Source organism: Mya arenaria, chromosome 7 (genome assembly GCF_026914265.1).
Source record: "Mya arenaria isolate MELC-2E11 chromosome 7, ASM2691426v1".
Classification (NCBI taxonomy): Eukaryota; Metazoa; Mollusca; class Bivalvia; order Myida; family Myidae; genus Mya; species Mya arenaria.
Genome location: NC_069128.1, coordinates 49,021,419 through 49,139,798, shown reverse-complemented (window position 1 = coordinate 49,139,798; position 118,380 = coordinate 49,021,419). Strand labels below are relative to the sequence as shown.

Below are 118,380 nucleotides of genomic sequence, written 5' to 3'. Positions count from 1 at the left end.
AATGGCGGCTTATTGTTGTTATTCTGTTGTGTGTGCAATTTTTTTCAGTAATAAAGACAATTAATGGACTTTGAATTGCTGTAGAGGATAGAAATCACATAGATTAATGATCTTACCAGCTATCAGCCAATGTGTTACATTTTCACGCTGTCTAATAGTGGAGATTAAAAACTACTGTTTGGCGCATTGACGTCATGGCAAACCAAAGACTCCAGACATTTGCTTAAACAAAACGTAAGTCAATTGTGAAGTTTAAAAAATCATATAAACGACTATGAATGCCTATCAATTATATATGTACAGCATGGTCACTAAAACAGAAGTTGTATGAGAAAACTATTTCTTAACCAATTCAAATTATTTTTAGAACCAGTTGTTTGGGTTCATGAAAAACTCTTCTTTTGATTTTCAACACCTTGTTAAGAATATTTCTACAGCCACAAATCCATGACCATCTGTACACGAAGTTGATTAACAAGAAAGGTTAAAACATCCCCTCTCAATCCTTGGTGTACCCCAGCCCGGGGGTGGGGGGTGGGGTGTGTGGTTACAATTGTCTGACTGGTGCATTAACAACTAGAAAAGCTATGTTTAAATGCAATCTTGGAATATTAATATGCATATTTCCCACAAGCTTCAAAAGGGCCAGCCGCCCTTTGCCTATCACCAGAGTACATCCCTAAGACCAAGGGGCCTACTGTGTCCCCCATCGACCCACAGAATAGCATGTATGAATAATGTAACCAGAATCCAAACCAACCCTTATATCTTATCTTACATTTAGCACAACCTGATTTAATTTCATTTATTATTTTAATTTTCTTAATCCAGTCCACTGGAAATCCATTGGTATACAACTGAAATAAATTTGACCAGTGGCATACCACTACGGATTATTGGTTGCCAGTGGTATACCAGTGTTATTATGTTTACCACTGAAATGCATTTGTATTCCACTGGTATTATGTGGTATTTCATTGGTATACCAGTGTATTTATGTAAACCACTGGAATACAGTGATATTCCACTGGTATTCCACTGACATTTTTACTGGGGTTAACTGTATTCGGTATAATAAAATAAATATTGCATGGCTTCCAGTGTGACAGTACATATTGTCAACATTCGGGTAAATACTGTACTGTCACACTGGAAGCCATGCAATATTTATATAATGTCATATTTTGGGATATTACTCACAACAAAACATCAAGAAGACTTTATATCAAAGTAATAGCACTGTTTTTGTCATAGTTTAGCGATAGTGTTTCTATCCTATTTTTATCAGAAATTAAACAGCTTTTATGTAATTTATTTTCTGGCATGTGTGATACCCGTTTTTTCCCATTTATTGTGATATCTGATGTTAAAGCTGCACTCTCACAGATTAACGTTTTGACAACTTGTTTATTTTTTGTCTTTGAACGAACAAGTTTTTGCATAAATATCTGCAAACCAATGATAAAAGACTTCTGACAAAAGATCAGATCGCAGCTTTTCATATTTCCGTCCCAAAAACGATGTTTTATGGATTTTTATTAAACCGTTAGTGGTTTAAGTCATAAAACATTAAATTTGGAATGGAAATATGAAAATCTGCGATCTGATCTTTTGTCAGCTGTGAGTCTTTCATCACTGGTAAGCAGATATTTACAAAAAAAAATCTAATTCCAAGACAAAGAATAAAAAAAGTTGTCTAAACAGTAAATCTGTGAGAGTGCAGCTTTAAGTAACAGCAAAATTTTTATGGCATTTTGATATTTTCCTCCATAATCAAGTGTGTGCAGAAATGACAACCTCAAATTAGTGGATTTTTCTTTATCATATATCAATGCTTAAAGGAAAACAATCAAAAGCAAAAGTACTTGCTTTAGTTCATGTACAAACAGGAAAGTTATTAACAACTTCTAAACTTGACAAAAATTTATTTTAGCATTAACTTATTCATTCACTTATGTTGCCCTCCAAATTAAAATGATAAAACATTTTTGTTGAAAATTTTAAGGCTCACTTTTGTTTTTCATTTTCAATTAAAAAAATATCCATGCATTTTTTCTGTTACTTTTTTTATATACTTATTTTCTAATTACAGACTTATTCTACAATTATACTTACTATAAATAAAACACTTATGTGATGGAAATATATTGCAGATATTGAAATGTGCTTTAAAAATATACTAGTTACTAGTTTTTGAAAATGGAAGTAAACCCCTTAAATCTTTTGGTTTGAAAAAAATGAAGTTTTAATAAAAGTTTAGTAATGTTCTTACGTTTGACCCCAATGGGCAATTTATTGCATTCATATTTTTCCTTAATTATTATTTTATTTTTATTTTTTTCTGTGTAAACAATATAGTTTTTTTTCAAATGTGATAATGCTTTTGACATGTGATATTAAAAAGAATTGTTATATTTACTGTTAATCAGGAATTATACTCATGCATTTGGTCAAAGGAATGTTTTACTGATGTTGCAGTTAAATCGACATATTTTATGAAAATGGATAGTGTTGAAGTTAAATCTTCAAATATGAGTATTGAATGTTTTTGTTACAAGAATATAATAAATCACCTTAGTGCAATAACTCAATAACTGCATATATATATAGAAGCAAATATTGAGTTCTTGCACTGAGGTGACCATATACTCATCTTTTACTTTTTTAAAAATGTCTTCAGTATCAGCTGAATGCTCATGTTTTATCCTCATTATAATAATTATATGCTACCTAGTTCTTGTTTATAATAATTAATAATTTGTCTACTGCAACATAACTGTATGAATATCACATTACTCATTTACAATGGCCATGTGCATATTTATCTCATATTTTATAGCTTTAGTTTATAAATGTATGTAGATTGTGTATCTATGTAAATTAAGGACTCATAAATAAACTGCGAAATACTTACTGCTTGCTTTATGGAATGTGTGAAAGACCAATACTTATAAGGATTTACATCTGGTAATAGGAACGATTTCCTTCACACTACTTAGCCGATTTCGTTCACAATGGTCTTAATTTCTAATCAAAATACTGAGAGATCATGCAAAGTATGTGGCAAGGAAGATGGCGAACAATAGAGATATACATGTATTATCATACTAGTATTCATTAAATCAGGGACAAATAATGGTCTGTATCTTTTACTTCTTCAAAAAAAATGGTTTTCTGGTAACTGGAGTGTAGACCCGAAAATAAAAATAATTATACAGCTGAAAACCACATTCAAAAAAGCCTCTTCGTCCTTGCCATATGAATATTAATAAATTAAGGCTCTGTACTTAACTTTAAAGAACATGTACTGAAAAGTTTTTCGACTTGTCTATATAAAACAGTTAGTTGTTCTTGATGGCCCGAGAGGCAAAATATGCCGGCCGCGATGTATTGTAGAACACGTGTTTCACACACATACCTTTTTAACAGGGCACCATCTCCCCGGCCGGTAGTAGTATAATAATTGGTATTTCGCGGCCATTTTGTTTGGTGGTTGCGGTGGTTCTGTCGGTGGTTTCATTGTTTGCGCATGCGCAAGTTTGAAATTGACTTTCGCGGCCATTTTGTTTGGTGGTGCGGTGGTTCTGTCGGTGGTTCCATTGTTTACGCATGCGCAAGTTTGAAATTGACTTTCGCGGCCATATTTAGCGATTTCGCGCGTTAGCGGTCATATTTGGCGATTTCCCGCTTTTAGCGGTTATGTTTAACCATTGTTTAAAATCCAAGACAAAGGGTCATTGTTAACAGTGAAAGACATTCAAATTTAATGAACGGTGATATGAACTTTTCACCTTGCAAAACCATACTCATTTTTCCGTTAACATAACATTAGCCAAGATGAGTTCCGTTATCACCATCAATACAATATTTTTATATATCAATTCAACTCCCAAAAGGAGCGATAGGGAGAACAATCTTAACATGTTAACAATAACATTTATCATAGAAATGGTCACGATTGTTATAATGATTGTACTTGATACCTTTTAAAAGGGGCTCATGATCATTTTACATAAAATATTGATAAAGGTTATATTGAGCTGACCTAACAGTTGAGAGGTTATGATAACAACTATTGTTTTCTACAATCATCAAATTTTTCAAAAGTTTTTTTTCAATCCCTTTTACAAGTAATAAACAAAATTTGATCTCACTAGTTAGGAAAATTACAACGTTTTTTTCCCTTTAATGATTTTATATGATTTCTTTGTTTCAAAGAATAACGATTCATACACGAATGTTTTGGAAGAAAGTTTAAGACAAAGGTTTCAAAATGTTCATTTTAAAACTTTGAAAAGACGTTTGTTGTCCTTGTTCATCAGCAGATACAGTTTTTTCATTACCACAAAGATTTATAATGTCTCTGTTCAAAAAAATAATAATGTTTTCCATTTTTACAAAGGAAAAAACCCATAGTTATCACTAGGTTATAGGGTAAAAGAAGGTAACTCGCGGTCATCTTTGACGAATCTGGCGGGTCCCATCACAGGCAGGTCCGCGGAATGTTGACGGGTGCATTGTTTGATTGAGAGTATTCATTTCAATGTAGTTTATGGTACGACACGAAGATAGCACTATCGTCTTTATCAGATCAGGGTTATGTATGCCAAAGGACAACGCTCCAAAGTTTCTAACAATGATTAACGCATCATTTGTTTAATAGTATTGCCTTTAATTGTTATCCCCTTATCACACGATGTACTAATTATAACCCTCTCTATCTTTTTAAGTGATCAAACTTCTGATTATTTAAGGTGAAAAAGCACATGTCATTGACGCATTGTAATACCATTAAAGTGAAAAGTCGGTTAAATGATGTGTTGAAAGTCCAAAAGACGGGACTGTCACTATTATCGTTATCATACATTTAGTTTATCATCCAGGCTAACTAAATCTAGTACAATGAGGTGATCTATCACAGAAGGTCACTAATTAAACCGTTGTCCAACGCTCGATTTATTACACACTCCTTTGTGTGAGAAGATAATGATAATTTTCCTCTTTAAAAATCTCTTTTTGAGATCAATATTAGTCATTACTGTGTTGTTTTAATCTTTGGTTAGAATCAGAAAGCCCCATGCGATATTTTGTTTTGTATGTTATTAAACTAGTTTGTAATTAATCATTGTTATTGTATATAGTTTAATTAACTGTCACCAAGCAATCCTGTACATATTGATATTAAACAGATTTATAACATCATCTTTTTCACAGGTTTGATTTCATGAAACTTTTGCAGTATTATATACTTTATATTAAATGTTTACTTGTAATCATGATTGGTTGATCCAATAATTTACAAAGAGGTACCTTAATAACCTTCGTATTACTAGTACTTGATTTTGTACCCTGGTTTTGACAGATTTATGACGAATGATATATTGGCTAAAGAGGAGAAAGGGGGAAATGACTTTCCTTCAGCAGGTGTTCAAATTGTTCCATGTAATATTTGCTTCTTGAGAAAAACATTTAACAACTATGTTATTGTAATGTGAGTACCTATAGTCTTGTGCATTCAACGAACATTGAAAATTGTACTTATGCCCGTTCTAGAAAAAAAAGCAATTATTCACTTGCAAATGATTTTATCCGCGATGGCATTAATGACAAATTCTAGTCCCTGAAATAGGTATAGCAAGACATACTCTAATTTAAAACATACAGCAGATATTTGATATGAAAGCTATACTTTCAGCAATTACAAGTCAAACTCATCTAATTTAACAACATTGTTATACATTTTAGCAAGTGTGGTGATAAAATTCAGTATTGCTACTGTACATTAGGTGGATAGGACAATTGGATCCTGTCAGATGTACGCTCCAGACAGACAAGGAGGTGGAGGACGAACTGATCACACATTAATATACATCATTAAACTTATAAATTTAGCATGTGTCTTTTAATTGGATGTGCGTTTGAAATTGACTCTCGCGGCCATCTTTGGCGGTTTCCCGCGTTAGCGGCCATATTTAACCATTGTTTGAAATCCAAGACAAAGGGTCATTGTTTAACTGGGTCTCCATTGATTAACAGTATTCATTTCAATAGAAGGGATATAAACAATAGCATTGTCACACTAACCACATCAGTGTATTGTATGTCAAAGGACAACTCATCCAACGTTTCTAACATAGGGTCATCGACCTAGGATCTATTTAATGGTATTGTTTTCCCTCATCAGACGATGGACTTATCATAACCTCCACCATCTTTATATGTGATCAAACGGATTCTTTTATATGTAAGATCACAGGTCATTGACAAACAAAAGTTCATCAGAACCCAGCCATCGCGTGATCGAAAGTGATTTCAAGAAATTGAATGACTAAAACCTGACCGTTTAGTGTCAATTCGTACAACAACACCATATCTAATAGCCACTCAATTACTCTCCGACGTACCCATTGTAATAACTTAAAAGTGAAGACAGTTAAATGAGCTGCTGATGGCTCAAAAGACGAGATTGTCGTTATCATATATCTAGTTTATCATTCAGGGTGACTAAAGCTCTTCCACTGTGGTGAGCTATCACAATAAATCACTTATTAAACCATTGTCAAATGCCAGCGCTCGATTCACTGGACTCTGTTTATCATTATGAACACCTCCGTTGAACCTTACAATGACATGAAAGTTTTTCAAACAACTTACTAAATAATCTTTTATTTTGACCACCAAAAGTAGGTTTTGAAGATATAACAGTTTTGTCCTCTCTTAGCTTCTTTTGAGTTTCACTATTTTTATTAAATCGGTAAAGGATTCACACAATTTCTTTATCAAATAACCTCATACCTTAAAGGTATGATGTATCGTTTACATTTCATTAAATCAACCCTACAGAAATGTTAAAATGTGTTCGATCTTATTGTAATGAAAACGTGAATGTTTTTTATTATTTATTTTTGTGTATAACTATTTCATTCCATTAATACAATATTTTAAAATTTAACAAGACCAAATTGAGATTTATAAGTTGAGGACATGTCTGACAAGCTATTTTATACCATTCCGGTATGTTGTATCAATAAATAAAATATCAGACAAGATTTTAATATTTATTTTCTTATAAATACAATACAATGCAAATACAAATAAAGTTGATTATAATTGAATTCAAACAATTTGTTTAACAAAGATCATACATTTTTATTTATTTTTTTTTATTTATTTTAGGTTACATTTCAACAGTAGAGCAGTAGATAACATCACATGAAATTACATGAAATTAGATGTAATTTGGTATAAAACATAGAAATTATATCTCTTGTATCTTATAATGTCCATAAGCATATGATTTAATTCCATCTTCTAATAAAAATCTTTTGTCATCAAAACTAGATAATCCTACTTTGCTGATTGTTTCCAGATAAATTTTATGGTTATGACTTAATGAATGCATTGTTGAGTGCATTTGAGAATTATTAAATAATACATGTTTATAATCATTAAGAGTCAATGATTTTTTAACAACCGCTTTTGATATCCCTTTTGCTCTTTTCTCGTCTATATCATCACACTTAAATGCATACATTTTCGATCGCAAACCGCAATATTCACTAATACATTTCTCATTTGTTTCACTTTTCATTTTTCCCATTACTTTTTTGTTGAAGTCACTATATAAAAAATGATCTTTAGGGAAATCTGAAGTGTCAAACAAATGTGAATAGGCCAACATATCTTGGAAAATGTCCGGTGTTGTACATGATACTAAAAATGAATCTGTGTCCGTTAATTCTAGCTCAACGTTGCTACCATACACATTTTTCAAATGATTATAATAAAAATCGTACATGGTATATTTTGACAAATCAAGGATACTCATTCCAACAAAAATTGGTTTATTTAATTTAATTTTTTTGCGACTTAATTCAACACCAACATGGTCTTCAGAAAAAAATCCGGTGCATCTTATAAGTGGGTTTGGATGACACCTTCTGTAGTCGTTTTTCTGTATGAACAAGTTCTACGGACCGATGCTTCCGAAGATTTTCCATGGTTTTTCCTGAAAGTAAACAAAATTTTTGGTAAGTAACTTTTCATCATGTTAATCTTTACTCTGAACTGCTCAATATATGTTTTTATGATGGTATCCGTCGTTATCTTAGATACCTGTGTTTTGGATGAGGGATATGAAAATGGGACCGAAAAATACACTTTTTACTTGCCGGTAGTTAGTTTTGGTCAGTTTTACTTTAGGTTCCTAATTGTACATGAGCACTTGTAAGCGTCTGATTGAAGATGAATGAAATACCAAAAAGTGAAACTACGCCTGACAATTATTGAACAGTTGTTTTTGTAGATAAGTATTAGTGGTATGGAAGTGACAATAAATAAATTGTATAAATTACATACGGGCAGATCATACAAAAATGATAACAATGTTATAAATTAACACGAACCCCAAAAAAAAACAACAACAACAACCTTACCGAAGACCGAGTTGTTCATGAGTTTGAAGAAGTTCTTCTCGTAAGCAGTCTTGGCTTGTTGTCGCATTTTGGTGTTGAACTCAACGTAGGGTTTCATGAAAGCCTCTTGTTGGAACTCTAATACTTTATGTATTTTTTCAATTTTAGACCGAGTTGGAGATACAGTTGCAGGTTGCGATAGTGAAGTACATAATTCTGTTTGTTTTCTAAAGTGGTGAGTAATTTTTCCACCTTTGCTCTGGGTTGAAGTTCCTCACTGTTGTGTAAATGTTTCAACACATGTTGAGCATAAGGAGATAATTTTTCATTGGGTGTGAATTTACGTTCCGGAGCTAATGGGTAGTCGTTATGACTGTCATGTAAATGTTTTGGATATTCTAGATCTACTTCTAGAATATACCCCTTAGATCCATCCTCTGGTATTTTTTCAGGTTCAAAAGTATCAATTTCTTCCTTCTGTAAAAACTTAAAGAATGTTACTAACTCGGAAACTCAATAGTAAATGAACTAGTTTGTCAAATGTTTTGGTGGGAAAATATTCCACCAAAATGTGAATTTGGCGGTAAAAAAGTTCGCCAAACATTTGAATTTTAAACATTTGAATTTCAAATACTATAGGGAATCCATTTCAATTTGTTAATTATCTTTGTTTTTCCCCTTTTGTTTTGTTTTGACTTTATTTCTTTGAGATTCTCATTTTTTTCTTATTTTTTTTAGGTTTTTCAAAAAACTTGTTTAAACGTTTCACGACTAGTCTTTTCTGTAAATTTCCGTCATTTTGAATTGATTTTTTCTGTATCTTCCCGCCATTTTGAGTCAACCTTTTCTGTGAATTCTTACCATTTTGTTGTAATACCATGTTATTGTTTTTAGAAGGTTGACTGTTTTGTAAACTTCCATCACATTTAGAGAGTAAGTATTCACACTTTGATTTAGGAATTAACACTAATTCTTGAGCCATGATTCACTGGGTTTAATTAACGCTAAAAACTGTTTGAAATATTTTAACAGAATGGCTTTCCTCCTTTTTTGAGAGAGTCTTTTGGATATTACTTTACGTATGACATGTCTATATCGTTTCAAGTTCTTTTTATCCTTTTCTGGAATGACAAGATTTCCCCTGATAGCATTGTAAATCACCTCTATAAGTGCAGCCAATTGAGATTTTGTTAAGTTTTTTATCAACATTTTTTGTTGTTTTTCATTGGTGTTGATCATAAATTTTAAAAAATGTCTCTCCTTCTGTAGTTTATCTTCCATTTTTCTCCTTTTCAGGTAGAAATACAATGGGGGTTTGATGTGGAAAGATGTCTGTACGAAGTTTATATAACGGGTTAGAATGTGGACTTACATCCACCAGAAGGTAACTATATTTCTTGTTTGTGGCTTTTCTATAGGCATCCATAAAATAATGCGTTTCACCGGGAAACATTTGTTTGGCTAATGCTTGAATTTGTAATTTATCTCTCTGATTGTTAAACAACACAAAATAATGACTGTTTAGACTAATAGTTCGAAAATATTTTCCTCCTGTAAATAAATTTTGCACTACGAAAAAGACTGAAAAATTATGGTGATGACTATAAATGGTGAATAAGTTGACAATATCTACACTTTGTGAAGCTTTTTGTGCTAAATCATCAATCACTAATATTTTGAAGTCAGTTTCCATAGTCCACATGTCCATATCGTCTTTAGTTGGTAAACCTTCAAAAAATTCAATATTTTCCACATGTTCTTTCATATCATCAAATAAGGATTGATAGGTAGAATAACAATATATAATCTTTTTCGGAATCATGGTAAACATAGAGTTTGCATTTTTAAACAACTCAAATAGAAAGGTTGACTTTCCACTTCCACTTGTTCCTGCCACAATACAAGTGGCAGGGCATTCAAATTTAATTAATGCATCCAACATGATCTACACTTGTTGATAACAGAGAACACAATAAATAGAATACAAACAAAAACCATTTAAATACACTACTTTATTAGTGATCTACATGTTTGGTTTTTGAAACAACCATTTTGCGAACAATATGGAAACATATTTCTAACGAAGTTATATACAAGTAAATCATTACAGTCATAATCATTGAAAAAACTATGTACAATGTCATAAAAAGATACACCATTTGTTCGTTGTAGTAAGAAAAACAAACAATACATCCCACAAACATCACTGTAATTACTTTGTAGCTGTCTCGAATTTGTGATAACAGTTGAAAAATAAGAAGCATATTTCAGAAAATAAGTGTTAAAATAGTCAATTGGTTTCCCATAACTGTCAAAATATTCGATAGTGGTTGAATTTGGGAAGTAAAATGTACACCAATGTCTTCCTTCCATGAAATGATTGTCTGTATTGGCAATAAAACCACATGGAAATACCAAGTCGTTTGGTAGTTGATCAGCCGCAAACACCCCCAAAATTGTTTTTTGCAACATTGGATCACAGTCTATACAACACTGAAGCTGTGATGTATTCATTCTGTTATTATGTCTCTCTGAGCGTTAATTTGAAAAAATCCAGGAGAACTATTATACACAATACAGCTTGTTGCGGTAGATAAAGCCGTTCCAAATTGAACCTCTAATCGCACATTTCCTGTTTTTATTAGAGATAGAAATGCTTCATCAGAAAACTTTGGCTCTAATTGAAATGTAAAAATACAGGATGTGCGTGCAAAGTCTTCTCTGTTTATATCAAGTCCAGCATCTTTATTCCACATTCCATTTGTTAGAAACATATTTGCGTATACTCTCATAAAACTTTCTCCATTTAAATTATTAAAATTTGTTTTTAGTGGATTACCCCACACTGGAACCCCATCAGCATAAAGGCAAATACTCCTAATGTCACAGTTTAGGAAATGAAATGGATTTGATTTATAATCTCCCGAAATTGCTGCTGATCTGACAAAGGCTACGACAATTGTATTTGGTTTTTGTCCTTGAAATAAGTTATCCCACGTAAACACCGTACTACCTGCAGCAATGGTTTGTAACCGACATTCAAGTCTATCAAATGGATACTTTGCTGTGTTGATCTTTAACATCTCAGAGTGAGCAACAATGAGAGCTGGATTGACTCTAACTTTTTTTACTAAAAGATAACTATCTGTAATGTTTACTTTATAGCTTGGGGATGTCTCGCCAGAACTTAGACAGAATGCTGGAGAACTACGATACAACTTCACATTAACATCCACTTGGTTTAACAGGTACCGTTTAATAGTAAATAAACTGTGATATATAGGCCCTTGCAACTCTAAAGTTTTTGATTTTGTTATATATTTTGCCCGTAAAAACAATCCATTGTTTGCTCCACTAGGATCACAGTCTTCTGGGTGATCATTGTCATCTTTTATGAATAGTTGAGAAGACAATTGAGAAAATGAAGCATCTTTTCCATTACATAGTAAAGTATTAAACATGGCTATATATGGATTGTAATTAGATGATATAACCGCCTTGTTTTGTAGAGTCACTTCTATAATTGAAAATAATGCCTGCAAGAACAAATTCACAGGTCCCACCTTCTCACCCGATTTTAAGTTAGATCCATCTGGATTAGTTACTTTTAGTTTCACACATAACTGTGTATCTTTCAGATCGAGATAGTCCATCGAATTCTGACCACTGATTTGAAACTCAATGGGAGTATCATCCGACACTTGGGATATTGGACGAATCTCTTGATAATGGACATCATTCACCGCAACTTGTGTAGGAGGTAAGTCAAATAGTAGTAATTCATTCGGAACACCTTCAGAAAATCCGTCTTTTGTGAAATAAGACATTTTATGAACCAAATATATCCCACGTTGTTATAGATTTCTTCGAATTATTTCTCGCTTTCTTATCAATTTTCCATTTATTGTCCACTTTTTTGCTTGCTTTTACACCTTTTCTTGATTTTTGATTGTTTTTTACAGGTTTATTTTCAGTTTGTTTATTTTTTCTTGTAGACTTCTGTCCTTTTTTCGGTTTAGTTTGTTTACTCCTGTTTCTGAACTGTTTTTTTCTCGCGCTGTTTACACGATGTGTTACTTCTGAAGGTTTGGATAATTTATGAACAAGGGTTGACATTTCTGAAGTATTTAAACCATCTCGTTTCAGCTCACTTTTCGCCTGGTTTACTGTCTGTTCCGATGGGGAAACTGTGCTGATTGTCATACCATTACTTCCCATCTTCGACTTGTGTGGAATGGCAAATCCCCTCCCAACTTGAGGTTTGTTATTTTTGAAATAGTCTATCCACATTTGTGGGTTCGGTACATACAACTTAGATTGATTCATATTTGGGGTAAAATGGATATCGCTTAAAATGAAGTGTGAGATGCACTGGTGAACTTACGAATGAAGCATACTCGTTTTCCACAGTTTTTATACTGAAATCAATCTCTTGGAATTCTGATCGGTTTAAGGGTAAATAAAAAGGAGATTCTAACACATAATTCCAACCATTTTCTTCGTTTTTCTCTATTCTTCTCAATAAGGGACGTTCACCTCCGTCAACAACGCTTTCTTTGCAAACGTTTGAGTAAATAAATAAGGTATTATCTACAGTTTTTCTTCTTGCTTTAGGATCAGTTTTTATACTTATTTCACACAAAGCAACCTTCCAGTAACCATTAAAAGATAGAGGTAATTTTAACTGCACTTTGAAGTTATAGGGTTTGTTCTCGGTGAAGATGTGATTACTTTCACTGTCTCTCACAAACACATATCGTTCCATTATTATTGTTCTTGAACTTGATCTGCATCAATCCAGCTATCAAATGATTTTGGAAATCCTTCCCATCGAACAAAATACTCTAATTTCCCTTTGACTTTTCTCTTTTTTAAAACTTTATCAACATACCAAAGACTGTCTGCATCTTTATCAACAGGAATTATTTCATTTTGATTCACATAACCTGATATTGGTTCTTTATTCAAGTCTATGATCTTATATAATGGAAAACCTTGTTTGAAAATCTTGCTCTTTATTTTAAAAACTTCTGTAGTATATTGTTGTTGATAAGCTCTTCTAAAGGGATGTTTCGTGTAACTTAATCTAACCAAATCACCAATTTTATATTTAAAGCGAGGAGGCGTTTTGGGGAATTTTTTAGGTTTTAGATACATTTTACTCCAAAGTTGTGTCTCGTTTTTCTTTGTAACATCACTTGGTGCTAATCCATCCAAACTCCGATGAGGGGAATTATTGTAACTATTTACAATATCTTGAAGGTGATCTATATATCTATAATTTCGCTGATATCTTAACATTCTAAATATCATACCACGAAGGGTACGAATGACTCGCTCTGCATAGTTTGCTTTAGCGGTGCTTTGTGTATTAAACAAGTAAACTCTCTTCTTTTGCATAAACGCTTTTAATTCACGATTGATAAATTCAGAACCTCGGTCCGTTCTTAACTTTTTAAAGTTATGAACACTAAGAATATCCTTGATTGCTAACAATACCGTGTTAGATTTTTTATTAACTAAGGGTCGAACGGATAGAAAACGTGAAAATATATCTATAACAATGAGTAGGTATTTAACTCCATCATTGTATTTAGCAATGTTATCAACTGCCATTAAATCCATATCACCCTGATCGTTCATACCCGCCACTTCAACACGTGGTCTTTTATATGTATGTCTCGCCTGACGTTGAATGGCATACGAATCTTGATTGTTGAGCCATTTCTGTATGAAATAAGTAGTAAATACTCTTGGATAGTTTTGGTTTAATATCCTGTGTAACTTTTTTGCACCCAAAAAGCTGCCTGCGTTTTTAGAATCGAAATAATATTGTGATAGGATATGTTCCTTCTGCGTTTTATCCATGATTAAACATGATCATCGTTGTTAGTAGTTTATATTATGGGACACATGGGTTGTTAATTAAACTAAAGCAAGGAAATGAAAACATGTATAGATATAAATACATTTATTTGAAACTAAACATGTATAAAATAAGTCAGCATATGATCATACAAGCATATACATACAATGACATACATGTACATAAAGTGAATTAAATATTTATTTGAAACATGCAAAAAAGGAAATTCGTGAAGTAATAAATATAACAAATCATTTTACGCCACACAATGCCAGAGTTCTTAATTTCTCATGAATTCTTTTTTTGAAGAAAAATGCAGTAAAACACATACAACATTGCATAATATGTCCATTTTGTTGTGTTGTAAATATTCTTTTGCTCAACGTGATGGACGAAACAGTCGATCTTCAATGCGATTGATTGTCAACACCATTCTTTTCATTTTTTCACACCACCGCTCGGTTTTCATTATCTGCAGATAGTCATTGCTCTCTAGCAAATGTTTGTGTAAATCAATCATTTCAGAGGAAATGTTTGAAATGCGCACAATTTCTTCCCAACTTTGTAGTATATTTTTTTCATTAACTGCGTTTAGCATGTCACTAAAGTAACGTTCTATTTTATACTCATCATCATCAGGGTCTGTATCCATGATACAATCGTGATCTTTTTGAGATGGGAGATCCATCTGGCAACCATAGCAAAGTTGTTTAGTCACCATACCCATAACCTCACACAGTGCCTTCGCATATACAAAGTCAAAGTATGAATTCATTAGCGCGACACTTGTAGAAACTGGAGTATAAATCTCTGTAGTGTCCATAACATTCGTTTTGGAGTCACAATGTTCATTTTCATAAATATCTTGAGATAGTTCACTGCAATCCATGTTAAGTTTTTCTGCTGCGATATGATCACACCAAATGTCGATGAAACACTGAATGTTTGTGCTGTGTTGTATGTCTTTTATAGTTACATATGGTAACGGAAAAATTCAAATTTGAATTTTCAGATCATCCGGGGATATCGCCATATTGAAAACCCGCCAGAGGTTCGGTCCACGTCCATGGTGCTCGGGATGAGTCATTGGAGGACGAAGATCGGGTGTCCTTATGCTGCCATGAAATGTCGTTTTTATGATGTCCAATTATGTTCAAAAAGAAACAACTTGGAGAATGTGTTTTATGTTCTAACAACGACTCGTCTCCTTTCTGCCACTGATGTAATCGCAAACCGCAAGAAAAACACTCTACTGTGTCATTTCTGCCAGTATAATAAAATCCTGCTGAAGATAATTGGAACTTGTTTGGTTCTATTTGAGGTGGCCACATGTCGAACGTTTTAAGTCTGTCTTGAAAGAATAGCATGCTTGGAGAACTATATTCAAACTCTAATAGTTTTGAAGTTGTCATTTCGACTGTCCGTGTAAGAATGAAGCCAATAACTGAACACTTTCCTTCATATCACAGAGAGTTTCAAAAATATCAAATGGTAATTGAAAACTTTGGTGACCCTTTTTAAATATTATTTTAATGCGTCGCTGTCTCTCTTTTACAACTATGACAAATTTGTCACCAAGTGTGCATGTAATTTCCCTTCTTATTGGTGACCAAGAGACATTTTCAAAACCAAAACCTCTCAAATATGTCTGCAACTCGTTAGAAAAACGTATCTGAGCTTGAGCCATATTTTGTATTTTTTAAACACTTTAGACAACTGTTAAAGCACAGACTTACAATATCCAATTTGTTCGGTTTGTTATATACCACTATTGACAATCAAAAAAAATAAAATGTCTTGGACGTTGATTATTCTCGTACTATGGACTCGTCTTTAAGTCCTGTATATGCGGTTAAAAAGGGAATGAATTTACATCTATCCGGATATTCTTCAATCTCTTGATGGCTATTGTACTGATCAACTATGGTTTGAAAATTGTTAGTTTGTCTTAAAAGAAATACCATTTTCTGATGACTCTCCTTAACCCACAAATATATACAACGAGCTTCACTATCGTTCCAGGGTAACATATTACCATTTTCATCCCAAAAGGAATCAAACATTCTCCTGTTTGAGTCATATGGTGTCAAATTATAACTCATATTAGCCGGTAAAACAATGGCTGCCAACTTCAATCGCAAAAAGATTAATACTGATAATCAATGGAGACCCAGTTAAACAATGACCCTTTGTCTTGGATTTTAAACAATGGTTAAACATAACCGCTAAAAGCGGAAAATCGCCAAATATGACCGCTAACGCGCGAAATCGATACCATTGTCTTCCCGCTCAATGTTGGTTGAGTTAAACTAACTTTGAAAATTGTCCGCCAAAACATATACGTACGCATGCGTAGACAATGGAACCACCGACAGAACCACCGCACCACCAAACAAAATGGCCGCGAAAGTCAATTTCAAACTTGCGCATGCGCAAACAATGAAACCACCGACAAAACCACCAAACCACCAAACAAAATGGCCGCGAAATACCAATTATTATACTACTGCCGGTGTCCAATCTACGCACGGTTTACTGGTCTTCACGGTACAAAACGCATTTACACCCAAATGTGTACTGTAGGCGGCTCAGTTCCTGTTCTATATAGTCAAGCAAACATTTCCGCTCCTTAACGTTAAAGAAAGACATTATTTTTTTAGCTTTATTATCAATCACCCATCCATTCACTTAATTTTCCGTACCTCTGATTGCCCAAAGCAATCTGCCTGTCATTCTGCACGGTGCTCTAGTATCGGAATGATGAATAATATGTGCATACATTCGTATATAGAAAAACAAATATACATACGTTACACGGACAGACGCACATTGGAGGTCAGAAAGAGGCTTTAGGGTACATACCTGTCAATAATTGATTATTACTAGTTGATTAATGATGATTTGCTCCAAAACAGTTAAATATGAATTAATGACTATATCGGTCCCAAAGAGGTGGGTATCGGTTCATTATAAGTTAATGACTTTTGGCTGCAAAGAAGGGGTAATGTAGTTTCATGTATTCTTATCATGCCCAAGTATATCACTAAACAATGGTCAAATGTCCTAAGATAATCTTAAAGTTTGAGAACATTTGACTTGTTTTTTTTTAGAAAATTTTGAGTATTCAACTATACTATTCAAACATTAAAACGAAATAATAGGTAATTACCGATAAAATCAGCTTCAACATAAGTGTAGTGTTATTTTTTTTAATTTAAGATAAATAAATGCCGTGTGAGCAGAGATCAATTTTGACACATTTCTGGCACTCTTTGCCAAATGCTGATTGGATTTTTTTATTTGAAACTAAAACCTTGTTTGTTCCGTATTTGAAACATGCAACAGTTGTGAATTGTAATTTCAGGACATCAGCTTTGCCTTATTCTTTGAAGAATTGCTGACCAAGGATTCAAGACTTGAAATCTTAAATGATGTGTGTACAAGCATTGTCTGCTTCCGCCTAAAGGTAGGAACAGGTTAATAAGCACCTCGCGTTAAGATCTATTTTCATAACACTGGTGCCATCGTCGGCGTGCGAAAAAATAATCAGGGGCTATAACTCAGAATCGTTCAAAATATTAACATGAAACTTAATACACATGTTACAAGTGAAATTAAGCAAACGTGTAGCAAAGCCAATATCTCGGTTTTCAATGTATGTCGATGAATGTCACTAAATGATCAGCTGGAAAAGACGAGCGTTGTCTACTTAATTAGTCAATAGCCGAATGTGCGTTTCGAATGATCGTCAGCCGTGTGGCGATTTCATGGGAAACATGTCAGCTTAAAATAAATACATTGTTACCGTCAACACGATTGCACAATAAAAAACATTAAAACTGCGAGTTATTTTACTAAACCAGGTATGTTTTATCCATATTTGAGTATTGTTTGCACTCCAAAAGTTGCGAGTCATACCCGCTCAACTGCCACTTTCAAATAATTTCAATTTTTAATACAACGGGTTAACTTTTAATCAAATCGTTCTGTTAAAACAGTCGACGGGAAAAAAATCTGGTCCTTGCTACAAGGGAGGAGGTGACCGCATTATGAATATCATTCTTGCTTACATATAGTTGTCAATTGTTTAGAAAAGAGGCAGCGAACTTTTTTATATGCTAAGAAGTATAAAAACAATGACATAAATGAGGTCGCTAAGGTTGCTCCGCTTAGTGAATCCAAACCCGGTCGGTTAAATGAAAAACAAAATACAGATATGTTTACTTGTAGATAAATATTTTTAAAAATACAAAATAAAAAAAATGCATTAATGTGATCTTAAATGGGTCAAAGTGGCAATTTATCCAAGAAGCGTAACTTCTCCGAAATGAATCTAAATCCCTTTAATAAAGTTGCGGCTTTGGAAATAATGAAGAAGAGCTATGTAAATGGTTACTATTAACAATAATAAACCTGTCAAAATTGGTTCTAAAGATTGATGAATGAAGTTATATCCTTTTTATTTTAAGGCGACGAACGAAGTGAACAAAGGTTTGTATAAGGACATTTTTGACAACAAGAAACAAATCCATATCATCAAGGCAGAATCGAGGGGCGTTTACTTTTTTCGATTTGTATCGCGAGGTTCGAATCAAACAACGAGATAGGACATTGACTTTGCATGGAATATCATCCAGACGTCGGCTGAAATCGCTTTCAAGAGATAGACCTGTTAACTGAAGGCGCATGATTGTGTATTTTGAGACTATTAAGACAGTGTCCATTGCCATAAACCAAGACTTAAAATGCAAAAACAAACTCTATTCAGTCATATCAAACATTTCTATCTTTAATCTAATATATATTAGCTGTGTTATCTTTCAGTGTCACCACAATCAAATGGCACAGTGGTAAATATATAAAGTCGGAACCGTCAGTAGTAAGCACCGTGAATTAAACGTTTAACTGTTTGATAATTAATTACTTTACACATGCATAGCAAACATAAAACGTCCGGTATCCAAAACGTCCGGGAGCCTTACCATAAATATGAATGACATAGGCGTAGCTATCTGGCAGCATGGTAAATAGGCTTGCTCAGTAAATTTAAATTTTACTGACCGTTCCAAGGCGTTACATAACACTCCTTGAAAAAGGCACCTAGTTTTTATATAGTATATACGCACTGTGTTGTTTTTGGAGTTTTGTGCTGTTGTTCCAGGTTTCTTATTAGTATTTTTTTATTTGAGTTTATGTCTTTTGCGTTTACCCTGTCATTAAATGGGGTTTATGTTTAAATGTTTTGGCTACTGAGCTTGTTTCTGTAGTTTTTCACATACATATTGTATACTGAAGTTTTGATCGTACGATAAGATTTAAATTGTGTTGTATATCTACGTTTACAAACTCGGCCACGCTGAAGCATACGACCGGTCTATGTTGTCCTTTGATGAAATGCACTTGCTTATAATGCTATACCGTTAAATGGTGTCAAAAACAAACTTAACAAATTCATAATTTGTACAAGGATGTCATTTCTAGACCGTCCTAAGTAGACATTTAAGACGAAATTGATTCTGTTGTTAATGGAAAAATACTCATTTTAAATATTGAAAACATATTTATTTTCTTGACTACCAGTTACTTAATGTATTTTTCTATTTACCGTTTAAAAAAAATGTCATTCGTGTCTCGTGTACCATAAACGGGCACCTTTTAAAGTTCATTAGATTTTTGAATGAGACAGGAACACAAAACATTTTCATTCTATTTAAACAAAACCCGTTGACAAGAAGCATTCTTTTTTATACTGCCTTGTCAAACATATTCAAGCCATCAAAATATCGTATATTTCGTCACGTACGTGCGTGTGTGTGTGGGGGGGATATGTTTGTGTTGATTTATACACGTCAGCTATTTGTTTTGTTCTGTTTGTCTATTAAATAGAATGCTACTACATTTGTAAATTGTTCTTCACTGTTGAAGTTTTTCAATTTCATAATACTAAATACATACTTTCATAAAACGAGAAAACGGGAATTCGTTGATTCTCTGAACCGAGTCAGCCAAGACAATCGCTGTATAATACAATCATATTTTTTAATCTAAAAAAGTGCTAAAATTTCATTTCATCGTTATTATCTCTGAACCAGAGGTTTGTTTCAATAAAGACCTTGGCTGGTATTCAATATTGGTCTTAATTGCATCTAAGAACGATGTAGCTAATCGGATTACTTGTTATTAATAACTGACCAATAGAGTGAATGAAGTCAGTGATGTATGACTGTAAGATTAACTTAAGTTGCATATTGAATACCCCTTAGTCGATGTGAGTCGTGAAATGAAATGCTCTTAGTTTAATATTTTCATTATCTTGCTGCATATTGGTATGAATTGAACTTCAACCAGTAATATTTACATCTCAACTTCCATTCCTTAAATGAACTGCCTTTCGACAATTGCGTTGATCAATCGATGAACGCAACATCTTCGGTAATGTTCGAATCGCAATTCATCGCATAATATTTACACCTCAACTTCCATTCCTTAAATGAGCAGCCTTTCGGCAATTGCATTTATCAATCGATGAACGCAACATCTTCGGCTATGTTCGGATCACAATTCGCATAACAACATACATGAAAACTATTGATCTTATTATTATTTGTATTGTGTCAGCAGGTCCAGTAAAATATAAATCAAGATTTTAGAAAGTGTTAAGTTATCATATTTTAAACGTAATGCTGCCAAAAGTGTTTCAATTTTGCGTTTAAAAGTGATTTCAAGTGGTTGATCTTTTCCCGCGTTATTGTGACGTCATTTGAAAATAAAAATGTTTCCGGTTACAGTCGGGTCGTTCTATTTACAAAATGGTTAAAAATGATTGCTGAAAGGTTATCTTAAATGAAATGAAGTATTTTTTAACGTTTCTTGAATGAAAAAATGAACTATGGGGTGTAAAGATAAGGAATGAATTGCGGGGTTGATGTCATTATCGGGGATATGAACGCAATTTGGCTGGTCAAAGTACGCGTGTAGTCCTTCGGACTCCACACACTTTGACCAGCCCATTTGCGTTCATACCCAGATAATGACATCAATCCCGCAATTTATTCCTCAATTAAACATTAATTTAAAGTTGAGGATATAATAATATCAATGTTTTGCCATTTGTAACGTAAAAACAAATTTAAGAAAATTGAAGTTACGACTATGATCCATTATTGAAATGGCCGCCTGGTCTTTTGGCAACGTAAAATATGAATATAGTGTAAATAGAAAGATCAATTAATGAAACAAAATGCATGGATTCATGGATGGAAAAGGTACTCCAGTGAATATTAACAACAAACTCGTTTTGAATTACTCAGGCGTTTATAAACAGGCGTGAGGGGATGTTGTTTCCAATGCTGTGCCCACCAAGCCTTTTCATTGCTGCTTATATATTTGCCTTTTTGAAAGTTGTTTTTTGATAATGTTATCACTTATTAATTGATTTGGTAACCGGACAATTCGGCACTAAGATAAATTGGCCTAGTCAATTCGGCACCAACACATTCGGCACCCAATCGACTCGGCACCATAAAAGCATAGTCAATTCGGCACATAATTCAAGTTATCTTAAACTTACCTTTTTTCACCTTCAGTCGTCATATGCTTCGTTAATTTCAACAAAACTACCTTTCATAAATGATTTGATCATCCAATATGGGTATCATATATCATTTTTTCAGTTATAATAAATGGCTTTAGATTACTGCCATATGAACATCCGGTTCTTTTTGTTATTCAAACTATTTTGTTTTCTATTTCTAATCTTCACGTCTAAATTTATTTCAGCAGTTCTGATTTTAACAACATATACATTTATATAAACGTCTACACTTGTTCATTTGAAGATATTTTGACTGTATAAATACGCACACGAATATCATTCAGAAAGTTGCCACGCGACCGCCGTGTACTCCATAAATAAACAATGGTCACGTATAGAACGGCTGTGGTTGATCAACGAGACACTTGCCGACGCACTATGACATGTGTTTCCATAGATAATAATATCGTCGAACAACACATAACTTTGTCATAAGTTTAAAGTCGTCTGTTTATTTTAAATATGTTTTAGTAGTTAATGAAGATATTCGATTTAAGTATTTTATGCATACAGAATCAGAATGCAGTTGGTCAATAAAAGATTTTAGTTTTAATAATCATTATATTTCTTTCCATTTAAATAAATTTACGTTTAAAATCAACTTAAACTAGTCCATCCTAATGAGAAAAAACACATTTAAATGAGTATTATACAAAGGCACATTTATTTCATTTTTGCAAAATACTTTTATAATTGTTTCATTATTTTAACAGCGGAATTTTTATTGTTAAATTTTAGTGGGAACATTTTTATAATGTCACGTATTTTGTTTGTTATATCGAACATTCCTTTTGAATTCAGAATTACAAAAAAAATCAATTCAAACTGATTTAAATGCTTTCAAAACCTTGTACCAGGAGTTAGAATTTAAAATACAGTACAGTATGCCGATGATAATGAATAAAAAATAAGAATTAAAAAAATAAAGTAGCTCTACGAATGTTTCTGGGAATAATGATTTTTCTGGACCAAAATTTGAACTCTTATTGCTTGACTACATGAGCAAAAAAAGAAACGGTGCCGAGTTAACTTGGTCTCCAATCTGATGGTGCCGAATTGGCGGTGCCGAATTACCGAAAAGATACGTATGCCGGATTCGTTGGGTGCCGAATTGTCTGAAAACCATTGATTTGACCGAATGCAGTAGATTTCCATAGCATCGAATTTATTTAAAAAATAAATAAATACATGTAACCAAGGGCATGAGAGAAATTATGGAAGTTCATTTCTATTTTTAATCAATTTTACTTTCGGCAATATATTCCACTGTTGACGCACCGGACGCACCAGAAAAACCCTTAAATTCTTCAAATTAACTTTATGACAATATAGGGAGCAACATCGAATTTTATAAGCCTGTATGCACCATTCTAGACAACAAATAAACACACGTTTTTGAGGGAGGACACCCAAACACGGTCGGACATTATTTACAATTTCTCGTCAAAACGTGGTACCACTTGGAGACATAAGTGAACTGCTCCCATGGAAAAACGTACGTTGTCCTTAGAGTTCGAGAAGAGCCAAACAATCATGTGTTCGGCCTGTTTAGAACTGTTATACCTTTACGTAATAATTCCATCGACCGTACAGCACGCCTAATGCTATGGTAACTCAATCTATCATATTGGTGTTCCGTTTGCTACGGACGTAAAAGCGTTTTATACGATGTTTTTGGTTCATTAATGGTTTAGTTGCGACTTAAGTGTCAGGTGTTACTACGGTTATCTGGACACAATACATTGTGACTACTCGGCGTTGTATGAACGGTATACCACGCGGTAAGTACAAATGACGTTCTTTTGTATACGTATTGATAAGATCTTGTTCGTAGCTTCGCTTGCACTCGAGTTCGAAATCGTACGCCCGTCTCGAACATTCGTTAATACAATCACCACTGGGTCGTTAGTAATTGTTTAACATCGCCAGCATGCAGTAGAACCATATTTGACCGAACTAAGGGCTAAATAGATCGCAACATATCTTTGTGCAGCTATGACAAACCTCCTATGCAGTCGAACTTATATCTGGTGAAATAAGCATAACATTGGACAAATGCCTCCAGGAACAATAGTGTTAACATTTTTAAGATGTAATTTCAAACATGCGTTTTACCGCGTTGATGTGTTATTGTACCATGTCACCTGATGTGCCACTATACCATGTTGCATGATGGGTGCCCTTACCATGTCACCTGATGTGCCACTTTACCATGTCACCTGATATTCCTCTGTACCATGTCACCTGATAAGCTACAATACAATGTCTCTTCATGTGCAGCTATACCATGTCACCTGATGTGCAACTATACCATGTTACATGATGTGCCACTATACCATGTTACATGATGGGTCCCTTTACTATTTCACCTGATGTGCCACTATACCATGTTACATGATGGGTGACCTTACCATGTCAGCTGGTAAGCTACTGTACCATGTCACCTGATGTGCTACTATACCATGTAACCTGATGTGCCAATCAGCCATGTCACCTGATGTGCCACTGTACCATGTCACCTGATATGCCTATGTATCTTGTCACTTGATGTGCTAGTAAAACATGTCACCTGAGATGCCATGTGTAGTAACCTGATGTGCCACAATACCGCGTCACATGATGTGCCACAATACAGCGTCACATGATGTGCCACAATACCGCGTCACATGATGTGCCACACTACCGCGTCACATGATGTGCCACAATACCGCGTCACATGATGTGCCACAATACCATGTCACCTGATATGCCACTGTACCATGTCACCTGATGTTCCACTGTACCACGTCACTTGATGTGCCACTGTACCATGTCATCTGATATGCCTCTTTACCATGTAATCTGATGTGCCACTATACCGCGTCACTTGATATGCCACTGTACCGTGTCACCTGATATGCCTCTATACTAAGTAATCTGATGTGCCACTATACCGCGTTACTTGATATGCCACTGTACCGTGTCACCTGATATGCCAATGTACCGTGTCACCTGATTTGCTTCTATTCCATGTAATCTGATGTGCCACTATACCGCGTCACGTGATGTGCCACTGTACCATGTCACCTGATATGCCACTGTACCACGTCACTTGATGTGCCACTTTACCCTGTCAACTGATATGCCACTGTACTATGTGCCTGATATGCCTATATACCATGTAACCTAATGTACTACTATACCATGTAACCTGATGTGCTACTATACCACGGTAGTCGATTTTCCACAATACAGCGTCACGTGATGTGCCACTGTACCATGTCACTTGATATGCCACTATCTCATGTAATCAGATGTGCCACTATATCATGTAACCTGATGTGCTTCTATACCCTGTCAACTGACGTGCCACTGTACCATGTCTCTTGATATGCCTCTATATTATGTAACCTGATGTGCCACTTTGCCATTTTACCTGATATTGCCGTTAAACCTGATGTTCCACTATGCGTAGTAAACTTATACGTTTCTATACTATGCCACCTGATGTTTCATGTCAACTGATGTGCATGCACCACACTGTGCTATATGATATGGCTCGCTTCCGTGCAACTATAGCATTTAACCTGATGTGCCATTCAACCATATGACCTGATGTGCCACCAAACCATAGCATATGATGTGAACTCTCTTTCGTTTTAGTAAGTTACGGGAACTCACGGGCTAAAGTGGTGGTTATCAAACGAGTAATGATATACTACCGAATAATTGTGTGATTAAAAATGGAAAACATGGATAACAAACAATTAGGTTGGAACTCTAAACACAACGAGAGATTCGCTACATGATATTGCTTTTTAATGCCATGATGTCAATTGTTTCTTAACGAAATGGATACCCGGTTGCGCGGAGTTCTAAAAATAAACTAATATCAATTGAATTGTGCCATTTTATTTTTCAAGTTTTATCCTGACGTCGTTTGTATACTACCATATTAGAAAACAACAACAATATTTTGTGAAAAGACATTTGCCTAATTAGATTTTATAAACAATAAAAATAAGTTTAATCTCTTAGAAATAAAACAACTGTACTTATGGATTCCTTGCACTTTTGAATCTAAATAAGTAAATACATGTACTACATAACCAGCTATACTAGCCAAAGTAACCATACGTGATTCTTGTGTAAACGTAATAAAAAAAGTACATAATGTTCAGATACACTAATGAATCGATGTCTTATTATAGTCGCTGGTTTGATTAGAAGAGTCCATATTACGATTTATTCTACCAAATTTGTGTAATTTAAGTTTTTTGTACGAAGCTCATAAGCAGAATGGTAACGAAAGAACGACGAAAAGAGTTATAAGACAAGTGCATTGTTTGTAACAGACTCGATTGTTTTAAACAACCTGAAAAAAGAAGAAGTAAAAAGTCACAAAGCACACTGTTTTATATATTAAATACACAACAATCATGTACAGCGTATAAATCAACACATACAGTTTAGAATATCAACACATTTTGAACATTCAGAAGAAAGTGTAACACTAGTACACGTAAACTCATACACCAAGTTGTGTTACATGCAGCGTTTGCTTCTTTTCAATTCAATATTCTCATTCAATAGGCAATTGTATACATACATAAGTTGTTCACAGGTTATCATTAGGCTAGTTGCACATATAAGTGATTATAGTTCACTGTAGAATATTAAGGACATTTATTACGTGGTGTCTGACCTTAATTTAAGGGTTAACCTCGGATTACCAAAATAAAAACAAAACAAAAAATAAATCATATGTTGTTTTACCATATTCGCCTCCCTATAGTAGACTGATTACATTTAAAACCGTTTCCAGCGTTTAGATATGGAAACAATGTTGATTTTTAAATAAAAATTATGGACAGGCATTGGGGCTAATGTGGAATAAACACTTTCTGCATGATCAAATGTAACAAAGTGTGTTTTGATGATATTTCTTCAAGTCCATTCATACTGTGAAGACGAACACATAAAAAGATATTTCTATTTTTCAAAGAGCTTTAAAAACTTCAGTTTATGCAAAAGAACTCCAAATCAAACTGTGCTTTTCTTGGAAAATATTTTTACATATAAATAATGTTTAATAAAAACGAAAACTAAAGGGTTAAAATCACATCAACCTCCGTCAACACCAAAGACACAATAACCATCATGTACGAACATTAAACAGATTAAACAGTACAAATAAACAAAATTAAGGTAAAATTAGTTGTGAAAGTCGATATTTTCCATATTATGTATTAAAATGTATTAGGATTGTAATTGGTAATGGAAGAACAATCACTCACACAAAAGGCTAAAATAAAAGATATTCTAATTCGTTTTAAGGATATTCTAATTCGTTTAAAATGAGTGAGTTGCAAACAGAACTTATTTATCCTCGATTAAAATACATTCACTTCATACTAATTGTATACTACATGTAACTTCTACAGAAACTATTTGCAGCAACATCCGTGTTGTTTTAAAACACAATTAATACTGAAAAACTGTATAAGAGACATACAATTAGCTTTTCATCAATCAAATAAGACAACAACGATCACATGTACACATATTTTCTAAAACATTTCATTATCATGGTACCTAACAAATGCCATTTTAACCATTAAAATAAAAGAGCGATACATTCTCAACTTAAAGAACTTTACAAGTGTATTGTTATCCTAAGCAGCTCGTCTCTAAAATTTAATTGTAAATACACCAAACACGATGATACAAATGTTGAATCGCAGACAAACATTATTTAAAACGTTAAGGTTGTTCAAGTCAAGAAGAAACAAGGCTTTATTATGACAAGATTGAAAGAGAAATTACAACATCCTTTTCCTTTCATAGTTGTTTTTGTATAATAGTTTGTTCATTTTCATACTTAACAACATAAACAATCATAAATCAACTTTGATATACTTTATGTTCGGATACAAGATGCACAGCTCTTATATGGTGATCCATTCTGAGATTGAATAAAATGCTGAGGGTGGCAAATTTTACAATTTCGATTTACAGAATGTGTACTTGCTTCATCAATTTCGTCCACAATTCGATCCGATATAACCAGCAACCTTGCCAGCTATAGCCTTCAAAACAGTTCCTACTCCAGCGAGAACAAACGCAATTATGAGATCAGTCAGCGCGCTATCTTTTTCAACATTGGTTTTGAAATCATTGTAGTTGATTGATCTGGTGTTGTCTTTATCTTTAGGCGTCTTGTTGCTTTCGCCAATACCTTCATCGGAGGAAGGCGGTGATGTGAAATCTATCTCTTCATCTTCGTCTCCAATTTCTCTTCCCTCCCTCCACTTCGGCATCCAGGACGTCCTTTTTGGCAGTTTGGTATACTTGTATGCATTAGCAAAATTTGTAACATTTTGCGTGCATTCATTCGAAAAGTATGGTTGTTTTTGCTTTCGGTTTTCTTCAATAATTTCTTCAATAATAACCTTTGCTTGATCTTCGACGCTTGGCTCTCCGTCCTTGTTATCTATTATCAAGACCTTTTGCTTGCATCTCTGTATTAACTCATTCAACTTCGGAATCTGTTCATGATTACTTCGTCCGTATCCTTTCAGAAATGTATCCCTTTGTTCTCTGTTTTTTGTGTATGAAAGGACAACATAGCCAAAATCTTCAATATTTCCGCCGAAAAAGTCGAAAAATAGATCAACTGTTTTTACAATCTCCTCTGAAAATCTTGTTGGTTCCAAAACGAAAAGGATAGCATTGAAGCCGGGTATTGTCAGCGCGACTGTTTTCGCAAGTTCCCTGTAAATAAACCTCTCATCTCTACTGGTATCGTAAAATCCAGGTGTGTCAATAATCTCTAGGCGCCGTCCAAATCTGTTCGCCACCTTAATAACAATATGACACTAGTTAAGCTCTACGCATTGTATATGTATGTATTTAAACTAGATTGATACTAAATGCAGTATACACATTCAATATTCACTTGTATAACATTGTACATGTTTGCAATAAAACAAACGATATCTTAGGAGTCGCAAAGCTAACACAGTGTAGCAAAATCTTATTTCATATTTTGCTGATATAAGAACATACTAATATACTATTAAATAATTCATGTATTGAAAAAAAAACTGCCGTTCAAACTGACAAACTAATTTAAAGTCAAATCCGAAAATTTCGTCAGAATGTTTTCGTGGTCGTTTTTGATAAACAAGAGCGCCGAGCCAACGTTTCCGCCTATACATGGTTCAGACGAACAAGGGTTGTAACTGCTTAAAAATCAAATCTAGAGCTGTGTGCATTGCTATACTGTATATGCACAGTACATGTGCATAATATCGTCAGGGGCAGATCCAAGATTTGGCTTTAGAGGGGGCAGATTTAAAGCTCGCAACTTTTGCCATGTGCCCCAACTCTCAAAACTAAAGTTGTTTGGTTTAAATGTTGACATCCCCATGGAATTCTAGGTATTTGTAATTTGAATTAATGCATTTTGATGAATTTCATTTCATTTTATTCGATATTGAATTTAACATGTTTTCGACAATTTTCGAGGGGTGATGCGCGATCGGATGCCCCCTCCCTCTTAATGTGCTAGTGACTTCTTGGCGATATGTATGTGCATTTGTCTTGTAATTTGTAAGTCAGTGTTAATATTTTGTCACTGTCGATGACAACGACAACAAGGCTATGGCAATACCACGACCCTTAAATTTCGTCCCAAGTACTGTGTTTAATATCAGGAAATGTCGTCAGTCCGAGACCTGTCACACTTAGTTGGTTTGAATCAAGGTTATGTCCAATCAATAAGAATCTCACTTAGTAAATCTTCATAAACTTGGTCAGGATGTGCTAAGCTCATTTATTTTAAATTTATCTTTCATTAATTTTTGTGGAAATGCACGAAGGAAATGCATAAAGAAAAAAGTCGTATGCATCATGATCCGTTTGAAGCTAAGCGATTAGATAACCAAAAACGGCTGACGAAACTCTTGCCTCATGATCAAATGAAATCCTAAAAAAGGACAAAAAGAGAAAAACAGATCATAGAACGCCCCATATTGTTTTTATTTTCCCATGGCATTACAATTCTAATTAAATCATATTTGAGCTAAAATACATTATAAGTAAGAAAGGCGTGATAATCTTACTTCACGATGACATGTTTTTGTCACGGAGTGAAATGCTCTTTGAGCTTCGAACCCCTTTCTTCCTAGCAAGCTGTTTCCAGTTTCGCTTTTTCCATGCCCAGTGTGTCCGACCAGAAGTATCCTAACCTCTGGAAAAATCTTTATGATGTAAGCATTGCTATAGCTTATGAACTGTAACAAACACCAGCAGTAGGTGCAATATGAAAAATATCTACTGACATTGATTAATAAACTGCGAGAGATACATTACATTACTAGACTAGATGTATATGTGGTGACATTGGACCACGAGTGTATATAACTCAAAACCTCTTGGCTCATTCCCGGTAGCAAAACACCCATTTTGAGGTCATATTTAACATTATATTTTACAAAAATGTATATACATATATAGTGATGAAACGCTACATTTAGGAATACATCCATTCTGCTCGACGTCATAAGAATTAAATAAGCTATTCCATAATTACGGCCGTTTGTATTGTAATGCCGTATTAAATAAAGGAAGAAAGGAATGCTATTGGGATAAAAGGTGGACTACCAACCTGATACGTCCGTTCCATATACAACACATAACTGTGTATCAGATGTTTTTTCCTCCCCATACGTGTTAAAGGACGGTTCCGTAGGCTTTATAACTGAAACATTTGCTATGGACAACGTGCAAGTATGAGGATCAAATATGTATTAAAGATATGAGTATATTTGCCTGAACTGATATTAATGTGTTTTATAGGATATAATTACGCACTTATGATCAAAATGTCAAAACAGCCTTTTGTATAACCAATATAGATGTACGTGGTACGCATCTGTCCAATCATTATCGTAAAGTCAATAAAGTCAGTTAACAAAACTAATGCCATACTTGCTGTCACAATTAAATGGCGATGTACATTTTTACCAAAGTTTAATGTAATTTTTAACGCAACACGTAATTCATAGTTCACTATATCATTTACTACCATTGTAAATAAATAATTACTTACGTTCAACCTTCGTTCCACAATTAGAGCAAAAGTTTGCACCAGGGCTCAATTCACCACGACAGTTTGAACAGGGCATGGCTTATTCCTGTACATTAAAAATCGAAATTACATCATTATTTCATTGAAATTCTATTAAGTTTAAACATTTGACCAAGGTAAACAATTAAAAAAGCAGTTGTTCACGACGACGGGATAGCGCGACCGAGCATTTACACTTATTCATCGAAAATAAATGTAAGACGGTTAAAGGAGTAAAAATGTATAAACATGTACAAAAATCATAGGGACGTTATGCTAAGAGAAGAAATTTCCGTCGGCAGCAGGTTTCGAACTTGAGACTTTTGAGTCCACAATCAAGAACGAATCACTGAACTATAATTCGTTATTGTGGAAGTTTTTTTTCCACTTTACAGCCATCATATTTTATTCTAATTGCTGTCAATGAATTGAATATTCTTTAGAACAAGATAATCATTTATATCGACATTTTTTGTGCCATGTATTCGGTTAAGAATAAGAATTCAAAGCCAAACTCAATGCGTTATTTGTTTCTCCATTCCTGAATGGAAAGCAAACAAGAGGGTCATGATGGCCCTAGATCGCTCACCTGTTAAAGGGTCTAAACTGTTGGGCAGGGATAAATTTGAAGAAAAATTTATAGCAGTCTATTATAAGCAGACCTGTAAACCCCTTTCAAAACTTGTGAGTAGTCTGGCAGTGTATTATTATTAGTTTTTAACATCTGTTTGTAGATTTTAAATTATTTAAAGGGATAAAGGTATCATAGTGAACATTGTTTTTAAGGGAATGAACAGTTGAAAATTTTAACAACACCAAGGCTTTTCAATTCTAGGGCCCTGTGACCTAGTTTTTGACCCCAAAAGACCCAAATTCAAACCTGACATAGAAATCATGAATACAACCTTTTTTCTAAACAAATTACCAGAATATTTGGGCTGAAAATGTAACCTCTAGAGAGTTAACAAGATTTTTTTCTATATTTGAGCTCTGTGACCTAGCTTTTGACCAAGGTGACCCATATTCGAATTTGAGTTAGAAATCAATCAAGTTATTTGGCTGAAAATGTTATCTCTAGTGTGACGTCTAGAGTGTTAACAAACTAAGTGTGAACGGACGACAGTCGACGGACGACGGACATTCATCGATCCTAATAGCTAACCCTCAGCCTACAGCTAAGGTGAGCTAAAAAGCTTGCCATAACTTAAAATATGCTCATAGATCGAAAACACCATTTAAATGATTTTGCTATTCTATCAGGCATCAGGGCAATTTTCAACTCAATATTGAGATTAACGGTAATCCAATATATCGCTCATTATTCAAATAAAAATGCTTATAACAAAAGTATTTAAATTGTAGCCATATTAATATTAAAATGTTAAAAAGGTCAAGAAAGACAAACCTTCAACAGTTTGTAGCAAGGATTTAATAACTCTTTTAAAATGGATTCTATTTTGCAATTAAGAATGTAAAAAAACGAATAAGTAAGGATTTGTTTTTTTATGAACATACAAGGGGTGTTAAAATACACGAACAGGTGTATATATATATATATATATATATATATATATATATATATATATATATATATATATATATATATATATATATATATATATATATATATATATATATATATATATATATATTATGGTTTTATTTGCACATTTTAAATTACGTTGTTATTGCGAAAATGTGTTCTGATTGAACCTTTTGTTATTTCCCATGATGTATTTGGAATTGCTTATTTATTAGAGCTTATCGTTTCGCGGATACATCTCGTTATGCTAGTTTGATATTATGTTTCATATAAAAAAGAGTTGTTCAATTTAAAGAACCCGGGGCCTTTTTAGCTTTTAATGGTCTATCGTGAATGTTATTATGGAATGGTTCGTTCTTTTTTCCGGATTTATATAATTATTCTTAACGTAACTTAACATATTGTCTGATATTAAGAAATAGTCTAGTCGACAGTGTACATGTGTAATGCATGTTAGATGGATTCGTTAATCGCCATATGTCGACTTATTTGCAAACATGTATTTTATTTGTTATATTATATCACCGACATGCTTATCGACTTAAAATCATATTGGACACCCTCCAACACCGGCGCAACAGCACAAGATCAACCATGCTTTTCAAGATTATTCACAACATTGTGGATATTACACCAGATCAAACGTAAACACGTCTTGGAACAAGTGGTCACAAGACGTTGTTGACCAGCTGACCAGCCTGGATGCTTTCCAATCAGCTCTGGCCAGCCCACACATGAACTACTAGTTCCTTGGAGATGTGTCTATCTTTTTTAAAGGAAATTGTAAATAGTGGAACTTTAATTTTGAAAAGCAGTCAAGCCTGGCAGCTGCGTATGTATATACAGTTTAAGCCAATCTCGAGAATACTCCTTGCGGGGTGATGTAATCTTTTGAGATGATGTAACTTTGAATACTAATATAATGCTATTACAAACAATTCTGCAATACTAAGTTATTATCTAATACAATATAATTTCATGAGTTCAAAGTTAATGTATTAATATACATAGAATATGATGTCTATTGATACATTTTTTTAATTCATTAATGATTTTCAATGCCGTGAGCTGTCACCTGCTAAATAGTGTATAAATATGAATGAAAAACACATTTATCAATAATGTTATGCTACTTTGACTAAAAATACAATGCTTATTTAATATAATATTTCAATAATTCCTGCAGAATTCCAATTTAAATACACACAAGAAAACAATGCTTGGCAGAATCTGATCTCAGTGAAGAAAACAAAAGGTCTTGGAAACGTCCCAACAAAACAAATTTTGTTTTAAGAATAGAGTAAAATTTAGTTTATCTATATATACATAGGTGCACATAACAAATATTTATTGGCCATAAAATGAAATCACGAATGAAAATTAAGTTATGTATTAAATGAATTCAATTTAACATGTTGTCTATAATTCTGTAAAACATGGATGACATGTGAACTTCAAATCAAGCGCTCCTTGATTTTATTTAAGGTTCGGACTCCACGCGTACTAATGATATCAATCCCGCAATTCATTATTCATATTTACACCAACAGTGCATTATTTCATTCAAGAATTGTTAAAAAAATACTTCATTTCATTTAAGAAAACCTTTCAGTAATCCTATCTTACCCATTCTGTAAATAGAACGAACCGACTGTAACCGGAAACGTTTTATCAAATGACTTCACGATAACGCGGGAAAAGATCAACCACTTGAAATCACTTTTAAACGTAAAATTGAATCACTTATATCAACAATACATTTGATATTTGATTATTTAACACTTTTTAAAATGTTAATTTATATTAACGTATATCAGCACCTGCTGAAACAATATAAACATTAAAAAGATAAAAAAAAATCAATGTATATTGTTATGCGATGAATTGCGATCCGAACATATCCGAAGATGTTGCGTTCATCGATTGATAAACGCAATTGCCCAAAGGCAGTTCATTTAAGAAATGGAAGTTGCGCTGTAAATATATCTATCTAAACATTTTAGATATTCTAAAATGCAGACACTGTATTTTAACAAAAAAAAACGTTAAAAGATAATCCCAAAATATACGATATTATCTTATCTTAAAACTGATCTTTAGAATGAATAAAAACTTGAAAGAAGTTAAAATAAGGTCATCGTAGATCAATTAAATATATAGTATCATTGTTATTATTAACATGTTCTTCTCTTTTCTTGGACTAAGTTAGAAAATGTACTTTTATTTTCAAAAAATGTTTTTCAAGAATGTGAAATCGGTCAACAAATAAAAACAGTATTGACACTCGCACATATTCTGCTTCTATAAATGTAAACTGAAAATGCTTACGCTTTGCCTTCAAGTCGCCATCCTTTATTTGTATTCTGTACAAACTTACGCATATATGTAAATAGGTGTTCTTTTCGGCAAACCAGAAACCCGTTAAGAGCGCGGCGGCGGACCTTAACCATAATTTTGAAAAAATGAGACCTTCCGAAAACATCAAACTAAGCGATCACACGTTACATGTATATATATTTATTAACATGTTTACACTTTTATCATAATTTGACAATAACAAGTGATTACGCCTTAGACCTCTATTTTCTATTCAATTGTTTATGCGATTCATATGAATGCATATATACAGAATACTTTTCCGATTTCATTATCAAGTTTGAATGATTGTTTGAAAACAAAAAACCTTTTATATATAAATGGAAATAAAAATAAATGTTCCACACTCGTCAATATTATACTTTATACAATTACATAATTTCTTGTATTATTTCAGCACATATTTATGTTCATAATCAAATTAAATTTCCTAAAAAAGTAAACATACCATTTCTCCTTTAATTTATGAATACTGTTTCGTGTCCTTCACAATTCGTTTATAAAGTTCTTGCAATCCATAATTCAATTTTCAGAAAATACAATCACGCGATGTTCTTGTGGTAGATTCATCAGTGTGCAGATTAAAGTACAGTAGCTTTTGTGCTACGGTTACAATATTTGTACCAAGGCAAAACAAATAAAATACTTATATCATGATAAGCTTTATGGCTTTGTCGAAACAGCTTTCAGCAAAAATGCATTTAAAAATAAAGGGACAGTAGTCAAACAATACAAAATAAACCCTGTTTAGAGACACACTGCAAGGGCACAAACGGATGACACAAACGTATTATAAAATAGCTCAAGCGAGAAATTGGGAAGCTTTTGCCACCGGGCAAGATGAAAATTTCCAGCAAAGCAATACATTTGGATCATCTTATCTGGGGTCGAGAAAATGGCCGAGAGTAAAGACAGACAGACAGAAATAATTATTCCGACGTGTACATAGTACATTGTCTATAAACATATACAAATTTCATGAAATATACAAATAACATTCAATATGTATGATGATATGTATATATAAATAAATATAGTAAACATTCACGTGTCAGGTAAATACAAAAAAAAACCCTAAAAAAAAACAAGACAGAACACCAAACTAACACCAGACAGACAAACAAATAAAGGAAAAGAAATACACAATCATAGAGCATTACTTGTTTGTGAGTTAAATGAAAACGAGGATGTTGCATTCTTAAAACAACTATTTAATGCTACCTTTATAGACAAACTGTACAACGCTAATAGTATATCGTAGCACATTATATATCCTAGAGTATATTTAAAAAAAGTATTATTGACCTATCAAGCTTTTCAAATTTAACTATAGTCATTCGCGGAAACCAGTAACCGGACTGTAGTCATATACGATCACGTGACTTAATATACGTATCATTCCGGACATTTAATAAATCGGATAACACGTGAATTTATGATCTTGAAAAACATAAAATACGATTGTTTATAAGAAGTAATATATGATATGTGTCGTTTAACTATAATTCTGTATGTGTTCCGTGGATGTCTATGTGTACACTAAGTCATGACACTAAGCATATGATAAACATTTCTAACTAACTTCGAGACAGCAGATGCCAACTTGCTTGCACGTCAGATAAGTAAACATTGTTGAAATATGCAGTAATTATATAATTTAAATACATACAATAAAGACATATTAAGATCACGGTCAATCTACCTTCTAATCTTAATCAACAGAGCTTAAATGTAGACAACACAGAAATATACAGGGATACATTTATAACAACTTATATTTAACCATACTGTATTGACTTTAAATTGGCAAGGATTCTTTGTGTAATATTTTATATTTCAGTAAAAGTACCTACAGTTTAGGAAAATAGATAATTTACATCCTCAGTAGACCTCGTTTCCCTGCGTTTGGATTGAGGTTCATTATTTTTTTAAAACAATCTTTCATTTATTCCAATCCATGAACGATAGCTATAGTCTGTAAATGAACTAGGTCAATATGATCCACCTATGACAACATTTTTTTTTCTTTTTTAACCTTATTAAAGCTAGGATAAACTATACAATTAGTCATACGTAAGGTAGCAATTGTCAAATAACAAACGATTTTTGTAACACACCAAATTAATGTTTAGTTCCTCGGATTTTTGCCAAAAATAATTGGAGCGAGCGAGCGAAATAAAAATAAAAATAAAATTTTGTCAGTTTTAATTAAAACCGAAGTGAGCGAAGAGCGAAAAATATATTTTTCCTTATATTCAATATAAATAAGAAGGATTGTTCAAAATAATTGCCCTTAAACCCATTGTAATGCCATCTTAAACTGAATCTCTAATGGACATTAGGAAAATGTCGAAATACACACTATTTATTCATCCGTGTTTAGTACAAACATTATATGGATAAATCTAATTTCTTTTATAATTAAAACGTACTTTAATATGACGATCATTCAAAATAATAAATAACGCTGCTTTTAGTAAAAGGTTTGAAACGACTGATATAAATCTACCTGAATCAGTTTAACATCATATGCAACTGTATTTAGACATAACTTAGGATTGATTTTGTATTTGTAAAAAATGATCACTTACACAGGCATCATCAAACATCAGACTCCATTTAACATAGACTAAATTTTGTTTTTATTATCACAGGAAATGCAATGACATGTGCTTATTGAAACAAAAAGAAGGATATTTTTTAGAGTACTTTTTTTGGTTATTTAGATGTTTTTATGCACCAGCCAATTGTATATGCCCCCTCCCCCCCCCCCCTTAGTCCGGAATAGCGGGGACTTTGACTCCCGGTCTCTCAAAACCCGGGTAAAATACCCGACCTGCAAGGACACACTGATAAAATCCCTGCCAAATGGGCCCGCACCCCCGAATACCTATGTGAGGCGCATTCCCGACTATTTTCAATATGAAGACAAAACCACATTCACTAGGCACTGGGGGGGGGGGGGGGGGGGGGGGGGGCGGGGGGCACATGTAAGGTAAAATCACAGCCCATTGCCTCTGCTGTCCCCGGTATACCCCTGAAACAAGGGCGAGGGGTGGGCGGGGCAGTGGTTACAATTGACAAGTGCATTACAATCCCGGATTATGCTGCAAATAAAAACAAAATATAAGGTGATAAACTTACGCTTACTTATGTTGAGTTATATCCAGACCAGTGTTTATATCGCTATTTGTGAAAAGATACTTGTTCAAAACTGTTGTTTTGTCAGAATTTGATCAAAAATGAGCTTGATACATCAATTTGGACCAAACAATGACTCATGTTCCATATCATCTTCAGCATCGTCGTAACGAGGTAAAATTTTGGTCCCTTGTATTATGACTTGAATAAAATAGTACAGTGCTAAGTTGATCATTCCGATTTCCATTCAAAACGAGTCACTAATTACGCAATATAATCGCTACCAGTCTCTGATACACATGCTTTATTGCATAATGATTTCTTTAAATAATGATCCTTTAGTGCATGAGACGATCAACAATGACTTCAAGCATACTCCAAACATATTTATTGTCAAAAATAAGATTTAATTTCCAAACTTCGAGCCACATTGTTTATACCGGAAGCCGCCATTTTGATTGAATTTATTGAAACCCATGCTAAACCGATCGAGATACAGTATAAAAACACTACGCATCGGTAACTTCCCTTTACAAAAAACACGAAAACTAGCGTAGAAAAATTATACTTGATTATTTTTAGCCTTTTAATAAATTATTACCTGAAAAAAATCTGCTTGGCGATCAAAATGGAGGTGCGGGCGCACAATTTTTTATTTTTTTTTACATTTTCAAAAAATAGGAGCGGTAAATCCGAGGAACGAAATATCAATTTGATGTGGCCTAAAGGCACCTTCATGTATTGTTTGTTTTACGGATTTTGGCCGAAAAGAATTGAGGGAGCCTATTCGTTTAACCAAAAGAGCGGACGAATGCGAAATATGTTTTTCTGACACAATTTATCACAACCTGTAAAATAATATCGTTAACCTGCTTACACAGTGACATAAGTATACAACATAAATACTTTTAATTTCATACAATTGTTTCAGTCTTCAGGCAGTTGTCAGAGACGTATTATAGGATGTAATGGGTCGAGTGATGCAACATGGGTTAACAAGAAAGTGTTTAATTAAAATATAATTAAGTCATGGAATCAACACAATATAAACATTTGATTTGATTTTCGTAATTGCTGTCTAATCGAATAAAAGGATTTTGGGTCGATAACCTTTCCTCGTTTTATTGATATTAGAAAACGGTTTGATACACTTTAAAAGTAACTAGATCTATTTAAGTCGTTATAAATACCGGACGCAGGAATGAGTCGGGTTGTGTAATTAAGGAGTGAAACATGGAAGGAATGCCAGGTGCACGGCTTACGCCAACAAACATACCTATCAAGTTTCATGATTGTAGGGTAAATAGCAAATATCGACACAGTACTTTTATACTAGTAAAATGTAATAGAAATGGCAGCTGCATACCAAGATTGACACTTATAAAGTGGTTGTAATCGAGTGAAACACTCGAATGAAAGAAAACGTTTCCTTAACAAATGTTTCATTATTTGTGTTTAGAACATTCGCTGGGACGTAGGTACTGCATACATTATTTAATACTTATTACAAACCTGATTCGGGAAATGTTTTAAACGCTTTGATATATATTTTAGTTAAATAAGTTTCATAGAACATTTAGATAAGACAATCAGTACATATTAAATGTTTGTTTCGAAATATTTTAGTAGGTATTGTAGCTGGGCCTTTAACTTCAGAAAAATTGATTCAATGTTTTTCAATGCTTTTAAGATTTTTCAATGCTTTCATGATTGTATGGCATGCTCTTCCTGTTTAACAAGGTATATAGATCTTTTTTGAAACGGTCGATTTGTATCTTATTTATTTGAGCGACCACAAAACACGGTTATAAATGAGTCTTTTTAAAATTTGCCAGTGCTATAGAACGGAAAATTGGGTAATAGCAATTAACGACGCATTAAACTGGTCGTCTTTCAAGACACAATCCCTTCGTATGAATCGTTTTGGTAAACAAGGCCGCCTGGTTTCGCAGCTGTAATTTCAATCCACACATACATGGTTCCACACCGGTTAGTTCTTTCAAGAATATTAATTTAGGATACATTTTAAATAGAAATAGTGTTATGTTGCATTATACACAAGGTAATTAGAGCATGGTATAGGCACGTGTAGTAGGGAAAGAAAGTTATAATTTAATATTTTAATTTCGCTTGCTAGTTAAAAAAATCTTTGGAAAGTATTTGCTAAGAGGAGGTACTTAAGTTATCATGCAATTTAAAGGACTAGTAGATTTTGCTGACATTATCAGAAATAATATAAGTTGCTCCTATGATTGAGTCAATCCTACCTACAGGTAACCATTAAATTCTCTACTTAGCTACTGTCCTGACAATATCATCTCCTACCGCTAAGTGGCATGCTATTACGTCCAACCGACGTATTGGCTATTTCCGTCTTATCATGTCAAAAAGCCGTTTATGTTATGAAATATAGGTGGCAGTATCACTAAGAGAGGGTGAACAAATTCCAAAACATGTTTCATTTATATAATTAAATCCATAATAAGTAGATACTGAAGACTGTTTCACCCTTCGTTTAATAATTTTCATTTTCGTAATAGACTTATATTACTGAGCACAAGCTTGCACTTTCACTGAAGAGCAATTTCGCAAAACCCGTGTTTATATATTTAAACTTCGGTTTTTGAGAAATGCAACTCATCATTCTATTTTGTTGTGTTAACTTATGTTTTAAGGAGTTCATCGGATCCAATAATAATTTGGTAAAATGCAGGTGATTGCCTTTTATCGTGCACAATTGTACATCATGTAAAGACACATAGAGGCAACATTCTAATTGTATTCGTGTTTTAAAGAAGAAATTTACATTTATACCTAAATAGAGTTCGCATGGACTTGAAAAATTAGTCTTGTGTTGTTGATCATCAGGTTACATCTATAACTCAAAACAGTAAGCGATCGTTTGTTTTCAGAAGTGTTTCAGCGATTTGAGAGGCTTTGGTTACAAATACGGGATTTGGTTGAGTTCTTGATATATATTTCTTTGCCAGGCGCTTAGGCCGCAGTCCTGAGACTGAAGATGGGAAAGCAAGTATGTCTTCTTTTAATCCGTCTCTGATGCTGCTACCTCGCAAAACGTGTTTTCCTCGTGATGTTTAAGTACTGGCTCGCGTAATAAAAAACTTAAAAGAGCGGTTTGTGGCAAGTGTTAGATAATAGCCAAAAAAACCCAGTTTAAATCCCCTGTAGACTCATACTGCAGTTATCTAGAGTTTCACTGATCGTTTCAAGTCAATGATCAATAATGTTATTATAATGCATGTTTATGGGTGTTTGTACGTTTGTAAGTTGAATTTGTACACTTGCGTCTCCCGTTTACTGTCGTTTGGGCCATTATCTTGTGGATCTAAAAACATGTAATTCTAAACGATAAATCTCAGTTTTTAATATAGGCCGATGAGCTGTTTCATTGGCTGAATATGTATGTTGTCTTCTGACGATCTGTGTTTGAAACCAGTTAATTATATTATAAAAGTACTGCGTTTGGTTTTAAAATGTCGTATTCCAGTATTGTAACCCTATTATATCCCAAAAGGCTACCAAATCAACTATCCAATCATCTGATCGAAGTAGCTTACAGAACAGTGCGTGCATATTCGTTGAAAGGCCGAAGACAAAATTTGGATTGCAAAGGCTTTGTGATTTATGCTTATAGAGGTCTCCGACAATTCCCTGAAGACTGAAACTATTTTATGAAATAAAAGGAATGTGTGGTTTATACGTATCTCACTGTAAGGTGGGAGATTAAGGTCATGTTTTCAGGACGTGATAAATTGTGTAAGAAAAGCATATTTCGCATCAGTTCGCTTATTGGTTTAAATGAATATGCTCCCTCTACTCTGTTCGGTCAAATTACGCCAACAATACATAAAAGTGGCTTTCATTAACAATACCTGCTTGTTAATTGACACTTGTTACGTAAAGAGATCGATCTCTTACAGAACTAGAGCCGGTAACGTAATGACACTATAACAAACCATCATATATAGAACAAGAGCCGGGATCGCAATAAAAAACAACAACTCATCGATCCCGGCGCTTGGTCTGCGATCCGTGTATCTAATGTTGGGCTGTCATATTGCTATCACGGTGTTGTAACTGTATGCGATGGGTCGCTAGTGTCATATTTCAACCCCGCGCTTGAACTGTGTGAGGTGGCTCGCTAGTGTCATAATACAATCCCATGCCTTGTACTGTATGAGATGGGTCGATAGTGTCATATTACAACCCAGAACTTGAACTGTATGAGATGGGTCGCTAGTGTCATATTACCATCCCAGAACTTGAACTGTATGGTATGGGTCGATAGTGTCATATAACCATCCCAGCGCTTGTACTGTATGATATGGGTCGATAGTGTCATATTACCATCCCAGCAATTGTACTGTATAAGATGAGTCGCTAGTGTCATATTACCATCCCAGCCCTTGTACTGTATAAGATGGGTCGATAGTGTAATATTACCATCCCAGCGCTTGTACTGTATAAAATGGGTCGATAGTGTCAAATTACCATCCCAGAACTTGAACTGTATGATATGGGTCGATAGTGTCATATTACCATCCCAGCACTTGTACTGTATGATATGGGTCGATAGTGTCATATTACCATCCCAGCAATTGTACTGTATAAGATGAGTCGCTAGTGTCATATTACCATCCCAGCCCTTGTACTGTATAAGATGGGTCGATAGTGTCATATTACCATCCCAGCGCTTGTACTGTATAAGATGGGTCGATAGTGTCATATTACCATCCCAGAGCTTGTACTGTATGAGATGGGTCGCTAGTGTCATATTACCATCCCAGCAATTGTACTGTATGAGATGGGTCGATAGTGTCATATTACCATCCCAGCGCTTGTACTGTATAAGATGGGTCGATAGTGTCATATTACCATCCCAGCCCTTGTACTGTATGAGATGAGTCGCTAGAGTCATATTACCATCCCAGCCCTTGTACTGTATGAGATGGGTCGCTAGTGTCATATTACCAACCCAGCCCTTGAACTGTATGATATGGGTCGCTAGTGTCATATTACCATCCCAGCGCTTGAACTGTATGATATGGGTCGCTAGAGTCATATTACCATCCCAGCCCTTGAACTGTATGAGATGTGTCGCTAGTGTCATATTACAACCCAGCGCTTGAACTGTATGATATGTGTCGCTAGTGTCAAATTACAATCCCAGCCCTTGAACTGTATGGGATGGGTCGCTAGTGTCATATTACCATCCCAAACCTTGAACTGTATGAGATGGGTCGCTAGTGTCATATTACCATCCCAGCGCTTGTACTGTATGAGATGGGTCGCTAGTGTCATATTACCATCCCAGCAATTGTACTGTGTGAGATGAGTCGCTAGTGTCATATTTCCATCCCAGCCCTTGAACTGTATGAGAAGGGTCGATAGTGTCATATTACCATCCCAGAACTTGAACTGTATGAGATGCGTCGCTATTGTCATATCACCATCCCAGCAATTGTACTGTATGAGATGGGCCGATAGTGTCATATTACCATTCCAGCCCTTGTACTGTATGAGATGAGTCGCTAGTGTAATATTACCATCCCAGCGCTTGAACTGTATAAGATGGGTCGATAGTGTCATAATACCATCCCAGAACTTGAACTGTATGATATGGGTCGATAGTGTCATATTACCATCCCAGCGCTTGTACTGTATGATATGGGTCGATAGTGTCATATTACCATCCCAGCAATTGTACTGTATAAGATGAGTCGCTAGTGTCATATTACCATCCCAGCCCTTGTACTGTATCAGATGGGTCGATAGTGTCATATTACCATCCCAGCGCTTGTACTGTATAAGATGGGTCGATAGTGTCATATTACCATCCCAGCCCTTGAACTGTATGAGATGGGTCGCTAGTGTCATATTACCATCCCAGCACTTGTACTGTATGAGATGGGTCGAAAGTGTCATATTACCATCCCAGCGCTTGTACTGTATGAGATGGGTCGATAGTGTCATATTACCATCCCAGCCCTTGTACTGTATGAGATGAGTCGCTAGCGTCATATTACCATCCCAGCCCTTGTACTGTATAAGATGGGTCGATAGTGTCATATTACCAACCCAGCCCTTGAACTGTATGATATGGGTCGCTAATGTCATATTACCATCCCAGCGCTTGAACTGTATGATATGGGTCGCTAGTGTTATATTACAACCCAGCCTTTGTACTGTATGAGATGGGTCGCTAGTGTCATATTACCATCCCAGAACTTGTACTGTATAAGATGGGTCGATAGTGTCATATTACCAACCCAGCCCTTGAACTGTATGATATGGGTCGCTCGTGTCATATTACCATCCCAGCGCTTGAACTGTATGATATGGGTCGCTAGTGTCATATTACCATCCCAGCCCTTGAACTGTATGAGATGTGTCGCTAGTGTCATATTACCATCCCAGCAATTGTACTGTATGAGATGGGCCGATAGTGTCATATTACCATTCCAGCCCTTGTACTGTATGAGATGAGTCGCTAGTGTAATATTACCATCCCAGCGCTTGAACTGTATAAGATGGGTCGATAGTGTCATAATACCATCCCAGAACTTGAACTGTATGATATGGGTCGATAGTGTCATATTACCATCCCAGCGCTTGTACTGTATGATATGGGTCGATAGTGTCATATTACCATCCCAGCAATTGTACTGTATAAGATGAGTCGCTAGTGTCATATTACCATCCCAGCCCTTGTACTGTATCAGATGGGTCGATAGTGTCATATTACCATCCCAGCGCTTGTACTGTATAAGATGGGTCGATAGTGTCATATTACCATCCCAGCCCTTGAACTGTATGAGATGGGTCGCTAGTGTCATATTACCATCCCAGCAATTGTACTGTATGAGATGGGTCAAAAGTGTCATATTACCATCCCAGCGCTTGTACTGTATAAGATGGGTCGATAGTGTCATATTACCATCCCAGCCCTTGTACTGTATGAGATGGGTCGCTAGTGTCATATTACCATCCCAGCCCTTGTACTGTATAAGATGGGTCGATAGTGTCATATTACCAACCCAGCCCTTGAACTGTATGATATGGGTCGCTAGTGTCATATTACCATCCCAGCGCTTGAACTGTATGATATGGGTCGCTAGTGTTATATTACAACCCAGCCTTTGTACTGTATGAGATGGGTCGCTAGTGTCATATTACCATCCCAGAACTTGTACTGTATAAGATGGGTCGATAGTGTCATATTACCAACCCAGCCCTTGAACTGTATGATATGGGTCGCTCGTGTCATATTACCATCCCAGCACTTGAACTGTATGATATGGGTCGCTAGTGTCATATTACCATCCCAGCCCTTGAACTGTATGAGATGTGTCGCTAGTGTCATATTACAACCCAGCGCTTGAACTGTATGATATGTGTCGCTAGTGTCAAATTACAATCCCAGCCCTTGAACTGTATGAGATGGGTCGCTAGTGTCATATTACCATCCCAGACCTTGAACTGTATGAGATGGGTCGATAGTGTCATATTACCATCCCAGCGCTTGTACTGTATGATATGGGTCGATAGTGTCATATTACCATCCCAGCAATTGTACTGTATAAGATGAGTCGCTAGTGTCATATTACCATCCCAGCCCTTGTACTGTATGAGATGGGTCGATAGTGTCATATTACCATCCCAGCCCTTGTACTTCATGAGATGAGTCGCTAGTGTCATATTACCACCCCAGCGCTTGTACTTTATAAGATTGTTCGATAGTGTCATATTACCATCCCAGAACTTGAACTGTATGATATGGGTCGATAGTGTCATATTACAACCCAGCGCATGAACTGTATGATATGGGTCGCTAGTGTTATATTACCAACCCAGCCCTTGAACTGTATAAGATGAGACGCTAGTGTCATATTACCATCCCAGAACTTGAACTGTATGATATGGGTCGATAGTGTCATATTACCATCCCAGAACTTGAACTGTATGAGTTGGGTCGCTAGTGTCATATTTCAATCCCAGCCCTTGAACTGTATGATTATGGGTCGATAGTGTCATATTACCATCCCAGCGCTTGAACTGTATGATATGGGTCGATAGTGTCATATTACCATCCCAGCGCTTGAACTGTATGAGATGGGTCGCTAGTGTCATATTACCATCCCAGCAATTGTACTGTATGAGATGGGTCGATAGTGTCTTATTACCATCCAAGCAATTGTACTGTATGAGATGGGTTCGCTATTGTCATATTACCATCCCAGCAATTGTACTGTATGAGATGGTTCGCTAGTGTCATATTACCATCCCAGCAATTGTACTGTATGAGGTGGGTCGCAAGTGTGATATTACCATCCCAGCAATTGTACTGTATGAGATGGGTCGCTAGTGTCATATTACCATCCCAGCAATTGTACTGTATGAGATGGGTCGCTAGTGTCATATTACCATCCCAGCGCTTGTACTGTATGAGATGGGTCGCTAGTGTCATATTACCATCCCAGCGCTTGTACTGTATGAGATGGGTCGCTAGTGTCATATTACCATCATAGCGCTTGTACTGTATGAGATGGGTCGCTAGTGTCATATTACCATCCTAGCGTTTAAACTGTATGATATGGGTCGATAGTGTTATATTACCATCCCAGCAATAGTGATGAATGAGATGTGTCGATAGTGTCATATTACCATCCCAGCAATTGTACTGTATGATATGGGTCGCTAGTGTCATATTACCATCCCAGCGCTTGTACTGTATGAGATGGGTCGCTAGTGTCATATTACCATCCCAGCAATTGTACTGTATGAGATGGGTCGCTAGTGTCATATTACCATCCCAGCAATTGTACTGTATGAGATGGGTCGCTAGTGTCATATTACCATCCCAGCGCTTGTACTGTATGAGATGGGTCGCTAGTGTCATATTGCCATCCCAGCCCTTGTACTGTATGAGATGGGTCGCTAGTGTCATATTACCATCCCAGCACTTTTACTGTATGAGATGGGTCGCTAGTGTCATATTACCATCCCAGCAATTGTACTGTATGAGATTGGTCGCTAGTGTCATATTACCATCCCAGCAATTGTACTGTATGAGATGGGTCGCTAGAGTCATATTACCATCCCAGCGCTTGTACTGGATGAGATGGGTCGCTAGTGTCATATTACCATCCCAGCGCTTGTACTGTATGAGATGGGTCGCTAGTGTCATATTACCATCCCAGCGCTTGTACTGTATGAGATGGGTCGCTATTGTCATATTATAACCCAGCACTTTTACTGTATGAGATGGGTCGATAGTGTCATATTACCATCCCAGCGCTTGTACTGTATGAGATGGGTCGATAGTGTCATATTACAACCCAGCGCTTGATCTGTATGATATGTGTCGCTAGTGTCATATTACCATCCCAGCACTTGTACTGTATAAGATGGGTCGATAGTGCCATATTACAACCCAGCACTTGTACTGTATGAGATGGGTCGCTAGTGTCATATTACCATCCCAGCGCTTGTACTGTATGAGATGGGTCGCTAGTGTCATATTACCATCACAAATTGTACTGTATGAGATGGGTCGCTAATGTCATATTACCATCCCAGAACTTGAACTGCATGAGATGGGTCGCTAGTGTCATATTACCATCCCAGCGCTTGTACTGTATGAGATGGGTCGCTAGTGTCATATTACCATCCCAGCGCTTGAACTTTATGATATGGGTCGCTAGTGTCATATTACCATCCCAGCGCTTGTACTGTATGAGATGGGTCGCTAGTGTCATATTACCATCCCAGCGCTTGAACTGTATGATATGGGTCGCTAGTGTCATATTACAACCCAGCCTTTGTACTGTATGAGATGGGTCGCTAGTGTCATATTACCATCCCATAACTTGAACTGTATGAGATGAGTCGCTAGTGTCATATTACCAACCCAGCGCTTGTACTGTATGAGATGGGTCGCTAGTGTCATCTTACAATCCCAGCAATTGTATTGTATGAGATTGGTCGCTAGTGTCATATTACCATCCCAGCCCTTGTACTGTATGAGATGGGTCGATAGTGTCATATTACCATCCCAGCCCTTGTACTGTATGAGATGGGTCGCTAGTGTCATTTTACACTCCCAGAACTTGAACTGTATGAGATGGGTCGCTAGTGTCATATTACCATCCCAGCCCTTGAACTGTATGAGATGTGTCGCTAGTGTCATATTACAACCCAGCGCTTGAACTGTATGATATGTGTCGCTAGTGTCATATTACCATCCCAGCCCTTGAACTGTATGAGATGGGTCGCTAGTGTCATATTACCATCCCAGACCTTGAACTGTATGAGATGGGTCGCTAGTGTCATATTACCATCTCAGCGCTTGTACTGTATGAGATGGGTCGCTAGTGTCATATTACCATCCCAGCAATTGTACTGTGTGAGATGAGTCGCTAGTGTCATATTACCATCCCAGCCCTTGAACTGTATGAGATGGGTCGATAGTGTCATATTACCATCCCAGCCCTTGAACTGTATGAGATGGGTCGCTAGTGTCATATTACCATCCCAGCGCTTGTACTGTATGAGATGGGTCGCTAGTGTCATATTACCATCCCAGCGCTTGTACTGTATGAGATGGGTCGCTAGTGTCATATTACCATCATAGCGCTTGTACTGTATGAGATAGGTCGATAGTGTCATATTACCATCCCAGCGCTTAAACTGTATGATATTTGTCGATAGTGTTATATTACCATCCCAGCCCTTGTACTGTATAAGATGGGTCGATAGTGTCATATTACCATCCCAGCAATTGTACTGTATGATATGGGTCGCTAGTGTCATATTACCATCCCAGCAATTGTACTGTATGAGATGGGTCGCTAGTGTCATATTACCATCCCAGCAATTGTACTGTATGAGATGGGTCACAAGTGTCATATTACCATCCCAGCAATTGTACTGTATGAGATGGGTCGCTAGTGTCATATTACCATCCCAGCGCTTGTACTGTATGAGATGGGTCGCTAGTGTCATATTACCATCCCAGCCCTTGTACTGTATGAGATGGGTCGCTAGTGTCATATTACCATCCCAGCACTTTTACTGTATGAGATGGGTCGCTAGTGTCATATTACAATCCATATTACAATCCCAGCCCTTGTACTGTATGAGGTGGGTCGCTAGTGTCATATTACCATCCCAGCAATTGTACTGTATGATATGGGTCGCTAGAGTCATATTACCATCCCAGCGCTTGTACTGGATGAGATGGGTCGCTAGTGTCATATTACCATCCCAGCGCTTGTACTGTATGAGATGGGTCGCTAGTGTCATATTACCATCCCAGCGCTTGTACTGTATGAGATGGGTCGCTAGTGTCATATTATAACCCAGCACTTGTACTGTATGAGATGGGTCGCTAGTGTCATATTACCATCCCAGCGCTTGTACTGTATGAGATGGGTCGATAGTGTCATATTACAACCCAGCACTTGTACTGTATGAGATGGGTCCATAGTGTCATATTACCAACCCAGCCTTTGTACTGTATAAGATGGGTCGCTAGTGCCATATTACAACCCAGCACTTGAACTGTATGAGATGGGTCGCTAGTGTCATATTACCATCCCAGCGCTTGTACTGTATGAGATGGGTCGCTAGTGTCATATTACCATCCCAAATTGTATTGTATGAGATGGGTCGCTAGTGTCATATTACCATCCCAGACCTTGAACTGTATGAGATGGGTCGCTAGTGTCATATTACCATCCCAGCGCTTGTACTGTATGAGATGGGTCGCTAGTGTCATATTACCATCCCAGCAATTGTACTGTGTGAGATGAGTCGCTAGTGTCATATTTCCACCCCAGCCCTTGAACTGTATGAGATGGGTCGATAGTGTCATATTACCATCCCAGAACTTGAACTGTATGAGATGCTTCGCTATTGTCATATTACCATCCCAGCAATTGTACTGTATGAGATGGGTCGATAGTGTCATATTACCATCCTAGCCCTTGTACTGTATGAGATGGGTCGGTAGTGTCATATTACCATCCCAGCACTTGTACTGTATGATATGGGTCGATAGTGTCATATTACCATCCCAGCAATTGTACTGTATGAGATGGGTCAACAGTGTCATATTACCATCCCAGCGCTTGAACTGTATGAGATGGGTCGATAGTGTCATATTTCCATCCCAGCGCTTGTACTGGATGAGATAGGTCGCTAGTGTCATATTACCATCCCAGCGCTTGTACTGTATGAGAAGGGTCGCTAGTGTCATATTACCATCACAGCGCTTGTACTGTAGGAGATGGGTCGCTAATGTCTTATTACAACCAAGCACTTGTACGGTATGAGATGGGTCGATAGTGTCATATTACCATCCCAGCCCTTGTACTGTATGAGATGGGTCGATAGTGTCATATTACAACCAAGCACTTGTACTGTATGAGATGGGTTGATAGTGTCATATTACCATCCCAGCACTTGTACTGTATAAGATGGGTCGATAGTGCCATATTACAACCCAGCACTTGTACTGTATGAGATGGGTCGCTAGTGTCATATTACCATCCCAGCGCTTGTACTGTATGAGAAGGGTCGCTAGTGTCATATTACCATCCCAGCAATTGTACTGTATGAGATGGGTCGCTAGTGTCATATTACCATCCCAGAACTTGAACTGTATGAGATGGGTCGCTAGTGTCTTATTACCATCCAAGCAATTGTACTGCATGAGATGGGTCGCTAGTGTCATATTACCATCCCAGCGCTTGTACTCTATGAGATGGGTCGCTAGTGTCATATTACCATCCCAGCGCTTGAACTGTATGATATGGATCGCTAGTGTCATATTACCATCCCAGCAATTGTATTGTATGAGATGGGTCGCTAGTGTCATATTACCATCCCAACGCTTGAACTGTATGAGATGGGTCGATAGTGTCATATTACCATCCCAGCCCTTGAACTGTATGAGATGGGTCGCTAGTGTCATATTACCATCCCAGAACTTGAACTGTATGAGATGGGTCGCTAGTGTCATATTACCAACCCAGCGCTTGTACTGTATGAGATGGGTCGCTAGTGTCATCTTACCATCCCAGCAATTGTATTGTATGAGATTGGTCGCTAGTGTCATATTACCATCCCAGCCCTTGTACTGTATGAGATGGGTCGATAGTGTCATATTACCATCCCAGCCCTTGTACTGTATGAGATGGGTCGCTAGTGTCATATTACACTCCCAGAACTTGAACTGTATGAGATGGGTCGCTAGTGTCATATTACCATCCCAGCCCTTGAACTGTATGAGATGTGTCGCTAGTGTCATATTACAACCCAGCGCTTGAACTGTATGATATGTGTCGCTAGTGTCAAATTACAATCCCAGCCCTTGAACTGTATGAGATGGGTCGCTAGTGTCATATTACCACCCCAGCCCTTGAAATGTATGAGATGGGTCGCTAGTGTCATATTACCATCCCAGAACTTGAACTGTATGAGATGCTTCGCTATTGTCATATTACCATCCCAGCAATTGTACTGTATGAGATGGGTCGATAGTGTCATATTACCATCCCAGCCCTTGTACTGTATGAGATGGGTCAGTAGGGTCATATTACCATCCCAGCACTTGTACTGTATGAGATGAGTCGATAGTGTCATATTACCATCCCAGCGCTTGAACTGTATGAGATGGGTCGATAGTGTCATATTACCATCCCAGCGCTTGTACTGGATGAGATGGGTCGCTAGTGTCATATTACCATCCCAGCGCTTGTACTGTATGAGATGGGTCGCTAGTGTCATATTACCATCCCAGCGCTTGTACTGTATGAGATGGGTCGCTAGTGTCATATTACAACCCAGCACTTGTACTGTATGAGATGGGTCGATAGTGTCATATTATCATCCCAGCCCTTGTACTGTATGAGATGGGTCGATAGTGTCATATTACAACCCAGCACTTGTACTGTATGAGATGGGTCGATAGTGTCATATTACCATCCCAGCACTTGTACTGTATAAGATGGGTTGATAGTGCCATATTATAACCCAGCACTTGTACTGTATGAGATGGGTCGCTAGTGTCATATTACCATCCCAGCGCTTGTACTGTATGAGATGGGTCGATAGTGTCATATTACCATCCCAGCAATTGTACTGTATGAGATGGGTCGCTAGTGTCATATTACCATCCCATATCTTGAACTGTATGAGATGGGTCGCTAGTGTCATATTACCATCCTAGCAATTGTACTGCATGAGATGGGTCGCTAGTGTCATATTACCATCCCAGCGCTTGTACTGTATGAGATGGGTCGCTAGTGTCATATTACCATCCCAGCGCTTGAACTGTATGATATGGGTCGCTAGTGTCATATTACCATCCCAGCAATTGTATTGTATGAGATGGGTCGCTAGTGTCATATTACCATTCCAACGCTTGAACTGTATGAGATGGGTCGATAGTGTCATATTACCATCACAGCGCTTGAACTGTATGATATGGGTCGCTAGTGTCATATTACAACCCAGCCTTTGTACTGTATGAGATGGGTCGCTAGTGTCATATTACCATCCCAGCGCTTGTACTGTATGAGATGGGTCGCTAGTGTCATATTACCAACCCAGCGCTTGTACTGTATGAGATGGGTCGCTAGTGTCATCTTACCATCCCAGCAATTGTATTGTATGAGATTGGTCGCTAGTGTCATATTACCATCCCAGCCCTTGTACTGTATGAGATGGGTCGATAGTGTCATATTACCATCCCAGCGCTTGAACTGTATGATATGGGTCGCTAGTGTCATATTACCATCCCAGCAATTGTACTGTATGAGATGGGTCGCTAGTGTCATATTACCATCCCAACGCTTGAACTGTATGAGATGGGTCGATAGTGTCATATTACCATCCCTGCGCTTGAACTGTATGATATGGGTCGCTAGTGACATATTACATCCCAGCAATTGTACTGTATGAGATGGGTCGCTAGTGTCATATTACCATCCCAGCAATTGTACTGTATGAGATGGGTCGCTAGTGTCATATTACCATCCCAGCGCTTGTACTGTATGAGATGGGTCGCTAGTGTCATATTATCATCCCAGCGCTTGTACTGTATGAGATGGGTCGCTAGTGTCATATTACCATCATAGCTCTTGTACTGTATGAGATGGGTCGCTAGTGTCATATTACCATCCCAGCGCTTAAACTGTATGATAATTGGGTCGATAGTGTCATATTACCATCCCAGCAATTGCAATGTATGAGATGTGTCGATAGTGTCATATTACCATCCCAGCACTTGTACTGTATGATATGGGTCGCTAGTGTCATATTACCATCCCAGCAATTGTACTGTATGAGATGGGTCGCTAGTGTCATATTTCCATCCCAGCAATTGTACTGTATGAGATGGGTCGCTTATGTCATATTACCATCCCAGCAATTGTACTGTATGAGATGGGTCGCTAGTGTCATATTACCATCCAAGCGCTTGTACTATATGAGATGGGTCGATAGTGTCATATTGCCATCCCAGCCCTTGTACTGTATGAGATGGGTCGCTAGTGTCATATTACCATCCCAGCACTTGTACTGTATGAGATGGGTCGCTAGTGTCATATTACCATCCCAGCAATTGTACTGTATGAGATGGGTCGCTAGTGTCATATTACCATCCCAGCAATTGTAATGTATGAGATGGGTCGCTAGAGTCATATTACCATCCCAGCGCTTGTACTGTATGAGATGGGTCGCTAGTGTCATATTACCATCCCAGCGCTTGTACTGTATGAGATGGGTCGCTAGTGTCATATTACCATCCCAGCAATTGTACTGTATGAGATGGGTCGCTAGTGTCATATTACAACCCAGCACTTGTACTGTATGAGATGAGTCGATAGTGTCATATTACCATCCCAGCACTTGTACTGTATGAGATGGGTCGATAGTGTCATATTACCATCCCAGCCCTTGTACTGCATGAGATGGGTCGATAGTGTCATATTACAACCCAGCACTTGTACTGTATGAGATGGGTCGATAGTGTCATATTACCATCCCAGCACTTGTACTGTATAAGATGGGTCGATAGTGCCATATAACAACCCAGCACTTGTACTGTATGAGATGGTTCGCTAGTGTCATATTACCATCCCAGCACTTGTACTGTATGAGATGGGTCGCTAGTGTCATATTACCATCCCAGCAATTGTACTGTATAAGATGGGTCGATAGTGTCATATTACCATCCCAGAACTTGAACTGTATGATATGGGTCGCTAGTGTCATATTACCATCCTAGCAATTGTACTGTATGAGATGGGTCGCTAGTGTCATATTACCATCCCAGCGCTTGAACTGTATGAGATGGGTCGCTAGTGTCATATTACCATCCCAGCGCTGGAACTGTATGATATGGGTCGCTAGTGTCATATTACCATCCCAGCAATTGTACTGTATGAGATGGGTCGCTAGTGTCATATTACCATCCCAACGCTTGAACTGTATGAGATGGGTCGATAGTGTCATATTACCATCCCTGCGCTTGAACTGTATGATATGGGTCGCTAGTGTCATATTACAACCCAGCCTTTGTACTGTATGAGATGGGTCGCTAGTGTCATATTACCATCCCAGAACTTGAACTGTATGATATGGGTCGATAGTGTCATATTACCATCCCAGCCCTTGTACTGTATGAGATGGGTCGCTAGTGTCATATTACCATCCCAGCACTTGTACTGTATGAGATGGGTCGCTAGTGTCATATTACCATCCCAGCGCTTGTACTGTATGAGATGGGTCGCTAGTGTCATATTACATAAGTACTATAACACTACCAGAACATTATGCATAGTAAAACGATTGAAAAAAGTGTGCAGTTTATTCAATATAATATTTATTCACAATCACACAAGTTTAACGCAGACATTCGAAATATAGATGTTTACGATTAAGGTGAAAATTGCGTCTGAATACATTCTCAGTCGCAAAGCATACTTTTCAGAGATGAAACTACGTGTTGAATACGAACCAAGATTTGTAGATTACGGTTCGAGTTTGTACGATTTTAATAATACTGAGAAAAATTGACAGCTACCTTAATAATTATTAATTAGCACTTTGCAACGCCGCGTATCGAGTTGAATCGACGCGGTGGAACGCGGGGGGAATTGTATAAATGAACGCAGTGGGCATTATTCTTCAATCGCCGCGTTTAGTAAAAAATAGATTAAAAATATAACGTCCGCGGTAAGGAAAAATCGTGGCGATGTGCGAAATGTCCGAAAACGCGTGGTTGGTTGTATATAAAGTTTAAGTTGTCCCGGTCCCTGATACATGGTCAACTAAGGGTCTTGTATGTGAAATTATGTTGGAATTGGGTCAGCGGTATCTAAGATGAATATTTTCAATATATGTCCTTTTGTTTGCCATGGCAACCAGAGTTCCGCATGGAACCACTTTTATTGAAGGAATCCGGAAGGGAACCACCTAAGGAACATTCTTGCGGATTTAAGATGAACTTGTCCGTGGTGACGGACGGGCGACGGACGGACGACGACAGACGACGGACAAGCAACCTATCACAATAGCTAACGCTGATCACTTTTTGCTCCGGTGAGCTAAAAACAGAAGCCAGTTTTAAATTAATTACGATATTTATCACACCTTAATAATGAACATAAGTAATATATCGGGGTTCTGGTTGGTGAACAAGATACCCGCTCAGAACGCGGCGGCGGACCTTAACCATAATTTTGAAAATAAAGATGAGACCTTCCGAAAACATCAAACTATATAATATAATAATATAATAATAATATATGAACATTTTTATCATAATTTGACAGTAACAAGCATTAGTTTGGAGTCAATTAAGCAATGTTAAGAACTCTTTTTCTATTCAATTGTTTATGCGAATCATTTAACTGAATATCTAGACATCATTATTCCAATTTCATCATCAAGTTTGCATAAGTGTATGAAAACCAAAATCCTAAAGAAATAAAAAAGAAGAAGATTGTTCCACACTCGTATTTATTATACTTTATATAAATTATGTCATTTCTTGTATTATTTTAGCACAAATTTATATATATAATCTCATTAAATTTTATAAAAATGTAAACCTACCTTTTCTCCTTGAATTTATGAATACTGTTTCGTGTCCTTCACAATTCGTTTATAAAGTTCTTCATTGCAATCCATACTTCAATTTTCAGAAAATACAATCACGCGGTGTTCTTGTGGTAGATTAATCAATTTGCATATTAAAGGTACAGTATCGTTCGTGGTACGGTTAAAATTGTTGTGCAATGGCAAAACAAAAATATACTCATATTATGATAAGCTTTATTATTTTGTCCAAAAAAATAATATTTGCCTTAGGGCAAGATGAAGATTTACAGCAAAGCCATACATTTGGATCTACTTATCTGGGGTGGGGAGCAAATTAATATTTTAAAAAACTAAATACGTTAAGATTGATAATTTTCGGTTAGAAAAAGAAACATCCATACAAATTTTGTTTTGATATGAGCCGATTACCACGTGGTGTTTATTCCGTGAAGTAACACATGCTTGTTCTTTGAAAATTTTATCTCATGTATGAGCCATAACTGATCGTCCTCTTCTGAACACAGAGGGTAATAGTAAACCCAGTTTAACTTGAAAAGAACACAACCGCAGTTTACAAAAAGCGAGAAATACTTCATAGCAGATTTTCTCCCACCCTGGACCTGGATATCATTGGCTTATTCAAGTACCTTCAATGGCCGAGTGAAATGTTCATCCCAATCGCAGTCTATGTGTTTTTTTTTCATTTCCAGCAAGGCCAAAAATTTGTATCTACTTATCTGGGGTGGGAGAAATACTCAATTTTTACAACACGGGTAAATATGAAACGTCAGGTTGTAAGGGATTGCATTTAGCTGGAAATGGCCGAGAGAAAGAGTACCATAAATGTGCCGTTTTGGACGATAGATGATTCCAATCCTCAGTAAACATTGTTTCCCTGTATTCGGATTGAGATACAATTTTTTTTTATATCACCAATTTCAACCCAAGGACGATAGCTATAGTCTGTAAATGAATAAAATCAATGACATCCACATACGACAAAATCCTTTCTCTTTTAACTTATTTGAAGGTTTTCTAAACGGTAAAAGTGGTCTTTTTTGTAGTTAGTGCCAATTTATAAACATCTGATTTTACGAATAGCCACATTAATGCAGTGTTTGTTTTTGCGCATTTTGGCCGAAAGATTGAAGGGAGCCTAGTCGTTTAACCCAATGAGCGGACGAATGTGAAATGTGTTTTTCTTACACAATTTAACACGCCCTGTAAAATTATAACTTTAACCTGCTTACACAGTGACATAAGTATACACCATATAGACTTTTATTTTCATAAAATAGTTTCACTTTTCAGGCAGTTGTCAGAGAAGTAGTATAACATGTTATGTGTTGTGTAATGCAACATGGAACCATGTGTTGTAGAAAATAGGAAGGTTTGCTTATAAAATAGATATTAATTTTTTGTCTTACTCAATGTGCTGTAGATCCGTCGAACGAAAAATAAATTAATCGTGCCCTTACATAGAAATGACAAATTTATGTTACTTTTTTCCACAAATTATTTCTGCGTACCTTTATTGAAATGAAGGTATAATGTAACGTATACGACTTAGAACCATGGACCCGGTTTCACAAATATAATTCAGTCATAGAATTAACAAAGCAGTTATTTGCTGTCTAATCAAATAAAAGGATATTTGACAGAAAACCTTCCTTGTGTTATCGATATAAGGAAACGGGTTTGATACCTGTTAAAATTAACTAGAGCTATTGAAATCGTTATATATATCTGACACCGGAATGAGTTGAATTGTGTAGTTTAGAAGTGAAATATAAATGAAATGACACGTGCAAAACAGCCTACGCCGACAAATATAAATGAAATGACACGTGCAAAACAGCCAACGCCGACAAACAATCCTATAAAGTTTAACGAGTGTAGGTTCAATATCTCAATTCGACACACAATTTTCTAATATTTGTAAAATGCAATAAAAATGGCAGCTGCAGTCCAGAATTGACATAAAGTGGTTGTGCACGATTATTTCCTCTCGAATTAAAGGAAACATATTCTTAACAAATGATTTATTATTATGTGTTTACAACATTCGATGTGACGTAGTAACTGCATATATTTTATTCAATAGTTATTAAAAGCTGTTTCGAGAAAGGTTTTATACGTTAAGATAGATATTTCAGTTGAATGTGTTTCATAGAACCGAAAGAAACAGTTAATTAAAACAATCAATGTTCGTTACTAAATATTTCAATCTGTATTGAAGCTGGGCATTTAACTTAAGAAGTATCGGTTTCATGTTTTTCAACGCTTTTGATCTATCATGAATGCATGACATGCACAACTTGTTAAACAAGGAAGAAATATAAATCTGAATTGAAACTACCGATTTGTATCTCGATTTAAAATTTGTCAAAACGCCAGAACGGAATTTTTTTTTTTTTGTTGAAAATAACGACGCATTTAGCTGGTCATATTTCATGACACAATACCTTCGTATAAATCCTCTTGGTTAACGAGGCCACCATGATATTCCGGCTGTACAGTCAATCCACACGTGCACGATTCCACTAGTTGACATTCCACTGTTAAGTGTTTAGTTCTTTCTGCCAGCCAGTGTTGTTGTATTCTAGGTCAGTAAGATGACCTGAATTAAAATCTTTACAAATAAGAAGGGCTCGTTTGCTTCGCTCACTCCGCCCATTCTTAATCATTAATATTTAAATTCATGTCGTCTTACTAATATTTAGATAAACAGAACAGTGAGTGCATATTTGCTAACTGACCGAAGACAAAATAGGGATTGAATAGGCTTTTTTAATATACTAACAAAAATTATAGAGGATCAGGCATTATTTTCAGAAAATCCTCTGCTTTTGTTTTCGAAAAATAAACCTTGCTAGCGTTCAAGAAATTATACAGTAGTGCGTGTATAATGTTTATTTATGTAAAGAAAATTTTGAATATAATCTGGGACTAAAACAAACTGACTTAGTCAGATTGTTTTATAGTAAATAAATGCTACAATAGCAGTTTGAACGAATAGATCATAAATTTTTCAGCGCAGATTTAGTTATATGCAACGGATAAATGTCGTATTTGTGACTTTGATAACATTGTTGAAAAGAAAATGAATACGGAATCTCACGGTATCGCATAACATTACCGGTGACTTGATATCATTGTTATTATACTTTCAACATAATGATCAAGTCTATCGGACAGGATGTGATGATCTGTAAGGGTGGATCTCTAATTTTAACTATTTTGTGAATATGTCAGGCTCTTAACATTCAATATAAAGAAATGTTTTGGTGGTTCTAATTGAATGTTGTCTCACAGACTAGGGAGTAAGAGTTGACAAAATGAAACAATATAATATACTGAAATAATGCATATATAAATATTGCTTTTCTAAAAATTTCCCTTTACATCAATGGCCTGACAATACTTACAATAATGTCAACCAAAAACTGAAGATAGAAAGATATTGTTATTAAAACGAAGTGATAAAACCCGTTGAGAATTGCTAAAATGCAAAACCGTGCTTGAAGGACCAACACGCAAGATTTTTGTCTTTTTAGGATCTACGATTTAGCATCCATGTATATGTAAGAGTTTATTTTGGCTTTCTACAGAAAATAGAGCAAGATCAGCGAGGTCGCAAACCGAAAAAGCTCGCGCCATTTTCTGAAAATCGCAAAAATGAACTCTTACTGATTTTGCATTTAATTGACACAGTAGCTCCACCCTCTATGTAGCAAAGTCGTATTTGGCCGCGAGCGTTTAATCGCCCAGGCGTTAACTCTTACTTCAATAAATAAATGAGTGTCATGTAATGGAAAATTGTCCCGGCTTTGTGAATATTTCATAATAGCAAATAAATCAACTTTTGCTTGTACTAGAAGAGAAAAGAACCGAACATTTTTTATTGACTCAAACTCAGACTCAGTCTCAGTCTCAGACTCAGGCTATGCTGAGACTATTTTGATTTTGGTATTCACTAACGATTTTAGACTCAGACTCAGCTGAGAATACTTTATGTCGATGATGCAAGCGGTATTTTTCCATGATTACGTCAGCAGGTGCTCGCACGCGCCGTTACATCACTGACAGACGGATAATGGACTCGACAGGTATATTGTTTACATTTTTTTTATTATAAATTATTGATACTGATATCATGCATTTCGTTAAAAAAGTAATTTACATGCTGATCATATACTGAATAATTTCTCATTGAGAAATCTTTCTTACGTAGATACCTTAGCAATGGACTAGAAAGTTTAGATATTATAACGTTGTTATTCTTTTAGGGTTTCTTAACAAAAAAAGTCCCCCATGGACAGAGGCAGATGGTAAGACTCTGCTGCCTCGTACGTGAAAATTGGGATCTTCTCTTCGGAGAGATGAGAGGGTGTGGGGTTGAAAAAATTTCAACTAAACGCCGGGCAAAGTGGCAAGAGATTGCCACTGTTGTAAGCCAGTACGTTTGATAGTTGAAACAGACTTTATGCCTTATTTGTACATGTGTTTTTGTTGTTATTTCTTTTTGATACAGCATGGCATGAAGGATAATTGTTCATAAGGATAATATTTTGCATGCGGTATTAAACACAGTTTTCAACAATTTTATTATAAATAACAGTTATGTAACATGGCCATGCATAGCTGTATTACTGCCACATTATTGTTCCACTGAAACATACTGTACTAATTTATAATATACATTTTTCAACATTGTAATGATGGTATATACACTTGTTATTGATTTGGCAATTGAATGAAAATCATCCATAAAAAAAATATTTAAACTTTTATAAGAATGCAATATACATTGAAACAATTACCAGTGGACATTCAACTTTGTAAGAATTACTGAAGTTAAAATAATTAAAAGTAAAACACCTCATGTTGTTATATTTCAGTGAATTTACAGCTCCACGTTCTTCGGAACAATGCCGGAAGAAATTTCAAAATGTAAAAGGACGTTGTAAGTAAAATATGTTTACCATGCTACTAGTTCATAGAGGCAGAAACAATCTAAAAGATTTGCAACGAAAAATTGCAGAAGTTACTGAAAGTATACATGTATATGATTATATGCATCTCATTGTGTCAAGTCTCACTGTGTCAGTGACTAACGTCATTAACTAAAACAAAATATTTCTAGATGTTTGGTTGCTTTAATTGTTGATTCAGTCAGGTGTGAAAAGATGACAGAAAAGTACATTTTCTTGCATATTATCTTTGTTTCGTTTAGCCATCAACAAAGTCAGTGGGCTGCGGCATCCACCAACAGGAGGGGGCCCATCGGCTGTATTGTCCGTGGCAGAGTCGTGTGTGGCAGACCATCTTGCCACACACGAAGTTGTCACGGGCATTGGCGGAGGATTTGATTCAGATGGTATTTATCCTTCATTCACATATGTTTTATCCTTCATTCACATATGTTTTGTAAAAGCTTTATCAGTCTAATGTTTGATATGCACTGTATATTCATGTCAAATTGATCGACAGTAAACAGCAAGCCCTCATCTCTGGTAAAATGTCTTCCGGGCTTGCTCAAATTCTGAATTTTATTTATCATGCAATAAAACAATAGTTCGGGCTTGTTCATCCAAAAGTCTAATTTTGATGACTGAAACAAGTTTTTATTTTAAAGGTGTTCATATTTTGGTTGAAATTGTTATGACTTTGAATAATAAATACAAAATCAAATCACATTATGTATACTGGTAGAAGTTGTACGAGTTTTCCATTGTTGAAATAACAATCCAGCGTGCCATGCCAAACTTTTGAGATGATTTTTATTATTGCAGACCTTGAACAAATTTTTCGGGCCTCGAAACCGGCCTCAATGATCTTGGCAGATGAGCCAACGTCTGAGGCCACTATCCCAGAAACATCAGGAGGTAAAATATTTCATTCTTTTCCTTATCCCAACATTAAATCAATAGAAGCAATTCAATTCCGTAAACCCTTTCACTTTCATTAATGTGTTATGTATTGCAGGAAGGCTGAATGTATGCGTGCAATGTTGTCTGGTACATTGGTAGATTGATTGGCCCATAATTTGCATGAAAACGCTTACTGAAAGTGAAAGGAATAAAAGTTAGGAGAGATAAAAGAAAAAGCCTCATTACTATGAAAAGCACCAATACATGATACAAATTGAGTTATTGCATTGAGACTTTAAACAATGGTATTCAATGATCACACCTACTTAAATTAAACCAGGTAGATAACACTTGTTTGTAATAAATTCAAATAATGTCCCCTTTCTTGGACATAGACATTATGGTTATGGTTTTGCATGTAACCACTTATAAGTCTATTCCTCAGATAATACATCTTATATCGCATTGAAATTTTACACACAGGCTCCCAAACATTTAACCTTCGTCTTAAATCAAGTACAATAACTATATCTCACAAAATCCGGTTAAGGTCTTGCATGTTAGCACAAACAGGATAATATCTCGGCAACTGCGTGATGTATTGCATTGAGACTTAATACAATTGTATACAACCACACAACAAAATTGTTAACATTTTCAATGTAACCAAATGAAATCTAATCTTACAGTGATCCATTTCTAACACTTTTCAATCCTTTCACTGAAAAGTGGCAGAATAGTCGAGCACGCTGTCCCTGTAACAGCTCTTTTTTTTACTATTATACTTGAGGATTCCGACTGATTTTATGTTTCCTAAACTGTTAATAACATTTTAAGCAATTATTTTTCGAACAGAAATATGAAAATCTGCAAGTTGATGTTTTGTCAGCAATATTTTTTTACTTGTTTGCAGATATTTCACGTCAAATTTTTATCTTTCTGAGACAAGAAATAAAAAAGTTTTTAAAACAGTCAGTATATGAGTGAGAGTACAGCTTAAATATAGTTGACGTAACAAATTAACTTTTTCATATCTTTCAGGTCCATTGAAGTCGTGCAGACAAAAGACCGGGAAAGGTAATTTCATTTAAGTAAAGATTAAATGAGACTTTTTTTTTTGTCATAGTTTATGACAGATCTTTTTATGCATACACTTCCTGTGCTTGTACCATCTGCTGTGGTAGATCTAAAATTAACTCAAATTCGAAAAGGTCTTATCTGATATTATTTTTAGCAATAACATATAAGGTGTTTCATGCATAGACTGTATTGATATGCCAGTGTTCTTATTTTGCCAATATATTTCCTTGTGAAGAATCTAGTGTTCATGAATACTGTTAAGTTCAACTTCTTAAACTATTAGGAAATGCTTAACACTCCTGTACGTGTTGATTGCTTTCAAGGGATTGTACACCAAATTGGCACCAAATGAAGTATTTTCATGTAAAGAACCTCTTGAAAATTGTTTAATAGAAAGTGTTACGCTTTGATATCATAATTGTAAGAAAAGCGGATATAACATCTTTTCTATAATTTATCAAGCAGCATATAGTGATTTTGTTTTAGAATAATGTATGATTGAAGTAAATGATAAATGTGATAGCTATACTAACATTATATGTATTAAGTCGAGGATAAAATAAAAATATGTTTTTTGTTGTTTTTCAGCAAAAAGAAAAATTGTCACCACGGAGCAGTCCACAATAAATGAATTAACTGCAGAAAACCTATCGCTTGACAATGTCAGGATTAGGGAGGAGACCAAAAAAATCAAGCTCCAGATGGACCTATTATTAGAACAAAAAAATGCACTTATTTCAGTGAAGGAAATGGCTGATGCTGCCAAAAGTTATTATTTACAAAGGTCTTCCATTGAGTTTCATTCAGGAAATCCTTTTGTAGATTCCTTTACTTTTAATAAATAATTCTGCTCAACCAATTCATTGGATATTTGAAAGTAACAAGCACACTGTTAGATTGTCTTTGAAACATTTTAGGCTTGTCCCTGTATTTTTCATTGTATATTTGAAGGTGATGTACTTGTTTAACCTAACTTCTTCAAACTTACTTTTGAGATCCTACATCAATCTTCAAATATTTAAAGCTTTGTACAGTCTTGAATTGCATGTATGATTGGCTTAGGTGACTTTATTTTTGATCAAGTCAAAATGTACTTGTTGTATTAAGTAATGCCCTGAAATTCATGTGCTATTAAAGTTTTTAAACCATATATGTTATGCCACTAAGTTTGATGATGACATTTCATATATATGTTACACATCATTGTTCATCCATGTCCAATGAAATATTCTTTGTAAAGTTTGTTGAAGTAATTATTTATTAAGGACATAAGGTATGTAGTTTGCTATATAGTTTATACATATCAAATTTATAAAATGTATGGTGCCATAAAGTCATCAGACAATTAAGTTAAGGGTATTGCTTGTTACTTTTCAAATATCCAATTGCTACACAGTTCTCATTCATTTATAATTCACAAGGTTCATCTGGAGTTTGAGAAAGTATCCTCTTTATGATTGACACTGTTAATTTATATTAATGATTATTTTCATAATGATCATTTTATAAATGCAAATGTATATACTTTTTATTGATAGCTTTCCCTGTGTTTTGACTGCATGACTTCATATACATTTATACAACAATGACTCTATGTATTTTTTTTAGTTGATATATATCAAATTCAACTCATATTATTCATATGTTATGAACGATTACATATCAGTTATATGAAAAAACCCCAGATGTCTCTGTTTAATTGGAACTGATTTTGATAGTTTGTCATTTTATGCAAAGTCTGAAATGTTAACGGAATTTACAAACACATTTCATCTGAATTTATGGTGATTTTATCCAATATTTGGACAGTCAATAAGTGATTTTGTTCTTTTTTGTCAACAATGGCATGGTGAATTAATAAGAATTAAGGTAATGACTTACGTTCTTGTCGAAATTTACTTAACATTGAACAATAGATAGTATCGTTTATAAAGTATGAAAGTCTGTCCATGGAAGTATGGCTTTCAATTTTCATGAGCGTCACTTACCTTTGTTGTTTATATTATCATTACAAATGATTTAGTCAAAATAAAACACTAATATTAGGTTTCAAATAATACAGATCGTTGTCAAATATTATAGAAGTGTACATTAGATATGATATCGGTCCTAACTAAAACTGTATGTGATGTTTGCATATGTATTGTACTTTCATTGCTTAATTGTAGCTAGTTGTAACACTAAGCCCTATGGATGATTTGAATTACATGCTTTGTTAAAACTGTGGTGTATATATGAGTGTTATTCCTCAGCGTTTTAAACTCGACTATTCGAAGAATAAGAAGAGCTATCCTATTCACCTGAGCGTCGGCGTAACCACTTATGATAAAAAAAATTGTAATAGTTTGTGTACCACCTCAAATATGTGTACACAAGAGGAGGTTACTCTATCAAGCATTTTGACAAAATTATGCCCCTTTTTCTAATTAGAATTTACATTAAAGTTTTCGTACTATCTGAAATATTTTCAAACTCCATTGACATCTAGCTTTGAAACTTTGCATGCTTGTTCACCATCATGCCCGCAACATGTACACAGGAGGAGGTAACTGTGTCAATCATTTTGACATAATTAAGCCCCTGTTTCGACTAAGAATTTATGTCAAAATTTGCGAACTACCTCAGATATTTTCAATCCTGATACTGAAAAGCGGCCGAATAGTCGAGCGTGCTGTCTCTGTGACAGCTCTTGTTTGTACTATAATGGTGTATTGAAAAGAAGTGTTTTAAGTTAACAGCATTGTTAATGTCATCATTGTTAACTTTCTAAGAGTTTATGCTCTTGTCACAATTTATCAAAACTACTTTCAATTTGAATTGGATTGAAAATAAATAGTTAAATGTTATTAACATACAGCATATACCTAAAGTATAAAAGTTCTTAAAAAGTAAATATAATGCAAATTATTGGAAAACAAAAATAGTGATATAAACTTAATCATTTTTATAATAGACTTGAGAAGTTGGGGCCTGTTCAGTTATGAAAACACTTGTGATATGAAGCATTCCACATTGTTACTTGTTCATAGTGGTAAGATAATTAAAACATGAAACATATCAAATGATGTCTTTGTTGTATTTATATGCTTACTTCAAATGAAAACTAGAAACAAAACAGGAAATCAGTCTGTTAGGTTAAACTTATCACTTTACATGCATGTTCCGCGAACTAGTGCTTGGTCGTCCTGTATGAAAACCATGCGTTCCTAACCCGAACCCCAAGGTCCTTTTGTGCTAAGGTTGCCTTGCTAATAACTTAAACGGTGTACAACACATTCACCGTCCATCTTGATGCTATGTTACAAGCAGGTTAGCATGCATCAGAGGATGATTAAAAGCTAATGGGTACATAGACGCCAGGATCTCGGCACCTGAAATAAAAAAAAAGGTTATGATTGCCATCTATGATGTTCTGCCAGAAAAGCACAACACATTTAACATTACATGTGTATGTATTGATAAAATGAATGGTGTTTTACAAGTGATTTTACCTATCGCTCAAAGTACATTCTGGTCACGTACTCCCTGGCGGCCCTCCCATCCATGTTGTCCCCAACATCAACTCTATGATAATGGGGGTTATCATTGGGGTCAATTGGGTCAACAGCAACGATATCCCTCCGATCGATCCCCAGATTGTGCAATGTGATGCAGTTTCTGATATGCATACATGCCCTTTCTGGATAACAATTCAACTTCCTCCGAAGTACCTGACAACAAGGAAATGCATTTTTTAGGGAAAAAACACACATTGCAAGAACAAATTACTTTATATTACTACATTTTATATAATTAATACATTGTCATACATCTGTATAATATTCATAAAGCAGAGAGAAATTTTAAAAAGTGTAAATGTTATTATACCTGAAATCGTTGCTTCAAAATTCCAAAGGTTTGCTCAACAGTGACCCTTGTGCGACACAGTGCCCCATTGTAACGTGCCTGTGCCTCTCTCACAGGATTCATGTAGGGGGTTAACATATACCTTGTACAGGCATACCCACTGTCAGCAAGTAAAAACCCATGCATATCACCTGTGGGTAAAATGTGTCATTATGTTACAACTACACAACATATCAATTAAAAAATAGCCATATTGTCCCAGTATTTTTAACTTCTTTATCTAGTATGCCTATATATATCTGTATGAATGCATGCTATAACTAGACAGGAGGCATATGGTTTCATTTAACAGTACCAATGTATCCATTGATTAAGTCATATACAACATGGTTATACCGTCTTCAAACCTCCTTCGGAGTGCACATTGGCGCCAGATTCGTGCATCGTGTGTCCTCCCTGGCCACATCACTACTGCTGATGTAATCCTATATGAGGCATCACATACAGCCTGAAATATACACAGTTTAATATTTGTGATTTCAAAAATGCTAAATTACATATAATTCAAATCAGTTCAATAAATGTTATGTTAAATATACCTTTATAATTGAGTACAAACTCAAGGATTAAGATGGTTATGGTAAATGACTTCAACATCTTGGAAAATGGATAACATTCAATTCAATTAAATTCAATTTACCTGAACATTTATTGTAGGAATTCCTTTCCTCCCAATGTAATCCTCTGGATTGGCCGATGGCTTCTTTATCGAAACATGGGTGCAATCAATTACCCCGACAACGTTGGGAAAGCCTGAAACATGATCATGTATAACTTTAGACTAAGTAAGATTTTTTTGTTATTGGCCCCAGTCTTAGGTGTTCAGAAAAGAGGAACTGTATACCATCTGTTACTATCAATGGCTCCTGAAAAAACATAGTAAAACTGTAATGTATTGAAATTCACACTCAGACTTTTACATGGAACATTTAATTACATCAAATGAGGAATTGGATCATTTATCAATATTTTATATATTAGTTAATTCTTTCAATACTGATGAAATACATGTAGAACTCCTTGTACATGTCATTATAACTTATTTTACTAAAATATTTACAGTATATCAACAGTAATATTTGCATTGAAATGAAGGAATATGTCAAACAGACACAATTTCATTTATATCAGTTATTGTCATGCTTAAAAATCACTTGTCAAGCCTTTTTTATCATTGCTTACTTCATACATGTATACATAAAACCAGGTAAACATAAACATACATGTATTCATGACAGAAAGAGTGAAAAAGACTATAGGTGAGCTATTTTTAGGTTAACCTACATAACAGGGTACAAGGTTTACGTCCCACTAGGAATACTCTCCTTCATGGAGGTGACGTAAACAACATTTTTTAGCTGAGTAATTCCTTTAAAGTTTAAGCTTAATAAGTGAATATTTAGTGGATATTACATACCAGCCATGGCACCGAACTGCTGCTTCACTTGACGGACACGATCACCGGAGGGGAAGCTGATATACCGGTCTGCAAGAGCAGAAAGCACCTGTCCAACCTGGCGGCAAACTGCTTACTGTGGGCTGGCTCAGGTTGACAGTGTCACCGACAGTCAACTGGAAAGCTCCTGTTGCCAAAAATCGCAGATAGCTTAAAACGCACAACACCAAAGGTATTGCGAAACATCTGCCTGTGTCCCGGGCAGCTGCCTGGCATAAATCAACAATGAAGTAGATCGTATCCGGCCGGAAACGATAACGAGCAAATATCTCCTCTTCCCGTAGGTCCTCCAGAGGGTTACTCCTATCGCGAAAAACACGAGGACGTGGCACTTGCCTCAGAAACATACGATCTCTAACGATAGCTCTATGTCCAGCCGCCATCTTTGAAGGTTGCAAAGCTTCTAAATTATAGACTCAACATTTGAGACTCAGGCTCAGACTTTGAACTCAAACTTTGATCTCAGAAACATTAGTGAATACCGTTTTACAGCCCAAAGTCTGAGCCTTGAGTCCTAAGTCTACATTTGAGGCTAAGACACGTACGTGAATACGGGCCCTGAACGTTTAAGATACTGTTAGTTTAGAATCAACAAATTGTCGATATTCTTATAATTATTGCGCTCAGGATAAACAAAGACAAATGTAAAATATAAATTTAATTTGGCCTAAATAATGGGCTGCTAGATTGGAAATAAAATTAACATAGATATAAAGTTTTGTCAAAAGCAGCCAAAAATCCTCCATGCAAGGATACACCACATCAGAAAGCATAATAAAGTGAAAAACATAATATAATATTCAATATCCTTAAATAATAGAGGGAAGAAAAGGGGGAACTATGTAACGAAGATAAAATTGAGAACTTGTCCGACAAAATGAAATGAAAGAATCGGGCGGGAGGGAGGGAGAAAACACACGTCCGAACCGGATTAAAACTATAAAACAAGTGAGAAAGGCGCCAAAATAAAGAAGGGCGGACAATTAAACATTCGGCGCTGAGAAACAGTTCCCTCCCTTGATAATTATTTAATTTTCTCAAAATCAGTTAAATTAGTATTATCTCGGTATGTTTGCATAGTACAGGTAATGGGATGACATTGTTCATTTTGACATTCATAATGTTATTAAGATCTTTTCAATTACGCATTTTGATATATTTTCGCTTGAGATTTAATATCAACAAAAACAAGCACATTTTTGGTACTGAATTGCGCTTGCTTGTTTGTAAATTTGAAAGAAATTTTTTTATAAAGAATTAGAAGATCTAATTCGTAAATGCTAAGTTTTTATTTGAATATTTTCACGCAATTTTCTTTTTTCAATGTGTACTGAAACGATTCGAAAGCGGGTATAATCCATGACGTAAGCTTTAACTGTCACAAGTTAACACTTAGGCGTCCTTGGCTCTCAATCAATGTTACTTCGCGCATGTGCAGAGGGAACAAAGAACCATGTAAAACAGACGACTGTAGAAAGTCACCAGTGTGTGTTTACCACGTGATAAATTTCGTCATATATGCTACGTCGGAAGGCAAAAAATTGCTTAAAATGAAGACTTAAATCAAAGATAACTTTCCATTTACAACACCATTTTAAATGAAACAAAGAGCAGTCTATGCCGCTTAAAGAGCCCCGCATTTGTTTTATTTCCGAAATTTGATGAGGTCATTAGTTTCATCAAACACTTCGACAAACCTGTTTCCAAAATAATGTTTTGACAGTGCTCCGTCAGACGGCGGTATTGTGAAAAGGTTTGTCGAGGTGTTTTAAGAAACTAAACTCGCAATCAAATTTTTGTAAAAAACCGAAGGTGGGGCTCCGTAAGCGGCGTAGACTACGCTATGTTTCATTTAAGATGGTGAAGAAATAGTGAAGTTATCATTGTTTAAAGTCTTTTTTTCATATCAAAATATAGCCTTCCGACGTAGCATTTATGACGCAATCTATCACGTGGTATACACACACTGGTCACGTAGACCAACAAAATACTCTCTACGAAACTAATGTTTTTATCACATGATATGGAGCTACAGGAAATTAGGTATATCCTCGACTGACAATGACCCAAGAATATGTGCTAACACTAAAATATGTGTTTTAAATACAAGGAATAAAATACGGGCCTGATTTTACAAAAGAACCCCATTACGAACAGTGTACGATTTGGCTTTCGTAGTTGATTGTCAATATAACCGTCTAATCAGATAATAGAAATTCAGGCAATACACTCTTCTTTTCTTACTAACCCCATACCGTGCCTATAATAAATCTACTATATAAAACAAAGTGGTTTTGTCGTGTTCTAAGAAAAGATAACTGGTAAGTTAATTTAAGTCACTTTGTTTTCAGTATAGTTTTTTGAGGGAAACTACTAAGAAGAAGCCACATCATATTTTCTATTTGAGTGTCTTAAAGATGAACGTTTACTCCCAAGTAAGATTTAAGACATTTAATACAATTGTTTTAATATACCAAAAAGGGTGAACAAATGTCGAAAACAATGATGCTTATGAAGGATACCGAGTTTGATTTAAAAGCAATGTGCAAAAAACACGGTATTGCTACCTTATGAGGCGGTAGTAGATAGCAGTTAATCTGTTAGCATTCACCAATCATTTAATATTTTTGCGTTATCAGCTATTAAATACCTAGTTATAATATTGTTTACAGTAATTAATATTTTCCATAAATGCATTATTTAGTAGGTAGTTTAGGGTTTATCACTCAAAATTTATGTTTGTTTTACATGTGTTTGTATTGAATTTGAATAAGAGTGCCTCTAAACATTTTGACCAAACGAATAAAGTGACACTGGGCTTTTAAAACAAGGAGTTTTTCAAATCAATTTTACACAGTGATTTTTTGTTGTTGAATTTAATTATACCAGTTTTCGTCTGATACATATGTATTTCAGTAAAACAGTTACTTCTGGCTGAATGTTTGTAAACAATTTACCAAATCAAAACTTTATCAACATGCACAAAAACGTTTGACATACGCTTCCATTGCGTTTCATACTAAATGTCTCTCGCATTGTATGAATTAATGGCACCTATGTCATGATGGGATTTTGACAATTGTACGCATTTTCTAAATCATTCATCGGTTTTTAATTAAAGTCGATTAATGTGTTCCAGATATAAGCTGGTATTTGTAAGTGTAATTAAAAGATGTTATTGTTTTATTAAAGGGGGCAGATCATGTTGGGCGTAAAATGCAATAACAAGTTGAAGCCGGAATCAAAGTTCTGTAGATGTGGAGATAATGTTGAAATATATTTTGCTACTATTAACTACACTGTATAAATAAAAAGCCTACTTCTAATATAACTACTACAAATACAACCACTACTACTACTACTACTACTACTACTACTACTACTACTACTACTACTACTACTACTACTACTACTACTACTACTACTACTACTACTACTACTACTACTACTACTACTACTACTACTACTACTACTACTACTACTACTACTACTACTACTACTACTACTACTACTACTACTACTACTACTACTACTACTACTACTACTACTACTACTACTACTACTACTACTACTACTACTACTACTACTACTACTACTACTACTACTACTACTACTACTACTACTACTACTACTACTACTACTACTACTACTACTACTACTACTACTACTACTACTACTACTACTACTACTACTACTACTACTACTACTACTACTACTACTACTACTACTACTACTACTACTACTACTACTACTACTACTACTACTACTACTACTACTACTACTACTACTACTACTACTACTACTACTACTACTACTACTACTACTACTACTACTACTACTACTACTACTACTACTACTACTACTACTACTACTACTACTACTACTACTACTACTACTACTACTACTACTACTACTACTACTACTACTACTACTACTACTACTACTACTACTACTACTACTACTACTACTACTACTACTACTACTACTACTACTACTACTACTACTACTACTACTACTACTACTACTACTACTACTACTACTACTACTACTACTACTACTACTACTACTACTACTACTACTACTACTACTACTACTACTACTACTACTACTACTACTACTACTACTACTACTACTACTACTACTACTACTACTACTACTACTACTACTACTACTACTACTACTACTACTACTACTACTACTACTACTACTACTACTACTACTACTACTACTACTACTACTACTACTACTACTACTACTACTACTACTACTACTACTACTACTACTACTACTACTACTACTACTACTACTACTACTACTACTACTACTACTACTACTACTACTACTACTACTACTACTACTACTACTACTACTACTACTACTACTACTACTACTACTACTACTACTACTACTACTACTACTACTACTACTACTACTACTACTACTACTACTACTACTACTACTACTACTACTACTACTACTACTACTACTACTACTACTACTACTACTACTACTACTACTACTACTACTACTACTACTACTACTACTACTACTACTACTACTACTACTACTACTACTACTACTACTACTACTACTACTACTACTACGACTACGACTACCACTACCACTACCACTACCACTACCACCACCACCACCACCACTACTACTACTACAACTACTACTTTTTCTTCAACTACTGCTACGCCACTACCACTACCACCACCACTGCCACCACCACTGCCACCACCACCACAACCACTACCAAAACCACGTCCACCACAACAACCACCGCTACCACCACCACCACAACAACCACAAACACCACCACCACCACAACAACAACAACAACAACCACTACCACTACCACTACCATCACCACCACCACCACCACCACAAGCACCACCACTACCAACTCTACCACCACCACCTTCACCACCACCACCACAACCACTACCATCACCACTACCACCACCACCACCACAACCATCACCACAACCACCACGACTACCACCACCAACACCACCAACACAACCACTATCACTACCACTACTACTACTGCTACTACTACTGCCACTTCCGCCACCACCACCACAAACACCACCATTATCACCACCACCACCACAACCCACACCACTTCCACCACCACCACCACAACTTCCACAACTACTACTACTACTACTACTACTACTATAACTGCTGCTGCTGCTGCTGCTGCTGCTGCTGCTGCTGCTGCTGCTACTACTACTACTACTACTACTACTACTACTACTACTTCTTCCATCGATAAAGTTACGTATTATTAAACTCTAATTTATATAAACTTCCTTTCTTATTTGTGGATCTTATTCATTATGCCGGAAGCAGAGCGTAACATCTGACAATATAATTTGTAAACTCATGGCCTGTATATAATCTAAATAATGAAGATACCGAGAGGAAAGGTTGTAAGATTCCTTCATTAGCAACTGTACACAAGTATATTTACCAAGCCGAAATTAGAGTAAAAGTTGTACCCGTAAATATCATAAGTTTACCATAAGTCTACCATAATGCAGGGGAGATCAAGTCAGTGGACTTTAAGTAGGTATCCTATTTGTTGTTACATCCCCTGCACCCTTGTATTATGAAATCAGATTTACATCTTCTATTTAGCTTACATCCATGTTATAATCTAGTATTTGCTTCTCTGAACATCAAATTACAATAATCATTTTTCTTATTATCAATATTTCCTTTCATAGGTAGAAGTCGTAGTAGAAGTATTAGTGGTATTAGTATTCATATTAGAAGTAGTTATAGTAAAAGTAATAGTGGAAGTTATGGTGGTAGTTGTTGTTATGGTGATGGTTGTAGTGGTAGTAGTGTAAGTAGAAAAAGTAGATATAGTAGTGCTGGTGGTGGTTGTAGTAGTTGTGGTGCTGTTCGTAGTTGTGACGGATACGTTGTTGTTGTTTCTTTTTTTAAAATAAGGATTCTTTTTGTCGGTCACACTGGACATGGAAAAAGTGAAACCGCAAATAGTTTGCTTGGAAGAAAGTTATTTCAGCCAGGCAGAGGTCATCTCTCCGTCACAAAACGATGTCAGAGAGAGGTAATGTGCAGAAGTACCAAATCTATTAAGAATTAAAACTAACTTTAAAAGCAGAATTTAATTTTTGAATTTGAATATCAGATGTTGACTCTCTATACATATCGCCATTTCATCGCCAGGATTTAATACTCTTTTGACTGACCTCTTAAAAATAAAAATGCTTTTATGAAACAATTTGTGCTGTACATCACATTGCTTTGTTTAGGAAACCTAATTGGTTTTAGTTTTTAATATAGGAGTACATTATCACCAGAACAGCGATTTAGAACATTTGTTAAGAACAATACTATCTTATTCTTTGAAAAATGGTAATTTATGGACAGACAGACAAGACAGACAGACAAGACAGACAGACAGACAGAGACACAGATAAGAATGAAGCTTCCTATTGTACTTGCCAAACCTTAATGATGAAGCTTTAGAGAAAATCATTGGCTGGAATAAAGGAAAGAACAAATCGAGAAACGTGTGGTCTGGCTGTCGGAGGTTAAGTCCAATCTCAGCTTACCTCACCCAAATCATGCACACGATTTGTAGCGATACTGACTTACCCAGTGACCGAAAAACGTTTACATCGTTCAGAGCCCCAACTTAAACCTTCAGCCTGGAATTATTGTACGTAGCACTCAAGAACGAAACACATAGCAGCATCTAGTTCCATCGTCTTATCGGTTGCCGGTACCACGGTAAATGTCAGAATGAAGTGTATTAGTATAAACTATGAATACACCGCGTCGTTTGAATAAAGTGGAAGTGAATATTCGTTGCAAACTGTGGTTTAGTATTTTCTATTTTACCCACATATCATCGTTCGTAAAACATTCCCTCAGATTTATAGCATACCTCTCGATTTTTTACGTTTAAGAAAGGCCCCTATTGACTTTTGGAAAATCATGTTTGAGATCGAAGCGGTGGTTTTTGTTACCAATGCTTGTTAACTTGAGTTATTGCAATAACTGAAATAACTATAACATTTAGTCTAAACTTCAGCAAGAAACAATAGTTGTCTTCACAAGAGTGTTATCTTGCAGGTCGGCAATAGATTCGGTTACAACATAGAACTCGTAGACACTCCAGATTTTTTCGATTTGAGCAACAAAGACACGTTTGTACACCAGGAACTGACGGAACGTATTGCAATGACTAATCCTGGATTTATCGCAATCATTCTGGTTTTGCAACCGGCAAGATTTTCTGAGGAAATCGTTCGAACAATAAGTACTTACTTTGAAGTATTCGATGAAAATATTGATAAGTTTGGATACGTTTTGTAGACTTTTACAAGAAACAAATCTAAAATGAATGAATATCTCGGTTCTGCAAGGCACTCAAAACTGCATGAGTTAATTGAAAGATGTAATACCAAGGTTCTTATTATAGAAAAAAGACAAGCCAAACCTGATCAAGTAAAAAGGAATTTCAATACAATACACACAGAAGCAACCAAACATGATCCTCCATATTTTACGAACAATATAACTGTTAAAATGTCCTCTGGACGGCACAATAACCCAAAGCGTACTTGGGAAGCAATCAAAAAAAAGTTTGAACCAGATACATTTTGAAAAACCGGTTTAAAAAACACATTTATAACAACGATGCTTTTAAAAACAATCAACAGCGCAAGAAACGTCAATCATTTCACTAATAGAAATGTGTGGCGCGAATATTCCGATTTATTCGTGGAATATGTAGCATAAATTCTATTGCTACTTCGACATTCTTGTCTCGTGCATTGTACCGTAACGTTGCATCGTTGTTATTTTCCTGCTCTTTTGAACGGTGCTGTTCGGGAATTATGACTTTCTCGTGTTATTCATGCGTCTTTAAACCGTTTTGAACGGGGCTCTGTTGATTATGTTAACCTCTTCTTTGGATTATTATTACGAATAACTTATTAAATGTTTGAAACGTGTTTATTCTTTATCTTTATTACATTCTGATAAATATTATCATTGTGCGAAGGAAGTTAAATATTTACAGTCATATAAATTACAAAACAAAGGGTGAAGTCGTTTCATTTTGTTGGTGTTTGTGTATTTGTTTCGATTATATACTATTATTACTGACGAGAGTCAGACTGATAATGTTGTCAGTTATGTTATGCCAATTTTATCATTTCAGATTGATAGGTTATATTTATAAATCTATGCTATCATATTACATAATCTCATCACACACCAAGGCGTATAGACTGACGTACGAAACAAGCAACATAATAAAAGGAAAAAAATGTTTCGCACAGTTTTGCTGCTCCTTAATGTTCTGGTTTATAAAGCCTTTTTCTCAAGTGTTTATAGTTAGGCTAAACTTAATTTGACCAGAAATATATTATGTTTATCAGAAAATCAATGTCCTCATTTTCTGCCTCTTAATACCCCATTATTTCCATATACTCTTTTGCTAAACATTTAAAAACATACTACTTTGCACATTGACTGATGTTGAAACTCTGCACTAAGCATAAGGCGAATTGTGCTGTTGTTGTTGTTTCTCGAGAAATTTGACACCAAAATGTGTTTTATTACTCCTTTTAACAAATAATTTCCAATCCTTCGCCTACTTCAGGCAACTACAGCCAACCATCACACCATCTGTTGTAAACAAACTGTACAATAGGGCTGATTATAGAAACATAATGCATGGGATTGCTAAGATATGGTGCCGCGGTAATCAATGGATGGGGTTACTTGTTTTGTGATCACTGCAATCTCCAGATATCGGACAAAAATGTGCATATTATTAGCGAATGCAAATCGACATGATTATTCAGGCCTTAACTATTGGGTAACATTTTGTATTGTGGCATTGACTTTGTATTAGTGTTATTGAACTTGAGCCAAACTATGTTTAAGTTCAGGCTCATGTGCGCTCCAATACTTACATTACTTGAAGATGGTGTGAACATTACATTCTTACTAATATCATTTCAGTACATCTCCAAATGCGTTCATTATGTTTAAGTTTAATGTAACGCTTATGTGCCGCTTATGTGACTCATCATGTAGTTTGTAAAGTTCTTATTATTTTTTCAATGAAGAGAACATAGGGTAGAATAATCACCCTATTTGGTGACATGTTGTACATATTCGTTATGCTTTACTAGAACTTTTAATCACATATTAGCTATAAGGAGGAAATGAAAATATTGTATTGTATTGTTTTGTATTGTTCAAACTCTCGTATAACACCGTTACGCGATTGATAAGCACATCTTAAGTTTGATTATATATTGTGCATACACTAAATACAATAATAACTCCTCGACCATTTTCAAATCAAAACAACATCGGATGTATAGTGTTACAATTTGCTTGTGAATTTTTCGTTTTTGTACGATGCTGATAAAGGCTCATTCCTAGACGAAAGGTAACGAAAGACCGTAAATTTCATTATGTCAATTAACAATTTTAAAACCACCTAAGATGCTGTTTTTATGCCTTGTGTGATTTCCCCCTTGATGTATAAACATGTTTTTTCTTATCATAAAGATGTGTCATGATTGACCTTTTCAAAAAAGATATCATAATAAGTCCAAAAGCACACTGTTTATTTGGAATACACAAAAACACATATGAATAGTGTATAAAGCTACTAAGCCGCACACACACACGCACGGACGCACACACAAACACCTCCCCACACACTTTTTGGCTAATTTTGACCTATCCAATAAAGTAACCAGTTATATCTATGTTGGCTGACATCACACTTTCAATGAGTCATCGCTTCATATCTATTTTACCAAAACGATCTGATTCCGAATAATTAATTCGATATATTATAAACATTAATGAAACAATAATGCCATTTACCGAAAGGAATAATATCGTACAAGTACCAATTCAATTGTATTTTAAAGGAAAAGTCGACAGTGTTTTCGCTCTTCTGATAGTTATTGGTGATGAAAGAAATCTCACCCAAATTCTAATCTAGGATGTGTTTTAGTTGCATCGAATAAGTATGCTGCAACAGAAATGATAAATCATTGATTCAAATTCGTAAACTTCATACTAAGTGTATACTATATTAAGCTTCTATAAACACAGACATCAAATGAAAATCAGTATAAAGCAAAACACAGCATAAATAACATAAACACATTTTGAAAATTTTCCTTCATATTTTACAGTTTTTAACAGTTCTGGCTTCCCAATTTATTACATATTACATATTCACTAGCGGATGAAGGCCTACGGGGGATTGCGCTGTCGCATTAAGGTGATTTTTTATGTAAACGTGATAGAAACATACGCATATAATACACGTATAATTCAGGTTTGTAGACAAAAATTACATGAACAATTTCATTCCCCTATAAATCCCCCATGCAGCATTTAGAACTATATTTATATATATTTGGTTATAAGAGAGGAGCGCACGTCAAGGAGGAGTGCCAAAACTTGCACCCCCTCTATTCCAAATCCAGGATCCGCCCTTTATATCCTCTGCATACATGAATTACTCATTTAAAACACAAGACATTTTACATTTTAAAATTTACAGATATTGATTAAAACATGTTTTGATACAGTAGAAAGAAAAGGTTCAATCCAACTCGCGAGTAGCAAAATCACAAATATATAATCACTTTCATGCGTGTAACATTCTACCGAATACATTTATAGCATCATGCATGTGGTTTTAAAACAAAATATATATATATATATATATATATATATATATATATATATATATATATATATATATATATATATATATATATACATAATTTGTATGTTTATCAAGACCATACTGATGGGTTTTTTTCACAAAATATATGGAAATCTCAGGGTAATCAAGTATTGGTGTTTATCTATTTTATGAATTACTCATTCACAAACATTAATAAAGTCATCAATTGCTCAATTGTTTAATTGTTTACCTGCCCACTGCGCAACTCATACATGTGGATTTCTGATAACACTTAACTTGATATCAATGAAACTGCGTTGTATTTAGACTGATTATCTAAGATAAAATTTATCAGTTAGTCAAAACTATTTACCACCCATTTGTAAACAAAACCAAAATTCATGAAGTTCAACGTTTAAATCTCAACAATATATCTGAATAGAAAAGTACCTTAACACTTGCGAATTATAAAAGATCCCGCCTTTATCCCTCGATCACCCAATCCCAATACAAATGTCAAATTTCAATAACAATTTACGGATATGAATAGGATTCGTCAGAGAGCATGATAAAGACTATATGTAACTGTACAATTATCTAAGGGGGACCCCCCTCCACGCACGCACGCACGCACGCACGCACACACGCACGCACACACGCACGCACGCACACACACACATACACACACACACACACACACACACACACACACACTCGTGCACACAACCAAATTCACAACGTATGTTAATCGGTTTGCGAAAGGGAGCACGTCAAACTTGCAAACCCGAAGTTAGCAAAACTTGAAACCACCCCTGCTCTGATCAAAGTAACACATTATTAATACGCTTGAGTCGCTATTTATATACATGGCATATTTCAAATATCTTTGATAAAAAAAATCTAGATTTCGAAAAAGATAGGCAAACAAATGTTATTATGTTGACATTCAATTCGATATCAAAAACGGCTGTTTTTACCTTTATTAAGCAGTTTGTTAAATTCTCTAAGCTTGCCGTTCCTTATATTTGAACTTTATCACCTGAAGTCCAGGTTTACTTTCGATTTCAATAACAAATTTTATCTAAAACACGGTGTACAGCGGGATTCAATTTGTCATCTGATAAAACGCAACATCTACTCGTTCTTATTTTTCATATATTTCGTGAAAATTTAAATACAACAGCATTTTTCTATAAGTGTGACACCGCCAAAAGTAAAACGTTAATTTAAACAACTTGGAGCACACAACACCCTAAAATATCACCTTCACTAAAGGTTTGGATTAGGGCGGGAGGTTAAGCGGGTTGTTATGGCCTAGGTAAATTACCAACGAAGCACGGTAGCGCTTCTGGGATGAATAACCACTTTGACCATGGCATTTAAGATCGAATGAGTGTGCCCAGAATTGATTTTAATCTTTATATGTTCATGCCCTCTTTGTTTTACAAAATAATCGTTTGTAAAAAATAATATCTGTGTTTATTTAGTTTACCGACTAGAAATGGCCATGAAACAACTTGGCTACATCTGTGGCGTAGTTTGGTTTCTGCCCCTCTGCATATGAGATAGTAGTTGATAGTTCGCTGCCTTATCTAGTTAATTGATACGCTTTGTTTGTGTGTAGGAGACATATAGGTTTTACTTTTGGTGTCGCATGCGGTGACGTCGGGATCTTTAGAACCGAGTGCGGGCAATATAACTCTAGTAACTCCATAATTATACCTCTTTTACATTAATTTACTGCTGACTTACTTGATTACGTAAGTTCTCATTTAACTTCAAAGATGTGCTTGTACATCAAGATTCGTATTACTTGCTACTGAGCTTGTATCTATAGTTTTTCACATTGCACCAGTCAATTGTAACCACAGCCCCCCCCCCCCCGGTATACCGGGGACAGCCGGGGGAATGGGCCGTGTTTTTACCTTCCAGGTGTCCCCGCAGTGCCGGGTGAATGCGGTGGTTTTGTGTTCGCAAACATAAAGCGGGGAATGGACCTTACCTAGGGTCCCTTGGGTGCGGGGGCATTTGGCGGGGATTTTACAATCTGGTCGTCCCGGGAATTTTACCCGGGGTTGGCTGGACCAAACGTCAAAGTCCCCGTTATTCTCCGGACCTGGGGAGCGTGGTTTAAAATGACTGGTGCATTACAATTGGCCTCTATTTTGTTCGGTGCTCCAAAAAGGCTGCACATCCAATTTCAAGAAATTCAAGTTATTCTTAATTTTATTTCCTTCTACGGTGCTAAAATGCTATTGATTGTCTGCCAGTTTATCATGGTTATACCCAAGTTCCTTTTTTATTTTTATATTATATATGAGCTTATTATATGCTTGTATGCTCTTGAATACAATTTTAGGACCGTTTTACACGGACGAAATAAGCGTATAACGGGGGAATAGAATATACCTTAAACAACGCTTGATACGATAGAGGAAAACTGTATATGGATCAATATAAAAAAAATGTTATTAGTTGTGGAACTGTTTATTTTGTAAAAAAATATATACAGTCTTATTCATTTCAATAAATATTGAAAATTCTCTTTGAACGGAAACGGATATTTGCATCATATCAATTTGGATTTCTCAAAAAAAGATAAGCACAATTTTAAACTTGCTCTGAACCCATTTGTTCGAGGGACAACAAGGCTTCTCTTACAAAGAAATACACAATTTTTAACTCTAAAAATGTAATATTTAAACCATTTTAATTGCAATTTATGTTACTCAAGATAAATGCTTTATCTACTTAATTGAGAATCAAAACATAGACTTTTTCTAAATCTTTCCGAAACAACGAGCAGAATAAAATTGTGTCAGTATGATAGGAAAAACGTTATCAATTCATACACAAAAGAACAAAATCCAAACATATTACATCCTAAATACATCGGCCACAGCTAAGATAAGAACATTTGCATTTTAAAATTGTCCATTACAACATAGAAAATACAAGGATATGTCTGGTTGTCTACCATTCAAATATAAACTCTGTTCAGAGGTACAGGGCAAGGGTCCAAACTATACTGAATGGGAAACACAAGCGTACAAAACGTGTTTACACTTTCCTTGTATTGAAGCGTTTATATGCCCAATATTTGCCAAAGGGGCCAATTTGCCACAATCGGCAAATATAACCACGTGGGCAAATTTGCCCCTTCGCAATTATTCGATGTGTTAATATTGCAATTGAGCAAAAATGGATAGTATGAAAAAAATGCCAAAATCTGTGTTAAAAAGGACATCAAATTTAATGATAGTGATATACGACATTATGTGACAGTTTATTTGGGAAAAATAATAAAGAAGTTTGTGAAATCTGTGTTAAACAAATATTGTAGGATTGTCAGAAAACATCCATTTACTGTACAAGTCTCACGATTTCATTCTGTAAACAAAATTAGAATTAAGTGTGTGCTGAAATATTAAATGTTTTTGTTTTTAAGTTTAGCTATTCATTTTGATAGCGTACATACAGGTTTATTGGTCTCAAGTAAAAACTAAACACCCAAACTTGAACAAAAAATAAACCTGAGAAAAAAACATAAAAGTATTTCAAACATTTCAATCCTTCCAATCTCAAAAAAAAGTTTTATATAATAAATTTGTTTAATCTAATAACAGTTCCCTGCCCTTTTTTGTTTGATTTGTCAATTGTATACTGTAATCCACTGCCAAAATCGAAACACGCCCGAGGGCAAATCAATTGTGCGTCTATATGACATAAAGTACCCATAGGAACAACTTACCCTAAGATTTAGGGGCAAGGTTAAATTAATACCCGTGGATATTTGCTTCTATATATTTGCTTCTGTGATATATTTCCAACGAGGGCAAGTCTGCCCCCAGGGTTATTATATTCATATAAACAACCGATATATCTCTTTTAAACCAAGTTAAGTTCACACACATGATAAAATGAAACTGCACAGGGTTCGTCATACCAGCCCCAAGACGGTAACAAGGACAGGCAGTTGTTCACTGTGCCGCTCAGACTGCCAGGAGAGTAAGCTGTAAAATTGAACGGCTCTGTCGTCTCCCAAACAAACGTTCCCTCAACTGCGAGATCGTTTCCGCCGATCCAAAACCTTTCGGCTTCCATATTTTGCGTCGTTAGGAGGTCCACCAGAAACGTGTTTTCAGAGGCATCAGTAATAACAGCGAGGTGTGAGTCCATAGCTATGCAATTATCACGAGCCGTCTGCCAGGTACTGGTACCCGTTGTTACGACCATATAGCATGAGGAACCGTATTCATACCAGTGTGATCCACATAATGTCGGCTGAAGACGACAAAAATAAAGTAAAATAAATTGCTCAAACAGAATTGCCAGACGAACCCCCTACCATTTTAAAGAGAAGTAGGTAAAACAATGTCAAACACGGTATAATTTTCCTTCCATTTAACAAGTAAAATAAATTTTCTAATTACATTAAGATAGCAATTAACAAATCTATTCAAATTTGACTTGAATGTTAGGACCTTAAGACTGTGCATTATGTTTCTAAAAGGTCGAGATGGTTGTGTTGTTTGATGGTAGAAAGCAAGTAACGATAAACGTAAACGGAGTGTATGACAAGTGAACCTGTCTAGTGAAGTATATTTTTATTCATTCACTTTTTATTTTGTTATTTCTTGCACCTAATTATGTGTTTGATCAATAGCCCCCAATATTTTTTTTCACAGCTTTAGCATTTTAAACGTTTAAATTTCACGTATTGTATCCCTTTATTGAATAGCACACTGTATGAACGCAGTAGGGTACGCGAGCAAATATCATGAAGCGTGCTAGAGCTTTTTGGTCATTTACTCTCTTGTCCTACTGCGTTCATACAGAGCGCAATATTGAAATAAACAATGAGGTCATAACTCATTGCTTGTTATAGAATATTTAAACGTCAAGCTTCACTTGTACAAAGGACAAGACGAATGTAAATATTATGATATGTCTTAGTAATGTAAATTATCATAGTTTCCAGGCAAAGGGAAGAACGAGCGGAATAATGTGGCATAAAAAATCTTCTTTGCGTACATTACCCGGCATAAATTGAAATAATAAATACACAAATAACCTGAGCAGTATATAATATCCATTCTGGACTGTTTATCCACCGAACAGATCCGTTTAGGCTGCCCGATAGAAGTTCACATGCCTTGGTGGCCTCGTGGTAGCGGGACGCGTCACAGGTAGTGTCCGCCAGGGAGCAGGTTGTCGCACATTTTAGTCCTGATTGTGTTTTCAGAGCATTGATAAGTGTGCCAGAAATCGCGCCCTTTCCCTTGTATCTGAAATAATTTTGAACCCGGAGGATATCTGCCTTACACGAAGTAAGTAGGAATGCAGTGAATATATAAAATAAATTCATGTTTATCCTGTATTTTACCTTGTTATAATTTTGCGATGCGAAATGTGCATTAAATGCTCTGTTAAATAACGCTTTTAAAGCCCTTAAATAATTGTTTGTCTCCCTTGGAGATTCGTTCAATGAACGGTGCTAGATGTGTCTAATGGGAATTTCTATATAAATATTTGATGATACCCTATGTGTCGATTTTTTTACAAAGGCTGGTCAATCGATGTCATCATTCTTTTCAAAATGAATTTGTCTGATGTTTATATTGTTTCTTAACCACAAAGGTATGTTATTATAGATGAACATGTTTTATCAGTAACAAACACAGGCCTATTTTTCTTGTTTGAATTCTCGAATAACAGTTTAAGTAGAGTTAGAACTTCAATGAAATGAAAGCATGTCAATGTTTGTGAAGTTTTGGTAAATAATTAAATGACCACATGTGCATAGTTTTCATTCATAGCTTAAATGCTCTATACACAAACGGAAAATTGATTGTACTTTCTGTTCCCTGTATTAATTCGTCTTTCTGTTATTTGTTATAAGTATCTACCCACTATGAAATAAATTGTTAAATACATCGGTTGGTTTGATAACGTTGAGAGTTTTACAGCTGTTTATTTTTCAGTCCGATATTGAACTCAATTTTGACCTGCAAACGCATAAATTGGTAATTTTGGTCCTAATTTCTGGAACGATTTAATAGGATCAAGACCATCGAGGTTTTTGTGTGGTTGTTGGTATAAATTGTGTAATACTCTGTGTTATCGAATTTGATGACTTTTGAAAATAATTGAAAAAAAGTCATGCAGCATCATTTTTTGTTTTGTTAAATCTAGTTTTAGTACGTGACACCAGATGATTAATATGCAAGAAAAACAGAAAATTGTCACAGCATTGAACTTAATTACTGATGTATGCATCGCTTACAACACATGTATCTTTCGCAGTTTTTTTGCGAATTTTTCCAATTGGAAATATACTGTGTTTGTCTACCACGTAAACCCAAGTTAATTTGAAAATAGCGTCGGTATATTAATCTTTACTAATAACGTGACTTTCACATGCTAAATATACACACTATAAATTTGAAAACTATTATGTTTTATTTTAAACGGGTTAACTCAGCTGAGACAGCGACAAAATATGATTTTAATCATAATATCGGCCCGCTACTAGCTCGCAATGACAAATTTAGGCTTGTTTTGAGGAAATACTGTATTCGCCTTTGTTTGGGCCATCTGGTGTCCAGTCCCTTGTTTGTATTGTGAATAGAAGTATTAATTCTGGTTTTCTAGTTTTCTAATATTTTGATTAGCTTCCTTTAACATAAAGTCATTAAACATGCAAACAAACAAAACAGTCGAGTAAACTAAAGAAATTTCAGTAATTACTCAAGTACTCATCCATCCTGACAAAAAAAACTATATCAATATCATGTAAGAGATAATATAATTCTAACAGAGGAAAACACTTTTAGTAGTTCCGATAAACTTGGGACAGGGAGCTAGATAAAAACTCAAGATTAAAAAGGGAAACCTTAAATTGTTGAATTGCTATGTGAAGAACTATGATGGTCAAAGTATTCGCATATGTTTAAAATTATATATTCTACAATCGTTTAATAACCTTCTGAGGAAAAAATATTCACATAAAGATACTGTGTAGCATGTTAAAAGTTGTTTTTCCGAATCTGCATCTCAAAGTCAGACACCAGGATTCATATTTACTTTAAGGTGAGGTTAAGTTTGAGAATCCGACTCAAAAATGTGAATTTTAAAATGTATCACAAATCATGAATATAATTCTTTTTAACAAATTGTTAATAAAGTATAGTAAAATTAATCATATGTTATTCAATCAGAAATTTTCACCATTAATACTTTACCAATACTTACTCATTAACAATAAAAGTGAGCTTAGAGTGTTAAACTGAAGCTTTTATAGAATATGGGACCAGTGGCTATACACACAGACGTATTGAGTTTCAGTCTTAGGCTCAAAAAACTGAATTCCTATATGTTTCAAAATATCTAAACTGTATTTCATGTTGACAGCTATTGCAACATCCATGATCTTTGCTCCTATAATAGCATTTTAAATACAATATTTAAATGTTGGTTTTCCGAGTGTAAGTCCAAAACTTATAATCAAGACGTTAATAGATGCGGGCTCAGATAAGATCGGATAGCTCAATTATTCACTGGATGTTTGAAGTCAAGGATGACAGGGAAGCCGGTTTGCACATACCAGAAGTGACTGTTCCAATAACACATTACAGGCGCAGTTTTTAACACAATTGTGGAGAGGAAGTTTGGTGGGTCATGTTTAATGATATAAATAGATGCAGTAGATGGGTCTGCGTCTAGTCATTCAAGACAGTATTGATAATGAAAACCCCCACAAAACATCTATACCAGAGACGTGGTGTTAACATTAGCGCGAAGAAGCCATCAAGCAAAGTTTCGAGTTTTGTTACTAGCACACAAAAACAGAATAATTTGAGCCGTTTTCGACTAAGGTGAGCGTTAGAGTTCGCAGTTGGTTTTCCCAAACCGTTTCTGCTACCTTATCTTGCCTCAAATATGTTCGTATGTTTTCGATTAATTTTGTTTTAATATCTCGAAATATATTCGCCAGCATCTATTATTTTTTATTGTTTTATTTTTTCGTATTCTTTAAAGATACCTTTCTTATTAGACTACAATAAAAAATTTAAGGTCAGATGGCTGTCTGTGATTGACTTTATCGTACCTTTTGGTGTGTGGTTTGTTTATGGTGTGTATGATGTGTAAACAGTGTTTGTACGTTTTGGAGTCTAGTTCAGGGTATTCGAGCCCCTGCATTGTGTCACTAAACGGGGTTTAAACTGTACTTTTCATTGTAGCATTAAAGTGTTAAGTCAACACTGAAAACGAACAGTGGTTTTATGTCAGGGTGCTGCCACAATGATACATACAATACTGTCTACTAAATCATTATTTATTATATAATGTTTGTTTTTATTAAGAATTATATTATTTACAATAAGATCAATAATGAGATTAAAGGATGCACTCTAACACACAAATAAGAATTACCACAATAAATACAATTGTTTAAATATACCAAAAAAGATGAATAAATGATAAAAACAATGGTTCTTATGAAGATTACCGAGTTTAATTTGAAAGAAAGGTGCATAAACACGGTATTTCTACCTTATGAGACGATGGTAGATCACAGTAAATCTTTAAGCACTCACCAATCATTTAATGTTTTTGACTTTTCAGCTAATAAATACATGGTTACGATTTTATTATCAGTAATTAATACTTTCCATAAATGCATCATTAAGTAATAAGTAGTTAAATGTTTAACACTCAAAATTTATGTTTGTTATAAATGTGTATATATTGATTTTGAATAAGAGTGTCACTTTAAGTTAAGATAGTTCAAGTTAAGTTTAATAGTCCTTTCTTAAATATCTTTGTAAACCTGATATTGTAGGCTCATTTACACTAGCATATACTATTTTCCTATTGCTACCAACAATTTCATTCTAAACTTTAGCAATGTACACATACCCCGATGAAGTAGTGCTAAAATGTACACATACCCGGATGAAGTAGTACACAAAATATACACATACCCGGATGAAGTAGTACACAAAAATGTACACAAACCCGGAAAAAGTAGTACACAAAAATATACACATACACGGATGAAGTAGTGCACAAAAATGTTCATATACCCGTATGAAGTAGTGCACACAAATGTAACATACCCGGAAGAAGTAGTGCACACAAATGTACACATACCCGGATTAGTTAATGCACAATTATGAATACATACCCGTTTGAAAAAATGCAAGGAATGTACACATATCCGGATAAAGTAGTGCACAAAAATGTACACATACCAGGATGAAGTAGTGCCCCAAAATGTACACATACCTGGATAAACTAGTGCCCCAAAATGTACTCATACCCAAATAAAGTAGTACAAAAACCTGTACACATACCCAGATGAAGAAGTGCACAAAAAGGAGTCCGCATTTAGACGTAAATGCTAAAAAACAACAACACATGTTTGTTTTGTGCATTTCTTTGCTGGATTACCATACATGTCTTGTAGTCTTGCCTGAATCGACTGAAGGTATCCAATGTACAATCATGTCAATATTGGATGCTAGTTGATATGTTATATTGATATAATTTGAATGAGATTCATGAGTAAAGAAATAGCATGTTATAACTTGACACAGCTCAATATTACAAGAAATAATGAATTTGACCTTGAAAGTTAAACAAAACTGCAGTAACTTTAAAACAGTGAACAACTAATACCTTTTCAAAATATACTAAAATTGTTTGAGGTCAATTGAGCTAATGCATAGGACTGGAATATGATGCGAAATTATTAACATACAGGAAGGGGATACTAGGTCGTGTTTAAAAGGGGGAAGTATCTTTACGGGTAGTGTTGCCTTAATTCCCATTTTCTTTGTTGAAAATTTGAAGTTCTGCATGACGCCCAATGAATATTGTGAAGTTGTTGTTGATGCGTTACCCCGTGTTATGCACTACCCAAATAAAATAGCTTTCTATGCGTTATTCAGACACCAGAAATTTTATTTAGAAGCTCTGTACACAGTTAAACTGTTTGATTGTGGCACGAAATTATAGCAATTTCGCAATTATTAGTGTTTATAAAAGGCACACAATACGAATAAATGCGGAACAATTTAGAGCAACACTCATAGGTCTACATCTACTTAAGGGTTTATCAACAGGTTTTGACTTATTTATTTCAATACTTGTAAACGTCCAAATATACAAACATTACACATAAGCAAGCGTATAAAAAGAAGAAATATAAAAACATATAAGACATATGAAAAATGCGTAATAGTACGTACGTCAGTATTTCAGACAAAATTGAGCAGAAAGTGTTAATCTAATACGGAGAAGGAGCAGACATACCATGTTACTGAATGGCATTCTACGGTTTCCATGGTGAAGGTTATTGACGAAGAAAGAAACGAACAGGAGCGGCGACTTGCAAAAAATGTTGCGTAGATTTAAAATGTTAATATACATATTTATATATTTTACTCTTTATTTTAATAATACGTTTTACCACATAACCGTTCCAAAAGACTTTCGGACCCAAGTATCACAACAATACTGAATTCAATTCTCAATCTCCCCCCCCCCCCCGATTTTTCGCATAACAGCATGGCATGTTTCGAAATATATTCTTTACACTCTTTAAAATATGCATTCTCATATTAATATATTTCTACAATCATTGTTCGATATTTGAAAGAGCAGTATGTTTTTGACAAAATACTTATTTGAATTAAATCTGAGTTTAAGTTTGACTCAAGAACCACCTTTGCTCTAGAAGTGATCTGTTTATACCATATCGACACATTTTGTTTATCCTTAAGAAAATGCGCTTTAAAAAGCGTAAAACACATGTCTTATCATGATATGCGGTTATGTGGTAAAATGATTATGACTGAGTTTGAGAATTGAATAAGTATTTTGTGTGATATTTGGGGCAGGTGTTTAAATGAACTATATTTAAGCGATTCAATTATTCAGTGCCATGCATACGAATTGACTAGTAATGCATGGAACAGACACAGTAATGCTCATGTTTTGTAAGTCGTTCATTTGTTTCAAGTACTGCGAAAGGCCATAGACCTGACTTTCCAGCTTCATATGATTGCAGAACTCATCACAAGGTATTGTAAGTGCTGATTTATCGTCAGATATCTGCAAATTGGACATGTCAATTGTTTTATCAAAAACCTGACTGCGAATTACTTCAATCCCATTTTTATATCGATCTTGTGGTGTCGTTTCAATGAAAAATCCGACACGACGATTCACTGCAATATTGTCATATTTTCGAAGTGCAATACTAACAAGTTGCTTAGAGTTCCACACTTCAAACAAATCGTTAGTATCGAAGCATTCTTTGTCCGTCGCTCCGCTTTTAATACACAAAACATCTGCAAATTCATAAAGTTTTGTCTTACTTCTCTTATTTATAAATTCCCTAAACAGACCAATGCGTACCGTGTGAAATTAAGACCTGGGATCTAAATATATATATGTATTTTTATATGTTACTTCTACCTCTCTGTTATAATTGACCACTCTTAATCGTACTTGCATCCGATTTTCTTGCTTACACTGTGGAAGGAGATATCGGTCCCTTTTTCTGAATTCTCCTACAAGTGATTTTGCTGGTTCTAATTTCAGTTTGAATTCTTTTGTATGCCGTTCGATATAACGAAATGTTTCTTCACAGTCACGATCTCCACTTTCAATAATGTGTTTATATTCACCACAAACAGTACAGTTCTTTTCAAATACACATTGTTCTTTGTTTTCTGTCCGACAGTTTATTCTAAATGCTTGGAGTAGAAGACATGTGAAAAGACTATTCTTACTCTTTTTTGAAATTGTAACTGTACTTTTTGAGTCTGCAGCATTGTATTGCAATGTTTGAAATCCGTCACCTGAATTCCCCATTGAAGGGGGATAACAGCTGTCAAAATAAAAGAATCTTCTTTTTATATTTTTCAATTTCTTGAGATGTTCATTTAAATCGTCTTTCGAGAGCTGTTCATGCTTAGTAAATACAAGTGCCCTTTCTTCAGATTCATGTGCGCCTTTAGATCCATGTCCTGAATAGAAAAATATCAGGGAGGATAATTCTGGATTTTCATTAATTCGTTTAAATGCATGCTTTAGTTGTTCATCATACTTACCACTGGCTGGTTCTATGAGAAAATGGTATTTTTCAGTCGTATTGTACGAGTCACGAAGTACTCTTTTAATTTCCTTTGCATCGTTCAGACATGTTTCTGCACTCCCATCCTTCTCAATTTCTCCACCAGCGATGCATATTATAGCTGTATTATATCCACTGACTACCGGTTGTCCCTTTCCACAAGAATAACATTTGACTTGGTTAAGATAATGACTGTTGGAACATTCACTGCAGACGGGCATTTTATTTCTGCATTCCGATTCATGGTTAAACAACTCTACATCTACTTTGGGGTTTATCAAACATAATTCACAGTGTCCCGTTTCCGATACTTCCCTTTGACCTTTAGCGGTCGACCAATATTTCGTCGAAGTTTGCAACCACCTGATCGTGAAACGAAAACTGATCACCCTTTTGAGATGAATTCGAATTAATTAGATACTTAAATACAACGTTGGCAACGGCTGTAAATTTTTGCTTGGAACATTTGAATAATAGTTCAATCTTTTTTCAAAGCACATGCATAATTTATCTTGATCCCTAAGGTATTTGTCGTGATTGGTATAATTACAACGAGGATATTTGGCGCAGTCTATTTTTTCTTCTTTTATCAGTTTTTCTAACGGTTCAACGTACGGTGCGTACATATTTGCTTCACCTTTTACAATGACCCGTATTTTTAAAACAGTCTTGCGACAGATGTTTTCGAAACAAGACTCATCATCACAATCGCAATATAACGCAGATAACAAAGTCGTTACAAGTTCCTGAACGAGCTGATGGTTGACTATGAATTTGGTCGAGATCGATTTCACGGCCTTGACCAAGCTCTTAATTAAAAAACACTGATACTTGCGAATGTGTCTGTATGGTTCAGGACCGCAAGGGTTTTCACCGGTTAGTATTTGCAAAACTGTAACACCAAACGCAAAATAATCTAGTGTCTTAGAGAGCTTTTTCACAGATTCTGGGGTATATCCAGGAGTTCCCAAAAATTGTTCACAAGGCACTTCATCATCTGGCTGTTTCAATAAACATGCATTTCCAAAGTCTCCAATTCGAGCGTTGAAGTGAGAGTCAAGAAATATGTTTGCTGGTTTGATATCAAGATGTAGAACACACTTTTTGTTTTCTGTCGAAGAGTGCAAAAACAAGATGCCTTGAGATACTTGATACATAATCATTTTACGAATGTCTAAGGGAAGATTCAATGGTTCCGATTGTATTGCTCGTTCATTATCTTCTTGTAAAAGCTCATCTAAGTCCCCATTAGCCATGAAGGCAGACAAAAAGGCAACCCTGGTGCCGTCGGTGCTTTCATACTTCGCAAACATGGGCACAACAGCAAAGTGACGAAGGATTGAGGTAACTTCTTCATTATGCATCGAATCGGCAGCATCGTTGTTGCGAACCGTAAAGTCTTTTAATGCAATACTTACTCCAAGTCCTGGCAGTTTGCTTAAATTGAAATGAACAGACCCGCACATATCATCAGCGAATCTTTCTTTCGAAATGATTGCACCATCGCAAAAGTTGATTGTATTTTCAACATCTTTTAGATTCAGTCGTAGAAGTCGACCGTCAAAAGGACAATTGTTTTTGTCGGAAAATCGGGATCTGATGTCATTATTTAGGCGTAGTTTTACGTACTGAAAAAGAAAAAATGTAGCTTTATCTTAGTATACCAATCTCTATAGTTATGATTATTTAGTTCTTTTAGATATTGCAACTTGGAGGATATTCCGGATACATATCTTTCACCCCACCTGGCGACCAGTATTTACATTTACTCGGTCATCTTGAATAATTATGAAGCTTTCATGCCACAATGAACCGACAGTTATTTATAGATGAATATATACTTAGTAACTTATTTTCAAAGTTGTTAATATATTATAATTATAAATGTCGTCTTACGACTGATTTTCATGGCCTAATTGGGATAAGTGTTCAGGTATAGACCTTGCTTACGCTGGAAAAAAACACACTATTTTATCGAAAAGTATATTGTAAAACTTCTTTTCGAAGTGGTTATCACAATAGCCGCTCATCTTATAAATGTCGTCTTACGACTGTTTTTCATGGCTGAAGAGGTATCAGTGTTCCTTACGTCGGAAACAACTATTTTATCGAAAAGTTATTAGTAAAACTTTCAGGTATTGCGGTCTTAATCTTTGCATATCTTAAACGTTCATAAAAACTCCTTACGTTTTTTAACTTCCGCATTTCTGAAACAAGGGCAAATTACGCATCCAAATGAAATGACAAAATGGTGGACCTGAATGATTGTGAGATAAGTGTCTTACGAATTAAAATATGTTTTGTTGAAAATATTTCACATAACATCGCATAACATAATATCAAGTCCGATTTTGGTTACACACCACATGTTTTTAGCTCTACTGGCCAAAGGCCAGAAGAGCTTATGCGATGGTAATGTGTACGTAGTATGTGCATCCGTGCGTCCGTGCGTCTGTAAACAATTGCTTGTGAACACGATATAGTCTTCAGATGAAACTTGTACAGTTTCTAGATATCCATTAGAGCTCGGTTCCTGTCGAAAACCAGCCAGATCCGCCCATGCATGCCTATATTATGGCCCTTGATAGTATAAAAAATGCTATTGTGTAAACAGTTGCTTGTGAACACGATACAGTCTTCATTTTTGATTGTATCTCGATGAAACTTGTATAGTATCTAGATATCCATTAGAGCTCGGTTCCTTTCGAAAACCAGCTAGATCCGCCAATGCATGCCTACATTTTAGCCCTTGATAGTATAAAAAAATGCTATTGTGTAAACACTGGCTTGTGACAATACAGCTCGGTTCCTTTCGAAAACCAGCCAGATCCGACCATGCATGCCTAGATTATGGGCCTTGAACGTATTAAAAAATCAGTTAGTCTATAAACAATTGCTTGTGAACATGATACAGTCTTTAGTTTTGATTGTAGCTCGATGAAACTTGTACAGTATTTAGATATCCATTAGAACTCGGTTCCTTTTGCAAACCAGCCAGATCAGCCCATGCATGCCTGGATAATGGGTCTTGAAAGTATAAAAAATGTTATTTTAAGCTAATATTAATTCAAAAAAGCTACAGAAACATGCTCAGTAGCAAAATGTTTAAACATAAACCCGGTTTAGTGGCAATGTCTATTTTTAGCCAAGTCTACATGAGCGAAGTCTATTTTTAGCCAAGTTTACATGTAAAGTCACAATTGCTTGTGAAGGTTTGTTGAAATTATGCCCCTGGGGTCATTACTACCCCCCCCCCCCAACGGAGGTTGTCCCGCAAGGGACCAGTGCGGCAAATGCAAACGACCTCGGCGACGTTGGCGGAGGCCCAGGGAAGAGTTATCTTTTCTTTATAAGGGACGGACTCCTCCCCCCCTTAAATTGGGAAATGTTAAAAACCTTTTTGTCTGAAACCACTATGCAAATCCTTGCTATTTTGAACAAGGCTTTATTTAGTGGTCAACTACCATGGTTGTTCAAATTATGCCCCTTGGGTCAAAACTGGCACTGCCCTGGGTGTCACAATTTTCCTAGATACTTATTTAATAAATATTTTCAAAATTTTCTTATTTCAAACCACAAGGCCCATTCCTTTGATATTTGTTGTGGAGCATCATATTATGCAATTGAAAACATTCGAAATAATGCCCCTTAGGCAAAAGCAGGCCCCACCCCGTTTGACTTACTTATTACTTTTTAAAGCTACAGTAATGAAATTTTGACCATGTGAACAGTTTTGCAAACAAGCATTAATGTTGTACTCGGATGTCCTTAATTTTGACCTTTGACCTACTTTTTATTTTTAAAGCTACATACAAGAAATTTTGACGATGAGTACAGTTTTGAAAGCAAATAATTTTTACTCTCAGATTTCCTTTACTTGGCACATATTAAAATAGTTCATGCAACTAATCTGCTTACAACACTTCCTGTCCTAAGATGTTGAACGTGCAGCATTTCAGCTAACCCAAACACTAAAAGTGAACTATATATTTGTTGCCTATTACTCAAACGTACATGCTCTGGATTGAAAATGACCACAAGAGCCATGCCAGTAGAGCATAGGCCCTTTTGGGCCTCTTGTTTTTTGGTATGGCCCCTTTGTAACTTTGAATTGTCCATTATATCTGTGTCCGGACAATACAGCGTTAAAGGGTTGGCGTATTTAAATAATATACGATATACATGTTAAACACCATGGTCAAGTTTAACATTGTTTACAAGCTACCATTTTTTGATGGAGAAATGGCCCCTTTTCATCCAATAATTTGCCAAACTTTGAAGGCCGGACAATAACTTATGACAAGTTCAATTGATTGTTACACGTGTTGAACATAAAATACTGGTTAAGTTTGACTTTGGTTATATTTCACCAGTGTCTATCAGATCTATGGCCCCTTTCAAAGAACAAGGTTACGATATATATGTTCAAGCGATGTTTTGTGAGATTCGTCACTTCAGTTACAGCTCTTTTTTTAATCATTATGCCACCCCGTCGAAGAAGCGGGGATATAAAACTTTGCACTTGTCAGTCGGTCTGTCTATCGCTATGTGTACACAAATTTGGCAATCTTGGTCGGATGGTTGGTTATCACCTGCAGATAACACCTGTTAATATTAGTGAACATATAGTGACCTACATCTGCTGGTTGTCGCCATAATAGACATACTATGCCTGAGCTCAACATAAAGTGTCCTCCGCCTACAGATAGTCGACCTTAGAAACATTTATGGGCACATTAGGCCTGAGCTTACTTATAGTGCCCTCCACATACTAGTCTTCGCCTGTGGAGACACAAACTAGCGTGATTCTAGGCCTGAGCTGAACATATTGTGACCTCTGCCTACTTGTTGTTGCCTTAAGAGACATTTATAGGGACACATTAGGCCTGAAATAATATATTCTGTTATCCAAAAGGTCACTATATGTCGGCTTATTGGAGGGCAAAAAAGGACCTCAGGTATGCACTGAACATTATAACACCCGCCTGCTGGCTGTCGTCGTAGGAGACACAATTGACATATTGGGGAGGGTAGGGTTGTACTAGGACTGAGTTGAACATAGTGTAGCCTCCGCATACTCACGGTCGCTTTTGGAGTCACTTACCTACTAGCATACACACAAAAGGGACATTGTAGTCATGATCTGAACATATTAAGGCTTACGCCTACTGCTTGTCGTCTTAGGAGACACGTATAGGCACATACTAGGCCTGGTCTGATCATAGAATGACCTCCGCCTATTGGTTGTCGTCTAAAGAGACACTTTATTTACACTTGCGACTGCAGGACTTGTTTTCATAGTTTTTAATATGAATAGGAACTATAGTGACCTCCGCCAATTTCTTGTCGCCCAATGAGATATCAATATGGACGTACTAGTCCTGAGCTGGACATATCGAGATTTATGCCTACTGGTTGTCGCCCTAGGAGACACGTACCGGAATACTAGTATACAACGCTTGAACTGAGCATTAAGTGACCTACGCCTACTGCTTGTAGCCTAAAAAGACATTTTAGGGATACATCAGACTTGAGCTACTATTTAGAAAGCACAGTCTACTGGTTTTCGCCTTAGATTACACATATCGGGTGTACTAGGTCTGAGCTGAACATATAGTGACCTCAACCTACTCGTAGTCACAAAAGGAGACACCTACAGGGACATATTATGGCTGACCTAAAATCTAGCAATCTTGTACATGGATGACATTGAGCGTGACCATTTTACCTCTAAAAAAAACAGCAATGAAATTTTGACCATGAGTTCTCTTTGAAAACAAATATTCATGTCGTGCTTGGATGACCTTTACTGTGACTGTATTATTTTTGAAAATATGCCAATGAAATTTGCCCATGTGTCTGGTTTTGAAAACAAATACCAATGTTGTCTTCGATGAACTATACTGTGACGTTTTGATCAATTTTCTCATTTTCAAAGCTTCAGCAATACATTTTTGAAAACAAATATCAAAATTGTGCTTTGATGACCTTGACTGCCTTTTTGACCTATTTTTCTACCATGTGTGCAGTTTTGCCAACTAATACCAATGCTGTCCTCGGATGAGCTATACTGTGACCTTCTGACTTTTCTTATTGTTGAAGCTTTAGGAGTGAAATTTTGACCATAGGTACAGTACAAATATCAATGTTGTGTTTGGAAAACCTTAAACAATACAACAAACTATCATTCAGGTGAGCGATTTAGGGCCTTCTTGTTATGATAAAGATTTGAATGTATAAAGAAGTTTATTTTTCATTTCAATCACAATGAAAACACGTGAATTTTGATAAGAATTTTTAAACCTTCTTTTTTATTCTTTACCAGAAAATAACGTCTTAAACGTATTAATGAATGACGTCGTCATCTTTCCGGGTGTGACGTCATCATTTTTGATTTTCAAATCTCGTTAAAACTGTTGTGTTTATATTGCGATACTTACAAGTGCAAAGTTTTATATCCCCGCTTCTTCGACGGGGTGGCATAATGATTAAAAAAAGAGCTGTAACTGAAGTGACGAATCTCACAAAACATCGCTTGAACATATATATCGTAACCTTGTTCTTTGAAAGGGGCCATAGATCTGATAGACACTGGTGAAATATAACCAAAGTCAAACTTAACCAGTATTTTATGTTCAACACGTGTAACAATCAATTGAACTTGTCATAAGTTATTGTCCGGCCTTCAAAGTTTGGCAAATTATTGGATGAAAAGGGGCCATTTCTCCATCAAAAAATGGTAGCTTGTAAACAATGTTAAACTTGACCATGGTGTTTAACATGTATATCGTATATTATTTAAATACGCCAACCCTTTAACGCTGTATTGTCCGGACACAGATATAATGGACAATTCAAAGTTACAAAGGGGCCATACCAAAAAACAAGAGGCCCAAAAGGGCATATGCTCTACTGGCATGGCTCTTGTGGTCATTTTCAATCCAGAGCATGTACGTTTGAGTAATAGGCAACAAATATATAGTTCACTTTTAGTGTTTGGGTTAGCTGAAATGCTGCACGTTCAACATCTTAGGACAGGAAGTGTTGTAAGCAGATTAGTTGCATGAACTATTTTAATATGTGCCAAGTAAAGGAAATCTGAGAGTAAAAATTATTTGCTTTCAAAACTGTACTCATCGTCAAAATTTCTTGTATGTAGCTTTAAAAATAAAAAGTAGGTCAAAGGTCAAAATTAAGGACATCCGAGTACAACATTAATGCTTGTTTGCAAAACTGTTCACATGGTCAAAATTTCATTACTGTAGCTTTAAAAAGTAATAAGTAAGTCAAACGGGGTGGGGCCTGCTTTTGCCTAAGGGGCATTATTTCGAATGTTTTCAATTGCATAATATGATGCTCCACAACAAATATCAAAGGTATGGGCCTTGTGGTTTGAAATAAGAAAATTTTGAAAATATTTATTAAATAAGTATCTAGGAAAATTGTGACACCCAGGGCAGTGCCAGTTTTGACCCAAGGGGCATAATTTGAACAACCATGGTAGTTGACCACTAAATAAAGCCTTGTTCAAAATAGCAAGGATTTGCATAGTGGTTTCAGACAAAAAGGTTTTTAACATTTCCCAATTTAAGGGGGGGAGGAGTCCGTCCCTTATAAAGAAAAGATAACTCTTCCCTGGGCCTCCGCCAACGTCGCCGAGGTCGTTTGCATTTGCCGCACTGGTCCCTTGCGGGACAACCTCCGTTGGGGGGGGGGTAGTAATGACCCCAGGGGCATAATTTCAACAAACCTTCACAAGCAATTGTGACTTTACATGTAAACTTGGCTAAAAATAGACTTCGCTCATGTAGACTTGGCTAAAAATAGACATTGCCACTAAACCGGGTTTATGTTTAAACATTTTGCTACTGAGCATGTTTCTGTAGCTTTTTTGAATTAATATTAGCTTAAAATAACATTTTTTATACTTTCAAGACCCATTATCCAGGCATGCATGGGCTGATCTGGCTGGTTTGCAAAAGGAACCGAGTTCTAATGGAAATCTAAATACTGTACAAGTTTCATCGAGCTACAATCGAAACTAAAGACTGTATCATGTTCACAAGCAATTGTTTATAGACTAACTGATTTTTTAATACGTTCAAGGCCCATAATCTAGGCATGCATGGTCGGATCTGGCTGGTTTTCGAAAGGAACCGAGCTGTATTGTCACAAGCCAGTGTTTACACAATAGCATTTTTTTATACTATCAAGGGCTAAAATGTAGGCATGCATTGGCGGATCTAGCTGGTTTTCGAAAGGAACCGAACAGAACATTGCCCGCCCAAGGATCGAACTTAGACACCGACGCTCCTACTTATTGATCTAAGCGGGCGGGTTGGAAACTTCTAACATTATCGTAAACAAATTCAATTTAAAAACATAATTTGAATGTGCATGCACTAATAAAGCTGAAATACATGTATCACTATTACAGACAGCATTGTGTACAAACCATGTCTTCAACTCTATAAATTGTGATTCCGTTTCGTTCCGCAAAGTATAAATATTCCCTAGGATAATGATATTTAGCGGAACGGAACGGAACAAGATTTGTAGCTGCCAACTTCCCTACATGAATCAGAGGTGGAGGACAAATGATGTCAGACTAAATGTCTTATCAAATCGGCACGGAGAACATTGCCCGCCCAAGGATCGAACTTAGACACCGACGCTCCTACTTATTGATCTAAGCGGGCGGGTTGGAAACTTCTATAATTATCGTAAACAAATTCAATTTAAAAACATATAATTTGAATGTGCATGCACTAATAAAGCTGAAATACATGTATCACTATTACAGTCAGCATTGTGTACAAACCATGTCTTCAACTCTATAAATTGTGATTCCGTTTCGTTCCGCAAAGTATAAATATCCCCTAGGTGGAATAACAAATCTGATTTATGGAACTGATGGGGAAATAGCACTTGAAATGGGGTTTGAAAGAATATTCCCAATAGAAAGTAAAGATCAGAATCAGAAAAATATAAAGCTGAGATGTTTTAACCATATGAAGGATGATATACTGAAGAATTTAAAAAAAATACAATATCACGAAGGAAGCAACCAATGAAATAATAAAAGATATACTGGGTTTTGAAATAAACGGAGTTAGAGTAGCAGGTCTGGTAGACGAAGATCAGGAATGCTTTGAAAATAGATATAATAATGTATCTTCAACATGGCCACCACAGTTTAAGGATTATATTGAGTCTGACAAATTGAAAGTTCGTTCTTTAAAAAGCACCTTCTTGAAGAGTATGGGTAAAGAGGTGAGAACAGATGCTGGGCTGGGAAATCCTCCAAATAAATTCGATAACCAGAGGGCAGAATCAATAAATAACGTGCTTAAAGAAGCAACCGGAGGTCAATATGTAGCGCAGTCTGCAGTGCATGATATCATTTACACACATGTAGTTCAAAGTCAACAAAATGAACTTATCAAGGCTATATATGGTTGTGGGGAATACAGGCTGTCTAAAGATTATGAACACTTTGAAATTAGTCCACAAAAATGGAAATCCATGACCAACTTCCAAAGAATAAATTACACAAACAAGGTTTTGCAATGTAAAATACCAGAAGAGAACAAGCAAAAGGTTATCACCCGCAAGTTATCTATACAACCTCAGGACTGTACCGAAAACCTATATTCTCTGCCTCCTACAATTGTCGAGCAGCTTTGGAAAAATGCAGAAATGATGTTGTCAAACGACTATGTAAGGGAATTAGAGAATGGAAGCTTTTGTATTGCAGAGGATGACAATGCTTATATCATCAAACAAAACAAGAATACATTTGTTTGCAACTGTCCAGATTTCCAAAAATTAAGTCTTTGTCCACATGCTTTGGTTATTGCAGATGAAAAAAGCTGTCTGGTTTCTTTTATTTCTAGCTTCAAGTATAATCCATCAGCCGTTATAAACAAACACAATGTGCATGGTGCAGGTGAATGCAAGACCAAAAAGCCAAGAAAAGGTGGTCAGAATGTAACAAAAAACCTATAGAAAGGTTAATAAAGGCTGCTAAACCGGATGTGGATTATTATGCAATAAACCTACAAGAAAGAAGACCCTTCCAATTTTCTGAAGTATGGCACAATGATTTCCCGTTCTATTTCATTTATGTAAACAGTGAATCACTTCGCACAAGAAAAGTATTGAAATGTGTATCATGTGACAACATCATTGGTAGGGTCAATGCAGTACCACCTTATGATATAGTACTATCACACCTGGAGAGATACATGTATCCTCATCGAAAAGACGACGGGAAGGTTGAGATGAGACCAACAGTTTCGAAAACCGCCTTAAAGTTATATTGTGTGAAGAGGTCTTGTGTCTTAAGGAGGCATCCATACTTCTGGTGTGGTATGCTAAACACAGAAAATATCACTCCTTCAGACTTGCACAAGAAGCTGTTAAGAGAGGAGTTTGGGTTTCTGTTTAATAGACAGGCCTAGAATCCTTATTTTTATATCAAATGATTGTTCAATGAACAGTTTTCTCCTAGATGTGTTTCTAGTCTTACTAGGACCAGAAAGGGCAACAGCAGCCTCAACATTGTGATCATCATAAATTGACTGATTAATTATGAAGTGACATGTAATTTTATGGATTTTATATGCTTTACTTTAATGTACAGTATATGCTAGAATAGTTGCTTGTTGCCTGAATTTTAACAGTTTTTAGAATGTCAGACTGGTCCAAGTTTTTCTTTATAGATATACGAGGGTTGAACGCAATACTGTAGTAACTCACATTTTTACCGAAATTGACTTTTTGTCATTTTTCATTGTATTTCATGGTAATACTGTACATAAGCTGTAAAAATATAAAGCTCACATTCTATTTTTTTGTTATTTTTTTCAAAAATGCAATATAGTAGTAACTCACTAAGATAAAATGATTTACCGCAATACAGTAGTATGTCTACTTACTACAGTATTGCGGGAAATTTATTTCCTCTATCAGTGTCTTTTCCACTGCAACACTGTAGTAAGTTTCTTAACTTTATTATTACAGACAAATTATTGTTTTATTTTCTTTGCTGTAGGTACAATAATGCAATAGTAGACATTTTTGAATTAAGGGGTCAGCCTTTTCAACTTCTGAGTGAAGGTATTAATTAACCCCAAAACAAGAATTGCTTTTGCCTTCTGTGACAATCAGAATTGACTTTTCTTCAAACTTTTGGAGTAAACAAGATATTTTGTTTTTTTCAAAATATCATTCAGTAATACTTTAATGTTATACAAAATTAACAATTGTTTCAAAGAGATACATGAAAAAGCAGAAATTAAGAGTATTTGCCAGTGTACGCACAAAATAGTGGAATGCAAGCATTTTTGATTAGATTTTAAATTTTTGTGAAGTGCAAATACGTATATAATTATGCTGTCAGAATTTGTCTAATATCTCCGCAGAAAAAAAGAAACTTGAGGCAATTATGTATAAATGATATAATTGATACTTAAAAGCTTTATTTCTTTTTCAGTGCTATGAAATATATTTAGGCTAAGTAAATGGATGCTTGCATTCTTTTAGGATAAATTGTGTGTTGGGTACACCCCTGAGTCAGAAAGTAAATAGACACAAATGTTATAGGTAAATCAGGATGAACAAGTGGGTTGGGCAGGGGATTAAGAGTTTTAAGAGAAAGTCATTTCAGTCATTAACCAGTTTTATATTTTTCATATTTTGTACTTCAAATGAAAATTTACCGTAATGATTTAATTGTGTTGTTTTTTTTGTTGACATCTTGGAGTAATGCATAATAATTATATAAGATAAATTGTATCAATTTTAAAAATTGCGACTTGTTATTCGTGAATCATGGTGGAAAACTGAACAAGACAAGCTTTTAGTATTTACAAAACAAAACTGACACCGTTTAATTTGTTAAAACCATGAAAACGCCTATTTCCAAACACGATATATTCAGTGGAGTTATACATTACATAAAAAATTGCAACATTACTTACTATTCAAACAGTCCTGATCTACCCCATTACATAGGGCTGTTATACCAAGTTTGCAGAATACTGCATTTAGAAGTTCAACACCCCATCCCACATGGTTAAGGTTAAAATGATATTACGTTGATACATTTACAGCTTCCACATTTCTGCATACTTTGCGGAACGAAACGGAATCACAATTTATAGAGTTGAAGACGTGGTTGGTACACAACGCTGTCTTTAATAGTGATATTTCAGATTTATTAGTGCATGCACAATCAAATTATGTATGGCAAACATGTTTTAAATTTAATTTGTTTACGATATTATATAAGTTTCCAACTCGCCCGCTTAAATCAATAGGAAGGAGCGTCTGTGTCGGTAGTTCGATCCTTGGGCGGGCAATGTTCTCCGTGCCGATTTGATAAGATATTTAGTCTGACATCATTTGTCCTCCGCCTGTGATTCATGTGGGAAAGTTGGCAGTTACAAATCTTGTTCCGTTCCGTTCCGCTAAATATCATTATCCTAGGGGATATTTATACTTTGCGGAACGAAGCGGAATCACAATTTATAGAGTTGAAGACAAGGTTTGTACACAATGCTGACTGTAATATTGATATTTCAGCTTTATTAGTGCATGTAATTTCAAAAAAATATATGGCAAACATGTTCTCAAATTTAATTTGTGTAAGATTAGATAGTTTCCACTTTTCTGTATATGATTAATATGTTGTCATTTCTAAAAACAAAGTGAAGAGTCTTCATTAGCAGCGCAGGATAGCAGGATAACTGATGATATATAAGTGAAGTTTATACAAGCATTATTAAGGAGGAAATGAGTCATAAATAACAAATCTTGTTCCGTTCCGTTCCGCTAAATATCATTATCCTAGGGGATATTTATACTTTGCGGAACGAAACGGAATCACAATTTATAGAGTTGAAGACATGGTTTGTACACAATGCCGACTGTAATAGTGATATTTCAACTTTTATTAGTGCATGCATATTCAAATTATATATTGCAAATGTGTTTTCAAATTTAATTTGTTTACGATAATAATATAACTTTCTAACCCGTCCGCTTAGATCAGTAGGTAGGAGCATCAGTGTCGCGAGTTCGATCCTTGGGTGGGCAATGTTCTCCATGAAGATGACAAGTCATTTAGTCTGACATCATTTGTACTCCACCTCTGATTCTTGTGGGGAAGTTGGCAGTCACAAATCTTGTTCGGTTCCGTAAGCTAAATATCATTATCCTAGGGGAAATCTTGTTCCGTTCCATTCCGCTAAATATCATTATCCTAGGGGATATTTATACTTTGCGGAACGAAACGGAATCACAATTTATAGAGTTGAAGACAAGTATTGTACATAATGCTGACTGTAATAGTGATATTTCAGTTTTATTAGTGCATGCACATTCAAATTATATGGCAAACATGTTTTTAAATTTAATTTGTTTACGATAATGATATAGTTTCCAACACGCAAACTTAGGTCTGTATGTAAGAGCGTCGGTCTTCGGGTCGCAGAGTCGCAAGTTCGATCCGGGAAGTTGGCAGTTACTTGCGGAGAACAGGTAAGTACGGGTACAGAATCCAGGAACACCGTTTAGGTTAACTGCCCATCGTTACATGACTGAAATACTGTTGAAAGCGGTGTTATATAAGTTCCACATTTCTGTATTTGATTTATATGTTGTGATTTCTAAAAGTGACGAGTCTTCATTAGCAGGATATGTAGCCTGCGATTTTGTTTATGCATCATGAATGATTATTTATATGTGAAGTTTATACAAGCATTATAAAGGAGGAAATGGATATTGAATAACAAATCTTGTTCCGTTCCGTTCCGCTAAATATCATTATCCTAGGGAATATTTATACTTTGCGGAACGAAACGGAATCACAATTTATAGAGTTGAAGACATGGTTTGTACACAATGCTGACTGTTATAGTGATACATGTATTTCAGCTTTATTAGTGCATGCACATTCAAATTATATGTTTTTAAATTGAATTTGTTTACGATAATTATAGAAGTTTCCAACCCGCCCGCTTAGATCAATAACTAGGAGCGTCGGTGTCTAAGTTCGATCCTTGGGCGGGCAATGTTCTCCGTGCCGATTTGATAAGACATTTAGTCTGACATCATTTGTCCTCCACCTCTGATTCATGTAGGGAAGTTGGCAGCTACAAATCTTGTTCCGTTCCGTTCTGCTAAATATCATTATCCTAGGGGATATTTATACTTTGCGGAACGAAACGGAATCACAATTTATAGAGTTGAAGACATGGTTTGTACACAATGCTGACTGTAATAGTTATGCATGTATTTCAGCTTTATTAGTGCATGCACATTCAAATTATATGTTTTTAAATTGAATTTGTTTACGATAATTATAGAAGTTTCCAACCCGCCCGCTTAGATCAATAAGTAGGAGCGTCGGTGTCTAAGTTCGATCCTTGGGCGGGCAATGTTCTCCGTGCCGATTTGATAAGACATTTAGTCTGACATCATTTGTCCTCCACCTCTGATTCATGTAGGGAAGTTGGCAGCTACAAATCTTGTTCCGTTCCGTTCCGCTAAATATCATTATCCTAGGGGATATTTATACTTTGCGGAACGAAACGGTATCACAATTTATAGAGTTGAAGACATGGTTTGTACACAATGCTGACTGTAATAGTGATACATGTATTTCAGCTTTATTAGTGCATGCACATTCAAAATAAATGTTTTTAAATTGAATTTGTTTACGATAATTATAGAAGTTTCCAACCCGCCCGCTTAGATCAATAAGTAGGAGCGTCGGTGTCTAAGTTCGATCCTTGGGCGGGCAATGTTCTCCGTGCCGATTTGATAAGACATTTAGTCTGACATCATTTGTCCTCCACCTCTGATTCATGTAGGGAAGTTGGCAGCTACAAATCTTGTTCCGTTCCGTTCCGCTAAATATCATTATCCTAGGGGATATTTATACTTTGCGGAACGAAACGGAATCACAATTTATAAAGTTGAAGACATGGTTTGTACACAATGCCGACTGTAATAGTGATATTTCAACTTTATTAGTGCATGTAATATCAATTTATATATGGCAAGCATGTTTTCAAATTTAATTTGTTTACGATGATTATTAATATTTTTTAGAATTTTATATAATACAAAATGAGTGTACTGGACATGACGGCCATTCGATACATATTAAAGAGGTCCTGATATCGCCAAAAAATATTTAGATTGTCTACTCATTTTTTTTTCATTCGTCAGTTTATATGAATAGTAAATATTAAATTACTGCAACAAGTGCAAAACATTTAAATATATAAATTTTATGGCGATAGGATTTCCTATATTGACTAAGTCAAGAACATAGTTTTTTAAAACAGCTAGGTTGCATGTAATAAATTCGTGTACCTGTAATATACCAGGATGATAAATTCCATTGACAAGAAAAAATAAATCTTGTTCCGTTCCGTTCCGCTAAATATCATTATTCTATGGGATATTTATATAAACGGAACAACTGTTTGCAGTCCCGAAGATTTTAATATCCATTTAGAAGTGGGTTTTCAGATGGTTCAGTTCGAAAAAGCCCTTGATCGACTGTTCGCTAGGCAGTTTCAATATATAATTATTATTATTTAATATATTTACATATTAGTAAAAAAAATGCTGTGCCCCGTGTGGTGCCTCAATGTTTGTTCCGTTCCGTTTCGTTCCGTTCCGCAAAGTATAAATAGCCGCTTTTTCTTACTCGACTAACACGAAAAATTAAATTTTAAAACTGGATACATTTAAGTCATTTTATAAATTGTTTATGTACATGTGCCGTTCTATATTTAGCGATAAAGTCTATGGTAGTATGATCTCTGCGCATGGTGATTCAACAGCGCCCAATCAGGACGTTGTTTTCTTGCAAAACTACAAAGGTCACGATAGATCGACCGGTTCATGCAAAATGAACCTTAACTTGAATGAATCATATCTAAAAGTGGTATCACTATGTTGTAAGGAGTCCATTGTCTCCGTATTATCACATACTTGTAGTCGTGTTGCCAATCAACCTTGTATATGGTTGTCAATCGGTTTTTATCACAAACGGGTGAGGGCACTTGTAAAAAAAGTGATATGATGCATCTTGGTACTGAAATATGCACGGTAAACCAACTTGCTATGCTATTTTAAAAACTGCGCAAATCCGATAAAATATTGAATACAGTCTGGTTAATATTCCTACCGGAAGCAAAACTCCCAATACCTCTTCAGTTTTAATTTATGTTTTTACTTTTTGAAATCTGCCTTTTTTGAATATCATGTGTTCGGGACTATATCGCCTACATGCAGCAACGCCAGTAACCGGTTTTTGTGGCAACTATATAATGTACTTAATAATATTGCTTTAAATGTATATATGCCAATTAATGCTGAATAAAGAAATTTTATGTTTTGTATATGACATGGTTTTACTCTACTTCGTTTAGATGACCGAGCGATTGCCGACCGATCGCTAAATGTGTTTTAGTTGTTAATTTTCGACGAATGGTCTGCAAATAGTCTGTGATCGAATACCAATTTTTCTTCAATCGATTGCAGATTAGTTGTCAAAGCTTGCCGACTGAATGTCGCCCACCAATGGATAAGAATTCAAAACTGGAAATGCTTTCAACGATTAGGTTGGTCGGCGGAACGTTTTCAACCCAACCACGACAACACCAATCCGGCTAAAATGCTCACTGGTTCGATTATACAGTGTTCATGTGTGTTTGTTTCCATGCAAAAACCTACTGGACCCATCTCAATATGAACACAGTTCCAAACAGTTGATTTGTAATCTAAGCTAAAACATTCTTAAATCATTGAATCATTCTTTGTTCTTCCGGTAAAAACCAATACGTCTTTATTTTAAGGAGAACGTCTCCAAAGATTTCTTTTTTTTTAAGATCAATGCGCTCGCCACAAAAGCAATTGGTTGACAAAAATATATCGTATGTTCCCTTTGTTGATATACCACGTGATAAATTGCGCCATAAATGCTACATCGGAAGGCAATATTTTGCTTCGAATGACAAAGATAACGTCAATATGTCGTCACCATTTTAAAAACAAACATAGCGCAGTCTACGCCGCTTACTGAGCCCCGCATTGGGCCTTTCACCAGAGCTTTATTGAGAGTTAAGTTTCTTTAAACACCTCGAAAACCCTTTCACAAAACGTCCGCCTGACGGAGCACTGTCAAAACATTATTTTGGAAACAGTCGAAGTTTTGTCGAAGTATTTGAGAAAACTTATCACCTAAATTATCAAACTTCGGTAATGAAACGAAGGAGGGTTGCTCTAAGCGGCATAGACTGCAGTTTGTTACATTTAAAATAGTGAAGTAAAAGAAAAGTTTTCTTTGTTTTAAGTCTTCATTTAAAGCAACATAATGCCTTCTGACGTAGCACATATGACGTAATTTAGCACGTGGTATGCACACACTAGTACCTACATGTTTCTGTAAACGATATCGCTGATTTAAATCGTATCTCTTTTCTAATGAGCCCAAAACACTTAGAATATTTTATTACGGGAAACGTCGGCTTAATGTCTTGCACACTCGCCTACGCAACGATTGTAGTTCCCTAAATCACCATCTCTATGTTAAAAATATTGTTCCCTCACCATTTTGTAGGTGTGGTAGACAGGAGACCCATCTTTTACTTTGCCTCTCTTTCGTTTTCTTCTTCGTTTTTTTCTCATACTATATATTTTTTCTACCTTAATACAGTTGAATTAATTTAATAAAGTTATATTTCTTTAATATACGTAATTGCATTTAAAGTCTCTCATTCAATTACCTGTATTTGAAACATTATTTAATATGAGCCTTTATATAAATACAACTATAACTTCATTACTAATATACGCCTCAATCCAAAGTGTAATTTATCATAACAGGGAAAGGAACTCTATTAGTTTATTTCTACCGTTCCATCCTGAAATTTGTATTGAAATGTTGATTAATTGTGCACAGTAAAATATGACTAAACCAAGTCATGATTGTTAACCGAATAGACTTAGGTGGTATAAGACATATTTTGTTAAACAGGATGACAACGGGTGGAGTTTCCCCAAAGTGAAGGTTTGATCTCGGCCAGTCGACCACGTCTGTAAGTTCAATTTAATATCAAGCATGTTGTTACCAAGACATACTTGCTCATGTTGTAAGTTCATGTTTATGTAAATCGGTTTTCATCGTGCTTCTCTGAGACGTCCAAAATAAGGACAATGAAGAAGTATTTTTGTTTTTAGAATGGTAAAAAGGAAAATAGGGGCTACATAAAATGCCGATTAACTTTTGTTCTAATAAGTGTTAGATTTATCGCCGTTAACAACGGATTTTTCTGTTTCCCTCGATAACTAAAGGATTATGTTGTTGTTGTTTTTTCAATTTATTTTTAGATTATGGCCATAAGATAAATTTTCATGGCCTTACATGAAACATTCGAAAAGAACAAGACAATGTGTTAGGCCCTTTTAGGCGATGACGGGTACCAAGACTGTTGGTCACAAATGTTATTATTCTTCATCCACATACCGAATCCAATTAGTTTATTGGTTCTTTCGTCTTGCCCTCTTCTATCTGCAATTCAAACATAAATATGTTCGTTAATATTTCCTAAACAATTATCAAGTATGACTCATATATTACATTGTAGAACGGAGAGTTTGATTGATCCTACCGTTAGCGTCATCGGACGGGAATGTAAAGACAGTTAAACAAAACTCATCATTAAACAAGGACATATTATTTTTTTAAATGCATATCCCTTAAAATGTATTTGATATTTTGTTTATTTCTATATTCTTTAACTCTGCTTACAAGCGCATTTTTGTATACAGGTCAACACATGTATATCTTTCTATGGCTATTTGTGTGGTTCATGCCGGGTAGGCAGGTTTTGAAAATGGATTCTGACGCTAAAAATATAAAACATTTGGTATGACCTTACCCTGGTTTCTTCTCCTGTGTTTCTGACCGCATTGTCATGTCTATCAAACGCAAAGTTTCTTGCACTGTACAATGCATACATAATGGGTACAAAATTAGCCTTCTTCAAAAACATCTCTTGTCGTGAACAAACTACTGGAAACACAACTCCGGCATCCACGTGAAATAGGTCTACAACTTTATCAACAACTTCTTTCACCTTGGGGCTTTTGTAAATAAAAATGATGTCCTTTTTGGTTTTCGGGCAGACAAGGTCTATTTTTGTGACGACAAAAATCCTCGCGGTGTCTGTAATAAAGGAGCAGTCTTACTGAAGTCAATATATTATAACATAATTTAATTGCATTGAATGTTGGCAGTCTTGTTAAACTGTTTGCAAATATATAAAAACGTAAACCAAGAAACAGCAATATGTCATATTTAAAGCTGGTTTTTAAACGAAATATTATTTTTATACGTAAGTGTTTTTTTAGTAGCTTAGATGTCACGATTGGCCTATATTCAGAGTATATATACTCTTTCATTTTGAGTATTAGACAGTGAAGAAGTTGAAATGGACTCAGATATACTAGAGTGAAGTATTGGACATGTGACATACACTAAGGAGTGGCGTTTTGGGAGGCAGACTGGTTAAAGCCTTGAACCGAACTTTAGTTTATAATTGTACTCCACTATGTTGATATGTTCAAGCAGTTAAATAAAATATGAACTTAAACGAACTTAGGAATCGCGGAGTACTGACGACTTTTTGATCACACTTGAAAAGAGGAAACAACTGTACGTGGAGACGCTGCGGTTCGAATGGCTATGGAAATTGCAGCGCGAAGAATATTATCACATCGACCAAAGAATACTTACAGACGTAGGGAAATAAGTAAGTGACTGCTTGTCCCCTTTGTATTTCGGGCAAAATATGACAAATGCTGTTAGAATTTAATTGGGCAACATTTTCAAGTTTCGGATCTTTCATCTAAACGATGTTTCAATAATATTTAGAATTATAAAAACATTTCATGGAAAATGAAACTCAGAATAAGTATAGCCTGTAAGATACGTTGATGCCATGTGATAAAAATATATTTCCATATCATTGTAAGAGACATATTCCTGTTAAATAATAAGTGCTTAAGTAAAACCATTTCTTAACTATTGAAGCTGGTTTGAAGATTATTGAACACCACTGTAAAATGTCTGACGGAAAAAGTCACAGATTAAAAACAACACACTATCGCACGGAAAGAATGGCAACAACAAACAATGCGGAACATTATGGTAAGATTGGTCATCTTCTGTCAACGTATATTTAAGGAATCTCTTTACTGCAAAAGCGCTGCCGACAGTGTTCCAGAAACTAATGCAAGGTAAATGACCGTCGAGTATCTTTGCACGGATATTGCTAAGGATGTCAATAGTATACACTACAATAATGTTTTAAGCCTTATAACAACCTTCTGGTACATAGGACAGTATGGCCCTCAATTTTCGTACAAAAATGTTCCCCAGTTCTTCCTCGAGCGATGCTTGAAGAATATTGGAAGCGTCAACAACAAATATTATGCATAGAACCCGCTCAACTACGTCTTTTCGCAGAGGGTCAACATTGAACTGAAATGCATACACTATTTTGCATTAAATAAGTGAAAACGGAAAACGTTTTTAAAAAGATTAAACTGATAAATCCACGCGTCTACTTAGCTTGGTGAAGGAAATTAACGGTCTTAAATCGTGTATAAAGCATGTATCCAATATTTAATATTTACTTATATATAACTGTAATTATTGAACGGTTGAAACGTTAAGTATGAAAAGGCCTTTTCCAAGGAAAGTCAAAAACTAAAACAAAGCAAAAATAAAAAGTAAACCGCAAAACCTTCCCTTAAAATTTACTTTGCTTCTAACTAAATACAAATAGACTACAGAGACAGGCTAAATAAGTGTTATTTATAAAGAGAACATATTTGGTATACAATTTAAACTAGAAAGCTTTACTCGTACTAACATAAAATGTCGTAAAACTGTTAAAGTCTTATCAGACGCAATCCTGTTCAAAACATATTTGTCATCCGTCTTCCGGAAGGGGCATTACTACACAGTAGTAAAACTATGTTATCCTTACCTTGTGCCCATGTTCTACTTTTCCCTGGCATACCGCTTTCAGGCCTTCTACAGAAATCCCTCTTTCGTTGGTAACAGTCATATATCCCATGGTGTCATGAATAACCATGTTAGGAATCGTATCATAGTCACCGGTTCCTGTTTTCAACTATATGTATACTTAAATAAAAATCTAATCACAACTCCACAAATTTAGCCCGTTTCAAAAAGTAAAACATACATATAAAAAGGCATCTAACAAAACTATGTAATCCTCATACCTAGCACGATCAATTACTTACAAATATGTTTTCCTTTCCTGTATATATATATATAAGTAAACCTATGCCCCGTATGTACTATAATAAGTCCCTGACTTATTTCGAAAAGCAATGATTTAAAATCTGACATCAAACATGTTTGACGAAAACATTCTAACTAGAATAAATCTTAAAAATACAATAAGTAACGTAGTCGCTCTAGCGTACGCCAAAAACTCACAAATGTTCTTGTTCCAACATCATTCACGGAGAATGAAGCGTTTGTTACATCCGCAATTCTTCTTCTCGATACTGCGAAAAATGCGTTTATGAGGCTAGACTTCCCAACACCGGTCTGCCCTACCAGGGCGATGTTCAAATCTCTTTTAAAATCCTTACGAAGCTCCTCCATAAGTATATCATAAGTCTGTAAAATGTCAATTATATTCAATGAATCATTTATTTTGTTTCAAACCTCAATTATATCGTAAATATGACGGCAAAAGTACGTTCATAGTACGTATGTTAACTTGGTTGGTAAAATACAAATGAGCAAAGCCCGGGCTCTATGTGGATTGAGATTTTACTGTATATAAAGACCAGCGGACCCTTTCAGGGTCGAGCATATTTTTCACTGAAGGGATCTGGTGGCCTTATTAGGCTCGCACGTTACAAATGGTGGCAGCAGTGTCAAACAAGGCAAACACATCCCTTCAGAGATTCTAATATGTTTAGAAAGTGCAAGAAGAAAAGAAAGGACTGGTGAAAATAGCATGAATAGTGCGGGTGGCACAAACGTTCCAGCAGAAGACATAAATAAGGTTATGTGCATTCTAAATAGGCTTATATTCTTGTATACTCTTATATTCAATAATCGAGAATATGAACATAAGTATATTACTATTTTGTACATGTTCGAAGAGAATGAACATTTAATGCTATTTTGTAAAATTTCGATACTAAATGCTTTTATTCAAGTTAACGTATACAGTAGATGGAACAAGTCAGCTTGGAGTACTTAGTGTACATCGTGATTCAGTCAATGTTTATTGCACGTGTCTGGTATCGATCGTATAGATCCTAAATTGCAGGTAAATTCAGTTAAGTGCTGGACAATAATTATTAAATCAGCTGATGATTTATCGGATGTTATGAGCTATGACTGTAAGTGTTACAATAATAACCTTTGTTTGTCTTACAAAAATAAATATTAACAAGATTTCAAGGCACAATGTTTTAATTGTAAACCTAATGAAAATCAAGGTTATCTTTAAAGTGATCACCAAAAGGTATATATTCACGAGTGGCATAGCCACGAGTAAAATGTAACATTTTGGTGTACACGAGGTGAAATATATTGCCCCGAAACAAACATTGTGTATTTTTATTTTCTGCCTTCAAAGTATTTAAAATGACACGTTATCGTAGTTTTGGGGATAAACAATATAAAAGTGTATGCGACCATATTGTCTTTTCAGTGTTGATGTCGTTGAAATTGTGTGCAAGCTCTTTGCACGTTGACGTTCAATTAGAAAGAATGAACGGGTTAAAATTGCAACACAGTGAAACAAGTACTATTTATTTCACCCCATACACATGTATTTACTCGAGCATGTAGCTGTTATCTTCCACTGCTACGCGACATCAACCATGAAAAAGGAAGGAAAACGAGTAAACGTTGGTAACAAATTGACTCAAATCTATCCGCAGTTGGTAGTGGTTTTCAAAACAAAACAAAACAGAAAAATATCAAAATTTAGCAATTTTAAAGTACACTCGTACAACCTTTATTGGTATTATTTAGCAAAAGTATCACCGTAATGCAATAATTCGTTTATTTATTATAATAAATCATAGTATGGCTGTCGGGAACGTTATTATACTTATGGTTCACAAAAGGACATTGCATTTTGTTAGCTAGTTTGTTAGTTTCATCTCTCCCGATTGCCATAGACAAATATCGAAGGAATATTAGGCTAAGAGTAAAAAAAACACTTCAATAGATATATGTTAGATACAGCACCAGTAATATAAATTGCTAACTAAAATATTGGTCAAAAGTGAAAGCCCGAATACATTAATAGGCTGCCCGGTAGTAAGAATATTCACATGGAACAAAAGCAGTGCAAAGCAGGGAATAAAGCCAAACAAAACATAATAATAAGGTAAATATAAGCACTTGGTCTGCGGTCTGCAATCGCGCGACCCAAACTGTCACTTCTATCACAAGTCAGTTCAAACTTGCTAGCACTTGGGTTCAATTGAATTGCGGGATTGTTGTCACTGTCGGGGTATGAACACATTAATGTGGAGTCCGAAAGACTAAGTGAAAATCAGTTCACGTATCAGGGAGCGGTTGATTGCTTCACATGCGAACAAAATATTGAAAATGCAATCGCATATTAGGGCAGGTTTGGATACGCAAACATCAATTTTCAAAATCAATAACCTTAACCTGTCACACAACTTTGTTATAGTTGACCAGTTGTCACGAAATGCAATCTTTGGGCGTGACTTCTTATCAGCAAATAGTTGTCGCATTCTTTATGATCTAAATTGCATCATATTAAGTAAAGAGACATATTTCAGTTGCAAGATGACCGCAACAAGCAAATATGAAATCCAAACTAGATGAAATGATAATTGCTGATGTTATCCAACCCGGGCATTTGCATATTCAGCACCTGCCTTTTTTGTAGAAAAAAGTATTGCTCGGAGAGGCTAATCATTGATTATATGAACCTCAATCAACACAGCATACCAACCAGTTACCCATTGCCTTAAATGAACGATATACTGGCACTATTGAAAGGCGCAAAGTATTTTACGTCCATTGAACTTTCATCTTGGTTGCACCAACTGGATGTACATGTAGATCCTAAGGACAGGGCAAAAACTGCATTCTCTACATTTTTCGGGATATTTGAATATTTGAGATTGCCAATTGGCCTGAACATTAGTCCACAGTTATATTTTTCTGCTGTAAAGAACACCTTTATAGAACAAGAAGCCAACTCAATTTTATAATCTAGAGTATGATATTTCCAATGCATTGACAACATTAAACATGTAAGAATAAAAAGATCCTTTCCTCACTAGATTTATGTTATAAGTACAAAACAATCAGTTGTCAGCAAGCCAATCAAGGAAAATGTTTATAAAAGATGATATTATCTATTTTGTATCTCATGTGGACGATGAGCCCCTTCTGCTGGCATATGTACCTGCACACTTGCGAGGACATGTTATGGATGGTTATCATCAGTTTGGTCATCATGGGGTCAGTCGCAAATATGCTACTTTAAAGACTGCTACTATTATTGGCCAGTTCTGCATTGACTACCGGAAGTCGAAGTTGATTCGGCGTTCCAGGTTGGCGATTTGGGCTTCTTAGAGGGTAATCGTATGCCTTTCGGCCTTTGACACGCTCCAACAACTTCACAGGGGCTGATGGAGCGTTGCATGGGTACGTTGAACCTTATATAGTTACTTATATACCTCGATGACGTTACATATTTTTTTCTTCGATCGACGAACACCGGAATAGCTTGAATCTGTTTTACAGCAGTTGAGATCACACAATTTAATGCTTCCAAGTGCGAGCTCCTGCGAAAGGATGTAATATACGTTGGGCATGTTTTCTCCGAGGATGGCATTGGTGCCAATCAAAGGTAAAAGAAGCTGGTCTTCAGATGTGGAAACGATTAGCAAAACGCATTTAATGATATTGTCGAGAAGCTGTCCATTGTACCTGTTTAAGCCTACGTGGACTATAGCAAGCCATTTAATGTTCACATTGATGCCTCTTCTTGTGGTCTTGAGGAAACTTAATAATAAACAAATAATAATATACTTAAAGCACTTCATTGATTAGAGATTCCAACTATATCTGCAGACGGATCGTTTCTTCCAAATGATTACTTATGAAACATATTTTAAGAAAATGACGTCAAAACATTCCGAGCCAGCCAAGTACGGTTTTAATATAACATGAATCTGCAAATCATTCATAAAATTAATGAACTGCAATCTAAGTAGCGTGTTTTGAACGTCTTTCACTTTAGGATGGTATACTTGTACACATCACTACTCAGAAGGGTGAGAAAGTACAGCAAGTTGATTTACTTGGATACCAGGGTCTTGACAGAATTCTTGGTCTTCTGGCAGAAAAATATAGGAGAAACGCATTGCCGTAATTAGGTAGTTTATAGATTTGCTTAGAATATAGAGAATATGAGAAATAGCTTGTTCGAATTCACGTGTCATTGTTCAGTGATTGATTAGCCTGGGTTATATATGCAGTACTTAGATATGGTACTGTTTTGGTAGTTTTCTTTATTACTCGAATTGTATTGACATGTATGGTATTGTCACTATTCCAGAGGAGAGAAATATGTTACAGGGTATTTTATTTGAGTTTATTTAGATTCAAGTAACCCTAATTTGTACCTGTTGAAATAAAAAAAAAACTATTTTATTGTCTCTTAAGTTATTATTTTCCTCATTCATAGTCAATTTATAAGACGTTATAATGTTTTGATCAGCATTGTGTTCACTTGGAATGTTATCCTATATGTTAATACAGTGTAGAATCATTTAAAGTAGTGCAGTACTTTGTCTCTTTATACCTGCATGCAAATACCTTTGTTATAAAAAGTATTCTTAAGCCTTATCACCTTATTAATGCTACAGTTGATCAAGCGTGAATAGGGTGAATCTGTGCCTGACACATGATGAAAACACACCGTATCAATATATATAGATTATACTTATATATTGCAGGTACGTTTATAATTATCATATAACCACTCCAATTGCTTTGTAATTTGTATCAATTGGTTACGTTAATTGTACTTATACATTTTGCCGACTACATAACAATATATTTTACAGTATATGGCCATTCTATGCTTGACACTTGATGACAACGCATCATATGTCTATGCAACCCGTCGTCAAATATACGAACCCATGCTACACCCCGGTAACATACCTTATGTGTTAACACATCTGTAACATACCTCTTCAAATGTGACGCCGTGTATATCTCGCCATGCTGAAATATTAAAAACAAATAGTATAGTGGTTTGGACATTTACTTCATATAATCGTATGTACAAGTTTAACATACATATATACTTTTTATCCCAAGCTATTATGTTACGGAATAAAAAAAGATTTTGAAGAAATTCCTTCTACAAACCTGATATTTACAAATGAGAAAGCGAGATTTTGATACAATAAAGGTCATTTTAGCTCAAAACACATACTTAATGCAAAAGTTCCCCTTCAATATTATTCAAATGTGATATTTTGATTTCCTGACGCTTTCTTTGCTTTATAGGAGCTTTCATGGTCAAATTGCTTTGTTCTTACCACCCAAAAAGGTGCTGATACCAGTTAACCTAGTTTGGGCATCTGAGCTAAATGGACAAGTATTTATGAATAATAGCAAACTTCCGACACATTGAACGTGTGCTCACTTTGTATAATATCATATCACCACATGTTGAATACTTTTTATATTTATTTTATTAGTATAAAATGTAAGTTGGTCTGTTTATTGTACGTCCCTTTTTACAATAGTTCACGAAACAAGTTTCTTATACATGTTTTGCTCTCCTTTGCCAGTTTGACTCTAAGAACAAAACAATTAGTCTAATTAAAAGGTTACTTTATTGATATTTACTCTGTCCCT

General features: G+C 35.4%; 3 protein-coding genes and 1 long non-coding RNA gene across 13 annotated transcripts; 2 read left to right on the top strand and 2 right to left on the bottom strand.

Annotated features, from left to right (window-relative positions):
* Positions 1-8,224: 8,224 nt before the first annotated feature.
* Positions 8,225-15,456, top strand: LOC128240755 (uncharacterized). 7 transcript variants are annotated; one of them, XR_008262292.1, is made up of 8 exons: positions 8,225-8,475; positions 8,583-8,649; positions 9,309-9,347; positions 9,711-9,798; positions 11,580-11,662; positions 12,053-12,174; positions 12,561-12,673; positions 15,293-15,456. It is a non-coding gene; the product is annotated as an uncharacterized LOC128240755 (long non-coding RNA). The 7 variants fall into 7 exon arrangements; XR_008262294.1 differs by having other exon boundaries at positions 8,304-8,318; XR_008262290.1 differs by lacking the exon at positions 9,309-9,347 and having other exon boundaries at positions 8,226-8,475.
* Positions 15,457-26,251: 10,795 nt separating this feature from the next.
* LOC128239919 (GTPase IMAP family member 9-like) lies at positions 26,252-56,317 on the bottom strand. Its single transcript, XM_052956372.1, has 5 exons — positions 56,194-56,317; positions 30,969-31,053; positions 30,525-30,629; positions 29,980-30,107; positions 26,252-28,713 (listed from the first exon to the last, which is right to left on the bottom strand). Exons 2-5 carry the CDS (start codon positions 31,042-31,044, stop codon positions 27,889-27,891), a joined length of 1,134 nt encoding a protein of 377 aa, XP_052812332.1. The 5' UTR covers positions 31,045-31,053; positions 56,194-56,317; the 3' UTR covers positions 26,252-27,888.
* A 3,088-nt stretch (positions 56,318-59,405) lies between these two features.
* On the top strand, positions 59,406-66,178 carry LOC128239914 (uncharacterized). 4 transcript variants are annotated; one of them, XM_052956363.1, is made up of 7 exons: positions 59,406-60,287; positions 60,468-60,637; positions 61,080-61,144; positions 61,415-61,558; positions 61,974-62,066; positions 63,093-63,128; positions 63,720-66,178. In XM_052956363.1, the coding sequence occupies exons 2-7, from the start codon at positions 60,507-60,509 to the stop codon at positions 63,974-63,976; spliced, it is 726 nt and encodes a 241-aa protein (XP_052812323.1). In that variant the 5' UTR covers positions 59,406-60,287; positions 60,468-60,506; the 3' UTR covers positions 63,977-66,178. The 4 variants fall into 4 exon arrangements, with proteins under 4 accessions (XP_052812323.1, XP_052812325.1, XP_052812322.1 ...); XM_052956365.1 differs by lacking the exon at positions 59,406-60,287 and having other exon boundaries at positions 60,314-60,509; XM_052956362.1 differs by lacking the exon at positions 59,406-60,287 and having other exon boundaries at positions 60,314-60,637.
* A 444-nt stretch (positions 66,179-66,622) lies between these two features.
* LOC128241214 (putative nuclease HARBI1) lies at positions 66,623-68,876 on the bottom strand. The gene is made up of 5 exons (XM_052958168.1): positions 68,552-68,876; positions 67,678-67,790; positions 67,374-67,485; positions 66,999-67,168; positions 66,623-66,841 (listed from the first exon to the last, which is right to left on the bottom strand). Exons 1-5 carry the CDS (start codon positions 68,874-68,876, stop codon positions 66,623-66,625), a joined length of 939 nt encoding a protein of 312 aa, XP_052814128.1.
* Positions 68,877-118,380: the final 49,504 nt, after the last annotated feature.

Coding starts and splice junctions, on each gene's coding strand:
- LOC128239919 (XM_052956372.1), bottom strand. CDS start 31,044: ATGCCCTGTTCAAACTGTCGTGGTGAATTGAGCCCTGGTGCAAACTTT. Junction 30,630..30,968: donor TTGTGGAACGAAGGTTGAAC/GTAAGTAATTAT, acceptor CGTTGTCCATAG/CAAATGTTTCAGTTATAAAG. Junction 30,108..30,524: donor ATATGGAACGGACGTATCAG/GTTGGTAGTCCA, acceptor AGATTTTTCCAG/AGGTTAGGATACTTCTGGTC.
- LOC128239914 (XM_052956363.1), top strand. CDS start 60,507: ATGGTAAGACTCTGCTGCCTCGTACGTGAAAATTGGGATCTTCTCTTC. Junction 61,145..61,414: donor TCAAAATGTAAAAGGACGTT/GTAAGTAAAATA, acceptor TGTTTCGTTTAG/CCATCAACAAAGTCAGTGGG. Junction 63,129..63,719: donor CAGACAAAAGACCGGGAAAG/GTAATTTCATTT, acceptor GTTGTTTTTCAG/CAAAAAGAAAAATTGTCACC.
- LOC128241214 (XM_052958168.1), bottom strand. CDS start 68,876: ATGGCGGCTGGACATAGAGCTATCGTTAGAGATCGTATGTTTCTGAGG. Junction 67,486..67,677: donor TTCCTACAATAAATGTTCAG/GTAAATTGAATT, acceptor TGTATATTTCAG/GCTGTATGTGATGCCTCATA. Junction 66,842..66,998: donor TTTTGAAGCAACGATTTCAG/GTATAATAACAT, acceptor CCTTGTTGTCAG/GTACTTCGGAGGAAGTTGAA.